Below are 121,896 nucleotides of genomic sequence, written 5' to 3'. Positions count from 1 at the left end.
AAACTGGGCCTGTAGCCTGATGCTCGGCTATCGAACCATCGGCTATTGTCTTCATCGTGTTTGACAATGTATTGACTAAAACCCCGGACTGATTGATCAGAGCATGATGCACAGCGTAATCAATCCGATCTTGGAAGTTGTTGAAAAAGTCTTGCGGTAGCTCATTATTCTGATTAAGATTTCCTCCTTGTGGCCCTTGAGCACCATCACCTTGAGCTCCATGCACTCCATCACCCCGTATTCCATGGACTCCTTGAGGGCTGTCACCTTGATTTCCCAGAGAACCATCAGTAGCACCTTTGTTGCTCAGCTGAGCCGAGCCTTCTGGAGCTTGTTTCACCTCTCCATCTTTAGAAGAACCGGTTCCAGGACTATCAGCAACCACTTTTATCTTATACTTTTGAACAAGCGTTCCCTTGCGGGTTTGCATGAACGAGCTCAGGAACTGATCCCGTGCTTGCTGCATCGTTGCTTCAAACTCCCGCTTCTGCTCAGGCGTGAATTTCTCTGGATCGATTGGCATGACGTTGTCACCAATGATGTCAGTCAATCCCGCCTTGCCTTTAACAGAACCTTGGCTTGATAGTGGTGGTGGCTGTTTCTCGGCCATGAGGAGGGACTGACATCTAACTTCTAATCAAGTCCCACTGGGCGTGCCAAAAGCGTGTTGACAGAAAACATGTGGCCTGGAAGATCTGCTTAACTCCAGTGCAGGTCCAAAACTCGCCTTTGGATGTGTTAGCGTGCTAGTTGATTTGATCTTGTAATCAACAAGAAATAGAAGCAAAGAAACCGTAGTTAAATTTATAAATGATAGCCGATCGGCTAGATGCCGATGACATATCATTTATCTTTAAGCCGATGTCATCCGTGTATCGATCGGCAGTCATAAATAAGTAAAGAAGAACTAAACCTACTCGATCGGCTATAGATATTAACGATATATACTCCTTATATCGATATATACTTAAATCAAGTGACTGGGATAAATCGGTCATCATGCCGAGACAGTATGAATCACTTAGATCGAAATATATGTCAATAACAAGACTATATATGTTTATAGCGTAGCCGATCATATAGATCTAGCGTGTATCGGCTAATACTCCGATACCACTCTATATCAGGATATTAAAGCAAGTATAATATATCAAACAAAATTCTAACATATTTAGATACAACAATATCTTGATATAAAGGGCAAATTTAGCATATCAATGAGACATATAGAATAAATATGGCTAAATCGGATACGATCGGCTGAAACTCCGATGCTATTCTAATCGGCAACTAGAAGGCAGGCTAGAGATCGATATTCTAAGCACGACTTAATAGATCAAACTCAACTGATGCAGCGTTAAGTATGAAAAGAAGAACGATATCTAGACAATCAAGCCGCTAGAAGTTTCATAGAATGGTAGATATCTTATATAATCTAGACCAACATCAAGATCTAACCTAATCGGCTGCCTTCTGCATACAGATATTGGTCAATATTAGATTAGATGGTGACATTGCTAGAGATTATGTAAGATATATGATAACTCGACGAATTACATAAACAAGATTAGAGTGTCATGAAGATGGAAGCACTAATCCTAAGAACACAATCCATCATAACGAATTTTACCTCTTGTTGAAGATCGAGATCGATGCAGCTCAACCTGAAAGCAAGAACTCGTCGAAACAAAACTAAAGCAAAAAGGGTGGCGATGCGTTGAGATTGTATTGAACGTGTGTGTTAAAAATTACATAGGGCTCGGGGTCTACTTATACCCGAGGATTACAAGATATGCCCATACCGGACACGACCATTATCTCTAACAAACTCTAAGATATCATAAGTCTTTGCGGCAGACTTTTGCCCACATTTATCTATAAGGAATTTACGTAAAATATCCTAATTAATAGACACAATTGCCTTCCCAGGACTCTATCCATGCGTGGCAATCATCTTGAAGCACATTAACTTGAACCTGATGCCGTGTACAAGTCGTATTGTCGGAATCGACCACATCAGCTTACCTAACCCGACTAAGACCCAGCCGATCTTGTCGTAGCCGATCTGGACTTCAGCCGATTCCTGCCCTGTTTTCCAACTCGATCTCCGCTTCTGACTTTGCTTCGATCTAATCTTCTCTCCGACGTTGATGTTACCAAATTTGGTTGTTAACAGGGGGTAATTTGTACCATCACAGTAGTTTATGGGGTAATCCATACCTTTTTGTTTATTGAGTAAATTTTGTAAAACCACACGTTTTATGGCCAAAAGTTCCAGTAAACCATGTATATATTACTGGTGGCATATAACTACACATTTTATGTTTTAAAATTCAATTGATTTCAACATATTTGAGACAATATCTTTTAAAGTAGTGAAGATTTAAACCAACAACCTCAATCAAATCAATAACTAAAAAGATTCATACACATTCTATGTTTTACAATTTTATGTAAATATATACCAAATATGTAGAGGGGTAGAGTTTTGAAAAACTTTAGAACCACAATAGTTGGCGTTATGTGCCAAGCCATAATAGTTGGAGCATTTTGTGCAAACCAAAGGAATGCGGGGGTCTCAGGATTCAAAATCTTGAATTACAAAATAAATGTTTGTTAAGCAAATGGTTATATAAGCTTATGAATGAAGAAGGAGTGTGGCAAAATCTCTTGAGAAACAAATACCTATCAAAGAAAACTCTAACTCATGTCGAAAAAAAACCCAGGGGATTCTCACTTTTGGTCCGGTCTAATGACAGTTAAAAATAACTTCCTTTCATGTGGATCTTTAAAGGTCCACAACAGGACTCAGGTTAGATTTTGGGAAGACCGATGGAGTGGGATTAGTCCTTTTGCTGCACGTTTTCCTGAGTTGTATAGCATAGTGAGGAACAAGAATGAGTCAGTAGCAGGTGTTATGAGTACAAGACCTTTAAATGTTTCCTTTCGGAGGGCTATAGTGGGAAAGTATCTAAAAGATTGGTTAAAGGTAGTTGTAGAGGTTATTTTAGTAAGTTTAACAAATCAGAACGATAGCTTCGTGTGGGAGGCACAAAAAAATGGGCTCTTTTCTGTTAACTCGATGTATAAATCTATCATGTACAGGGACGTCATTCCAAAAAATGACATGATCTGGAAACTCAAGGTACCGCTGAAAATTAAAATTTTTTTGTGGTACTTAAGAAGTGGAGTAATCCTAACAAAAGACAATTTGGTCAAGAGAAAATGGAAAGGTAGTGTTAAATGCTGTTTTTGTGATTATAATGAATCAATACAACATCTTTTCTTTGATTGTCCTCTTGCACGATTTATGTGGAATGTTGTCTTCATTTCTTTTGGAATTCATCCACCTAGGAATGTTGCTAGCTTATTGGGTAATTGGCTAAGGGGGGTTCAACCTAAGCTAAAAACTCAAGTCTTTGTAGGGGTCGCAACGTTGTGCTAGGCGGTATGGTTGTGCAGAAATGATGTAGTCTTTAATGGCTCCAACACTAATTTCTTGTTGCAGGTGATTTTCAGGAGGACTTTTTGGGCAAGACAATGGTCTTCGCTGCTTAAGGAGGAAGATGGCCAAAGAGTAAAAGATGGTTGCATGATATTGGAGAAGAGAGTTTCTAGTTTCTTTGCAATGAGAGGGTGGAACTTAAGAAGAAGATTGGAAGTTTAATGCTCTCTTTTCTTTGCACCATGGGGTTTTGTTGTCTTAAGTACTATTTTGGCTAATCTCTGTCATTGTCTAAGTGTCCGTTTGTGGTCACTCGAATTTGCGTTAAACCTTTTGTAAGGGTGTGAGCCTAAGTGCTCGTGTAAGAGACTTTTAGGCTGTGTACATCTTTTGGGTGTAGAGGCCGGTTTAATCCATTATCTAAAAAAAATGTGCCAAGCCATAATACCTGGGTTTTATGCAACTTCAATCATAATACATGGTGTTTGCTGAAATTTGCTCTTGTTTGTGTATTAATGTTTCTCCATTGGAATGAATTTTTTTTTTTGCCGATTCTAGAAATTCCCCAGATCAATTTCTTTTTAATTATGAACAATCTCACCGTATATACTAATCTACTTTTTTTTGAAAGATATATACTAACCTACTTAAATAAAAATACAGAATTGCATGTCTTTCGTCCGTCTCATAGTTTCGAGAACCAAAAAGAAAACAAAACATATCGTATGATGCTGCTCTTCACAACCTAAAACTCAATTTATTCCTGAAGCCATTTCACGCAGCGCGATTCCATCAAAATAAAATCAGAATCGAACCCAGAGCTCACTCCTTCTCAATTTTCGCTAAGACGACATTTTGCCCAGTCAGAGCGAGTTACTCCATACAAACATTGCAACTCAAACATGATGCAGCAGTTCACAAGATTCTCCAAGTCACTGAACATTGTGACCAACCATCTTTTTTTCATGCAACACCAACGAATGCAAAATTTTTCATATATCCAGGTAACTGTACTAACACTGTGCATATAGTTACACATTCAGTAGACAATCCTACTGTTAACTGCAATGTAAACTCAGCACTGGATTCCTCAACATCCATACCTGTTTTCAGCATTTTAAACACCTTTCCCTTACTCTGGGCTTCTACTGTTTCGTGCCCTCCTCAGCTGTTTCACTGCTCGCCTCGCAGCTTCGTCTTGCGCCTTCCGTTTTGCACTGGAGTCCTTGCCCGTGCCTTCCTCGCCATTATGAGTGCTGGAAGTGCGACGAACAAAAATCTTCTGAAGCGATATGCCGTTACGTTGGAGGAATTTTGCCAGCATATGGACCATTACATCATCTTTACGGCATGTGATCTTAACCTTCTTCAGGTTGTTGCAAGCAAATGATCCTCCCGTTGGGTTGATGCCCCCTCTGCTTCTGTGGATGTCCTGTAAAATGATGATTTAAGTAGTTAACCACATGCTTAAATGCTAAGAAAACAATTTACAAGCACGTGTGAGTAAACGTACCATGTCAAGGTTAAGATAAAGCCTTTCTACATGAGGTGAGTTCTCAAGTATGGTTGACAAAGCACTGAAGTCAGGAGCCATACACCATTCACCAAGGGTTAGAGTGTTCAGGTTATTGAAGATGGGGCAATTTTCCAGTTGCCTCCTCAGAAGCATCTGCACATTTACACAGAAATGCATCGTTTATTCTATTGAAAAGATTCAATGATTCAAAACATTTGTCCTAACAGAGTAATAAGATATGTCCATGGACAGTTACTGGCATTTTCAGTTCCCCGGTTAGTAGTTAGTACACGTATTGGCTCCCGATGAATGTTCCAGAATACCAACCTAAAACTTCTCTTAATTAATATAAAGTGAGGTATTTGTGATATGTTGGTATTCTAGTGCTGAGGTAACTAATATGCTTGCTTGTTGTTTGATAAAATGGATAACTTCTTCTGGCCAAAAGCAAACAGAAAATTTGACAAATAAAAAAAAAACATAAATGCTGATTCTAGGGAGTTCTTTTAAGATATCATAACACATCAAACTGGAAGTTAGATTCAAAACTCAGTACAATACGGAGAGAAGTAACTTAGACTTTATTATGGCATTGAAAATACTAGTGCACTAGTAGATCAGGTAGGAACATTTGAACTTGCAGTAGTACCTATCTACAATACAATGTCACCTGGGTGACGCCAATTCATTTGTCTGATCAATTAGTATAAGGTACTTCTTAATATTTTCACCAACAAACTATGACGGAAGCATTTCGAAAGGATGCTACTTAAGGCAAGTAATGTAACGTCAGCAATGCTAGTACTCTGTATTTTTAAACTGAGCCATACTGATTTGAGAATCTCATTACCAACAGAGATAACCAAACTTTCTTCTACATTAAACTTTTGAAGGGAGTTCTGTTATCTCAATACTAGTACCTTTCCCATACAACACATTGCCATATTTGCTTGCAAAGAAATGAGCATAATTAGCGTGCACACTTTAGAAAAAGCATACTAGTAAGAGAAGGCAGTAGTATCAATAAGGTGACAACATTACCTCTCCTTGATGGCCTAACAGACCCAAAGTTCTAACATCTGACAAGTGGTCAAGCATATGATCACCACCGAAAATAGTATAATCATGGTTCCCATAGTTTCCGCCATATTCATAACTGGGAGTGGGAATACCATAACTGGAAGACTCATCTGCAATCTCACCATAGGTCACAGTTCGATCAACGCCACCTTCAAGATCATCAACCTCCTTATCACCAGACTCAGAACCATCCTCATGATCATATTCACCATCATGATCATCAAGATCAGATTCACTACCGTCCCTCTTTCTCTTATCACCAGAGTCATTATCAGATTCATTGTCTCTCTTATCATCAGAGCCTTCAGCTTTAGGTGCAAAGAAATCATCATCATAATCAGACCCATCATCGTCATCCTCCAACACTGGCTGCTGATAGTCATCACTCAAGCGAGAATCATCAAGCACGACAGTGGCTTCCACCAGTGACACCATGTGGCTGAACCAAGGAACAGCTCGGACAGGTCTGATGCAGCAGAGCGAGATAAGATTGGGAGCTTCAACCAGGAAGCCATCGGATGTCACATGGCAGTTGATGATCGACAAGCGCTTCAGCGAGTCTGATTGAATTCCCCCCCAGAGTGATTTGATATCCTTGAGCTCTAGTTCCTCCAAAGAAGTGCAGCCAGAGCAGAGCAGGTCGAGGGTGTTGCCGGTCGTGAACCTCGTCGTCCCGAGATGCGTCAGCTTCAAGATCTTGATCTTGGGAGAAATGAAGTGTTTGTAATCCGGCACCGGGTAGCCTTGGTGACGCCTCGCGGAGAGATCGATTTCTTCGGCCCCGCGCCTGACGGCGTGAGCGATCCACGCGCTCACGTCGTCCTCGTCGTGGCTCCAGCTCAGCCGGAGCGCCTTGAAGGGGGCGAGCGGGCGGCGCCTGAGGAGCAGGATGGTGACGAAGTCGCGGAACCTCTTCTGGTCGACGGCGCGGCCGTCGCAGGCGCAGGGGTAGCGGACGTCGACGCGCGGCGCGGACGCCCACACGTGGCGCCACCGCCTGGAGATCCCGCTCGTGCGCACCGCCTCCCGCGCCTTCAGGTGCGACACGATCCGGAGCAGCACCGCGTCCGGGAGGGCGCTGAGACGGTCGCCGCCACCGCCGGACGGGCCCGGCCCCGCCGCTCCCTGGTGCATTCCGTCGAACAGTTCGCCTGCAATGAACTTATGAACACATCGTGACGCGCTCAAAGAGAAAATCAACCAAGAACCGCGGCTCCGCAATCAAGAAAATGAATTCGATCGCAAGAAACACAACGGAGCAGGCGATTGAGGAGAGGAGAACTCACGGAGAGATTGGGGGATTTCTTGGCGAAATCGATGGGCCGCGCCAAGAGCTCTCGCTGCTTTCGAGTTTCGATAGAACGGCTTCGCGCTTCGAGAGAGGGAGGAATTACCAGAAATGCCCAATATATATACTCCTCACTATATATATGGGGGATATTTCTTTGTTCAAATTTTCTCCGATGAAAAAGAAATGTCAATTCTGGAAACTTCCGATGTCATTTTTTTTTGTAGTATTTGACTTTGAACATGTATATAGACTATAGTCTCAGAATATTTGGTTTGGATTTTACAGGTAGTAGTTTCGATTACTCATTACAAAAATAATTCTATTCTGCAAGAAGAAAGAATGTAGAAGTAGTGGGAGCACTAGTGAATTGGTGGTGATTCTACCATGTATCAATTCTAGCATGGTAAAGTGAACCATTTCAACAGTTTAGAGTTAAAATGAGAAAGAAAATAGTATGGGGGTTAAGTGATCAACTAAAATAATTCGGGGGAGTAAAATAGATGTTTTTATTTCTATCCTGCACTGTACTGGAGCAGACGACATGCTAATGTAGCTAGAGTACGAACATGTTTCTTCTTTTATGGGGAGTATAAACATAGTTGCAAACATGACAAAACTAATTAGGACAGATGATCAGACCGTGAAATCACAAAGACAAATGTAGCCACTAGCCACTGCCAATTACTCAATACATCAAACATGACATAGCAATTCACAGGATTCCAAGTCACTGAACATTGACCAATCATCTATTTTCATGCAACACCAACGGATGCCTAATTCTGCATGTAACCAAAGTTACCTGTACTAGAATTGATGCATATGCACATCCAGTGAAGAATTCTACTGCTAACTGCAATGTAAACTCAGCACTGGATTCCTCAGCATTTTAAACATGTTCCCCTCACTCCGGGCTTCTACTGTTTCGCGCCCTCCTCTGTTTCACTGCTAGCCTCGCAACTTCGCCTTGCGCCTTCCGTTTCGCACTGGAGTTACTGCCTCTGCCTTCCTTGCCATTATGTGGGCTGGAAGTGCGACGAACAAAAATCTTCTCAGGCGATACACCATTATCTTGGAGGAATTGAGCTAGCATATGGACCATTACATCATCTTTACAACATGTGATCTTAACCTTCTCCAGGTTGTTGCAAGAAAATGATCCTCCACTGGGATCGATGCTCTTTCTTCTTCTGTGAATCTTTTGTAAAACGATGGTTCAAGGGATTAATAACATGCTTAAACACTTTCAGCAAACATGTAACAAGCATACGAGTACACGTACCATGTCAAGGTGAAGATAAAGCCTTTTTACATTTGGTGATTTCGTAAGTATGGTTGACAAAGCACTGAAGTCAGGAACCATACACCATTCACCAAGGGACAGAGTATCCAGGTTATTGAACATGGGGAAATTTTCCAATAGCCTCCTCAGAAGCAGCTGCACAAGTACACATTTCCATAGATATCAAAATGATTCAGTGACCAAAAACATTTCTCCTACCAGAGAACAACGATATGTGCATTGATAAAATCAAAAGTGGTAGATGAGCAGGTAAAAAGAAATCACAGGTTTACAATCATCACGGGAATACCAACCTATACATTGAAAGTTACTGCCACTTTTAGCAGTCAGTTAGTAAACATGTTGCACTAGCAACAAATGTTCTAGAACGGCAACCTAAATTTCTTCTGGTATGAGATGAATCCAAGATTTCTCTCAAGTCAATGTGAAATATTTGTGAGATATTGGTAGTCTAACGCTGAAGTGCTGAGTTGTACTTCCATTATCTAGAAACGAGTAACTAATGTGCTAGCATGGCGTTAAATGATAAAAGAAACTTCTTCTCGCCAAGGCAAACAGAAAAATAGACGGGTAAAAGTAAAAAAAAAAAAAAACGCTAATTGAGAGTTCTAGTTAAGGCACAGTAACAAGTCAACCATAAGATAATATTCAAAGTTCAACACCATAAAGAGAAGGTGATTGAATACTTGCACACCAGTAGATCAGGCAGGAACATGAGAACTTGCTGTAGTACCTAACAGATATACAATGCCATCTGGGTGACACCAATTCATTTGGCTGCTCAATTAGTAAGGAACTTCTTAATATTGTCCTCAGCAAGCTACAACGGTAGCATTTTCATTTCTTTGAGTGGCAATACTGTAACTTCAGCAATACTAGTACTCTTTGTAACTGAGCTAGCCATACTGATTTGAGAATGTCATCAGCAGAACTGACAAAACATTCTTCTACACATTAAGTTTATGAAGACATTCTGTAATTACACCAGTAACTAGTTCCTCTTCCATACTGCAAATTTTATTGCAAAGAAGTTTAGAAAAAGCAACGGGCACACTGCACAGGAAAAGCATACAAAATTGAGAACACGATAGTATCAGCAAGGTGATTAAATATTACCTCTCCTTCATGAGCTGACGAATCCACAATTGACTTCACTGGGAAGTTCAGATTTCCAAACTTATTAGCTCTACCGTAACTCGCAGAATCATGGCTCACATAATTTCCCCGATATTCATCACCGGGATCACCATTACTGGAGTACTCATCTGCAATCTCACCATAGGCCACTGTACGATCAGACTCCTTATCACGGGGCTCATAAGACTCGCATTCATTGTCACCATCGTAGGAAACAGAATACGGGGAAGGGGGACCATCATCATCATGATCGGATTCACTGGCTATGTTATCATCAGAGCCATCACCAAAACCATAGTCTTGATCAGATTCAGTCTCTCTCTTATCATCAAAGTGTTCGCCACTAGCAATTGCAAAGAAACCATCACGATCAAATCCATCGTTGTCATCCTTCCATACTGGGGCTGGCCACCTACGATTATCAGACGAGCAAATGGATTCCTTGGTTCTCTCAAAGCTGAGAGGTCTGATGAAGCAGAGCGAGATAAGGTTCGGAGCATCAACCAGAAAGGCAACAGAGATAAAGCAGTTGATGATAGACAACCGCTTCAGCGAGGCCGATCGAATCTGTCCATCAAGTCGTCGAAAATGCTTGAGCTCTAATTCTTCCAAAGAAGTGCACCTCGAACAGATATCCGTGATGGCCTTGATGCCCATCTCGAAAGTCGTCAGCTTCAAGATCTTGATCTTGGGAGAAATGAAACTCGTGCACTCTAGCTCCGGCTTCGGATCATCTTGGTGATGCCTCGCGGAGAAATCGATTTCTTCGGCCCCACGCCTGACAGCATGAGCGATCCACGTCTCGGCGTCGCCGTCGTGGCTCCACCACAGCCGGAGCGCCTTGATGGGCGCAAATGGGCGGCGGTTGAGGAGCATGGTGGTGACGAAGTCGCGGAACCTCTCCTGGTCGGCGCGCTCGTCGCAGGCGCAGGGGTGGCGGATGTCGACGCGCGGCGCGGAAGCCCACAAGTGGCGCCACCGCTTGGAGAGCACGCTCGTGCGCACCGCCTGCCGCGCCATCAGGTGCGACACGATCCGGAAGAGCGCCGCGTCCAGGAGCGCGCTCAGGCGGTCCGTGCCACCGCCACCGCCACCGCCGGACGGCCCCGCCTGCCCCGCCGCTCCCTGCTGCATTCCGTCGAACAGGTTGCCTGCAATGGACACGTCGACTCACCGAATCAAAAGAACCCACAACGAACGTTTCTGCTCAGCTACGACGAGCGGAAAACCACCGAGAATCGCAAGAAACACATCGGAGCACGCGATTGAGGGAGGAGGAGAAGAACTCACGGAGAGATTGGGGGATTTCTTGGCGAAATCGATGGGCCGCGCCAAGAGCTCTCGCTGCTTTCGAGTTTCGATAGAACGGCTTCGCGCTTCGAGAGACGAGGGGGAAGGAATTACCAAAAATGCCCAATATATATAGGGGATACGTATTTGTTTGTTTAATTTTCCTCCAGTGGAAAAAAAAGAATGTCGATTCTGGAAATTTCCAATGTCATTTTCTTTTACTACTACTACAGTATTTACCTTTAAACATGTTTATAGTCTGAAAAAAAATTGGTTTGGATTTTACAGGTGTAAATTTTTCGTGGCAACTAATTTCGATTATTCATTACACAAATATAATAGTAATAGCAGGAAGAGAGTATATAGTTGTATTTTAGTGTGAAATACAACTTATATATAGAGAGAAGAAAAGATAAATACCATTTATGAACTAAAGTGAATTCAGTGAACCTTTTTAATAGTTGAGGGTGTAAAATAAGCTGAAAAATAATTTAGGGGGTTTCGTGCTATGACGAAATAGTTCATAGGAGTAAAATGTATTTTTTTTTCAGTTAGAATTTGTATGTATCAAGCCATCGTCTAATACAATTCCAACAATGGTTAGGTCCTCATCGGTTGACCATATTTCCTATTAAGCCAAAATGGCTTATTAGTGAATAAAAATAATTTATAGATAAAATTTTTATATATGTGTTTTAGTGACTTAAAGTTAATTCTGAAAAAGAAACTATGTTGAAAATATCTTAAAATCAACTTCAAAATTAAGTTTGAAAATTTAAATTTTGACTTTGGTTTTGGTTTATTAGGATAACCAATGGGGCTCTTACTTTCGAATACTGTCCTGGATAGAAATATATACTGTGCGTACACCTTTTTTGGAGTACTGTCCTGGATAGAAATATATACTGTGCGTATTCCTTTTTTCGATAATTACGTGCGAATTACACGATCACTTAAACACCAGCTATGCTATTATGTTCCCATAGATATGCTTGAAGCGACACGGTAATTTGGTTAGAGTAAGGGCATATTTTCTCTCTTTTTTTAGGGGAGTATGAACATAGTTGCAAACATCGACACATGACGAGATTAAGGCCAGATAATCAGACCGTGGAATCACAAATCCAAATGTAGCCACTGCCAAAACTACTCAATACATCAAACATGATATAGCAATTCACAGGATTCCAATTTCCAAGTCACTGAACATTGACCAACCATCTATTTTCAATTTTTCATGCAACACCAACGGATGCATAAATTTTCATGTCCCCAAAGTACCTGTACTAGATTTGATGCATATACACATCCTGTGAAGAATTCTACTGTTAACTGCAATGTAAACTCAGCACTGGATTCCTCAACATTTTAAACATGCTTCCCTCACTCCGGGCTTCTACTGTTTTGCGCCCTCCTCTGTTTCACTGCTAGCCTCGCAACTTCGCCTTGGGCCTTCCGTTTCGCACTGGAGTCCCCGCCTCCGTCTTCTTCGCCATTATGAGTGCTAGAAGTGTGATGAACAATCTTCTCAAGTGATATGCCGTTACGTTGGAGGAATTGTTCCAGCATATGGACCATTTCATCATCTTTACAACATGTGATCTTAACCTTCTTCAGGTTGTTGCAAGCAAATGATCCTCCACTTGGATCGATGTCCCCTCTTCCTCTGTGGATCTTTTGTAAAACAATGGTTTAAGGGATTAATAACATGCTTAAACACCCTAAGCAAACATTTAACAAGCATATGAGTACACGTACCATGTCAAGGTGAAGATAAAGCCTTTCTACCTTAGGTGATTTCTTAAGTATGGTTGACAAAGCACTGAAGTCAGGAACCATACACCATTCACCAAGGGACAGAGTTTTCAGGTTATTGAACATGGGGAAATTTTCCAATTGCCTCCTCAGAAGTACCTGCACATTTCCATACATATCAAGTGATTCAGTGGCCCAAAACATTTCTCCTACCAGAGCACTACGAATCTACAATATGTGCCATAAAATCAGAAGTGGTACATGAAGACCAGATTAGAGGAAAAAAAAATCACAGGTTTGCAATCATCAGGGGAATACCAACCTATGCCAAGAAAGTTACTGCCACATATAGCAATCAGTTAGTACACATGTCGCACTACCAACAAATGTTCTAGAACGGAAACCTAATTGTTCTCCTGGTATGAGAAGAACCCAAGGTTTCTCTCAAGTCAATTGTGAAATATTTGTGAGATATTGGTATTATAATGCTGTAGTAACTATGTGCTGAGTTGTACTTCCATTATCTAAAAAAGAGAAACTAATGTGCTAGCTGACAGAATAAATAATTTCTTCTGGCCAAGGCAAATGGAGAATTCGACAAATAAAAAAAAGATGCTAATTGAGAGTTCTAATTAAGGCACAACAACAATTCAACTATAAGATATAATCAAAGTTCAACACCATAGAGAAAAGTGATTGAATACTTGCACACTAGTAGATCAGGTACGGACATAAGAACTTGCCGTAGTACCTAATGTTGCCATTCATTTGGCTGATCAATTAGTAAGGAACTTCTTAATGTTGCCCTCAGCAAGCTACAACAGTAGTATTTTCATTTGTTTGAGTGGCAGTACTCTAACATCAGCAATACTAGCACTATTAACTGAGATAGCTATACTAATTTGGGAATCTCATCACCAGCAGAACTGACAAAACTTCCTTCTACACATTTAGTTTATGAAGACAATTCTGTTTTTACACTGGCAATTAGTTCGTTTCCCATACAATGGAAATCTTCTTGCAAAGAATTGAGAAAAAGCAATGCGTGCAGTACTGCAGGAAAAAAAGCATACAAATAAAATAACGAAATAGTATCAGCAAGGCGATTAAACTTACCTCTCCATGATAAGCTGTCAAGCCCTTAGCTACCTTGATCAAGTTTTCCAACATATCATTGCTGTCGCAATCTTCAAGATCATCACCCTCCTTATCACTGGACTCATAAGACTCGCATTCACTGTCATTGCCATCACAGGAGTCCTTAGAATCAGAATATGGGGAAGAGGGAACATCATCATCATGATCAGATTCTTGGTCTCTCTTATCATCTGAGTCTTCATCACTAGAACCATTGTCTTGATCAGATTCATTGTCTCTCTTATCATCAAAGTGTTCACCACCACTAGCAATTGCAAAGAAATCAACATCATGATCAGATCCATCGTCATCAAACTCCCACACTGACGCTGAGAATGGCCAACTCCTATTATCAGACGAGTGATTGGCTCCCTCCGTGCTCTTACCGCTGAGAGGTCTGAAGAAGCAGAGCGAGATAAGGTTCGGAGCATCAACCAAAAATCCATCAGAGATAAGGCAGTTGATGATAGACAAGCGCTTCAGCGAGGTCGATTGAATCTGCCCTTCAAGTGGGTTAACATTCTTGAGCTCTAATTCTTCCAAAAAAGTGCACCTATAGCAGATCTGCGCGATAAACTTGATGCCCATCCGGACACGCGTCAGCTTCAAGATCTTGATCTTGTGAGAAATGAAGCTCGTGTACTCTAGCTCCGGTTTCGGATCATCTTGGTGATGCCTCGCGGAGAAATCGATTTCTTCGGCCCCACGCCTGACAGCATGAGCGATCCAGTTGTTGGCGTCGCCGTCGTGGCTCCAGCACAGCCGGAGCGCCTTGATGGGGGCGAATGGGCGGCGCCTGAGGAGCATGGTGGTGACGAAGCCGTGGAGCCTCTCCTGGTCGGCGCGCTCGTCGCAGGCGCAGGGGTGGCGGACGTCGACGCGCGGCGCGGACGCCCACACGTGGCGCCACCGCTTGGAGAGCACGCTCGTGCGCACCGCCTGCCGCGCCCTCAGGTGCGACACGATCCGGAAGAGCACCGCGTCCGGGAGCGCGCTGAGGCGGTCCGCGCCACCGCCACCGCCTCCACCGCCACCACCCGACGGCCCAGCCTGCCCCGCCGCTCCCTGCTGCATTCCGTCGAACAGGTTGCCTGCAATGGAAACAGCGATCCACCGCATCAACTACCAAAGCGCGCTTCTGCTAGCTTCGAGGACAGCATCACGCGCGCAAGGAGGAAATCAACCAAGAAGAAAGAATTCTAGCGCGAGAATTCTCACCGGAGCAGGCGATCGAGGGGGACGAGGTGGGAGAAGAGAACTCACGGAGAGATTGGGGACTTGCTTTTTTGGCGAATCGAGGGCGGGCCTGCTTCGAAGCACCAGGACGGGTTGCAGCTTTTTTTTATTAAGATAAAGAATAATACGGCCTTTACTTCATCAGAAATTATAGATACCGAAGAAAAAAGGGAAACATCTTACTCAATCCTATCTGTAAAGCTTTCATCCAAATTTGACAAAAATTTGCATGACAAAAAGTAGCAAACGAGAGGCTTCGAGTTCTACTTGAGGAGAAATTTCATTCCACTTAACTTGCAAATCTTTCGAAATTTGCCACTCAATTCGCATGTGTTTTACCATTTATCGCCGAGGATGCGAATTCTTTCGTTTCGAGTCATTCCATCAATCCAAACACGCTAGTCCATCAATGTCCATCTGTTGCCCCTGTTGTTGGGAGATAACTAGGGATCGGATGTCCGATCCCAGTCAAAACTTCGGACGGTGTTTCACCGTATATAGAAAAATGTTTCACATATTTCAGCATTAACTAAAAAATGTTCCAGCAAAAATGTTTCAGATGTTTCCTTGTCCAATGAAAAATGTTTCATCACGTGGTTAAAAATATTCCAATTATATGCAACATTTAAAGATGCTGATTGTAACACCGAAAACACCATTGTGTGCAACATCCAATTAGAAAAAATGAAACACATTGGAATCAAAGATTGAAACATTTATGTCTTACACATGAAACATCAAGTTTATACTGTTGAAATATCAATGGATCCTCAAGAATCAATGATAAAAATGTGAAACACCATTAAAATACGCATTGAAACATTTCGATTTAACACAGAGAAACATTGAGAAACATCAATGGATCCTCAAGAATCGATGATAAAAATGTGAAACACTACTAAAATACGCAGTGAAACATTGAGACAAAATAGACTGGAACATTGAAAAATCACATTAGTTTACCCCGTTCTAGATTTGGCTTCTTCCTTCATCCCGGTGGCCAAAATCTTCAACGGTGCCGGAATGCCGCGCTACCTCGGCCACGGCCTCGGCCACCACCACGACTACGAATTCCGCCTGCATCGCCTCCTCCCCATAGCCTCCGCGGCGGCGGTGCTCCTGCTCCTCGCGCTTCTCATCCCTCTCCCTCCACCACCTCCGCGCGAGAGGCCCCACCGAGTGGCCGGCGGCAGCGAAGAGGAGGGCGCCACGACGGCCGCGGCCATGGGCGGCGGGGCGGACGCGAGGCCGTCGTCGTCCGGCGAGGACGCCGTCTCCTGCTTCAGTAGCTGCATTGACATGAGAGAGAGAAGGGGGAAGGGGAAGAGATAAGGCTGGAGCGGTCGAGAGGAGTGTTGCGAGTCACCGGCGGCGCCAGAATCCGGCCACCCACGACGGCAACCCCGCCGTCTGCGGCGGTGGCGGCGCCGGCGCCGGCGCCTGATGACACCGCGGCCGCGTGTGCAGCATGGGACGCCGTGAAGAAGTTGAACACTTGAACGAGAGGTTGGGGATAAGAAGGAATGAGGATAAGATTGGGGAAAGGTAGGTCCCATTGACCGTCCGGAATTTGTCTCGTATTGGACGCTCGATACGAAGCGTTTTCGCTGTTGTTGCTGCATCATCGAGCCCCCCTCTCACCACCCTCTTCTTCCTCACCACCCCTTTCCAAACACCCTCGTCCTCTTCCATCTCCCAATCGCTCCCTCCTATTGCCATCCCATCGAAGGGCACCCGTGGAGTGCGGTAGCTGGTTGATGCGGCCTTGTCGAGGCGGAGGAAGTCAGCACAACAGAATCCGCGGAACTTGCTGGTCAGCTTGTCTGTGAAAGAGGTGGAGGTTGTGGAGCTTGCGGGTGTATATCGTTATAGTGGCTGCTAATAGTGATGACTAGTAGTGTCGCTGATTCGCTGCAGGGTGGGTTTTTCACGAAGAGCTATACCCGGTGGAGCTGCGAGGTGGATTTTGGTCATTGGAGCTCCGGCTTGGGCTCCATTTGGGGGTCAAGGAGTAGGTTGCGGCAAGGGGAAGAGAATGCAAAATTGGAGGGGACATGGGAGAAAGGAGGGTGATGAGAGGGGGAGGTTGACGCTGTCGATTTTGGCAGTACTGAGCGGCAACAACGGTGGTGGTGCCCAGCAACATGACAGAGGAAGCAGAAAGACGTTGGCGGATAGCGCGCTCGAATTGACGGAGTGGTACATAACAAAAGAATTAGTATCCTTAGCGGCAAAGGTGGCATATAATGAAACTTCTCATTCTATTATTGGGGATTTGGGTATATAGACGGTTTTCTAATTTCAAGACATGCATTTTTGGCTAGGACGGAGGGGGTAAGTCATGCTGGGGTCTTTTCTTTATGGAAGGAATGCAGTTAAAAGGTTGATGGATGATAGTGTTATTTATAGGGATGAATACTAAATATTAAATATTAAATATTATGTACAATAAATCTAATAAATAGCTTGGAACAATTGACTAAGACGAGGAAGGTTCTATGGATGTGTTTGAGTGTAGTAGTGTGTGTCTTTCATCTAAGGGTCTGTTTAGTTCACGAAAAGAAATTTTTGGGTGTCACATCCGATGTTTGACTGGATGTCAGAAGGAGTTTTCGGACACGAATAAAAAAACTAATTTCATAACTCGCCTGAAAACGTAGACCATGATTAGGCTTAATCTCTTTGGAATAGTGAAAATATTAGTTCGGAGGAATCAACTCTAATCGCTACTCCCTTCCTTTCAGAATGTAAGGTGTTGGTTTTATCCTAAGTCAAATTACTTCAAGTTTATAAAAAAATTATAAAACATTTACAACACAATTTAATCTCACTAAATCCACCATTGAATATATTTTTATAATATATTTTTTTGGTGTTAAAAAACGTTCTCCTACAACCTTGGTCAAACTTGACAAGCTTAACTTAGGACAAATCAAAACACAAAACATTCTGAAACATGAGTACATATCAAAACAAGACCACAAAATGTTACCAGTATTCGCGCCAAGTTGACAACGTCGCTGTCAGTTGGCCAGAACTAACAAACAGTTACCAGAAGTAAAAGTTCCAGAATGTGAAATAGGATCATTGTGTTTGAAAAAAAAATGTTTGATGCCGCAAAGCTAGAAACTGAGCAGATTTATGACATTACCTGAATACTAAGCAAGCAGGAATTCTAACAGGTGAATTACGATATGAGGTTCTTAAAGACTCATCGATCGGTTCATCCATATAATGAAGCAGTATAAGTAACAATGACACCACATCAAAGACAACCATCCAGACTCCAGGCTGACACATGCAGTCAAGTAACAGGTAATTATTACTGCAACAAGTTTGATCCACTGCGATTAAAACGAAAGAAACTTAAATTGGTCTCAATGTTTCAGCAACCAGCTTAACTTGGCAGCAATTTTATTCACCATTGGAGCACCGCAGAAGCCCTCAGCCTTCAATACCAATCGATATAAAGAATCAGGCCACGACGATCACGAATGCTGATCAGCATCTCCTGATGTTCCTTCGTGAGATGGGACTTCCAATCCAGCTGAAGTTGAAAGGTTTGCAGCATCATTAGAGCTCTAGGCTTTCAACAATGATGGTAACCAAAAAAAAAAAGAAAAAGAAGCTGGACACAGGAAGCATGGGGATGATGCAATGCAATGGATGGCACTGACCGGACTGATCCTCAGAGTCACCATCCTCAGCATAGGCGAATGCCGGACGAATCGACGTAGAGGCGAAAACATGTTGTTAATGCACCATAGACCTAGGCTCAAGTTTCTGAGATTCTTGAACATTGGCTCGCCCCCGTCTTTCTCCACGAATGTGAACTTCATATGTACATAGAAAAAAAATGTCTTAAGTCTTAAATACTGTTAATGCTATGAAATAAAAAAAAATTGTGGTAAAATAGGTGGTCAGAAATATGTGTCGAGTTGAAATCGGGTATATACATACCGTGCAAAATGAATGTTTTATGTTGTGTCCTTGTTATGAAAGAAAATTCATTTGCATAAATATATTCACATGAAAATGTATGATAGTAATGTACAAATGCATATACTAAACAAATAGTAAAACTATGAAAGTAACAGAGTGTTTGGGAGAAGGATCAGTGCTACAGGGCAAGCAGTACAGTACCGTACCTGTCTATCCATAGCTAACAACTCCATGCTACTGACACTTGAAGCATCAATGATAATGACCGTTGCGAATATTAGGTAAGAGTTTCTGAACGAAGAATTGTCTGTTCGTTCATTCTTGATGCACAATGAAACCAAACTAGGAGTAGAAATGCTCAGGTCCTTGAGAATATAGCAGTCAATTATATCCAGATTCTTCAATGAGCTTGATGAAATTTCTTCTACCTCCAGTAAGCAGTCTGTCAGCAGCATATTTTGCAATGCTGGGCATGAATTGGCCAACTGACTGAATATCGTCGCATCTAGAGCAACATTAGTCAGCTCCAAAGTTTCTAGATACCGAGAATTTAACTCCACAAGATTTGGATCCAAGTAGAAAGGTTCCCATTTTCCATATTCAGCAAATTTAAGCACTTTAGCATTGTGCTTGATTGCATGATTAATCCAACAATTGGCGCGGTCAATTGCAAAAGATTTTAGCTCGAATGTGTCCATGGGAGCATCAGCATGGACACGGCTTAGCAATAGTTTGTCAAGAAAACTACTGAATTTTTCTCTGTCCATATGAAACCAATATATATTAAGCTGAATGGACTTCAAGAAGGTCCACTGGTTGACCCACCAATGGGACAAAACACTGGTGCGCACAGCCTCTCGCATTGACAAGAATGACATAATATGTTGGACCAAATCGTTAGGGAGTTTGCTGATCATATCCTTCTCGTAGTGGTGTGAGTGCTCCTTGTGGTCATTTAGGGCTACTTGATTAGATAGCACACCTGCAATATAAAAGTGGATATTGTGTTACATTATTTTAGTGGAGAACAATTACTGACATTGACTCTAACACATGCTCCTTAGTGTTGATACTTGATCTTGGAGAACCACCTAAACAACTTACAACAAATTTGTAGTTTTTATGCTTGCTTAACTCTAGTTTCACAGAGATATTGTCATCTGTAATTCATTTTACATAGATGATAAGTCAGTACGGTGGGCTAGCTCCAATTTATCTTTTGAAAAAAAAAAGGGGGCACATAATTAGGAGGCAATGTACACACTTGAATCATCCATTGCATAAGAATAACTAATATTCATCGTTTTGCACCCAAATGTCCAATGTCTAAAGAAAAAAAACATTACAATGCTTGTTTAATCAAAGGGGATCAGGTTGTAGACGTTGAAAATTGTCTTTGCATGTATTGTCATGTATAAACTAGTGCAGAACATTAGATTCATGTGTAGACTTGGGTAAAAAAAAACCACTTTTCTCGAATATTTACTAAGCAAACAATTCTTTTGTCATACAGGCACCATAAAAACAGATCAAAACAATATATATGCTTAGTATACTGGTGTTCAAATTCTCAAGAACATACTGCTAGATGATGTCCCCTTAATATTTCTTTTTGCCTGGACAATTTGATCACCTTGCTTATTCTCCTGATGGAGCAAGATGGATGAACGGATTGAAGCTTGCTGACGTTGACAATCGTTCAAAAATACATCATATGAGTCCAAATCACCTCTTGTCAGACAAATCCTCCGTAGATAATCACCCTAAGTGTAAGACAAAAAAATTATGAGAACTTCCGTTTAAAACTGAACATCCTATTGATGAGCCATAACCATATGAGTTTCAAAGAGATTATACAAAGATATATAGCAAAAGGAACATGTCAACAAACTAGCAAGTCAAGAATATATAAGTGCATATATTATTAAATGGTATACGAACACCACCAAAACAAGTAATTGCATGACAATAAAATCAGTATATACGATAAAATCAATATATTCTAGAATTAATCTAGAGATTCACATCTTGAAGCCAATAAATTGAAAAGGGGACATAAATATTTGGAACTATGTAAAATGAAAAACTTTAATTGAATACAACCTCAGTCCTAGTGTCTTGTGCATGATACCAAATGAAGGAGTAATAAAACATTTTTAATTAGATCGATAAAATTGGTGTAGAGCATCTTGCAACCAATACATTATATTGTATCATGTTACATAATATGAAGCAAGACAATCGTACCCATGGTTAAGTTTCACACAATTGTTATAGCTCTAGTTAACTAGTTCAGGATTTCTAGCAAGAAGTTGTACTTACTCAAAAAGCTATGAGACATTGCAATAACTAGCAGATCAGCAGAAGTGTTGCTATATTAAGATTAATACTCTATCATGCGCACATCAAAGATAAATAAAGTATTGTATAATTAATATCTAAGGAAATTATATTACAAAAAAATCTATTAAGAAGAAACTATCATACATAGTCACTAGCTATCGTATGGATCCTCTCCTCTATTCTGGCAGCAACCTTCTGGAGATCAATCAATGTTGTAGAAGTACTTTGCAATTTCGTTTGCAGGCTGAACAATCTGCAAACAGAATGTTGAATAGTAGTACATTATTGTTTCAATATGGTACTTCCAACATAAATAGTTCAAAATGTGGTTCTAATATAACAAGCAATAAAAGAAACAGGCAACTGAGGATTTAGGGGTTATTCATACAAGAAATACATATGCAAACTGTTCACTATTTGGGCAATGCATGTGGTAAAGTAACATGTTCAAAATTGTAAATACATTCTCATAAATAATGAAATATAATTTGTCCAACCAGAAGTGTGCAAGATTTTAGCAATTCGTTATACATGCTAAGAGTCTGCAAGAGAGCATTCATAACCAATAATAAGGAGAAACTATATATAATGCAAAAGGAAAAAAAGAGAAAATGATGTGGGAACATGCATGGGATCATCTTTCTTGTGAGTTTTATCACCTGCATTAAAAGCAATTACCTATACCCATACATCTAAACAATCACCTATCCTTTCTCCAGCTCTCTCCCTCTTCCTCATGGTGGGAACAGGGGAAGAATAGGCGCTGAAGTAAAGTACCAGTGAAATAATATAACAAATAATCGACAAATAAACAGCTGAAGTTTTAGTACTAAAATACTAGTCCATAAAGCTTAGAGTCATGCAAAGAACTGGCCAAGTAACTCAGTAAAGAACTATTGACATGCAACCTTAGTTCGTTAATTGGGAACATTTTCTAAACATGGGTATGATCAATACACAAAGGTTTGAACCTCACCAACAACTTTTTATACCAAGAGCGATGCCAATTTTTAGGTGATCGTGATGGTTAGATAGCAAGCCACATAATTATCACAACTCTTGGATCTAGAAAACGTCAAATTAGATCTGACTACCGATACATATCATGCTTCAATTAGATCACTAAACAAGTACTATTGCATCGAGCATGGTATCCAATATTCATAAATTATCATCGATTCAAAACTCTGCAATCAATTTCTCATGGCAAAAAAAAAGTAAGGATTGGGTGAGAGAGAGAGAGAGAGAGAGAGAGAGAGAGAGAGAGAGAGAGAGAACTCACATATCATTTGTCATGCAATCGCGAATGTCTTGGCCAAGACGAGTCCTCCAGTCGACGCCTTGCTCGATGATCCCTAACTCGTCCATGGCACCGACTAACACAAGTCTTGTCCTCTTTGGTTTCGTTAGGTAGAAGTGCTTAGAGATGGAGAAGAACAAGAAGAGGTGAATGATATAAGCAAAATTGAACCTTTTTGGCTTTAGTTGTTGGTGTGAGTCATGGGACCCGCAAAAAGAGTAAATGCTATCATGGAGAAAGGTATGGCCCACATGACAACATCGGCTCGCTTACAACATCTGCGGTAGCTTCTAGAACATCGACAAAAAGAAACTATATAAAGTAGTTTTATGGCATTTGTAATCCAACATCTATGACACACGGAGTTTGAAGCTAAAGCGAGGATTATATATGATAAATAAAAAAAAAAAAGGGGAGTCTGATTTTATCTATGCATGGAGCTCTTAATTGAGTCTATTTTTCAACTGCAAACTAGGACATCTTACTCACAAAGCATTCAAACCAGACATATTACCCCTCATCCCCTCCCTCCTCTTCTCTTATGTATTGCGTTATGCAACATGACTTTACACCCTATTTAGGGAAGACAACATCATTAGCCTCCTTTCTTGCCATTTGCAACCTCTTTACTACCCCCATGTGGAAAAAATGGCACGATGAGTTTTTACTTAATAGGCAACAAAATACATTGAGCCACTCTACAAACATTCAACTCACCATCCACGAGTGGGCCCAGGGAAGGAGGGAGGGTGGTGGATGGTGTGGATCTAGGGAAGGAGGGAGGGTGGTGGATGGTGTTAGTGATATGCCCTAGAGGCAATCATAGAGATGATTGTATCACATACTATGTTTACATATTTATCTGACATTGTTCCTTGAAATAGATAACTCCTTATTGGTTAATGAATATGTGATTCTTTCATGAGACTCTTTATGTTGTTTGTTACTATTTCTAAAGGATCCCTGATCAAATATCATATATGGAACAAATATGTTTATATGATTAGCACATGTATTAATTGATGATCATGACTCATGGATCATGGTATAGAGATACCAAATTAATAATGTGGACACATGTTGGTGAACATGTTGTTGGATAGACCCAACATGAGACACTGCAAGAGCCCACTACTAGAAAAATAATTTATTGCCATGAAAAAAATAGTAGCATCAATGCTAAAATTGTGGCAATAGATACATGTTGCCACAATCTTAAAATCGTTGCTAGCCGTGGTAATAAATAGCGTGGAAACAGGTTATTGCAACGATTTTTATTTAGTTGTAATAAAATTTGATATTGCCATAAAATGGATGTGGCAAAAAATATATATTGCAACACTTCACATGGTTGCAATAAATAACTATTGCCACCACTCCATGTGTGGCATTAGTTATACGTACCAAATTAAATGTTTCAATATTAATTTATCATCCTAACTATTTTCTTTTGATATCTTGTCATGTCCAGGATTCGAACCCAAGATCTCTCCCTTACGCGCGCTCTCCATGACCAACTCACCTACGCATCAGTTTTGTTTAAAAATGCATACAATTCCATTTGAGACTGTCTAACTTTGATTTGAATCATGAATTTGAGTATTTAAAAGATTTCAAATGAAAAATTTAAGTTGTAGATCTCATCGAGAGCTATAAATTTCATATAAAATTTATCCTAATCCGTGTCCATATGAAAAGAATAAGTCAAATTATGAGATGATAAATTTTTTATTGCAACGAACTAAATGTGTGGCGATAGAACATGTTTTTTTGCAATAGTAATGTTTTTTTTTGGCGATAGCTCATTTCCTATTGCAACAAAAATACTGAATAAAACAACAATTGTAAATCGTTGCAACAAAATATAGTTATTTGCCACAGAAAAAATATCATTGCAATAGTATAATATATTGCCATGAATTATTTTTCGTTGTAATAAATTGGTGGCGATAGCTCAACCCTCTTGTAGTGGCCATATGTGTTGTGTCATCAGTGATCTCATTTAGTGTTGGTGTTGAATCCTTAGACTTGAGATTATCATGGTTCTCAACATGTGTAGTAGCTTACTTAGGGACTGCTAAACGCTACTCCGTAAATGGGTAGCTATAAAAATAGTTTTCGGGTATGCTATGAAACATGTAGTGGGATATGAATAATCAAGATGGGATTTGCCCCTCCTATGGAGAGATATCTCTGGGCCCCTCGATGTTGTAGATTATGGAAGTGCATGGCCATACCAAAGGTGATTAAGGAGTCAATCACAAGTTATATAATCTATCAACAGGTTTGAGTGAATGATTGAGCTATTAGAGGATGGCATATATCTAGCCTTGAGCTTAATCGATATTGTGAGGCAAAGGGGTTCATACAAGTATACACTAGAGGTTCAGCCGATATGATCTTTATGTATGCCCGGTGGGTCAATACGTTCTGCTAGGGGCCGCTGTTGACGCGTGGACCGAAAAGGAGTTTTCGGGTTACAGCCGAGTATATATGAACCTACAAGGTCGCACGCTTAATGGGCCAGAATAAGGGGATTGGATGGAGATCCAATATGAGCTTAATTTAGATAGGGATCTGAATAGGAGTCCTACGGGCCTTGAAGGCCCGAGTGATGGATCCTATATATTCGTGAGGGGTGTGACCGGCGGAAGTGATTGCATCACGTGAGAAACCCTAGCTGCCACTTCCCTCCCCGAGCAAAACCCTAGCCGCGTGCGGGTGCTAGCACATCTGCGCGTGGCGTTCCGTCCTTGTACGTGTGGATATTGGTAGAGGAGCCGCTGGTTTGCGGTGCTGATCGGCGTGGGAGTACGGCGAGGAGAACGCACGAGGAGGAGAAGGTCGAGCCGGTGCGATCGACTACTTCCTCTACATCGACGCGCGCTACTTCGCGAGAGTTCTTTCGACTTCTCAGCGTCTTCTTCCGCTGCGCAGCGCGTCGAGTGGTAACAATCTATGATCTAATACTTGCATGGTTCCTGATTTACGGGATAGAAAATTTTGATTTATGCTATCGTAGTCTACGCGTATCCCAACAGATGGAAGAGAGTAGTTCTAGTTCACTAAGTTGAAATTGAGTTCTTCAAGTTTAGCGATCATCAATCGTCTTTGATCTGACACTCCCAGTCAGGCAAAATTCGGTTCATTTTGCAGCTTACGTGCCATGGTTATTTGAAACTTTTGAGATTTAATAAATCATTTTAAAATGCAGTTTCTAGCATTCGTGCCATGCTTTTTCTTAAGAAGTTTAAAATACAGTTAAAGACAATTCTACAAGAAAATAGAACCATGGAATACAATTTTATCAAGAAGTTGTGCTGGATATATTTTTAATAAAATCTCTCAATGCTTTAAATAACTTTAGTATTTCCTTAAATTTCCATAGCACAATAGACTATAGAACATTTATGATTATTTGCTAAAAGAAAAGGACATATAAGTCCTCTTCTCTATTAGTCTGAATCAAGGCCCACCTCTCCTCTCCCTTGTACATACTCATTCGACAACCCAACCACACTTTACCACTAGCGAGTAGGGTTCATTCATTAGTTCCATCCCCTTCATCTAGCCGATGTTGCCTCTCTCCTTCCGAGGCAACTGCCACCCTTCCCAATGTGGTCAGCCACAATCTCCATATACTTGCCTCCAATCCACACACACTACCTATTTTCGAGTGCTGATATTCTCCCATCAGAACATCATAGTACGCAAAGAGAAGGAACATTGAGTCCACCTCCCCACGACCACCATCAAAGCCGTGCAGGAAACCACCTCTGCTATTGTGCACAACTTCTAGAAGCTCCATCCCTTTCCACACCAAATTGATACATACCAACACCGCAACCCTATGTTCTCTCACTCTCTCTCTCCTGTCTTTGCCCTTGGTCGCAATTGGAGAGCCAGATGAATAGAGATATGGTTGCCTCATATTTGCTGAACCTTCAACTAGGGATGATCTTATGTTGTTCTACCCTCGATAGCCGGTGCACATGACATTGGGTAGAATTTTAATCTTTTCAGTAGTTGCTTTAGCTCATGCCTACACTAGTCTAAATGTTGGTAGTGGTGGTGATAGTGAATCTGCCACCTTAACCGCTATCACTAATGTGTGGGCCCCACAATATCGGTGAAAATTTTGTGGTCCCTAATTAAAACACTATCAATCTCTAATCCCCAATCTGTCCTTTGATTCCGTGGTAATGCACGGGCAAATATGTTAGTTAATTAGAATATTGCTAGAAAACTACAGTATTAGATGTGTCATGAGATTCGTAGGACCTAGGATAACTTCTGTTCTGTATTTGCCATTGCTTTCAGGAGTAGATTTCGCCACGGCGAAGAGTAAAAAGTTCATAACGTGCACCAAGTATGCTCACGTAGGTCAGCTAAGCACACAGATATTGCTGAATTGCTCCAGACGTTTTCTTGCTTCTTTTAAGCGCATGAAATTTTTATCATATACGGTTAGCAATCACACCGAACAACAGTGACACATTTTTATCCAAGCAAGTCCTCAGCGAATTTGGGAATGAACAAACCGTTTTGCAAACAAGTTGATTCTCATGGTATTTCCAAGGAACTATCGTTCAACCTCAAATTCACAAAAGTTCCCATTGTAAGCTACCATTCATTAACAAAACCAAAACATAACAGTGACACAAGGTTCATAATCTACACTCAGCAACAAACCCTAGCACTGAACTGCTCCCACAACATGTTCACTATACTATCATGGATTTATCCAATCATCAAAACTAACAGCTATGTACAGACTTAAACTGTCACGAACAGAAAGCAAGCACACAATTCGATTGATTCTGGCAATTGGTTGGATTAGGGAGGGATTGGCTAAATTTGCATCATACAACATCGGACGCAACTGCACCTGGTTGTGTTGTTGGGCTCGAGTTCTCCAATTTGATAATGTTATTTGCCAACTTGTTGTCTCTCTTCTCAGATGGCACAGCTCCATCCTTTTTATCTACAGATTTAGTGTCTTGCTTCCCCTCCACGGCCTTAGAGTTGAGAAATCGACCACCGGACCCCCTTGCCCTTTTCAAAGCATGTAGATGGCGGGACTCATGTAGGTAAGGCTGAAGAAGGAACAAACCAAAAGGTACCAAAGAAATGAGAAACAAATAACACAACTGAGTTTCAATATGAACAGAAACTAGTGCCCATTAAACATGATAAAGCATTTAGAACAAGGAGCATATCATTTTTTTCCCCCTTAGTTCTCTACGTGTTCAAGTGTGAAAATATATTAAGTTTAGTGAGGAGAACATTACTTGAGCACCTTATTAAAAAGATTAACCATAAATTGCTTCTATCGGTCTGTAGTTATCAATATAAAGGAAAAACGCGACTTACGACAAAGCTATTGGATTAGCCATATCGTCTAAATTAAGATTGTCACAGACTGACTATATCATTTAATGGTGTTCTGTTTAAATTAGTTAGCACAGTCAGTTTTGATATAAACTTGAATAGAGATGAAAGATATTCTCAAGGAGATGGAAATAACAGGGTAGATATATTGCCCCCTTAAACCTTGCTAAAATCTGATACAATCTATGTTTTGCAGTCAAAACAACTATAGAAGATCAAATAAGTGAGGGATTTTCCCCTTAATTGATTGATATGTGGGATTATAGACTAAGGCGTTGCAAATCCATAATTGCAGCAGTGAAAAAGGTGGGAAGCAAGAAATGAAATTCCAAACACATATGAACACATATATTCATCTAATGAGATCAATGGATGTATCAATCAGAAAAAAAAAAACAATTCACAAACAAAAGGGAAACTGTAAAAACCCAATAAGTTGTCACAACCATGCTGAACTTGGAGCAAACAGATTAATTTTCATTTTCCCATTCATTTCTTGAAATTTTGATATGGCCTGTTTTGGTGGCATGGGTCAATCTTCAACAACAATATTGAAGAGGTGCCAAGGCAGTTTCACCCCGTCTGATAAATAGCTTGAAAAGCTATGGCTCAAGCAAGTGTAATGTTTAGGAAATACCTTGCGGATTTTGTTGGCCTTATTTTCTGATTCAGCTTTTGCACGAGATTGGCGCCGCCTTAATATACCATGATACTGCCTTGCATTGACATATATGGGCTCTACAACAGCATCAGTCACCAAGGGCACAGAATGCGGAGGCATTGCCATTAAAGCAGCGTTAACCTAAAGAAAGCAGATAACAAAAATCAGCTGCTATAGTAAATCTGATATCTGACTATATCGGTAATGTAAATTACCAGAGGTTGTCCACTATAAGCACCATAAATGCCTCCATAATAGGTACCAATATATGGGTAAGCTACTGGAGCCTGAAAAAGAAATAACTATTTATTAGGCCTGAACCTGAGCAGTATAAGAGAAGATTGGTAAAAGAACCAGGTATTGATAGTAACCGGTAAGAAATTAGTCATATAATAATGTATTCTTTTATTTCTCGATCAAATTGTAGTCAAATTTTACCATCAGAACTTCGAGCAGAAAAGGATCCTAGGTAGCCGTCATGTTTCTAAAGCAAGAAAGAGAACAGATCATACTGTAGCTGGTCCTACGGGGGCCACGTATTCCGCAGATGATGTGCCCAAACCAGGATCTGGATGTCCAGCAGCTGTAGGACGAAGCTGAGTTTCACCATCTGGCTTCATGCGTGGCTACTAGCTAGTCAAATTCACTGTCAGCAAAGGGAAAATAATTCAGTATTTCAGCGAGTGACAAAGGCATCACATCTAATACCTTGTGCAAAGCTACAAACAAAACTGTAGTCAGCCCCAAAGTGCACAAAAGTACACGACAGACAAACAGATCCTCCTCAAGCATTCCCAGTTATTCACGACCATTCTTCTACCTTTCATAAAAGAGAGCTAATAACTAAATTATTTTGTGACAAGTATCAGTAAATACTCGACCTCCACACAGTATTGCTCCATTAGGATTTTTCCCATTCCAGAAAACTCCATACGTGGTTCCACTACTTGAACAACAAACACACCTCAATGTCTTTCTTTAAACAGATAAGCTGTGGAAATCAATTACAAACGAAATACATCTCGTTTCAACTTTCCATGAATACCACGAATTACAGCTTAATGAGCTACTTGTTCTTCTTCGCTCTTCACCCTGGATTAACATTCAACTAACCAAAGAACCCGCTAAGGCCCTAATTCATCATCAAACTGCCGCGGCGCACTAAATCCCATCTTAACACAACCTTTACAGTTTACAGGCCGAGTTAATTTGCATCAGGATGCAGCAAACAATGAAACAGAACAAAGAAGAAGGCATTCACTCTAGTCTCTATCAAGGTACCACCAGTGCCACCGACAACTGCAGGAGGTCAGAAATCCCTAAATGGAATGGCTATATTGACCATACAGAAAGTAATCCTACTCGCCATGTTTATTATACAGCTGGGTAGCCACACCACAAAAAGAAATGCTCCAAACAGGCGGCTCAGCATATCATGACGCATGGGACCGAACCGAGCCAAGCTAATCCACCTCCACTCCACACACCGCGGGGGATTCCGCCAACTGAATCTACCCAAACAACTCCTATGCAGATTCTACGCGGCCTCAGGAACGCGGAAATCGGCAGAGCCCACAAAGAAAGCCGACACCATGGAGAACCCACCGTTCGTCCGGCGAGCCGACGCGGCGATGGGGGGGGGGGGTGGGGGAGGAAGAGGAAGGATTGGATTACCTCGAGCGCCGCGCGGATTCGCCGGGGCGGGGGATTCTGCTCGGGATTGGGAGGAATCTCTCGAAGATGAACAGGGTAGGGGGGGTTTGTCGTGTTTGAGGCGGATGCGCTTCTGGTTCTGGAATCTTCTCGATCCCGCCCGGTTCGAAATTGACGGTCTCCGTTTGACAGCGATGACGCCGTCAGTTTGGAAGATGAGGTATCTTACAGAAAGGACCTCCACACATAGAGAAATTACAGAATGATCCCTGAGAAATAGGGAGAGAAAAGGACCTCGAAGAAAAATATATTATGACTTAGTTTGCTTTGAAGGATCAATTTTCGTCGTATCATATCAATAATATTGCCAAAACATCTATTGTTGGCCCGACAATATAGGATTTTTAACATTTAGCAGTAACAATATTATTGTCTTAGATGGGGTAGCTTAGACTTAGTGCCTGTTTGGTACAGCTCTAACTCCAGCTCCACCCCTCCTGGAGCTGGAGCCCAGCCAAACAGTTTCAGCTCCACCAAAACTGGGAGTGGAGCTGGGTGGAGCTCTCTCACAAAATGAACTAGAGTTGTGGAGCTGGGTTTAGACAGCTCCACAACTCCACTCCAGACCCAACTCCTGGAGCTAAATTGAGGAGTTGGAGCTGTACCAAATAGGCCCTTACTTCCACACACGGTAGAAAATATCAATAAAAAAACCAAATTTTAGGCCCTATTATATTTTCTTCAACAAAAACTGGATAAACTTTTGGATAAAAGTGGCACGCTTTTCAAACTGCTAAACGGTATGATTCGTGTAAAAACTTTCCATATGAAAGTTGTTCTAAAATATGAGATTAATCCATTTTTCAAGTTTGTAATAATTAAAACTTAATTAATCACACGTTATTATCACCTTATTTTGCGTGAAACACTTAATCTTTATCTTCATCTTCATCTTCATAAGATTCAAACACTACCTTAGATAGAAATAGAAAAAAAAATGCTCATGTGTTGCAACATGTACTAAACGTTTTTAAGTAATACAACATATATTAGGGTCTGACTAATAGATTGAAATATTATGATTGCTATATATTATAATTGAAAAAGTTGATGAAATTTTTTCTTTCGGCCGAAAACTCATTCTTTTCTTCCATTTCAACCCCAGCCTAATCCGCTACCTCTCTTCGACCTAGCCCACAATTGGAGCCACAGGGCCCAATTCACAAAGCCACCCTCTTCAACCTGGGAAAGATAATCCCATGACTGTATGCTAGAGCCTATTCTCGCCATCAAATCCAACTGAATCTTTCTCGATCTTCCAAAATTGGTTGAGGGCTCTTGATGAACTCAATCTCTTCTTTCCACTACCCAAAATCGAAGCAAACCCTCAAAACTCTGGATAAAAACGGCCGGGAAGCTCGTAGAGTAGCCACGCAGTGAATTAAAGCTAAATTGAAAGAGAAAATCATGAGGAAAATAATGATGGAGGAGTGGGGAATCAATTTTGTGCAATCAATTGGAGAAGAAAACACACTGGGAGATGAATCAACGTGGCGGCAGCACGAGGGTTTGGCCCGGCGGCGGTGGGAGACGCGCTGTGCGCACGTGCAACGGATCGGATGATATCAAAGAATCGATATTTTTTCGTGCAACGGATCGGACAATATCAAAGATTTTGTGTGATGAACGAAAAAATGGTATTTTTTGAGTATGTAAGCTTAATTGGCATGTCATTAATTATTTTTGCATTTTTTTTGAAACTTTATTTTTTTCGAATTGATGATATTTTTATCTCATCCTATATTTAGGTTAAGAATCAATGTTTTTGTCTCAATAAATTCAAAACGATAAAATAGCCGGGAGGCACATGTGCATAAGCTGTCGACCACCATCCCTTCCCTTTTCCCCTACCTCTTGTTCTCCCCCCCTCCCCCCCTCTCTATCTGTATATGTTTCTTTGTTAACTCCTCCTTGTTTCTCAGTCTCTCTTTCTCTCCTCATCTCTCTTCAACTCAATCCACAACTCACCCAAGTCTCCAAGACCATCCCACGAGATGACCCGTCTCTGCTTGTCACCTTCTTCGGTAACCTCTCTCCCCAAGCGGCGGTGTCCAGATCGATACCTTAGCAGACACACGGCATGAACCGTCGGCGGAGGGTCCATGGCGGTGGTGTCCTAGGGTCAGTGCCAGCGCTCGCCTCTCCCCTTGCCATCTGCCTCCATCACCACGACCACTCCTCTCGTCGGACGATGAGCTCGATGACGACAATGCGAGAGCTCGCCGGGGTCCGTCCTCTCATACTCTCCTGGCTGGTGCCCCCACTCTTGCCGGACGGCAAGCTTGATGAACCTGGCGCTGACCTGGGCGATAGTTCGCCTAGGGTTCTCATCTCCTCCTCCCTAGCTGGCGCCCCTGCTCTCCTCCTCTTCCATCTGATGACACGGATCTAGGGCCGGTGACGTGGATCAAGCCTAGATTGGGCGCTGGTGACATGGATTGAGCGCGACCACTACTTGCTGGCCTCCACCTTAGCTGAAGACAACGATGATTTTCCCCATAGCCGGATCGAGTGTATATTTGATTTTCTCTTCTCTCAGACTCGATTTCTCTTTGTTTTCTTCTCGAATTGTCTTACCATAAAAGTTGTCTTTTTAGACCCAACTTGTTCTCATGATTGTGTTTTGGGGAGGAAATTTGGGTTAGATTTCATCATGTGTTCACATTTCCATCTTTGTTGTCTTTTCCTCTTGTGCATCCGATTCAGTTGGTTTCTCTGGGAGAGACGGCCAAAGGAAGTGCAGATGGTGGAGGGCATCGTGAGCAAAGCAAACATTCGCACGACGGACGAAAGCGCATGGGCAGCGATCGGAAAATTACGGATTTTTTTAAGTAGTTAAGATAAGATTTCAGTGAAAATTTTGAAACACAGCTCTACTCTTAGTGAAATCCTGCCTTTATCCCTGGATGACATACAAATAAAAATGCTTCTTATACCCATGAATTTTTTTCCATACCCATGAATTTTTTTCTGTGGGAATTATAGGACGCGCCTACAAGTTGTGCGCCCAATTTTTTTTAAAATCGGGCGTTGTTTCACCAAGTAAATTGAAAATGTTTCAATATTTTAAAAAGCTGAAACACAACCAAATCATCTCATGAACATTTTGCTACAACATATGAAACAACGGTTTAAAAAAATAGGCGTTGTTTCACCCTATATAAAAACAATGATTTAATTATTAGAAAAAGTGAAACACGGTTAGATACTCATATCGCTAGATGAAATAATTTGTTTCAATGTATGCAACAAACGATTTAAAGCTATTGCAATACTTAAACCCCGTGTACATCAACAAACCACGTGTCCATCAAGATGAAATTATTAAACAATATCGAAAATCCACTGCAACATTTTGATCCATACATAGTGAAACATCACGAGTACACTAGCTGAAACATTGTTGGTGGAAAAAAAATAAAACGGATCCTCCTTAATAGGACATGTCCGTTATATCTGGGCGGCTGTTTCAACGGGCGCACGTGGTGGGGCACGCGGAGGCGTGGCGTCTGATTTTTTTCTCCCCAATCCGGCACCCGATAAGGAGGATTCTCGAGAATTATAGGCCCTGTTTGGGGAGCTTCCAGCTGCTGCAGCTTCTCCCAGAATCAGAAGCTCCCCCAAATAGTCCAACTTTTGGTTCAGATTCTGAGAAGATGTAATTGTAGAATCCAGAAAATGAAGTAGAAGTCAGAAGCTGGAAAAACAAGCTTTTCCATATTCTCAAAGGCTAGCTAAATAAAGTAAAAGTCAGAAGCTGGGAAACCCAGCTTTTCCAGATTCTCAAAAACCAGCTACCAACCAGCTACTTCTCAGAATCTTAAGCTCCTCAAACAGGCTCATAGTGATCCACCGTATCATGGTGGCAACCAATGGGCTGGGCTTACATCGATTCCAGATGTTAAATACTACCTCCGTTTTTTAATAGATGACGCCGTTGACTTTTTCTCACATGTTTGACCATTCGTCTTATTCAAAAAATTTACGTAATTATAATTTATTTTGTTATGAGTTGTTTTATCACTCATAGTACTTTAAGTGTGATTTATATCTTATACATTTGCATAAAATTTTTAAATAAGACGAATGGTCAAACATGCGAGAAAAAGTGAACGGTGTCATTTATTAAAAAACAGAGGGAGTAGGAGACAAATAAATGGACCTGAATATTTATTTCTAATTAATAGAGGGTGCCCATTGTTTGGACCTAAACAAAAGCTCTTTTAAGATAATCCCTATAGTAGTTAATTAGTCCATAATCCAAAAAAATACCCTGCAACCAGAATACCAGATGGGAAAAAGGAAGCGGAGAGACGAAGCCCTAACCAATCCAACCATTCCGCCGCCGTCGTCCTCTCGCCGTCGCCGTCGCCGTCAACGTCGTCACCGCAGACGCAAGCGTTCTCCTCCGCCTCCGGCGGCCTCGCCGGAGTGGAGGGACTGGTCTTCGCCGCCCGGCGATGTCCTGCTGGCCATCTTCAGCCGGACCCCTCACGCCGACGTCCTCCGCGGCGCGGGGCAGGTGTGCGCGGCGTGGCGGCGGGTCGCCGTCTCCGAGCCCGCGCTGTGGCGGCGCATCCAGCTCTTCACCGACGACGACGACGAGGGCGCGGCCGGGGGAGGAGGAGTAGTCGGCCCGCCGGGGTGGCGCGGGATGGCGCGCGCCGCCGTCGACCGCAGCGCGGGCCGTTGCGAGTCCTTCCGCGGCCGCGCCGACATGGGCCTCCTCGCCTACCTCGCCGGCAGATCGCCCTCCCTGAGGGCCATCCGCGTCACGTCGCGGATCTACGTGCGCGAGGAGGAGGAGCTCGTCGCCGGCGTGATCCGGAGGCTCCCGCTGCTGGAGCGGCTGGAGCTGTCGGGCGGCGGCGTCTTCCCGGCGACCACGCGGGTGATGCGCGCGCTCCTGGGCCACTGCCCCGCCCTCCAGGTGCTCGACGCCGGCGGCTGCGCCACCGACAGCGTGATGAGCCGCAGGGTGCGCGAGAGGTGCGAGGAGAGGATTCGGCATCTCCGGCTGCCGCCGGTCAATGGCTGCTGCGGATGCTGCATGCGGTATGCTCAAAGGTACGCAGATGAACACGACGATGAAGATGATGATGAACAATTAGACGATGATTGATGGATAGTGGATTTGGAAGGTAGCAGCCGCTAAAAGCTGATTTCGATCGATTGGGAGGTGTTTATTTTTCATTGTTTCAATGTCAGAGAAGTTACAAATTTTGTTTGGTTGGATTTAGCCTGCACTATTTCATAATTTTAATTTCATTCTTCTATATGTTTTCTCGTTTTAACTGCAAGGATGTGGTATGATCGACCTGCTGCACTTCTCCGTTACCATGCATTAAACTATGAGAAAATCCAAGAAATTAATTCCATTGACAAATGTCCAAATTAAAGTTATTGGCACTATCTTATGTGAACCCCAAGATACTGTCGCAATTTTGCATCCACTTCCAGGATGGGCTTATTGATGGTTTTTGTAGCACGTTTAAGATATCTAGTATTCCCTAACCTTCTGAATTTGGTAGAAATGTTCCCTTTCTTTCTTTTTTCATCAATCCAAGCTGTCTGTTGGCAGGGCGTCATTTCTGAAGAGCCTTCGCCTCATATCTTGCAGTGGTGTCACGGGAAACTATTTTGATCCCTCGAGGGATGTCCCATCGTTGTTTGCATGTCACTTAAATCTCTATTATTATAAAAATTAAAGATGTTTTTCTGGTATTTTGGTACGTCATCCATATTTGAGTCAATTTTTAAGTTCGTTCGCTTTTGGAAATACAGATTCATGTTTGAGTTGGATTTCAAGTTCGTTTGCTTTCGGAAATACAAAAGGAGTTGTATAAGAAAACTTTCTAGAAAAAACTCGCATGCTAACTTGAGGTAAAATACTGACTCCTAATTGCAGCTCATGATTTTCTAAAAAAATATCCAAGTGAATTCCCAGCGAATTTTACCATAGCTAAACAGTATAAAAATAATAAAATTAAAATAGCTTTTACCCGTTGCAACGCACGGGCAATTTTTCTAGTGATTATAAAAAAAATGAAATAATTTGAGAAGATTTATTAACATGTAACATATCACTTAACAAACATGCAAGTTCAAATTCAACTTCTACATCTCGCAACGAAAAAAAATTAAACTACAATTAGTTAATGTATATTCACAGTCAAATTTGTTTTTTTCGTTACGAGATGTAGAAGTTGAATTTGAACTTGAATGTTTGTGAAGTGATATATCACATTTTACTATATCTTCTTAATTTTTTTCATAACTATTTGAGTGACATGCAAACAACGAGGGGATATCCCCTCGAGGGATCAAAATCCACTTCCGTGGCGTCACAAATATAGGACTGATGGAGGCAATTAAGAAGTTCCCCATGTTGGAGGAGCTTGAGCTTTCATTTTGCAATAATGTTTTTGGAAAAACCTAGTATGAGGTAGTGGCCAAAGCTTGCTCGGCCCTGAAGCGCTTCCGAGTGATCTATCCCCGCTTCAACCACACGTTGCAGATGGTGATGAATACAAGAAGGATGAAGAAGCCCTAGGGATTGCAACAATGTGCGAATTATACGCTTCCTTAGCTCTTTGGCAGCAAGCTCACCAATGTTGGACTGACGGCCATCCTCGATAATTGCCCCCATGCATCTGGATCATCTTGACATTCGGCGTTGCTACAATGTCGACATGGATGCCGCCCTAGCTACGAGCTAAGTGCGCCAGAATCAAGGCGCTGAAGCTTCCTCGTGACTGTACTGATGGGGACGAGAGTTTCCGAATTGGAGACACACGGTTGAGGTTGAGTAGAACTTGACGAGATACCGTGGTGGATTCCAGATTTTCCGTTATTTGACTCGCCATAACATTTGGGTCGAATATATGTACCATGTAGAGCAAATCTTCTATAGCTTGTTGGTCTAGTGGCAGTCGGTTACGTTTAGCGGCGGCCGGTCCGGTGCTAGTCTTCTCTCGGGTTGTGTGTTGGCGCTATCAGTGTGTGGGTGGCGGTATAATTTTTCTTTTTTCCTGGTTACGACCCTACATGGTTGTAATCTTGTAATTTTTTCCTGCTCTATCAATAGAACTTCGCACCGTCTCGTGCGAGTCGTTTAAAAAAAATCTTCTATAGCAACGGTGATTCTAATATATTATAATATTGTTGAACATCAGATGTTTGATATGTGTAACAATCACCACCTGAAGAAAATGAGTATGATGGTAATTTGATCCTTATTGGGAGAAACGTCTAGAAATCTTCTAGCTAGCTCCACAAGGTGGTGAGTTAGACGACCTAGATTCGAAGCCTCACATCTTCTAATTATTTGATATTAGGTCATTCCCTAATATTCACGTCTTTTTTTATCCTTATTGGTGTTGGTGTCGATGTACCAATGAAGATGAAAGTGATCGCTGAATGTCGCCAATTTCCGCTTCCCAGTCTGTAAAATCCCAGTTACAATGTCGCCAATGCTGATGGATCTTTCAAACTCTAGAATTTGAAATCAGCTTCGGATTATAATCCAAAGTAGGATCCTGCGAAGCTTGATGTGCCCAAGTTTTGTTGCCCAAGTGTGGCTTTGTCAGATGATTGATGTAGCACCTGCGAGCAAAATGAACGTACTCACAGTTAATTGCAGTGTTTCGTAGTCTACTCCAAACAATAAAATGCATCACTTTTGTCTATGCAACACTCCGAACAATAAAATGCATCAGTTGTGTCCATGCAAAAAAGACAATGAGAAAATTGACTGAAATTAAGTGAAAAATATGATGTCATATTTTTAACAAACCCGATTAGATTCTCCATGTAGTTGATGCGTGAATTAGTAACATCCAAATCAACATTTGCTCAAGATAGTATCCAGCCGCTGGTCATCGTATGGATGCTCTAGATGAAGCAACGGCAAAGTTTGTCGTATCACTCCAAAGACAGACGATATACCAACCCCTCCATGTAGTTGATGCGTGGATTAGTAACATCCAAATCAACATTTGCTCAAGATGGAATCCAGCTGTTGATCACGTATGGATGCTCCAGATGAAGCAACGGTAAAGTTTGCCGTATCACTCCAATGACAGATGATGCCAACCCCATGTGCACCATATACCACTGTGATCCACCGACCATATAGTTCCGGAATTCCTTCGGGTCAGCCGATGAGGCCGAGCAATGACGTGCTAAGGCAGAGGAGGTGGGATTGAGTGTTGTGTTGGTGTGGGCGTGCAGTGGAAGGAAAGGAGAAGAGAAGAGAAGAGGATTAAGGTTGGGGGATTTGTTTGAATATTAAATCGATTTAACAGCCTAAAATACACAAGATATTAGAGGGCTTTTCTGTCAAATATAAATAATATGGCGTTTTTTCCTTAAAAATATGACGTGTCATAAATATTAGCTGCCACAGTGTATCCAATAAACGAAAATGAAGTTACATGGGCCCACCTGTCAGCCACACCTTCACATTTCAGCCGCTCCTTCTTCCTCCGCCGCGATCGAACCCTAACTCCCACGTACTCGGCGAGATGCCGCGCTCCCCCTCCCCTTCCGGCGACCTCCGCGGCGGAGCTCCGACGCCGCCGGAGGCGGAGGCGGAGGCGGAGGCGAGGGACTGGGCGGACCTGCCGCGGGACGCGCTGATGGCCGTGCTGTACAGGCTGGGCAGCGTCGAGAGCCTCGGGGGCGCCGCCCGGGCGTGGGCGAGGGAGCTCCCGCGGGACGCGATGCAGGCCGTGCTCCGCCGCCTGGGCCAGGCCGAGATCCTCGGGGCCGCCGGCCAGGTATGCCGCTCCTGGCGCCACGCGGTCGCCGACGAGGCCGAGCTGTGGCGTCGAGGCGGGGAGGAGGAGGGGCGCCCGCCCGCCCGCCTCGCCGTCGCCCGTGTCGCCGCCGGCCTCGGCGCGGGGCGGCGGCGCGAGCCGTTCGTGGCGGACCGCGTCGGGTGCGACGGGTTCCTTCTCTACCTTGGCAAGCGGTAATATGACCCCAATTTCTCAGATACTAGATATATATTTGGGCACATTTTTGCCTCTGATGCTCAAGAAAAATGTATTTTTGTTTTTTTTATTTCTGAAATCGTTGGCGATACCGCATTTAGTTTCTCCAATTTACATGGCCGATTGAGATCCAAATGCACCAGGTCACCAGGGGTAATCTTATTTGTGGTCAATTTCTGAAAAATATTAGTCTCACCTGATGATTAGTTTTGTGTATTCGCCGGCCATTTTTAGGTGAGAAGGTGAGATTCATGGGTTATGGCTTACATTAGATTCTGTTTAGAATGGAAAGCATATGTAGTGCTCCATTTTACAAATGTGTTTTTTTTTGTCTGTAGTATCAAATTGCTCATGTCAGATGTAGTCCAGACTGCCTACATGGTAATTCAGGACATAACGTGGTTCGAGTTGCCGATCTCTTATGACGAGAATTAGAACTACAATTTAATGTAACTCGAGTAGCTTCTATTAGTTGTTTTTCATTTAGTTTTGTAAGTAATTTGGAACAACCTTATTGGGTTCCTTAATATATTTAAGGTAGAACTCCTGCCAGTTACTCAAAAAAAAATCAATTGCACTTCAGGTTTAAGGTAATTACTAATTAACAACAGTACTCTACGGCATAAGGACCTAAATTGCAATCTGTATGTGCAGATCAAACACAATATGAAAGTAAGTAGAGGTTCAAGTTACTGGTAATTTTCAGATGAACTTTTGACCTATCAAAGTCATTTCTCCTTTTGTTTTCTTAAGGAATTGATTTCATATCATTCAAGAGGTAGAAGGAAGATATATACCCTATTTTTGAAGTAGTATTTGCTTGCATCTTGCGTGTTTCCATGTTTTTTCGTGATATGGAAAATGACAAATGTGTATCCCAAAAACCACTAACATATATTATTGATTGTCTTGCCCTTTTGATCAAGTTTGGTGTCTTTGTGCTACTATCTCCTTGTACAATGTTTCCCAGAATGCTCATGGAAACCATAGTCTTAACCAAAAAACAACACATGTGATAAGATGAAGAACTGCATCTTTAATTGTTACTAATATCAAAGATCCCCTGTTTGCAGGTTACCATACATTAGGAGCCTTTGCCTCACCTCTTGCTACAGCGTGTGTAGTGAAGGATTTGTGGAGGCAATAAAAGGATTTCCGCACCTTGAGAAGCTTGAGCTTTCACTTTGCACAAATATCTTTGGGGAGGCTATTGTGGCCGCTGCGGAAGCTTGCCCACACTTGAAGCGTTTCAGGCTGAGTAAAGATCGCTTCTACTGTTTTGATGATGATCACAGCAATGATCAGGAAGCCCTGGCAATTTCAACAATGCGTGAGCTATGATCGCTCCAGCTTTTCGGCAACAATCTCAGCAACAGAGGCATATCAGCTATCCTTGACAACTGCCCTGACTTGGAGTCTCTCGATATACGCCATTGCTTTAACATTAAGATGGAAGCTTCTTTGCAAGCCAAGTGTGCTAGGATCAGAACACTGAGGCTCCCTGATGACTTACTTGATGACTATGAGTTTCAGGTCAAAAGCCCCATCAGGTATAAGTCGATTTTCCAAAGCTACCTTTGGTCCGATGGTGATGAGTACTTGGATAGAGATTACATGGATGAGGATATGGACAACTATGAGAGGTTTATACCCGAGGATGAAGATTTAATTGAAGGTGATGATGAGGATGCCATAATCTTGGACTACTACAAGATGCTCCAACACGATCTAAACTAAGGCAGTACTTAGCAACTTTTATCTCTGTGCTATGCAACTTATCTGCGACAACCCTTGCCTTAAGGCAGTAGTGATTGCTGTATGCTTCTCTGAAAGCTTTTCTCTTCGCCCGGAAATGTCAGATCATAGTGTTTGCTCCAAATTTGTATTAATGATCTTTGTGCGTAGTCCATAGGAAATGTGCTATCTGCGGAATCACCGGTTCATAACAAGAGTTGCCATTGAACGACATGGATGCTCTACACTACAAATTGGGTTTCATTGGTCATTCGTTGCTGTTATGTGTTGTTTCATGATTCTGTAGTGCTAAACTGCTACAACAATAGGGGAAGGCTCTAGTATATGCCACTGTTACTTCTACTTACGATATTCATTTCTTCCTTAGTCGATTTTCGGTATTCGGCACCTTCGATATAAATGCCGTAAACAAAAATTGAACCTGATTAGGAGTAATCGAGGACAATAAGGGCCTGTTTGGTTGGTTGGAGGGACTAATGGATTAGTCCCTCAACTTTAGCCCCCTTTAATCTGTAAAATCCCAAACATGGGTGACTAAAAGTACATTAGTCTATTAGTCTCCGTGGAAGGAGCTTATAGGCACCAAAATGTTTTCTTTCCGCCTCTTGCCCCGCTGTCTCCGTACAGCACTATCATTTTCTCGTCTCTCTCCTTTCCTCTTCTCGACCCCGTGCCGCCGCCGCCGCCCCGCCGGTCCCCTGCGCAAGCCACCGCACCTGCTTCGTGCAAGAGCCGCCGTAACCCCGCCGCCGCCCATGCAAGCTACCGTGAGTCGGGCAGCAACCATCAGCCATGGCAAGCAACGAGGAAGGAAGAGCCGCTGGATTTCTTGTCCCAGTTGCACACACATCACCCGGCGGCCGCCATCGACGCCTCCGACTACGGCTTCTCGCAGGCTTCCTCAGGCCATGCCCGCCGGATCTGGCGTTAGCTTCCACTTTCTGGGGAGTGGATCCAGGGGCCTGGATGTGAACTCCTAGGCCGATGCCTTCCCCAACATCGCCTCCTACCCCCAGATCCTGCAATCGGATTGCCATGGCTTGCCTCTGATTTGCCCTGGCATTAGACTTGGAAAACCTATTTTACTACTCCCTCATGCCTCTGTTTTAGGTTATAAGACGTTTTGACTTTGATCAAAGTCAAACTATTTTAAATTTAACTAAGTTTATAGATAAATATAATAATATATTTATAATATTAAATTTGTTTTATCAAACCAATAATTGAATATATTTTCATAATAAATTTGTCTAGGGTTAAAAATATTACTACTTTTTTCTATAAACTTGGTTAAACTGTATAATTTGATTTTTACAAGAGTAAAAACGTTTTATAAACTGAAATGGAGTTCCTGTAAATAACGCAACGCCCACCTCACCTCAGCTATCGACGATGCCTTTCTCGCCGCCCCATGTATCGGCGGCGAGTCGCCGTCGTCGTCGTCGGCGGCGGCGTCTTCCGGCGAGGGACTGGGCGGCGCTGCCCACGGACGTGATGCTGCATATCCTCGGCAAGCTCAGCGCCGTCCAGCTCCTGCTCGGCAGCGCGGCGGCGGTGTGCCGCTCCTAGCGCCGCGCGGCGCGCGACGAGCCGTCGCTGTGGCGGAGCGTCGTGGTCAACGGGTACTCCCGCAGCCGGCTGCCGCCCCGGTGCCGGCTCAGCTTCGAGGAGGTGGCCCGCGCCGCCGTGCGGGGCAGCCAGGGCCGGTGCGAGGCATTCCGTGGCCGGTTCGTCGGCGGCGACGACTTCATCCTCTTCCTCGCCGACAGGTGATGAGATCGATTTCCTCCTAATTTAAAATCGCCCCTCAATATTTTAGGGTTTCGGTTACTGCTGCTTCTCCGTCGATGATTTGGATCACTATAATTCAGTTTGGTTTTGATGTGTTACATATTAATTAGCTTCCTTGTATATTCTGCTGCGAGATCATAATTAGATATCATAAAATTCGTCATACTTTTACCCGAAAAAAAGAAGAAAATAATTTATCATACTTTGGTTAAGTCAGAATCCATCAGATTGTCACTTTGTCGGGCCATGTTCTTCAGATTTGGTTTACCACTGCAATTGGAACTTAGGGGTAAATTAGTAAACTGTAAGTCCGCAACTGAAATTATTGTCAATATCTATTAATAACTATCTGGAATAAATGACAAAGGAATATAGTGTGATTTTTTATTCAAAATTAAACATATATACACTACTGATGCAGTTCTGTGCCTCTGTTTGCAAATGCAGCCAAATTAAAATTTCCACACACAGGAATGACAGATATAAGCTCAGTGTTAATTCCTCCAGCCATATCTTACAATTAGGTGAACACCTTAGTTATAAGTAAAGCCCATATAAATTCCGAATTGGTGCTCAAATTTCTTTTGCTATATCCTCTTAAATTACTTGCTCTTTTAAACCAATAATTGTTTCACCAGCAGTTAGTTTTCCTTTTTATCTCTATAAATGACAAATACGATGAGTTTACTTGCTTCCCTGCAAGGTAATGAAGTTTGTTTTGCAGAGAAGAATGGTTCCTTCAGTTTTTTTTTTTTTGAAAGAAAACATTCAATTAAGAAGATCAGTATGAAAAGAATCACATATAGATGTTTAGAATTACATATTGAAATTAAAAACGAGAGCTTTTCCTAAGAAAGAACTGATCATTCCTAGTTAAAACTTAAAACCCATTATCTGTTCATTTTATTTACTGTAACAAGTATTATTAGTTACTAATATCCAGTGCTATCTTTCCAGTGCTCCTTTTCTGAAGAGCCTTCGCCTCATCCTCTACCATAAGATCACCAGCGTAGCATTTGCTGCGGCAATAATGAAGTTCCCTCTACTTGAGGAGCTTGAGGTTTCAAGGTGCCGAAGAATAGAGCAATTTGCATGCCTGAACTTGTAGCCAATTTATGCCCACAGATCAAGCACTTCAGACACACCCGATCTTGGGACCGATATCGTGTTTACAACATCAACAGACCCGGCAATGACAGCCAAGCCCTGGCAATTGCAAGCATGCGTCAGCTACGCTCATTGCAGCTTTTTCGCGATGATATGACCAATGAAGGGATGATGACAATCCTTGACAACTGCCCCTACCTTGAGTCCATCGACATTCGGAGTTGCCGTAATCTCACCATGGATGGCACCTTGAGAGCTAGGTGTGCCATGATCAAGACGAAGACACTGTACCCGTGTAAACCTGCTGATGAAGATGAGGACTTTCAGCCTGGCAGCCCTATTAGTTACTGTTCTACCTGTGCTGGTAATACGGACATGGACATAGGGAGTGAAAGTGACTTTGACGACATTTCGGGTATTGATTATGACGATGATTGGTATGATTCTTACTGCTGTGACTACCTTAGTGACACCGAAGAGGCCGATCTTGCAGTGCATAACAGAATGCTTGAGAAGAGCATGCGAAGGTATATAAATCGTATGTAAATGGAATTGAATATCAAATGATTTTACTTCTGTCAGACAAGATCAAGGATTCAGAATGCGTTTATGATTTGCAGTGAACAATGATTTTGCTTCTGTCAGACAAGATCGAATGTTGCACAAGGCCTGATGGATGCCCCCATTGCCCCCTAGAAATAAGATTGTATGTTCATGATTTCAAGCAATCAATTTAGCACTGTTCGGATCAGGACTGATATCCGCCCCCTGCTTGTAACTCCCTTTCCTGAATCAGGATTAATTTTTATTCTATTTGAAGAATCAAATACAGTGGTAATTACGTCGAAATCTTAATTTGCCAATAGCACTAAAATGATTTTTTTTAGATAATGGATTTAAATAAAACCCAGCCTCTACATCCCAAGAGATGTACACAGCCATAATAGCACTAAAATGATAAAATCGTTAAACAAAGTAACACCATATAAAGCGACAAAATTGTAATAAACTAAAATTGTTCATTGCATATAACTGTAATTTTAGGCTTACTAATGTAGTACAATTTTAATTAGGTGATTACAAATTTAGAAATTACCATGCGTCTGAAATCTAGCAAATATCTTGTGACTCATCAATTTTATCCATGGGCATGCTCCCGCAGAAAAGGACTATTTAAGATACATATTCATACAAAATCCATATTTAGTGCCGTCGTAATCACTCCATATCAGTATTCAAAATTGTTAGATATGTATGGATATTTGTATCGGACGCAATATCCTTCTAGCAGGCATGAAGTGCTAGCTATGAAAACCCTTAAGCAAAATAAAGAAAGATCAGTTGTGTTCAATTACATGTTGTGATCTCCAAAATTTCAGTTTTAGTAGTCGGTCCAAGCACGAATTAGTGCCTTTGGCAAAAACAAAAATCAAATTTATTTGGATTCAGCAAAAAAATGTTCAAATTCTTGTATGAGAATTTTGAATCCTCAATTTGAGCCTATTTATTCACATTACTATCAACACCTTATTTCAAATAATATTTTGTATGATCTTAGGATCGTAGATTCGAGATACTAGAATCTTATAATCGTGTAAAAATAAATAGTAAGATAAATATACTATATAAAAAAAATACTTCCTCCATTTCAGCTTACAAGATGTTTTGACTTTGGTCAAAGTCAAACTAGTAATATTTACATTACCAAATTAGTTTTATTACATTAATAATTAAGTATATTTTTATAATAAATTTATCTTGAGTCGAAAATAATAATATTATTTTTTTATAAACTTGATTAAATTTGAAGCAGCTTGACATTGATAAAAGTTAAAACATCTTATAACCTCAAATGGAGGGAGTAAGGGTGTGTTTAGTTCATGATAAAATTAAAAGTTTGATTGAAATTGGAACGATGTGACAGAAAAGTTGAAAGTTTGTGTGTATAGGAAATGTTTGATGTGATGGAAAAGTTGAGAGTTTAAAGAAAAAAAAAGAGAACTAAACTAGGTCTACGGCTTGGTAAGATTCTAGGAATACGGATCGAGATACATGTCACGATTCAATCCCAAATCGCAAAGCTTAACTCTCCAACAGACGGGATCTTCATCTCCCTCCCGCGCCTTCCTCCCCACCCCATCCCCAAACCCTAACCCTCCACGCCTCGCCGCCGTTGAGGTCGCGGCCGCGGCCGGCCGCCGCCGCTGCCGGCGCAACATGTAGGCTAGGAACTGGGCCGACCTGCCGCTGGATGCGATCCTGACCATCTTCCACAAGCTCGACCACATCGACATCCTCATGGCCGCCGACCAGGTGTGCGCCTCCTGGCGCCGCGCCGCGCGGGACGAGCCCACGCTGTGGCAGCGCATCACCATGCGCGGGACCGAGGCGCTCTCCGCCAGGATCATCCGTGGTGGCTTGGCCTGCGCCGCCGTCCGCCGCAGCGCCGGCCGGTGCGAGGCCTTCTGCGGCGAGTTCGCCGGCGACGATGGCTTCCTGATGTATCTCGCCGAGCAGTAAGCACTTTATTTTAATATATGTGTACAACATTTGATCCATGATCCTTGCCCTTTAGAGAACTTTTTTAGTTAACTGTATTAATTAGAAACCTGTAGGTTAGCTTCATGTTGAAATTGAGACTGTTTGATATATCTGTTGTGGTTGTGCGCCCATTCAAAATATCTACAGGTAGATTTGGTCTTGAGTATAATTTGTTCCAAGTATTGATTGCTTCGATTTATGTCGATCAATTGGTGTCACATAATTTAATCCTCTAGTCTTTCTTGTTTGGATTGAAATATTGATGTGAAGGTTCTAGCTAAAAATTGTTTCTGCACTCTGAGTGGGTTTGCCATAATTTAATGTTAATATGGAGAAAACACTGATGCCCGCTGTGTAATCATCCAAACATATGGAGTTTGTCTACTTAATACTTGTATCCTTACAGATTTTGCATCAGATTTTGATGATGAATTCATATGGAGTTATATATTGCACGGCTATCATTCATTGTGATAAGACTTGAGCTGCCCTTTATTAGTATTAACAGGAAAACGAAATGATGAGAGGATCATGTGGGTGATTTATAAGAAAACTAAGCATCTCGCTATCCAAACTTAGTATAAAGAATCCTAGTACTATCTAAACTTAGTATAAAGAATCCTAGTACGTATATATTAGTAGTAATCTTGACATACAGCTTGAAAAGTGTACCTGAATCTACTCTGAGGATTAACAGTCGCACCAACTTTTTTTGGTCAGCTTAGGCAGTTATGTTTGGATGATTACACATTTGTGATCCCATAAATTTGAAACTGTAGCACTTGTTCGTTCACCACAATCCATTATCTTCTAAACTGATCATTATTCACTATCACTTCCAGTTATTTATCTAACTGTGCAATTAATTGTAGCTGGGCGCCAGCTTTTGTCAGCATAATTTTCGTTTCTGCTAGCTGGATTTGATGGTTGTTGATATCGTTGTGCTATCTTGCAGGGCCTCTTGTTTGAAAAGCCTTTGCCTCATCTCATGCTTGGGTGTCTCGAATGAAGGAATTGAGGAGGCAATAAAGCAGTTCCCTCTCCTTGAGGAGCTGGAGCTCTCATTCTGTGACAATGTAACTTATAAGGCGTATGCAATTATTGGAGTAACTTGCGGCCCACAGCTCAAGTGCCTTAAGCTTAGCAAATCCTTGGATGGGGTGGTAATGAAGACGTCTGGGTGATTAAAAACATGCATGAGCTACGCTCCCTGCAGCTCTTTGCCAATATCCTCACTAATAAAGGTCTATCAGCTATCTTGGATAACTGCCCCAACCTGGAATCTCTTGACATACGCCATTGCTATAATGTCGACATGGACGCCTCCCTGCGAGCAAAATGTGCCAGGATCAAGGTATTGAGGCCACCTGATGACTATGACTTCCATCGTGTGTGTACTCCTAGGAGGCTCTCCTTCTCCACGCCCATTATTCAGTTTGGACGGCTCTCCTCCTCCAGGCCCATTATTCAGTTTGGACTTTTTTTTATAAGATAAATCACCGGTGGGAGAGATTCCCAACCTAAATTTCATTAATAAAAGAAGGGTTACAAAGGCAGTTCTACACAACATTTAGAGTTTGGATGTTATGAGAGTTTTGGAGGAAGCGCTAATGGGGTCCAAGGTTCAGGTCATCCGCCAACGATTTGTCCCTAGCTTCCTGCCAGAGCCACGTAGACCATGACGAATTTGAGCTATGCATATGGAACAACCTCTTGATCAGTAGTACATGTTCTACAACCTGAGATCCTTTATTCCCCGCCCTCCGTGATCTTTAGGTCGGCAGACCTTCCCGCACGCTACCAAGGAGCAGGCTCTGGATCAGACATCTTCCCCTGTCCATAAGAAGACACGCCTTTTCTTGTCGATTGTGTCAGTTTGGACTCTAATTAGGAATCCATCTACTTTGAGGAATATTATTATTATTATTATTATTATTATTATTATTATTATTCCCGCGATGAGGATGATCTTGACAAATATGATAAGATATTAAGATGCTTCCCAGGGGCATGCGTACCTTCCTGAAATGAAGAACCTTCAGCACGATTTGGTCAATGTGGAATCAATGTTTGAGTCCAACCTTTTCTTTTCTGGGAAGAATTTTTTCCACGCTCTTCATGCATGTAAATTCTGCATTCATATTATTTTTTTAGAGAGCGTGCTTTTTATTGCCCGGCTTTGTAAGAAAGCCTAAGAGAACATGACAAACAGAGTTTTACACAGGAAAGACAAACAGAACAGAAAGAGCACAAATTTTGACAATTTGATCCTTTGCAAAAACTATTTTTACAAATGAACCGCTGCCAAAACTTATTTCAAATCTGACCCTTTTGCTCAACGCTAAATCATGTGGCGCTGGACTTAGACACCTTAGCGCACGTCAGCTGGCGCTGAATGCCGTGCCACGATGGATGGGAGATTAAGTCAGCGTGCCAACGTACATTCAGCGCCATGTTATTTGGCGCTGAGGTGTCTAAGTTCAGCGCCACACGATTTGGCGTTGAGTAAAAGAGTCAGATTTGAAATAAGTTTTGGCAGCGGTTCATTTGTAAAAATAGTTTTTACAAAGGGTCAAATTATCAAAATTTGTGCAGAAAGAGAAACTACGCCTAAAACACCGAAGTAACTAATATAACATCACTGGGATCACCAGTTTTCACTGCAAAAGCACCACTATTTCTAACAAACTCTACAAAACAACATCCAGCAACCAGAACAAACAGCTAGGGCCTCCGGGATCATAAATCTTTCAGCAAGCACATCGACCTTCAGGCTTTAGCTGCCTCAGCCTGGCCAGGATTTCATCAAGCAAGTTGCGCAGCAGTTTCCTTCGCTGCAAGACAGAAACAGCTCTATAAACCACGTGCAGGGGAGATTTAATCAAAATATTATGAAAAACCCAGTCATTTCTAGTCAGCCAGATAGCCCAACAAAAACCAGCTACCATCATCACAATCCCTATATATTTTGGAGTTGATTTTCTTTCTTATTCAAGCTACGAGTTACCCAAAGTTCCCAGGCAAATTGACTACCTGAATGACACCTCTAAGCACTGCCCACGCAAATCTAACTACCGAGCACCCAAAAATAACATGAACTTGCACTCCTCCATTCCACCCCTCCAATTCCTCAACCAATTGAACTGCACATTGGATTCTCTCCTTTGAAATTTACCAGGTAGGTGTTCACGAAAAAATATTTACTCCCTCCGGGTTGATAATACTTGTCGTTTTGGACAAGAGCACGGTCTTAAAAAAACAATTTTAACCATTATTTTTTTATTATAATATGTATATAAATGTTAACAAATATATGATTTTCTTGAAGTATTTTTTTAAGACTAATCTAGACATATAGTCACCATATTTCAAAGATAAATATTTTGGAAATTATTCATAATTAAAGATTTTAAAATTTAACCTCGCTCTTGTCCAAAACGACAAGTATTATCAGCCCGGAGGGAGTACCAGGTAGAGGAAATGTTTGATTTTCAATGGCAAGCATTTTGCCTTTTCCAGACCTCTCTTAGCTTGGAATCGACCACCCCATCAAACTTTATCAGTCTGTACAGTGATCTGGTTGAGAAAATTCCTCCCTTAGCATGAGGCCAGATCAGTTTATCGGGTAATTAAAATCTTCAATTTCCATCATCCTTGCATCTCTCTTAAACTAGCTAGCTCTGAGCCCTCTTGACTGTCCACATTCCTCCTATAGTCCAACCTCCAAACCCCATTCTGATACAAGTCAGCAACAGAGGCATTCCTATTATTTGATCGATCTTATCAACTAGTTTGTATTCCCTCCATTCCAAAAAAGACAAACTCTAGGTTTCCGTGTTCAACGTTTGATTGTCCATCTTATATGAAATTTTTTTATAATTAGTATTTTCATTGTTGTTAGATGATAAAGTATGATTAATACTTTATGCGTGACTTGTCTTTTTAATTGTTTTCATAATTTTTTCAAATAAGACGGATGGTCAAACGTTGGACACGGAAACCCAGGGTTTGTCTTTTTTTTTTTGGGACGAAGGGAATAATTCACAATGATGTAATAAACTTTCGGTCATGACAGTTAATTATTGACTTGTCAATTATCAAGCCAGCGGCAGCCGGCAGGAGCCTAGCTACCCAAGTGAAGCCTATGCTATCTGATTACTTGTGCAGTTTCCATTCTGGTTCGGACAGTGATTCTTGCTCTTCAAGCGAAAGCAGCAAGAGGATGTTTTCTACGGTGACAACTACTGGGGAAGACCACTCATCACCCATTCACCCTCATCCCCTGATAAAACTCCTCTAGCGCATATACTACCAGAACTGGGAATTTTGTTGGTGGCCAGAAGCCGTCAAGAATAGAATCAAAACAACCAAGTTTAGAGAGCAAGGGAAATTTAAACTTCTTACTGGCTAACTTTCAGTAAAAGTTTTATTGGCGGTCAGACTGAAAGAAAAATTACGATTATTTCTAACTTTTCAGAGCGTCAGAGTTATAATTAACCTTGGCGGTCTGGGCCAACAAGAACATACCTTACATGGTTGTTAGTTTTGCCAAGAAAATGTGTAAACTTGACTGCTTCTTTTTTACCACTAATAAAATTAGCTGGCCATCAAGAAAATTCCAGATTGTTATAGTTATATGTGACTTTCACAACATCCTCACTGATCGCTGTCTACCATGACTACTAACTATTCTCTGTGATCATGGTGGCTTGTTGGTAGGGTGTACCGCCACAAGTAGTTTAAGTCAAAAGCTCTAGTGGAGTACTTCCTCCGTTTCATATTATAAAATTTTCTAGCATTGTCTATATTCATATATATGTTAATGATATATATATATATACGCGCTTAGATTTATTAACATCTATATGAATGTGGGCCATGCTAGAAAGTCTTATAACCTGAAACGGAGGTAACAGTACTTTTAAGACTGAATATGCATATATGGGGTGATCTAGCTAGATATCTGAATGCATACGCATGGGACATCAGTTACTTGGTTAGGGTTTTTTATGGGAGTATTGTGAAAATCAGAAAATGGTCGCACAGGTTGGTAGCTAACTAGCTACCTAGATGTAATCAATGGATCAACTAGTGGCGATGTGTATATATGCAAGAAATCACTGATTTGTATACCACCATGCATTACATAGGAGTACATGATCTTTGGCGCATTGAGTTTACTGTTTAAGGTCTTTAGGCTGAGTTTGGATCGAGCTACGAGTACTAGTATGCTAAACTGATCGATTAGCCCCATGTAAAATGAGAAACATAATTAGCATGTGACTAATTAAATATTAGCTGTTGTAAACTCGAAAAAAATATTAATATATTTTTCTAAAGAAACTATTGGATATAAAATTTTAGTAAAAAAAACAACGTTTAGCAGTTTAGTTCATGAAAAAGATGATAAAATTTTAGCCCAATCATCAGCTCTGTATGGAGCCTTAACCTATTGTTTTTCATTTGATATAAGTTTCAAACAAGGAAGTTTTGTAAACTCAATCCTTTTTAAACAATCGATAAACTTTAGCTTTGTTTCAGATTATAATAGTTTCGATTTTAGTAAAAGTCAAACAATTTCACATCTAAATCAAGTCTATAATTTATAAGTAACATTTTCAATACATGGTACTATAAAAGTATATTTAACTATTAATTTAAAGAAATTAATTTGGTTTTGTGAAATGTTGATATATTTATCTTAAACTTTAGTCAAATTTTAAGTATTTTGACTTTGACCCAACTTACAATCTGAAACCATTATTGAAAAACCCTCATAGGTATATGATCATATAAGGCAGTTTATTTAAAACCGGCATCTATTGACCCTACCTTCATCGGGAGGGAAAAATATGGAACCGACATCTTTGAACAATTGTAGGTGCCAGTTTTAAATAGAAACAGACACCTATAATGTATATTATTGCCAGTTTTTTTAAAAAACAACCAGCACCTATAATATATAATATATTATAGATGCCAATTCTTAATAAAAAAACTGAGTTGTGCCGAGCCACCATCCAACTCATCCTTTTAACCTCTCCGTAGTCACTGCCGATCCTTATCCTCTCTTGCTCTATCTCTCTCGCATTTGTATCCGCCGCCGCCGCCCGTCGTCCTCTCCTCCCCCCGTGCCACTGCCCCGTCACCTGGAACTCGCGTGCCAACGACGACACTGCCGCTAGTCGTTGTCCTCCATGCCGCTCCTCCAATGGAGACAAATTGGCGATGATGGTGCTAGTGGCTCTGCTAGGACCAGGAAGAGTGAGTTCATCTTGCTTGTTTAGTTCTTCATCTTACTTGTGTTGATCTATGATGAATGGGTCTGGAGATTGTTATTTGTTGATCTGTGATGAATGGGAATAGGGGCTGCTTGAAAGGGGCCACTCGAAAGCATTAGCTTGATGAGCTGATGCTACGAGCCGACTTTTCTCTTTTCCTTTTGAATCGGAGAGAGCATGAAGGTGTTGATTCTACAACCAGCACAAGTGATCTAGCGCCATTGGTGCTGGAAAAATTGGTGCCGACTGCAGAACCGGCATGTACGCTAAGTTTACAACTGACACTATTAAGATGTTCTGCAATAGTGAATGGAGGGAAATAGATGAATGCAGTAGTGAATGGAGGGAATTAAATAGAGGAACATTTCTTTCTTTTTAAACATATTTGCCCTATGTATTTGTGTAGATTTTTTTCTCAATATGCCCTTATGTATTATCCAACCTTTTTTTCATGTCATCCGCGCACGTGAAATTGTGGAGGGATATTTTGGTCCTTTATGAAAAAGGAACAATAATACCAAAGTCAAGAGTTCAATTATATATAGAAAGGTACAATGCATGAAATTCTATATTACTATCCATTTCTAATTCTACACTACCGGAAATATAGAAACCGCCTTTGCTATATTATCTCTCAACACTAAACGCAGCACTGCACTGAACCCTCGCCCAGAAAACCGCCTCCCCTCCCGCCTTCCTTCCTCCTCCAAACCCTAACAATCCCAATCCCCGCCGCGGCGCGCGACGCGATGCCGTCCTCCTCCCGCCGCCGCCGAGGCCACCACGGCAATCGCCGCCACGGCCGCGGCTCGGGCTCGGGGGCACCGAAGGCGGAGGCGGCGAGGAACTGGGCGGAGCTGCCGCCGGCCGCGATCTCGGCCGTCCTCGGGGGGCTCGACCACGTCGACATCCTCACGGGCGCCGGCCAGGTGTGCCGCTCCTGGCGCCGCGCGGCCCGCGACGATCCGGGCCTGTGGCGCCGCATCGACATGCGCGGCCACGCCAACGCCAACGCCAAGCGGGGGGTGAACCTCCACGGGATGGCGCAGGCCGCCGTCAAGCGCAGCGCGGGGCGGTGCGAGGCGTTCTGGGGCGAGTCGGCCGGAAGCGACCGCTTCCTCCTCTTCCTCGGCCGCGCGTGAGACCTCGATCCCCTCGATCCCCTAATTTTTTGTTAGGGCATTTACATGATTCGTCCTCCGTGATTGCTTGCGTTTCGTCAGATTGCGATGCTTTGGTTTGAATTATTTGGTGGGCTATTGTGTTCGCGTCGCGGGGGGATCCCCTAATTTTAGGGCCTTTAATTACATGCTTTATATTCGTTATGCAAACGCGTGTGATGTGTTGAAATCTGAAAAAAAAAACGCGAATATTAGGAAATGACCTAATATCAAATAATTAGAAGGGGTGAGGCTTCGAACCTAGGTCGTCTAGCCCACCACCTTGTGGAGCTAGCCGGAAGACCCGTGTTCAAATCTGCATTTCTGCTCCTGGTCTAATGCTTAATTAGCGCCTTCATTTTTGGTGTATTCTATTGGACTACATTTAGACGCTTAATTAGCGCCTTCGTTTTTGGTGTATTATATTTGACTACATTTAGACATGTTTTCGTCATTAGGAGCATGTTGTTTATTTACATAGATACTAGATTGATTATTCCGAATCCCCTCATGGTACCGTTAAATCTTTCAATGCTGTCCTAACCATTGGTGTATATTGCTGTTTTTTTATACGTGTTCATAGAAATTTTAGCAATGTTTTACTACTAGTTAGAAGGTGATGGCTTCTCATGGTTGCACCAGATCGAGCACTTTCATTAGATCCTAGGCCCAGAAACTTTAAGAAAAAAAAGGAAGTATTCTACAAATATGTGGGTAAATCAATAAGAATAACACATCACTGTAATATTCTTCAAAATTTGCTGCTGAATTTCCCTTCACACCGCAATTAGATAACTTGCATTTAGGTACCCAGATCTGTGATTGTCTTCCTAATATGTTCCACTTGCCAAGTCATCCACACTGAAAAACAAAAGCATCATTGTCTCTTAAACTTACTGGCACACTTATATTTATGTATTAATATGTGGCATTGATAATAGGCTCCTGATATTTTAGCTTAGAGACAAAGGGAATGTCTCTGCCTCTATTTGAAATAGAATGCAAATGTGAGTAAATTTCAGAGATTTGAAGCATTACCAGTTGAAACGACAAATTGGAGATGATATTAAAATATTTTAATCCTGAAACAGAATGAATTCAGTTGAATGGATGCCAAATTTCAGTATTTATGCTATTCTTTCTCCCATCAACTGCAGGCTCCAGTGTCCAGCCAATTGTCGCCACTTAAATATGTTCGGACCAAATCTGATAGTTTTGTGCAGAATTCTTGTTGGTTATTTGATTTGCTGATTTATTTGTTGTTAATTAATATCCAACTTCTGCTACCATTGCAGAGCACCAGGTCTGAAGAGCCTTCGCCTCATCTCTTGTTATGATGTCTCTAACAAAGGGTTTGGAAAAGCAATAAAGAAGTTCCCTCTGCTTGAGGAGCTGGAGCCTCATCTCTTGTTATGATGTCTCTAACAAAGGGTTTGGAAAAGCAATAAAGAAGTTCCCTCTGCTTGAGGAGCTGGAGCTTTCACTCAGTCCAAATGGTTCCCGGCCTTCACTGTGTCGTGTTCTCGGAGGAGAATGAATGCTTTGATGATGATATCAACGAGGATGAGCTGGATGATGAAGCCAGGATGATGCTCAATGGCCTGCGTGCGCTCCTGATGTGAATTCCATCCAAGTGCTGGAGCCAGGAAGTGAAGTGCTTAGATGCTCGCCTTTTTCGCTCAACTCTCTGAAGCTCGCGTTACATGTCCCATGTTCGTCAATTGATAGTTTGAACCTATGGTACTCCAGTTCTCAGAAAGTACCGGCAGTCTTTTACTCGGTAGTAGTTTTCATATTGCTTGAGGACAATATTCAAGCTCATATTAGTTTCGTTAAGGCTTAAAGACAATATTCAAGTACTTATATTGGTCAGTATTAATTTTCAGTCTCCTGGTTGATACATTCATTGATGTTGATAGCTTTTCTTTTCTGGGTGGGATTGGGATATGGTAGCTAAAGTTTATCTCCTCCCAATCCTGGAGATAATTATCCCCAGATGGCCACTTAATGGTGGGGTGAAAGCATCAGCGAGCGTCAGGTGGCGCAGCTGGGGCATCGAAGCGATCCAAGGAGAGGAGACGTGGTGATGAGGATCAGCTGGGTGAATCCTCTCTTGGAGACATTGTGAGTGACATGAGTCAAGGTAGAGGCTCTTCAGAGTTCAGACTTCAGACACGGCGACCTGCATGGACGAATAATGGCACTACTTTTTTTAGACTGATCGATTAATGAGACTACTTGAATGTAGTACTCTTACCACAGCTTCAACTTCTCAAATGCAATGCAAAAAAGTAGGAAAAAACGTCCATTGACAAAATCTGCAAGGATCGACTGATAAAAAAAAAAGTATGGATCGATACACAGATGGACATAGATTATTTACACGTGTACTCAGACAAAACCAACCTCTCAAACCTTCTCCTTGATAGAGTTCGTTCATTTCTACCTTCTTGTCTTCTCGATCCACAAAATTAAGAAATTATATGCATTCAACCCCCCTCTCCTTTATCTACCAACTTCACATTGCGTATGCTAGTATATTCTAATTAAGTGAGTCACATTGATTGTCGGTACCCGGGATGAAATTCCTGAATACCCGGAGCGTACAACGTACTATTCCCATAATCAGTGGCTAATACACGCATCCACAACCTTGTCATCACATCCACACATAATACACATACAAATAGATAACATGGTTCACATAACTTAGCGATAGCGAGTGCACAAGTCATACAACATAGATAGGGCTGGATCGGCCAAATGGAAGAGTTTAGACGCAACGGAAAGAGTAGCAAAATATATAAGTTCTTCATATACCCATCTACCAAACCACCACAGGCAACCGACTAGGAATCATCTAGAAAGAACCATCCTCGAAACCTCCGATACCTAGTGTAAAGTACTCGTCACTACAAACAATAACAAGAGGTGGGTCAATACAAACGTATTGGCAAGTCCTACCTAAACCTTGGGAAGCCTATGTCTTTTGCAAGCTGAGATCAAAGGAGGCTATGTTTGTGGACTAAATTTCAGCATAAAGCAAATTTTGATTCATAATAGTAAGTAATAATAGATTGCAACGAAAATTGTAAATCAATAAATAAACAATAGTAATAGTAACATAAGCATCATATTAATATCATTCTTGTACCCTCCATGGTAGTAAGTAACCATTTTATTCTCAGCCCACACTAGACAAAATAATCACCAATTTTCCACCAAGCCAATTTTACAAAACATGTATTAAATGACCAACACTAAACTTGTATTATTTCACCAAGTCGCTCACAACCGTGAGCACGGCTAATTGATTAGTTTAGACTCTGCAGAGTTTGTACACTGTACCCACATGACATATACTAGCAATCATGTTAACCATGCCACGTGATACCAACCGGTACCCCTTTTTGCTAGCCTATGACGAAACCACTACATTACTCAAAGATTAAGTGTTTATCCACATTGTCCATGAACCAATGTTGCTAGGAAAGGTAGACCCCATCCTAATCCTAACACCGCGAGGTGAACACATCCATTCCCTCAACGAGGCACCATCCGTTATATTGGATATGCTCAGATGCCCAAGGCATATGGCGAACAAATTCCATTCCCACAGAGGCACAAGGGTAGCTCCTATGAACCATCGCTCGGACTAGTCTCTACTACTTCGGCCTCCCAATGCAAGGCTAAGTAATAAGCAATATAGTAGGCTAAGGTTACCCCATAAATAACACATGTGGTTGCACGATATATCTTAGTTGGTGATACATAGCTCGGTCCTTAATCAACTCGGGCGAACACTCCCCTATCGGTATGCAACTACCACCATATGCACAACACTTGCCGCCCAAGTCTAAAATCACCACTTTTCAGTTTTCAATTTCACAAATACTAGGGGCAACACCTCTGTCCAATATTTTCGAAGAGCCCAAATTTTGAAGAGTGAATGATCCATCATTTGTAACATACAAAACTCTAAGCATGGCTAAGCAATAGCTATATTAGTAGCGGGGATATACCCAAGTTGGCACTTGGACACCACAACCCATCCTAGATGTGCCAACAGTAAGGCAATCAATAATCAAGAAGGATAAGTGCAGCAAATAGGAGTTGTTCTACCGAAATCTCAAATTTTGCAATGTTGCATGCAACTTATAAACAATATAGCATTTGTAAAAATATAGGATTCAGCATAGCGTGCGCCGGATGCAAAGGAAGAGATGAGTTCACTTTTCTGTTAAGTTTTTCGCTCTGCATCAAGAAAAAAAATCCTCCCGTGCGAGTTTTCAGTTTTCTTTCATTTTCCTTTTTTTCCTAAAAAACATTCCTCCCGTGCGTGTTTTTTCTTTTTCTTTTTTACTAAAAGATACTTTTAACTTTGATTTGAAAAATTTTAAATGAAGAATTGAAATCTTTTCAACTTAGATTTGAAACTTTCAAGTCTAGATTTGAAAATTTAAAGTTAATATTTGAAAACTTTCAACTCAGATTTTAAAACAATTTGATAACGCCAGAAGTACATGGAGAGTTTGTCAGATTTTGCTTATTAGCTTATGCTCAGGGATGCTGCCGCATGGGTAGTTGGTACATTAAGATGATCGTAGTTGCTGACTTTGCTGAAACATGTAAAAGAATCAGAAAAGTTGAATGGTTTGAAAGAAAGAAAGAAATGTTGAACCCACCATACTCATTTATATTTTTCATGTTCACTTTGTCCATGGGTGCATTTTTGCAGGAATTTTCTGAGATTTACACATTTCCTTACCCTCTATGCATGTTAATTGTAGTTTATACAGCACAATCGCTAAGCGCTTGTACTAACATGCTGAATGGCCTGAAAACTGATCCTGAGCACAAGCATCTTTCTCCCTCGTAGGCAAGGTTCAAGATTCAAGAACGAAATTTCTGAAATTTCGGTTCTATCAAACCCTCAAATACATTATTATTTCTGTCAAATTTTTTATTTTTTGTATTTTTTTGAATTTGACAATATGTGTTCAAATTTGATTAAATTTTATTGAAAAATTAAAATAATTTCGGACCGAAATTTTTGAAATTTCGCCAAATTGGCACTCCGGATATAAATGTCGAAAACGAAATACTGAACTCTGCTCGTCAGTTCTCTGCAATTGAATCTTTCTGGTAATCATCACTTGTCAGATATATATATCGATATATATATATATATATATATATATATATATGTATATATATATATATATGTATATATATATATATATATATATTGTAATCAAAAGAAAGAAAAAATCAGGTGTATTCCAACTTTTCAACGCGATATACAAAAAAAATACTTGTTTGAATTCAGGCATGCATGCATTCAGTATAAATTTATTTAAAATTTTGTGTGAGAATTTTTGTTCGAAAGTATCACCAAATATCCATCGGAATTTTATTTAATTTTATTCCAAAATGCAAAACCATGTTCCAATCTGTATTATTTCAAATCACCTGAATCCGTATATGTTCAGCATATGAGTATCCGCATCCAACTGAAGGCATATGACATATGGACTAGAAGGCTATACGACTGATCCGAGAATACTAGCGATCGAGATCGATCGCCATGGCTTCCCCGTCGCGGCGGCGGCGCCGGCGGCGCCGGCGCCAGAGGAGGACCCGGACGGTCCCGCTCGGCGTGTTCCTCTACCACACGACCCTGCCGGCGGCGAGGGACTGGGCGGAGCTGCCGGTGGACGCGATCCTGCAGGTGTTCCGCTGGCTCGACCACGTCGACATCCTGATGGGCGCCGGGCTGGCGTGTCGGTCGTGGCGCGCCGCCGCGCGCGACGAGCCGGCGCTGTGGCGCCGCATCGACATGCGGGGGTTCGCCTGCCTCCCCTACTGGCAGCGCCACCGGCGCGACACCGTCCGCGCCATGGCGCGCGAGGCGGTGCGCCGCAGCGACGGGCGGTGCGAGGAGTTCTGGAGCAAGGTCGGCGGCGACGGAGGTGCTCCGCTTCCTCGCCGACCAGTGAGTTTACATGGATTAATATCTCTTTGCTTCCATCGATCAGTTCCCAATTTTTAAATTTCTAGGGTTTTATTATTTGTTCAGGTCTTGTTTCTTCATCTATAATTTGGTTGTTATTAATTAGGAGCTTAATTTAATTAATTCGTGCGTTTAACAGATTAATTATATATCCTGATGATCGAGCATGAATAATCAGTTTGGTGCATGATAAGATGGGGTTAATAAAAGAATAGAATAAAATATGTAATGCTATTTTTAATAATCATATTAAATGTAAAAAAAATAAATTCATAATTTGGCAGCTAGCTTGAATCTTTGACACGAGTGAAAATATACAAGTTTACTACCATGGAAAATACTTGGAACAGATTTTGGCTCCTTGACACAAGTGAAAAACTAAACAAACTTGACATGCCCATGAAAAATTTTCTTAGTTACGTCATTTTCATATATATGCCCAAAATCATTCATTATAAAACATTTATATTATCATGGTTGAAACTCAACTCGTATGATCAATAATTTCATACATACATATATATAGATTGTTCTTCAGGGAAACTGTGACTAGTACTACTGAATATAAGTACTGATCATTTCAACAACAACCTTGAACGTTTGCAGCGCACCATACCTGAGGAGCATTCGCCTCGTCAAATGCGACCATGTAACCAAGGAAGGAATCTCGGCGATCATCCAGAGCTGCCCTCTCCTGGAGGCCTTGTACATAGACAGCGACTGCATCCTCAGGCGCGACATTGATGCCCTGCGAGACACGAATAAGTTAAGGTCCTTACCGGTTACCCATATATTTTTTAATAAGTCAAAACAATTTATTATAGAATAAAAATACTTTTATATGTGCGTTGTTATAATGACTTAAAATCAAATGCTGAAAAATATACATTGAAAATAACTTAAAATCTATATTAAAGTTAAGTTTAACAATTCAAATTTTGGCTTTGGCTTTGGTTTATTAGGGAAACCAATAGGGCTCTAAGTATTCGAACAAGGTCGCATGGCGAGGAAGAAGAAGACGATACTGACTATGGTGCGCAGCATGGCGAGGACGAAGACGATACTGACTATGGTGATGACGAGTTCACTGGCGATCTTTCTCCTTGGACCAGCCTCTGCTTCGAACAAGACCGCGACGACGGCCTGGACGAGTTCTTGGAGTCGGAGTATTTCCTGGAACCTCATCGCTACCTCCATGACGTTCATGTGAATGAATTCGATGAGGAGCAGGATTGCAGGATGCTCGACAAGGGTGATCGCAGGTACCTGAAAACCGAAGGATGGACATATGTAGAGTGAATTTTTCCTTTACAATTGGGATAAATCCGGTCTCTACAATATCAGGTTAATTACCGGATGTACATAAACAGCCAATGACATGTATGTTGGTGATGGAACATCTTCAGATGAGATCTAGCTTGCTGTCATCTTCAGAAGTTGAGAAACATCATCTAAAGTCGTGAAAAAACTAGTCTTTCTCAGGAGCACATTAGACCACTTAAGCTGAAAAACAAATATCATCAGATACATGATTTGGATAAATGACCGTATCCCTCCGGAGCCTTCTAGTGCCTCTCCTCACCCACTTGGCAAGCATGAAAAGAGAGCAAGCAACACAGTTGGGAACTTCATGGGCTACAATTTCATATGTACTTATGAAATTTAACACATGGACCAAGTGAAACAAATACTATCTCCATTTTTGTATTTTATGATGCCATTAACTTTTAGATACATGTTTGCCTATTCATCTTTTTTTTAAAAAAATCAAATAAATAAGATATAAATCATGCTTAAAGTACTTTCAGTGATAAAACAACTCACAACAAATAAATTACAAATATGTAATTTTTTAATAAGATAAATTGGTCAACCATGTGTCTACATATTAACGGCGTCATCTATTAAAAAATGGTGGTTATATATGTGACCTATGGGCAACTTCATAGTAATGTTTAGGGCAAATATCATTTTAATTGCAAGAGAAAAAAAAACAATCTTCATCTTTAACAAAGATGGCTTCTCATATGGTCGCGCAAACGTACGATTTTGAGTGGCTAGTATGGATGAAAGCATCATAGAGTGATGAACTGATGATGACAGAGCTGATTTATAGATGATCACCGTTGTTGTGGAAAGCTAAGTGTGCCGTGTTTTTTTTATCTTTGCTTGCCATTTACGATCCTCAACATGTAAAAAAGGAAATAGTAAGAGAGATTGAAGTCGAATTACTTGAAAGAAAGAAATTAAAGGTTGAATCCACGACAATAATATACAAGCCCACCATCCTCCTCTCTCCTACGGGGCTGGCTGCCACGAGTCCACGGCCACTGGCCATTGGTCCACTGTCGAGCAGTGTTTGTGAAAAATAAAATAATAAGTTTATTTGAATTCTTTAAAGCAACTTCTGTACCAAAATTTTTTTAAACGAAACAATATTTCAAAAAGCGCACTAATGGAAATTGAGGAGGTAGCCAAGCCGATCCCATTTTAGAACACGGCCTTAATTTAGCATCAACATATTTCATTTACATAGTTGTACATTTAAATCTCCAAAGACGTAAATAATATTACAAAATATATACATATATATATATTTGCAAACGTCAAAGTTCCGTAAAATTCTAGTTAATAATCTGTTTTCCTATTAATTATTGAATGATGCTCTTTCCGTTCGATAACCATACTCTCTTTCACAACGCTGTTGACAAAGACCAAGCTTCTACTTCTCTACGAACCACAGAGTAAATTATAAGGTTAGAAATCCTTGTGATTTTATTTTCAGATTTATCTCTACTACTCCCCCCACCATCCTACTTTCCCACTATTTATAAACACAATCCTCTAAAAAAAACCATATTATCTAAAAGAACTGCTAAAAAACCAGTGTTTCACTAGAAAAAAAAATGAATCAAATAAATCTGTACCCATAAAAACATCAAACCCAAAAAAATCCCATATACACCCTCTGTCCAAAATAAATTCATTTGTAGCGTTATATATGTCCAACGTTTAACCGTCCATCTTATTTTAAAAAAAATTGAGTCACGCATAAACTATTATTCATGTCTTATCATTTAACAATAAAAATACTAATAATAAAAAATTTCAAATAGTAGATACAATAAGGCGTAGTATATATAGCTTAAAGGGGAGTAGTATGGACTTTTCAAAGTTTCCACCAAACTCGACGGAGTTTGTGGATCCTCAAGTCACAACTCCAACCCAGTGAACTCCTCCTCCACCTCGCGCCTTCCTCCACCAAACCCTAACCCCCGCAACCCCACCCCGCGCGCGCCACGCCATGCCTTCCTCCTCCTCTCGCCGCCGCCGCCGCCGCGGCCGCCGCCGCAAGAAGAAGGAGGAGGAGGCGAGGGACTGGGCCGATGGCCTGCCGCTGGACGCGATCCTGGCCATCTTCCACAAGCTCGGCCACGCCGACATCCTCATGGCCGCCGACCAGGTGTGCGCCACCTGGCGCCGCGCCACGCGGGACGAGCCCGCGCTGTGGCGGCGCATCACCGTGCGCGGGACCGAGGCGCTCTCCGCCAGGATCAACCGCGGCGGCTTGGCCTGCGCCGCCGTCCGCCGCAGCGCGGGCCAGTGCGAGGCCTTCTGCAGCGAGTACGCCGGCGACGATGGCTTCCTGATGTATCTCGCCGAGCAGTAAGCGCACTGATTTTAATATGTATATTTGATTGATTTGATCCGTGTCGCCTTTAATTTGGAGAATTTCTCTTTTAGCTGTCTTGATTAGTTGTCTTCATGTTGAATTTGGATCTTCTGTTTGATTTATCTCTGTTGCCTCCATTCAACATTACAGGTAGATTTGGTCCAGAATTTGTTCCAAATATTGATTGTTGCGGTGTTTGTCGTTGACTCTTTTCTTGTTTGGAACTTTGGATTGAAATATTAGTGTGAAATTGTGAAGGCTTTAGCTAAAATTTGTTTAGGCGCTCTCAATATGTTTGCCATATTTTAATTTAATCTGAAGAGAAGAACATTGATGCTATGTAGAAATTAATACCGCTTGCAGTTGTAGATCAAATAATTTGTCAGCTTATATCGTTGCAAAGTTGCATCAAATTTCGATGATGAATTCGTATGTTATGTGTTCTTCCGCCAGTCATTCTGAGTGAACGACAAACACCGCAACAATCAATATTTGGAATAGGAGGATATACTTGTAAGGTGTTAGCAGGAAAACAATGTGATCAGATCATGTCCTTGGAAAAAAAAAAGGTGATAACTGATAAGATCATAAGGATGGTTCGATGAAAGAAATTGAATATATCTCTATCTTGGATAAACATAGTGAAAAATCCTACCTAGCTAGTAGCAGTGGTATTGACATACAGAATGAAAAGTGGTACCTGAATCTATTCGGAGGATTAGCAGTCACAACAAATTTCTGTGTCAGATTATGCAGTTATGCTTTGCTATGTGCATAACTAACAAAAAGGAATGATACTTTTAGCTGACAAGGGTTAGGAGTTCAGAAATTATTCCAGAGAAGAATGTGCAGACTTCGTACACTCAAACTAACAGACAAACTGTTCATCAGACTATGCTTTGAAGTTTGAATAATTCTTAATCATGACATGGACTGGACTGGACTGGGTTTTGTGTTCATACACATATCTAAAAATATTATTGATGAACTTTTGTTGCCAATATTGCACTGGCATTCTTTTGCAAGTATGGCCATTTGCCCATTTCGTATCCCTGCTATCTTCCACATGGACAGATATGATATGAGTATGAAAATAAAGTGAACATATACCTTATCAGTAGTCATTGCCCAAATAACTGATATATGAGAAGTTGGTTCATCATAGTCTGATCTCTTCTACACTGATCATTGTCTCTTCCAATTATTTATCGAACTGTGAACTTGTAGCTGGGTAGTTTGTTTATTCGGACAGCTCATATCAGCATATTTTCTGATGCGACTGGATTAATTGCTGGTAGTTAAATTAATCCTGTGCTATCTTTGTAGGGCCTCCTGTTTGAAGAGCCTTCGGCTCATCTCATGCTTGGGTGTCTCAAATGAAGGAATTGAGGAGGCAACAAAGGAATTCCCTCTTCTCGAGGAGCTTGAGCTCTCATTCTGCTACAATGTTACTCATGAGGCGTATGCAGCTATCGGCGCGACATGCCCACAGCTCAAGCGCTTCAGGCTTAGCAAACGATCCTTCTATGATTCAGGAGGTATCCGCTGGAAAAACAACGACGATGCCTGTGGAATTTCAAAGATGCATGGGCTACGCTCCCTTCAGCTCTTTGCCAATAACCTCACAAATGAAGGTCTCTCAACCATCTTGGATAACTGCCCCAACCTGGAGTTTCTTGACATTCGCCATTGCTTTAACATCGACATGGGCGACGACTCCCTGAGAGCAAAATGTAGCAGGATCAAGATGCTGAGGCCACCTGATGACTCAACTGATGACTATGACTTCGATGTGTACACTCCCAGGAGGCTCCCCATCTCCCCCGGTTTTGTGCGGTATTATTCGGTGTATTCTGATCCGGAATATTCCATGTACTCGGATGAATGGACGTCTGAGGAATTTGATGATGATGATGATGATTATTCCGGTCCTTCCCGCTACGAGGAAGATCTTGACAAGTATGACAACGTGCTTCCCAGGTGCATGAGGACGTTTCTGAAATGAAGAACTGCATGATTTGATCAATGCGAGTGGAATTTATGTTTGAGTTCAACTATTTTTTTCTGGGAATCAATTTTTTCTCCCTTTAGATTCATGTAAGTTCGTTCTGCACTCATGTTAGTTGATGAATTTTATGAACTAGTACTATGTAGTACATGGAATATTCTCTTCAAAGTAATTAATAAATGTTATCTTCAAAGTACATGGAGTATTTGGCATTTCAATTACCAAGGCGGCTGCCGGGACTGAGCTGGCCGGCGGTGGCGACGGGTGGAGGACTAGAAAGGGCAACGGAGGAAAGGACGAACTGATTTGGATGAGAAGGTGCGCGACGGAAGGCCGGAGGTGGACGCAATAAGGTCTACGGGCAGCAGATGGGAAGGGCAACAGTTTGTGGGACTCCCTGGTGGACTACCTTGCGCCCCCGGTCTCCCGCCGCACCTCCGGTTCCCCTATCTCTCCAAGGCAACAGGCGGCAAGGAAAAGGGTGGTGGGCGGCGCGGGGACGGACAGCGGCTTGTCGACATGGGGAGCGGTGCACCTGCGCCAACGCGCCCTTCTTCCTCGCATCCTCCCCCGCCGCATGTCTCTCCGAGCTTGGCGACCACCGACCAAATCTACTTCGACAGCATCATCTCCACCACCACGCGCACTGACACCGTCGTGCGTGAGGATGCTTGCAGCCGCCGCCGCTCCTCCTTGGCCTCCATAAGCTCGTGCTTCTCCTCCTCGGCCTCCTTCGGCGCGTGTGTAAGGAGCCCCGTAGCCTCCGTCAGCTCACACTTCTCCTTCTCGGTCTCCACCGACGCATGCGCTAGGAGTCACGTAGTCGTCGCCGCTCCTACTGGGTCTCCGCCAGCATGCGTGAGAGGAGGCTCGTAGCCGTCACAACTCCTCGACCAGGGATAGAGAGAGATGAGAGGGAAAACAGATAGAGAGTAGATAGAATCTAAAAGGTCGATCCCATCTTTTTTAAAGGAAGGTAACTTACTAAACTGTCACGCAGAACCAAAACTGCCTACAAAACTACTTGCGGGGGAGGGGGGGGGGTTGATTGGGGTCATCATATATACAATATTAATAGTTGAGAGTGAAACATGTATGGTTTCGTGTCTGAGGGTAATTCATATCGATCTAATAATTTAGGGGCAATTCATATTTTTTCCAGATATAAAATACTCTATCTGTTCCAAATAAGTTTATTCTTAGACCCTTTCATTGTTCCTAAAATAATAAGTTAAATTTAGAACAAGCATTGCCTTGGAATTTGTGAAAACATGGTATAAATTCATTGGGAATATATAAGAAACAAAATAATTGTATTGAGACTTGATAAAGTTAAGATTTTATAGTCTTTTTAAATTTTGTATTGGTTTATGTGAGATAGATGAAAAGTAAACTTATTTTAGATAACAGAGGAAGTATTATTGGCTATAGTGTTTAACTGTGGATGACACGTCCATTTATTAACCTTTGCTCTAACATCAGTCGATTATGGTGGTGTTTGGATCTAGGGACTAAACTTTAGTCCCTGTCACATTGGATATTTTGACACTAATTTAGAGTATTAAACATGGACTATTTACAAAACTAATTACATAAATGAGAGCTAATTCGTGAGATAATTTTTAAGCCTAATTAATCCATAATTAGCAAATGTTTACTGTAGTACTCCCTCTTTTCCAAATTGATCATCATATAAGTTTATGCACCAAACCAAGGACAATTTAAATCACAACATGCATACATTCTCCCACAATGTATGCATAGATTAAAATCACATGCCAATTACACCCTAGCATGCACATATTTTCCCATATTGCATTAATTGTATTATGATGAAATCCGTATCCATGCAGTTGTATGATGATCAATTTGAGAAATTTGGTATGGAGGAAGTATCATATAGACTAATCATGGATTAATTAGACTCAATAGATTCGTATCATTAGTCTGCGTTTAATACTTCTAATTAGTGTTCTAACATCCAACAGGAGTTACTCCCTATATCCAAACCGGCACTATATACTTGGCAAGTCCAGTTTCGCTTGGCTTATGCAAGAAGCTACTACTCCATCTCTCTCTCCACCGCCGGAGCAGGCAGGACACCAATGCCGTGTATATATGTGCGGTGTGCGTCGTGTGCCTAGCTTCCTCCTTCGAACCCTAACCCTCTCAATCTCACCACCAAGCGCATAATGCCCTCCTCCGCTCGCCGCCACCGAGGCCGCCGTCACGACGGCGGAGATAGAGATGGAGGAGGCGAGGGACTGGGCGGAGCTGGCGCTGGACGCTATCGTCGCCGTCCTCCGCATGCCCGACCACGTTGAGATCCTCGCGGGGGACGGCCAGGTGGGCCGCTCCTGGCGCCCCGCCGCGCGCGACGAGCCCGACCTGTCGGCGTGGCCGCCAGCCTCAGCGGGATGGCGCAGGCTGCCGTCAGGCGCTGCAAGGGGCAGTGCAAGCCGTTCTGGAGCCAGCAAGCACGCCGTGGACGACGACTTCCTCCTGTTCCTTGGCGAAACGTGAGATTTTTTTTTCCTCACCCTTCCATAGCAAGTTTAACTGCTATGGACGAACTGTCAGAATTCCGATGTAGGAAATTTGAATTGTACAGTTCTTTCAGGACACAAAATTGCAGAAGGCCACATACTATTAAGCATCCATGATCTAAAAAGATATTCCCTCCATATTTTAATATATGACACAGTTGATTTTTACTAACATTTGACCATTCATCTTATTAAAAATATTATGTAATTATCATTTATTTTATTGTAACTTCATTTATCATCAAATATTTTTTAATCATGACATAAATATTTTTTTATATTTAAACAAAATTTTAATTAAGACGAATGGTTAAACGTTAATTCCTCCGTTTTATATTATAAGACTTTCTAGCATTTCCCACATTTATATATATGTTAATGAATCTAGACATATGTATGCCTAGATTCATTAACATCTATATGAATGTGGGCAATGTTAGAAAGTCTTATAACCTGAAACAGAGGTAGTAGTTAAGAAATCAACGGTGTCGTACATTAAAATACGGAGGGAGTACATATATACTACACCCTCCATTACATATTGTTATTGATCATCATAACCACAAATCAGAAATTATTTCATTTCTTGAAGAACGATGGGAATGTATGCATTAAAAAGAGGATGTGATAGTTCATTTCTTGAAACAATCATAATTGAATTCAGCTCCAAATACTACTACATGACACCATCTGACCGGCCTTCAGGATATAAAGAGATATAAAAAGGAAAGTATAGCGGAACTCTATAGATACTGCTGGCTATACCGAAATTCAAACAGATCATCACAAAAGTAAGATACTATCTCCATCCTAAAATATAACAACTTTCAGATAGACACCATCCCTCCATACGGCTAAAGAGATAACAAAGACCAACGAACCAATGCCCATTAACTATCGCAGAAGTACTACTCCCTCCGTCCAAAAAAAAAGACAAACCCTGGATTTGAAACTAGACATGATGGTAAGCTTTGTGGGCATGGTATTCAAAAGCGAAGTCTGATCAAACAACCAGATCATGAACACAATGCAAGCTAAGACTTGAACCCGTCGTAGTCATGGGCGAGGTCATCATCAGACTGATCGTAGCCGTCATATCTGTCATAACAGTAGTAATCATCATACTCGTCGACATAACCTTCAATGATGGAAGGAAGCTTGACCGTCTTGATCGCGGCGCACTTTGCTACCAGGGCGTCGTCGACGTCAAGATCGTAGCAGCTGCTTACGTCAAGTAGCTCAAGGTAAGGGCAGCCATCAACGATGGCTGTCAGCTCGTCGTTGTCGATGTCGAGGCCCTCCAGAACCAGGTGTTGCAGCTGGTGCAGCGTCGCGATCCCCAGCGGCTCATCATCATCGTAGCACACGGGTCGCAGAAGCAGATTCAGATCATGAGCTTGTGTGCTCAGCTCGAGGCGCTTCAGCCGCGGGCACGTTTCGCCGGTGATCTCATACAGCGCGTAAAAGACGGCATTCCCACAGGTGAGGGAGAGATCCTCTAGCAGCGGACACTTTCTGGTAAACTGGGTTAATGCTCCCCTGGAGATAGAGATACCGCTACCGCAGTAAAAAACAAGGGACAGCCGCTTCAGAGAGGGCGACCTGCAACGCAAGCAAAAGGTATGTCAAATTAATGCATGCGCAAGTTTTTTCAAATGATTGTGCCATTTCAGAGCAGGATTTCAGACCCAAAATTTCCAGAAAAACCTGAATTAATTCAGAGTTGGAGGAACAATGATGCAATGGAAGTAGTATATAAGTACCTGTCCCCTATATACTGAAGCAGCTTATCATTAACAAAGGTGTCCCCATCAAACTCCTCAAGGCGCCCGTCCGAGCGATCCACGGCAACCATTGCCATTGCGTACAGGAAATCTTTCAGCAAGATCGTCTCGTGGTGCACCATGTCCACGCATCGCCACATGTCACGCACCTTGGCAGCTTGGAGCCATGAGTGGCACACGAGGCCAGCGCCCATTAGGACCTCGACCGCGCCGAGCTTGGCGAAGACCACCGTGAGCGCGTCCAGCGGCAGCTCCGACCAGTCCCTCGTCTCCGCCGGCGGCGGCGGCGGCGGCGGCGGCGCGTCCATTGCACGGCGGCTATACCTGAAAGAAGGGCAATGTCTTGGCATTGATCAGGTTTGAGAAATGAGATTATGGCCAAGAGAGAACATATATACCTAGCTAAGCTTGCTTGGGCTCTTGGATCGGAGGCGCCAGGAACAATGGGATTTTGAGGCATATAGACGACATTTTATAGGGGAAAATATGGGATGAATCCCTTCGTTTTCCCCGGCGGCCAGTGACACAGTTCTCCGTTGTTAATTACTCCAATTCATGGCAGCAGATCAAGAGACGAAGGGTTCTGGCGCGTCGCGTCGCGTGCGATGACCTTTCGCGTTCTGGTCCACTACTGGCATTGTGTCACGGGAATTCGGGAAATAATCATGAGGCATGCCACCTATGGGCTCCAAATCAGCTAAAAACTAATTGATACAATAGTTAGCAATAAACATGTAATACATAATTAATGTATGGTCTCATCTATCATACACACATGCATCTTGAAGTCCATGCTATAGCTGGCTACAAATTTGTAGCCCGCTGCTCTTATCTCTCCTCTTTCATATCATTAAAATATGTTTATAGCCGGTTTATAGTCTACTGTTGTACCTGCTCTAAGAGCAAGTTTAATAGTATAGCCAACTACTAGCTCCAATTCGTTTATAATCAATTTAATAGCTCATTCATACAATAGTTACATACTAGACTATCAATAACTGGTCACACCTATCCTACACACACTGCGTCTTGGATTCGTACTACAGCTGGTTACAAATCTGTAGCTCGCTGCTCTTCTCTCTCCTCATTTATCTCCTTAAAATATATTTGCAGCTGGCTTATAGCCTGCTATTGGACCTGCTCTAAGAGCAAGTTTAAGTAGTAGATCTCACTGCTTACCATAAGTTAATGTTACAGCTAACTTGTATAAGAGCAGGTACAATAGCAGGCTGTTATAAGCCAGTTATTACCACATATCGAGAAGAAAAGAGAAAATAGAGAAGAAAGTGGGTTACAGATTTGTAGCTATTTGCAACACGGGCTACAAGACGTTATATGTGTATGAGAGGTGGGACCATGTATCAATAGTGTAGTATATTTTTATAGTTAACTATTATATGAATGTGCTATTAGATTAGCTATAGATAATTTGGAGCCAATAGTTGGCTATACTATTAAACTTGCTCTAATAGGTTAGCTATAAGGTTAACTTTAATTTTTCCGTTCTCTATCTTTCTCACTCTATGAATTTAATGCATATTTTTTGAAGCTTGTATGGAGCTGACTCTGGCATGAAAGCTAACACTACCCACTTTTCTTTGTCTCTCTCTTCCACATAAGCATATAGCTTGCTTATAGCCCATTATTATCCTTGCTCTAAGGGAGGCAGAAATCTGATCGTTGATTCAAGATCGGACTGCTAGCTATTTCAGCTAAGAGCAAGGCTAATAATACAACCGACCTGTTGGCTAGCTGTAATAGTTAGCTTTTTACAATTAATATATGACCTACTTGTCTCTCTTACAGAGTTTCTTGCTTCTTGTGTCCAAGCCGGCTGTAAGTTTACAGCCCGCTTCTCCTCTCTCTCATATCTTTTCCTCTCCACCTCAGCATTTAGCCGGCTTATAGCCTACTACTATATATTATACTTGCTCTAATCCTGCACATCCCAGTGACTTAATTAAATCTTTAATTAGTACTTAGATCCAATTCACTTATGCATATGAAATAACTGTACAGATTCATATAGAAAAAAATGAGCTCATTTTAGAATGGAGGCAGTAGTTTCTTTGTTCTGTTCGTCATTATATTTTGCACTTTGTCCATAGTCACCGCACATTTCCTAATGTAGATTACATGCTTAATTTCGTGATGCTATAATCGACTAAAGGCATGTTCGGGGCCGAAGCTACTGGGCTGGTCAGGTAGTTTTCGACCCATCGCTAAAATTCGCATGTTTGGACAACGTGTGACCACACCCGAACCAACTACTATCACACAACAGCACATCAGTGCCTTCTCGTCATCAGTGTCGATACTGATGATGGTTTTCAGACCCAAAAAACATGTTTGCGTTAGAGCTAGCCAACTAAGAGCAAGTTTAATAGTTTAGCCCACTATTAGCTCCAATTCATATATAGTCAATCTAATAGCTAATTTATACAATAGTTGCTTACTATACTATTAATATGTGTATTGGAGTCCGCGCTTCTCTCTCATCTTTTATCTCATTAAAATATGTTTATAGCTAGCTAATAGCCTGCTATTGTACCTGCTCTAAGAGCAAGTTTAATAGTATAGCCAACTACTATCTCCAAACCATCTAAAGCTAATGTAATAGCCAATTCATACAATAGTTGCTTACTATACTATTAATACCCGGTCCCACCTATCATACACTCGTTACGTCTTGGAGTCCGTGCTGTAGCTGGCTACAGATCTATAGCCCGCTGCTCTTCTCTCTCTTCCTTTATCTCTTTAAAATATGTTTATAGCTGGCTTATAGCCCGCTATTGTACCTGCTCTAATAGCTCCAAATCATCTATAGCCAATGTAATAGCCAATTCATATAAGAGCAGGTACAATAGCAGGCTATAAGCAAGCTGCAAACATATTTTAAGCAGATAAATAAGGAGAGAGAAGGGAAGCGGGCTACAGATTTGTAGCCAGCTGTAGCACGGACTCTAAGACGCAGTGTGTGTATGACAGGTGGGACCAGATATTAAAAGTGTAGTATGTAACTATTGTATGAATGAGCTATTAGATTGGCTATAGATAAATTGGAGTTAGTAGTTGGCTATACTATTAAACTTGCTCTAATAGTAATATCTAGTCCGACTTGTCATACACATAGTACATTTTGAAGTTCGTGCTGCAGCTGGCTACATACCTGTACCCCGCTGCTCTTCTCTCTCTTTATTTATCTATTTAAAATATGTTTATAGCTGGCTTATTGCTATTGAACCAGAGCACATGCTTCACCTAGCACTGATTATTTGGTAGCACATCAGTGATGGGCCTTGTCACTAACCGGTATTGATGAGTAACACATCATTGCCTGATCTTGCCATTTGGAACGTGATGATTGTATTTTTGGCGAAAAAGATATTAGTGCCTAGTCTTTAGAATACTCTGCACTGATGTCTAACCACATTAGTGCTAATTTTGAATATATGAACTTAACTTATTCATATGAACTTGGATTGTGATAAATTTATGTGAAAATTATAGCTCTCGATAAGATCTATGATCTATGATTTTGTAGTTGACAACTTTTTCATTTGTATTCTTACTCAAATTCATCATTCAAATCTTAGTTAGGAAGGCTCAAAAGTGAAAATATCCTTGCAATAGCAAAAATTATATATGACTTGATTAGAATAGGTGCATGTGAGAGGTAGAGGTCTTGAATTCAAATCCTTGCAATAGCAAAAGTCATATATAACTTGCAGAAGTGGATATTTCTTTAGTTTTCTCTAAGCTAAAACTTTGAATTTGGAGGATCCGTATTATCACAATACCCGGCACAAATAAGCCAATATCAATACCTGGTTTAGAGAATACCCGACACAGATGCACATATGAGCCCATATCAGTGTCGGGTTTAGAGAATACCCGGCACCGATGAGTCTATCTAGATTCTGCCTAGGTGTTTCTAGACCCATCTCTGCCAACTCGGCACTGATGATGGGGGGTCATCAGTATTGAAAGTTTTGTGCCGGGTCTATTTCTAGCACTTATGTCAGTTACGAACCGGCACTGATGTTATTTTTTCGTGGTAGTGAACCCATATGCGTATGAAACTAATTAATGGCCCACGCGTACAAGGCGTTCGACTTGGACTCGCACTTGCCCCATCCCATGTTTGCTTCTCTCTCATATCTCATTCCATCCTCTTCCATCCATGCCCAGCAAGCGAGCGTATGCAAGTATGCATGTGTTGGTTGGAGGGACATGATAGGTTAGGTTAGCATGAACCCTTTCTTTAAGTTGTTTGGTTTGGTGACAGGTGGGATAGGATATTCACTGAAAAGAAATTTTGCCTCTTGATTCGGGTAAGCTCTATCCCTCTAAAATGCTGGATCAATCCAACATACTCCCTCTCTACCTCGCCCAACCTAACTGGTTGATGACCTTTCCCCTGTTGTTGTCTGATCGTGTTTGCAGCCCTCCACACCTCCCCAACTCACTCCCCCAACCATAGTACCTAATTTGAACATGTCGGAATACGTTCGTAGGTCTAGAGCATGCATGCATTAGAGCAGGTACAATAAAGTCCAGGCAGCAGGCGGTATACTCATCCACATCAACACAATCTAAGCTGGAAGTGTGAGAAACGATGAGAGAGAAAGGAACAGGTGCTAATCCTGTCGCCTGGCTACACACACAAAACGAGGCATTGTAGCCAACCTTCCCATTGATGTTGGCTGCAACAACCCTTGTTATACACCTCCCAATGCACCGCGTAGAGAGGATAGAAGGACGGGTAGGGACACAAATTAGAGTAGAAAATTATAAAGTGATTTATAGGGACTCATGTATACCAACTCAATAGCTAACTATTGTACATTCAGACTCAATGTTTTGCTGACATAAGCATTTTTACTGCCAGCTATTAGCTGTACTATTAAACCTGCTCTTAGCGTTTTCTTGTAGTGTGTGCTCCATATGGTGGGAAATGGGGATGGGGATGGGAGAGAATGGACAACTTAAATTTTAGAATATATATATAATATAAAAACATATCTTTGGTTGGAACAATGTGATTTATACTTCTTCAGTTTTTAATAAATCTATAGTATTAACCAACGTTTTATTTTAATGTATACATGGCAAAATATTTTTTAGATTTTTCTAATTTGCTAATGACAGATTAATTAGGCTTAATAAATTTATCTTGTGGTTTACTAACGGATTATGTAATTAGTTTTTTTTATTAGTGCCTGAACATCCTATACGACACTCTATAAAATAACTGATGTCACACGCCAAAACTTTACACCCCTTATCTAAACACCCCCTAATTTTTTTTGACCAATACTGTTTTTTATCGGTACCCACCAATAAACCCGAATTTCAAAAATTGCGGTCGATGTTTCGGCAATAACGTGAACCACGCATTTCAACATAAAGTACACAGTGGATCGAATACATTTCCGAGAGCAGCCGCAATGGTAAAGTAAGCTGCTCTCTATAAAACTTGTCCACCTCATCTATAGACTATTTTATAGTAAACCATCTTAATAGTGTGTCTACAAGGATATCTATAGCTATTTTTAATACTTGCATATACATATGAAAGACAATGATCATTCGTGAATACCATCCCTGTAACTACACATGTGGCTACATGAAAAAAAACACAGAAACATGATTCACTTTGAGGAAAGACACTTGCAAATACCACAATATCAATCCATGGGCACAAATGAAAATAGATAACTGCAGCATCTTAACCCATCTTAACATTTGACGAGTGCAAAAGAAAAAAAAAAGCACAACTACAAACTACAAACTACAAACGAGAAAGGGTAAATAGTATTTGTTCGTTAATCTCTGATTGCGAGTGGATAGGAGCTTATTTGCTAATCTTTCAGTTTTGGACTAGAATTTCTTCTTTGATAACAATAACTGAATGTTTTGTCTTGATACCTGTTCAGTGTTTAGTCACCAAGTCTCAACCATGTGCATAATTTTTTTTCCCTTTCTAAACTACATGATTTAAAAATTGATCATAGCAAGTGATAGTCGATAGGAATTACTATCGATTTTTTTTGGCAGAATAGTCTAGGTCATTTGTACTGATTGCTCTATTTTATCCACATTTACTAGACTATTGTTCTGTTAGCATGCAAGTTGAGCATTGAATTTTTGCTACCGGCAGGAAAGAACTCAGGTTAAATGTTTGATTTCACATAACCAAAAAAAAAAGCAATGGAGAGGCAGATGATCTGGTAAGAACAACTGATGGGTGCAGCACTGCACAAGATAGTAATCTTTTTATGACTTCATCCATTCAGGTATATACGCATATATCCATTCAGGTATATATGCGTAAGAACAACTGATGAGGCAGATTTCTCTACTATTACTGATAGCGTACACTATGCACACATTAATTTAATGGTGGAATAGTCATTGTCGTTAAAACAATTAACAACGGCGCAATATCACCATCGTTAAATAAATAACAAGGACACTATCGTGGATTCTATATTTTGAAGAAAGTTTCACTCAAAAGTGAATCAGATATGAATCAGTACTGCAAGAAATAAGTATGCCTTATCATATCAATTTTTTTACCACGCAAAGAAATATTTTATTTACCGCTCTAATGGATCGTTGGATGTATTTTGACTGCCTTGGCCATCTGGTGGTGTTGGTACGGCACCCATCCAAGCTCCATATGGGGAAACAAATGAATTACTCTGCAGTGGAGGTGCTGTCCACCAACCTACGTCAGAAGCACACCATCATTAGTTTTCTGTAGATGACCTATTCACTAGAGGCTGGACCAACGGAGACGACGGCGGAAAGTGCGATTTTACTTGGAACAGCCATGGCTTCACTAGACAGAGGGAAGGCGACGCCGGGCTTCACTACACCACCCCACCAAGGAACGCCGGGAGGCAAAGCTTGAGGCGTTGGAGGAGCAATCTCCCGCTTGGATCTATGGCTCATCACTTGAGGTTTGAGGAGATATGAGGATTAGGGATGAGTTTCAGGAAGACTGAGCGACAAGCGGTAGATTTATGGATTAGGGGCAAACTTGGCTTGGGTCTACCGCGGGAATAAGAGGGTGATTTGGCGCGTAAACTACGCGGGAAGATTAGCAGCCATGGGGATTTGGCGCCCTGGAGAAGAGGAGAGCGCGAGGAGGAAGACGCAGGGGCATGCAGGGAACACCCGATCCCCTTTGGCGAGAAAACGCGTTGAATAGCGGCAGCTTGTGTCGTTACGGTGTCGTTGCGAGTCTCGATTTGTGTATATCGGCTCTTGCCAAGTCTGTAGAGAGCTGTGTTCTCTTTCTTAATTTATTGTCTTCCACCTAGGAGAGATTGATGACATGGATTTTTGTAGAGTGCTTAACAGCACCTGTTGCGGCTGCCCTGAGAGGCCGGCTTCATCAATAATTCTTCCATACGATTAATTCGGGGCTCAGAAGGCGAGAAGGTCGTCGACGCAGAGTAGTCGATCGATCGATCATTTCCTCCACCCAACATTTAATTACACCTTGGAATAAAGTCCTCCTTCATGCAGCCTAGGGAAGTCGAAAGGTGTTAGTTCTCTTCTCACCTAGCCCTTTAGGGCATTCCCAATCTAATGACTAGGATGATGTCTATAGCATTAAATAAGTTACCATTTAGGATAAAAAATGATGTGACAAGTAAATAAATAACGAAAGAGAAGAAACCATGTCTTGCATGAGACATGGTTTCTACACAACATCCAAGACATCATGTGAGATAAGTAACATTAAATTAAAATATGAAATAGTGGTATTTGCATTGGAAGAGTAGTGTCTAATACTAGTTTCTTGATGATGTGGAGTTTATGGAAACCATGTCTAGTGTTATGGGTTGGGACTGTCCTTATAAATTTTTATTAGTCCTACGGTTCATGAATCGTTAATAAGCTCGATCCGCTATACATTAATTAATTAGTACTACTCCGAAGACAGCAGAGGTTCTGAACTCTCATCAACCCTATATATGCCCACTCACCAGCTTTTTCTTGTTCATGAATCGTTGGTCGATGGACTAGATTTTTCTTCAGGTTCCTGTATACGCCTTTTCAGTTTCAGGTGTTGCCTTGCCGGTGGCGCCGGAGATGAGGGACTGGTCGGAGCTGCCGGTGGATGTGCTCTCCGTGGTCCTCGCCAAGCTCGGCGCCGTCGAGATTCTCATGGGCGGAGGACTCGTGTGCCACTCATGGCTCGAAGCGGCCAAGCTGCCTGAGACATGGCGATGCGTGGACATGGCGCACCACGAGTTTGTAGCGAGCTGGATGATTAGAGATTTCGCGCGCGCAATGGCGAAGGTGGCCGTCGACCGGTCTGACGGCCGGCTTGAGGTGTTCGAAGCGGCCAAGTTGTTGACGATGCGCTGCTCAACTATATTGGGCCCAGGTACTAATTTGATTAATTTGTTTTGCTTCTCTACTCAAATTATTTTGGTACTTGTATTGTCAACTTATCATATGCTCATCTATACTCGAATCCAGTCAAATACTCGTAACTAACAGGTGACCCACGTAATTACGCTGCTAGCACCTGTATAAATTTTTTTTTACATATGATTTTCTATAAATTTTGTTAATACTCATCTAGTTGTCTTACTGATTTAAAAATTAATTAAAATTTATCATCATTGTTTCGCCAAGTTTTATTTTTATAGTTGATAGAAGTTCCCAAAACTTATGTGTAGCCTTATTATGTCTCAACCATTATAATATTCTAGGACTATCATGATTTAACGTGTAGGTTGCATCTTTTTTCTTGATTAATGTGGTAATTTTTAGCTTTCATAACAAACGTAGTGTCTTATTTTAATAATGTCTTAATAATATAATAAATAGATTTATAAAACTGCAGTTTAGTAGCTAGGGCTCCATTGCTGAACTGAGCCTTTAGTATTTTCAAATGCATGCTCTCATTCAATTGTATGTGCTAAATTGTACTTCCTTAATATAACAATTTAGGATGGAATGAGATCCATCTTAAAACAATATATTTAGGTTGCTATATTTTAGAACGGATGGAGTACTATGATAAGATTACTGAAAGTTTCTGCTCAGATTTTACACATTTGGCGGGCTTTGGTTTTGTGAATTGTGATTACTAAAGAGTCCAGGTGCTGTATATCCCTGATCCATATATGCTGTGACCCTGGATGTGTGCAGGTCGCTTTCTTTGAAGAGACTCACCCTGGTTTGGTGTAGCTATGTCAGCGCTGAAGGATTCACCGAGTTTATAAGAAACTGCCCTCTTCTAGAGGACCTCAATCTGTATTACTGTTCAGATCATCAAAGAAACGTGCCGGCGGCTGAAACGCCTCGAACTGCGCGTACAAGATACGTTTGATTGCGCCTTCCCCGTCCCGGCTGAGATCGCGGCGATGCAGCAGCTGCGACAGCTGACCCTCGAGGGCATCGAGATCGGCAACGAGGAGCTGACGGCCATCGTGGATGGCTGTTCTTGCCTGGAGCTTCTTGACGTGAGCGGGTGCCCTCAGCTGCTCGTCGTCGACGACGCCCTGCGAGCAAAGTGCGCCAGGATCAAGACGCTGAAGCTTCCCTCTTACACTATGGATGATTTTCTGCTGCAATTGATCGATCAACAAAATAATAGGCGCTATGAATACTATGGTGACCATCTGTCTGATCACTATTACTCTGATTAGTCACTGACGATCAACGACTACGTTACCTGAAATCTTGCTGTTACTAAATATTAATGTGTGCGATGGTCTGTTAAATTCAAGTAGTAACTACTAGTATCTTATGTCGTATATGTGCTTATGTATGGGGGTCTTAGTGAATTACTACGTCTGAATGCATTATGAAGATGATTAGATAACCATTTCCCATCTTTTAAATCTTTGATTTTTTTGTTCTTCTTGCAACAGAATGAGCAATTTTAACTGTTTTCTCGGTGGCCCTCATACGGTTTCTATATATATATATATATGGGACTTGGCCAGAAAATGTCACTACGCCAGAACCCTACATCTGTAACGGCATAACATTTACGGGCCTATTGTCGACGTTTGATGTCGTGATTCCGGTATTTACATAGTATGGGGATCATTGGTACTAGGATATACGCGAGACTGAGGTAAGTATGGGGATCGTTGGTACTAGGATATACGCGAGACTGAGGTAAAAGAGATGGAGACGAGGATTTTTATACAGGTTCGGGCCTCTGAATTATCAAGTAATAACCCTACATCTTGTTGGCCGAAACCGGTCATTGCTCTTATTCATCATAATCACACCAGTACTATATTTGGGGTAGCCTATCTAACTGTTGTCGACATGGCGGTCTGAAGGTCTGACTCGTAGTCGACAATAGGGTAGTCTTCTTCCTCGAGTTCGTGCTCGACGACATCAGAGACAACGGTAGATCCCTACGGCCGGCCTCTGTAGGTACCGGATAGGGTCGATCCAGGCGTATCTCTGATGTCGATATCCGGCGGCTTGTCTTGGCGTATGTTGGCTTGTATTGTGCCGTGTCTTCTATGGTGGGTGTCCTCTCCCCTCCTCCTAGGGGATCTTGTATTTATACCTATAGGTGTCCCCTTATCCAAGTAGAACTAGGGAAACCAATATGGATATAATTCGAGTAGTCCTTGTCGTTTCCATGTAGAACTCTAGTTGTCTTTCCTTATCTGGAACTCCTCCTATATCCACAGGTTGTTTCCGTATAGGACATGGTATGTGGTGGGTCCTGCCGATATTTAGTCAACTACTATTAGGTATGTGCTATCCATAACCCTGACAGTAGCCCCCGACTTCGATGCAAATGAACGAATTCATATTCTCAACCGCGCGCAGTCCTTGGAGTAACTGTTATCGAGCTCATGTGACCGTTCTCGATGAGTTCAGAGATGACGTTAGACTTCCTTTATCAGCCTCGTGCGAGCACCTAAAGGGTTTGTCTGAGTCAATCTCCAACGTCAAGCAAGAAAGTACATAGCATACGACTAAGTCTCCCGTCTTGCTGTAATCGAGAATTTTGATTGAAGTCAAGAAATTTTATCTCGGCGGGTACACCATCTCTTCATTCTGTATTCCTTGTCGAGATCCACCAACCGTTCTTCAGCGATCGAGAAGGCGTAGAATCTGCGATGAAGCCTTGTCAACATTTGTCGTACTCGCCTTAGTCGATTTTGGTGTAGAACCATAGAGACATAGAGTCTTCAACAATGTTGAATAGGATTTTCCTGAAATCAATACTCAGAAAAGAATATTAGATAGAAATATCCCCCGAGCGAAAGCTCAAAGGGTGACATGTTATAATATGTATGTATAACTGAAAATGAATTAAACTTACATACCAATGTTTTGTATATGAGCGTCTACTTTTTTACCGACTTCGATCAGTCAGTTTGTTGATTTATACACTCTCCCTAGCCCCCAGCCTTGTTGTCGGAGAATCGTTCTCGGAGGATAAGGCTCTTAGACCTTTGACCTGCCTCGGTTGAACAAGCACTAATCCTAGCTCCCAGTCTTGAAGTTGGAAAATCCATTTCCGATTACACGGCTTGGTTAATACACACGGCGAGAACTCTTACACGACCAGATCTTACATGATCTTTCGTCTCTGAAGGATCCGACAAGGCTTTATCCGCTCTGGGCGTCCCCAGCCGAAGTTCCCTTAGGTTCCTCGGAGGCCTTGCCAAGACGGCGTAAAGGGACATTAGGATAAGTTTCAACGCTAGGTGTCTTTTGTGGTAAGGGATCTCTGGGTAAAACACTTGGCGATATTGTACACCTGATATCAACTTTGTTGAAGTAGAGGTAATGGGAGAATCGCTACACCTCTGGTCAAGAACCAGGTAGTAGTCGTAACTCAACCACTAGAAGTAAATGTACGAGAGATCGCTACGATTGACTGGTTGAGAACCAGTGAGTAAGTGTCTCTCGATCATTTGAAGTCGTGGTGCGAGGACCGCTGCGTTATTGCTGTAGTCGTACGTCGTCCATCTGAGGTTGCGGTGCGAGAGATTGCTACGTACTGGTTCGAGGACCAGCGAGCGAGTAGAATCATCTCTCGAACACCAATGGAAGCTTGCGGTACGAGAGATTGCTACGTACTGGATCGAGAACCAGCGAACGAGTAGAATCATCTCTCGAACACCAATGGAAGCTTGCGATGCGGGAGATTGCTACGCACTGGTTCGAGAACCAGCGAGCGAGTAGAATCATCTCTCGAACACCAATGGAAGTTACGGTGCGGGAGATTGCTACGTACTAGTTCGAGAACCAGCGAGCGAGTAGAATCATCTCTCGAACACCAATGTAAGTTGCGGTGCGGGAGATTGCTACGTACTGGTTCGAGAACCAGCGAACGAGTAGAATCATCTCTCGAACACCAATGGAAGTGCTAGAGTTGGTTTATTACATGTGCATCTCATGTGGCCAGCATGACTCACACACCCAACTTGTAGCATATCCGGATGTCCGTTCGCAATCATGTCGGGTGATCAAGCCGACGGCGTTCACGAGGAATTATCCGTTGACAACCTTTTCTCGAGTAGTCCAGCCATGGCCGGTGCTATGAGATAGGTCGTCGGTCTTCGTTGGTAGGTTGGGCGCGACGACTCTGCATTTGTCGAGATCGTTCTCGATAATGCGGTGTACTTGTCCACAACCTACTCGAGTGCTCAATTGTTCCTGAAAAATATTTTCTAGAAGACAAGATATGTAGCAGATAATATTGAGTATGTACTCAAAAAACTGCATGGATCTTCTAGCATTATCAGGATATAACGAGCAGATGTAAATATCAGGCATTATGTAGACCGTAAACAAGCATGATTTATACAAAAGAAAATAGAGCGAGCCCCCAGCGTTAGACCGTAGTCGATTTAACGTCGGGGATACTCGCGCAATTGATATTGCATAAAAAGCATACTCTAGGTAAACATAATAAATTATTGATATGACAATATTGTATGGTCTGAAAAGTAGGTACGATAAATTGCATATAAAATATCGCGTACCTGTGTAGATATATGCCGGATATATCTACGGAATTAGTAGATTAATTAAAAATCAATCTTACTAATTACCTTAGTCTCCATGTCTCATGGAAGAATTTTGGAAGCAAGCAGATAGTTGCTTTTGGTACTTTGGGGATCACGATAATCACATAGTGCATGTCCAGAGCAGTGCTATCCGATTCATGTAGCTATGCCGGCTGCTAGTCTCATGATTGATTCGAATTCCAGGTCTCTGCATAACTCCGCGCGCTGTGCAGTCCTCCCGTCATCATGTCCGAGTAGTTGGGATGTAGGAAAGGTGGAGCACAGCTTAGTCAGAGTTTGCAGGCGCACATTGTCCGAGTAGGACTCAGCCGAGAAGATACGTAGTGCTGATGCCGTTGCAGATCGGTAGCGCGTTTCGTCGTGGCCATCCGGTTTGATCTAGTTAGAATTCCGGCGGTGGAAATCCGGATGTTGTCGGTGAGTCCATCTCTTAAACCCATCTCGTCAAAACCCTGAAGCACCAAAATCCCTCTACCTGGCGCGCCACTGTCGACGTTTGATGTCGCGATTCCGGTATTTGCATAGTATAGGGATCGTTGGTACTAGGATATACGCGAGACTGAGGTAAAAGAGATGGAGACGAGGATTTTTATACAGGTTCGGGCCCCTGAATGATCAGGTTATAACCCTACATCCTGTTGGCCGAAGCCGGTCATTGCTCTTATTCATCATAATCACACCAGTACAATATTTGGGGTAGTCTATCTAACTGTTGTCGATATGGCGGTCTGAAGGTCTGACTCGTAGTCGACAACAGGGTAATCTTCTTCCTCGAGTTCGTGCCCAGCGAGATCAGAGACAACGGTAGATCCCTACGGCCGGCCTCTGTAGGTACCGGATAGGGTCGATCCAGGCGTATCTCTGATGTCGATATCCGGCGGCTTGTCTTGGCGTATGTTGGCTTGTATTGTGCCGTGTCTTCTATGGTGGGTGTCCTCTCCCCTCCTCCTAGGGGGTCTTGTATTTATACCCATAGGTGTCCCCTTGTCCAAGAAGAACTAGGGAAACCAATATGGATACAATTCGAGTAGTCCTTGTCGTTTGCATATAGAACTCTGGTTGTCTTTGCTTATCCGGAACTCCTCCTATATCCACAGGTTGTTTCCGTATAGGACATGGTATGTGGTGGGTCCTGCCGATATTTAGTCAACTACTATTTGGTATGTGGTATCCATAACCCTGACACCTATGAATTGGTCACAGATGACCGTCACCTTTGACGGGTCACTAGGTTTGCCGTCATCGGTGGGGCATCCGGCCGTGGCCTGTCATAGGTATCCCCTCACCTGTGATGGGCCGGAAGGAAAAGCCGTCACAGGTGAGGAAGTGACGGGTTTTCCTCCCAACCCGTCACTGGTATCCCCTCACCTGTGACGGGCTATGCCATTATGAGCCGTCACAGGTGATGGTCCACCACCTGTGACGGATTTTTTTTACGGCCCGTCACAGGTAGGTCAATACCTTTGACGGGCAACTCAATTGAAGCCCGTCAAAGGTATGACCAACACCTTTGACATGCTTTTTTAATCTAACCCGTTTGAGGTGTGTTGGGTCTATAAATACCCCCCAAACCGCCAACCGCTTTCCATCCCGACCAGTTCACTGTTCACAAATCGATTGGGAGGGCAATGGGGGTGATTTTTTGCTAAAATTCAAGGTAAAAATCACATTATTCTCCATTCCTTCTCAATATATCGATCATCATATATTTTTCTTCGTATGTTGTTAATTTCAGATAGATCGTAGATGGATGTACTATGCGCATCGTTCGTCTACCGAGTATAGAGAGGGGGTCACTGAATTTGTCACATTTGCGGATAATGACAGAAAAAGTAGGATGAGCATGCACATGTTGTGTCCATGTAGGGACTGTAAGAATGAACAGATGATTGAAGATAGCGATGAAGTGCATGCTCATTTGATAATGAATGGATTCATGAAGAAATATACCTGCTGGACCAAGCATGGAGAGCAAGAGGCGCCTAATGTCGCAGCTGAAGAAGTGTTGGATCAGGATGTAGAGAACACCGCCGCAGCTCGAGAAGGCATGTTCGTACCTTCTCCTTTAGGTGGAGAGACCATAGATTTAGACACTCAATGTCTATCTACAATGTTGCATGACATTGAAGACGCAGAGGACAACGACAGAGATTTTGAGAAGTTTAGTAAGTTGGTGGAAGATTGTCAGATGCCCTTGTATGTTGGATACAAGTCGAAGCATAGCAAATTGTCATGCGCGTGTTGGAACTCATGAAGCTTAAGGCTAGTAATGGCTGGTCGGACAAGAGTTTTACAGAACTTCTTGAGCTGTTAAAGGACCTGTTGCCAGAGGGGAACAATTTACTGCAGACAACATATGAAGCGAAGCAAGTATTATGTCCATTGGGCCTGGAGGTTAGAAGAATTCATGCATGTCTGAACGACTGCATTTTGTATTACAAGGAATACGCTGACTTGAATATCTGCCCTGTCTGTGGGGCATCAAGATATAAACGAGCAAAGAGTGAAGGTGAAGGAAGTAAGTCAAAGAGGGGAGGCGCAGCAAAGGTGGTGTGGTATCTCCCAATTGCGGAGCGCATGAAGAGAATGTTTGCGAATAAGGAACAAGCTAAGCTAGTGCGCTGGCATGCCGAAGAATTGAAAGTCGATAGTATGCTAAGGCACCCAGCAGATTCAGTATAGTGGAGGACAATCGATACGATTTACCAGGAATTCTCAAATGACCCAAGAAACATGCGTTTCGCAATGTGTACGGACGGCATTAATCCATTTGGTGATTTGAGCAGTCGTCACAGTACATGGCCAGTTCTGCTTGTTAACTATAACCTTCATCCCTGGTTGTGCTTCAAAAGAAAGTATATTATGCTTGCCATGCTCATTCAAGGACCGAGACAACCTGGCAACGATATCGATGTGTTCCTTGAACCGATAATCGATGACTTCGAAAGGCTATGGAATGAGGGCACATGAACATGGGACGCATATGCACAAGAGTATTTCAACCTCCATGCGATGCTGTTTTGTACCATCAACGATTATCCGGCCCTTGGCAACCTTTCTGGCCAAACTGTGAAAGGGAAATGGGCGTGTTCGGAGTGTATGGAGGAAACAAGAAGCAAATGGTTGAAGCATTCACACAAGACGATCTACATGGGTCACAGGAGATTTCTCCCAAGGTATCACCCATATAGGAATATGAAAAGAATTTCAATGGACACAGAGATACAGCCGGACCCCCGGCAGAGCTAACAGGGACATAGGTGCACAACTTAGTGATGGGAATAACCAACGAGTTTGGAGAAAAGAGGAAAGTTGGAAAGACAAAAGAGAAGAGCACGTCGAAGGAAAAAACAGAGGAGCATGTGGAAAAACAAAAGACAAAAGAGAGGAGCATATGGAAAAAGAAGTCAATATTTTGGAGACTACCATACTGGAAGGATCTTGAAGTTTGCCACTGCATAGATTTGATGCATGTCGAGAAGAATGTATGCGAGAGTTTAATGGGATTACTGCTTAACCCAGGTACTACAAAGGATGGTCTCAACGCCCGATGAGATCTGGAAGAAATGAGTGTTCGCTCGGAACTACATCCCATAACTACGGAATCCGGCAGGGTTTACCTTCCTCCAGCCTGCTACACTCTCTCGAAAGAAGAGAAGATTGATTTGCTAACATGTTTGAGTGGTATAAAGGTTCCATCTGGTTACTCATCAAGAATTAGTAGGCTCATTTCACTGCAAGATCTTAAGTTGGTAGGAATGAAGTCGCATGATTGCCACATTCTTATCACACAGCTGTTGCCCGTTGCAATAAGGAATATTTTTCCTCCTAAGGTGCGACGCACGATCCAGCGGTTGTGTTCCTTCATCCATGCAATCGGCCAGAAGATCATTGATCCCGAGGGACTAGATGAACTACAGGCAGAACTAGTGAGAACCCTATGTCATCTTGAGATGTACTTTCCTCCAACTTTCTTTGACATAATGGAACATCTTCCCGTGCACCTTGTAAGGCAAACAAAGTGTTGTGGTCCAGCATTCATGACGCAGATGTATCCTTGCGAAAGGTACCTGGGGATCCTTAAGGGTTATGTACGGAACCGTTCACACCCCGACGGGAGTATCATCGAGAGTTACACCACCGAAGAGGTCATCGATTTTTGTGTGGACTACATGTCAGAAACATCTTCAATTGGATTACCACGATCTCATCACGAAGGGAGGCTTGATGGTGTTGCTAGTGTTGGAAGAAAGACTGTTAGGTTGGATCGGAAGGTGTACGATAAAGCTCATTTCACGGTACTGCAGCATATGACTGAGGTGGTGCCGTACGTTGACAAACACCTTGCAGTTCTCCGACAGGAGAACCCAGGCCGATCAGAGAGTTGGGTTAGAAATAAGCACATGTCTTCTTTCAACGAGTGGCTGAAGAACCGAATTGCCAGGTTGCAGAACTTGTCTAGTGAAACACTTCAGTGGTTGTCACAGGGTCCTGAATGGAGTGCCACCACCTGGCAAGGACTTGACATAAATGGATACACCTTTCACACGGTAAAGCAAGACGGCAAATGCATAGTGCAGAACAGTGGGTTACGCATCGAGGCTGCTAGTGACGATGGTCGTCGTGATCAATACTATGGTAGAGTTGAGCAAATATTGGAGCTAGATTTCTTGAAATTCAAAGTCCCGTTTTTCGTTGTCGATGGGTCGATCTTCGCAATGTAAAAGTTGACAATGAAGGTTTCACTACTATCAACTTGGCTAACAACGCGTACAAGGATGAACCGTTCGTTCTTGCCAAACAAGTTGTTCAAGTGTTCTACATAGTTGACCCGAGTAACAAGAAACTACATGTTGTTTGTGAAGGGAAAAGGAGAATTGTTGGATTGGACAATATTGCAGACGAGGATGATTACAACTAGCACGTCCATGGCATAGGTCAAGAAATACCTCTAGAAAAGGAGGAAGAAGAAGATGACGTTTAATATGCACGCGTCGACCATGAGGAAGGATTATTTTTTGTAATTTATGTACGTAGTTTATGTCTACATGTCTGTTATCTGTATGACTCTAATATGTTCGCAATGATCAATAGCATATTGCTTATGGAATAGTCAAATAAAATAATTAAGTGAAGCACCCACTAGAAGTGAAATAAAATAATTAAGCAAGTATAACCATTGGAAATAAAATAATAAAATTAGTAAAATAATGAAGTGCAATTACTACTGTTAGTGAAATAAAATAATTAAGTATAACAAAAATATGTAGTGTATGTGGAAATATGTTAAGGAAAATAAAAGAACTAAGTGAAATAAAATAAAATAAAATTGTTGTAGGCAAACTCACCTGTGACGGACTCTAACTATGGGGCCGTCACAGGTGAGGTCACCTGTGACGGCCCAGAGTGTTGGGCCCGTCACAGGTGGCCTCACCTGTGACGACTCCACAGTTGGCGCCCGTCACAAGTGAGGCCACTTGTGACGGCCCCATAGTTGGAGCTCGTCACAGGTGAGTTGGACTAGGGTTGACCTAGGGTTGGACATCTTCTAGATCGATCCAGATCCGGCACCAACTCTCACTCACTCACTCTCTCGACCGCCGCCTCGCCTCTCTCGACCTCTCCGCCGCCCTCTCGGCCGCCATCTCCACCGCCCTCTACACCCTCCTCTCCACCGCCACCTCGACTTCTCCACCGCCGCCCTCACCGCCACGAAATCCGCCGCCCTCTCCGCCACCCTCTACGCCCTCCTCTCCACCGCCGCCTCGACCTCTCCACCGCCGCCATATCCGCCGCCCTCTCCGCTGCCCTCTACGCCCTTCTCTCCACCACCGCCTCGACCTCTCCACCGCCGCCCTATCCGCCGCCCTCTACGCTCTCGTGTGTACGCCGCTCGCCCTCTCCGCCGACCCCGACCCCGACCTTCCCGACGCCGGGATCCATGACACCAGCCTGACCGCCGACCATCAAGGCCGTCGTCCTTGCCGCGTCCCCGACCTCCCAAGACGACGTCGGGATCCACGACGCCAGCAACTACACCGCCGACCACCGCCTTCCCGACCTCCCCGACACCGGGATCCACGACCCGGACGTCGGCCGCCAAGACGCCGCCTCCCCAACCTCTTCTCCTCGACCACCGACCAGGTGCGACGCCCTCTTCCTCGTGATGAGATGATGAATTGATGAATTGCAGTTTGGATGGATGACTTGCTTGAATTGAATGGATGAATCGCTGTTTAGATGAAGTTAGTAGTACTGTCTCCTTTTTATTGATGAAATATATGCATATTTGAGATGTGAAATATATGAGGTGATGAATTTGGACTGTTTGTGGATGAAATATATGCAGTATTAGAGGAATTAGTCTTTTTGTATTAGATGATTTTAGGATTAATTTTGCTGCATTGGTTGAATTTTGCATGATTTTAACTAGATAAATGGCTAGTGATGTTTTATGTTAATACACCCCTGCTACTGCTATTATTGTGAGCTACTTGTTCATTTTTTTTAATCTACAATTGCTACTGCTGCTGCTGTGTTCCTTGTTAAATGGCCAGTGATGAATTGCTCAATAAGAACAGATTATCTACACTTGTTCATTTTTTTTATCTATACTTGTTCTTTTTTCTGGATTGATATGAGGAGACTATCTAGAGATGTTGTTTTAGTTAATTTGCCCCTGTTGTTGCTGCTCCTGTGGACTATCTTTGCCCCTGCTGCTGCTGCTCAATGTGTTCGTTGTTAAATGGCCAGTGATGAATTGCTCCATAAGAACAGATTAACTACACTTGTTCATTTTTTTTATCTATTCTTCTTCTTTTTTCTGGATTGATAAGAGGAGACTATCTAGACATGTTGTTTTAGTTAATTTGCCCCTGTTGTTGCTGCCCCTGTGGACTATCTTTGCCCCTGCTGCTGCTGCCCAATGTGTTCCTTGTTAAATGGCCAGTTGATGAATTGCTCAATAAGAACAGATTAACTACACCTGTTCATTTTTTTTATCTATACTTCTTTTTTCTGGATTGATAAGAGGAGACTATCTAGACATGTTGTTGGTACATCGGCAAGGAGGCAATATGGGCCCAAGAAGATGCAGCCGCTGCAGCAGCGAATGTCCCTGCCCGGTTTTCAGACATCCCTTAACAAAGAGCTCGCAACTGGGCGCGGGCAACGGGTAAGGTCAACCCGGACGGCTTTGTCACATTTGAGAACAAAAATGATGCCGTCGTCTATCAGGAACTGGTGAGTTCACTACTTAACCTAACTAATTTCCGTTTGTATAAAGTAGAAGTTCATATAAACGACTCTTTTTTTTTCTAGTTGGGCTTGGTTGCTGAACAAGCTTCACAAAGCGAGGTTGAATTCGCGCCGAAGAGGCGCGAAGATGACATCCTCACAAAGGCGTTCAGAACCAAAGAACATCCTGGCCGGACTAGAGAAATTGGTAGCGATGTGCCCTGGAAGCATGGACTCCCGCAGTACAGCTCCCAATACAGGAAACGGAAAGTCTCCAAGGAAGAGAGGGACGCTCGTTTGAAGGCCGAACTTAAGGTTGAGGTCATTCAAGAACTAGAAGCTAGCATGAACGCTAGGGTGGAAGAAAGGGTTAACAAGGTCCTCGCCGACATGAATATACCCCGAGGCACAACACCTGTTGTGCATCCAACTCCTCCTGCACAACACGACGCGAGTCCGTCATAGCATAGGAGTAGTTGTGCATCCACAGAGGTGCCGGCCCCTGGTCTCCCGGTCGCACCACTAGCGGCAGTGGACCACATAGAGGTAATTGATGTTATCCGATCCATATCTAATAAAAAAACCTTTACACGTTCCAATATTAAATTCAAACTTTCACATATGCAGGGCGTAGCACAGTGTGTCCTACTGGCGAGGGTCCACCCAACTTTCGCTCCCGAAGTCGCTGAGGGCATGGCTTTCAAGCCCTCGGTTATAGACAAGGTCCACGGCGTAGACCTGCTAGCTGGGTATGCGTAGACCTGGTCAGGCTATCCGCTGCCCGTGCCCACCAATGACGAAATCATGACTTTGGGCGATGCGCGCTTGACGTTCATACAATGGCCCAAAGAAGACATAGTTGTGAAGATGACTCCTCGTCCAAGTCGACCGACGGAGCTTACACCTCCCAAGTCTAAGCTATCAATTGAGGCTCCCCGTGGACCGGCATTGTTAGTACCTCATTCTCCTGGTGGAGCTGATATGGACTTGGCAGATATAGCTCAAAGCTTGGCTCCAATAAAGACCACAAGAAAGGCCGATAGCTCCCCACCACTTGTCAAGGGCCAGAAGCGTGAACGCGGCAAGAGGAAGGTCGGGGAGTTGGCGCCGGAGCCAAAAAGGGGCAAGGCAGCGACGTCGATGCCGGTGAGCAAAGCGGGGAAGGTCATGAGGGTGCCAACCCAATTTGAGCTAGACATGCCATTGGTGGAGGACAATGTGTTAGCTGTGATGGGTATTGCTTGCCGAGAGCTACATAAGCAATACATGGAGCTAAGCAATGCCAAGCGGAAAATGAGGGAGTCATCCATAGTTGGACATCATGACCACTAGCCGTTCCTATCGTCGCCTGCCTATATAACTATAGGCTTTGATGGCCTCTTCGACCTTTTCAGGATCTGGAAGTTGGACACTGGTCTTCTAAAATGCTACTCCTTGTAAGTGCATACCTTCTATACTTGTGATATGATTGGACTATATCTCCTAATTAAATTAGTTCTAATACGTAAATGTTTTAAGGTTGTGTTGGATCAAGAGTCGTCGCCTTGGTAATCAGGTTGGGTTCCTTGATCCATCCATGGTGAACGAGGTTAATTTACGACAGAGCTTCACTAAGGTGGTTGACTAAGTCAACCGGTATTTATGGGCCCATCAAGATAAGGAGTACATCATGTGCGCACACAACCAAGAGTAAGAGGACAATACCCTTCGTGTATATTTTTTTGAAGTTAAGGTTCTTAGTACAAACGCTACATAACCACTACGCAGTCGACATTGGATTCTCCTAATCATCGTACCTAAGTGGAGTAGGGTTACCTACCTTAACTCCAATAAGTCCAAAGATTATGATTTCAGTGAAATCACCAAGGCCTTAAATATGGCTTGGGGTCCATATGTGGAAAAGGGTGGTAGGCACAAGGAGGGCAAGGACGAACTTTATCATGACACCAAGTTCGCATGCGCACAACAGATCGGAGACCAATGTGATTTCCACGTGTGCCACAACATGTCAACACTTCTCAGAGAGGTGAAAGATTTCGACCCTGAGGTTGTTGCTAATGGCGAATAAGCTCATTTCAATACCAACATTGCTATTCAAAACGTGCTAACCTCTTATTTATTAAACAGAAAAGTAGAGCTGGCTTCAAGATCTCACCCATCAACCCCCCGCTATCAGAGGGGAAGTGTACGCCTTCATTCTTGCCGAAATAATGAACAAGAAAGGACGTTTTCACATCAAATAGACTCATGAACTTGGCTAGATAATTTATTGTGATGTAAAAAAGATGTTTTTATAATTTCTTGTGATGTAAAAAAATATGTTTTTATGGAGTGCAATGTAATTTACTTTCATATGTGCAATATTTATGGTAGTTTACTAAATTGTCATCAAATTTGATCAACTACGATTTACGTTGTACTATTCATCTGTTTTCTCCTTTTTTTTTCCTTATTGACAGGTTGTGGAGGTCGAGGACATTATGGCTTTAATCCATTTGGTAAGTATATATGCGGTTCTATGAGCAACGACCGAAATTATGGCTTTCAAGGGGTGTGAATTTGCTGTGCAAAATTATGGCATTTGAACTGCGTATGTGAATGATATCAATTTTTGATATGGATCTGTGTTGTTAGGGATCTGTGATGTTTGAGATGGATCTGTGATGTTATATTGGGAGGTGACTGGAATATATCTGTGATGTATCTGTGTTTCAGAGGGTATGGCTAGCAAATCCTGAGGCTAGCCAATATTTAGCATTTTTTTTTCTGGAATTAACTCATCAGTGACGGGTCGGAACAAAAATCCGTCAAAGGTAACCTCACCTGTGACGGACTAGCAAATAAAGGCCCGTCAGAGGTGACCTACCTGTGACGAGCCTTTACTTTTGGGGCCGTCATAGGTAGATCACCTGTGAAAGCTTCTAACTACGGAGACCATAACCTCTGACGGCCTTTATTTAAAGGGCCGTTAGAGATGAGTCACCTGTGACGGGTCCCAATTCGCCCTAGGCTAGCGGAGACCAACACCTCTGACGGCCTTCTATTAACTTGACCGTCAGAGGTGGGTGTCACCTGTGACGGCCGGCCACCCGTTAAAGGTGACTGGACTCACCAGTGACCACTTATCACTAACCATGCGCGAAGCCATCAAAGATAAGGGTTTGGGCCCGTTACAGGTGACCTTGGCCAGTGTTGTGTGTTCTTGCCGCAATCATTAGTTCGGGTAGTCCCCGTTTCAGGCGTTTCAGTCACCTTGTTCCTTCTGAAAGGGGCTACTACCCGAAGATGTCTCGCCCTTGTTCGTTTGTCATAGGACTAACCAGAGGAAGAATTTATATCATGGTGGCGCCCAAGCATTGCCAGAGCTCGTTCCAACATGAAAATATTAAGCTACGATCAGAAGAAGAACGCCTGCACGCGGAGCTTGCCCAACGACACATCCATCGATCGATCGGGTTTGTTGGGCTGAAGGGCACGCCCTCGCGATCGATGCGCGTGGCCAGATGTTCAGAATTCCGAAGGATTACGGAGTGTTCAGCTATCAAGCTGCGGAAGATCGTAAAAGCTACTCCCTCCAAACTGATAATATTTGTCGTTTTAGACTATAATGAGGTCAAACTTTAGAATCTTTGATTATTAATCATTTATAAAAGATTTATCATTTAAAATATGGTGATTACATATATAGATCAGTCTTAAAAAGTACTTTAGTAAAATCTGTTAATACTTTTATACATATTATATTGAAAATTAATGGTCAATGTTGTTTTTAAAGACCGTATCCTTGTCTAAAACAACAAGTATTATCACCCTAGAGGAAGCAATTAATTAGCACATATGCGCCGGCAGCGACGCTGCCAAAGGGCCTGCGCGTGAGTTTCTTTTTTTGCTTTTTTTGGTGCAACTGTAGCGTTTCTTTTTTTCTTTTCGCTGTTGACTACCGCACGTGTGTAGGAGGAGTCAATATTCGAAACTTTCAACTCAAGATTTTTTTGAAATTTTAAACTCAGATTCGAAAACTTTCAAGTCAAAATTTCAAAACTTTTAACTTGGTTTTGAAAACTTTCAATTCAAACTTGAAAAATTTCAACTCGGATTTGAAAACTTTCAACTCAGATGTGAAAACTTTCAATTCAGATTTGAAAACTTTCAACTCGGATCTGAAAATTTTCAGTTCAGATTTAAAAACTTTCAACTTGGATTTGAGAACTTTTAATTTAGACTTGAAAACTTTCAACTTGAATTCGAAAACTTTCAACTGAAGATTTGAAACTTTTAACTCAAATTTTTTAAAAAATAAAGTGAAAATTTGAAAACTTTTAACTCAAAATTATAAAATTTCACCACAAAATTTAAAATATTCGACTTAAATCTGAAAACTTCCATCTCAAAATTCAAAACATTCAACTTAAATTTAAGAAACTTTGAATTCAAATTCAAAACTCTCAACTGATATTGAAAGTAGAAGATTGAATTTATAAAATATCGCAAAAAAATCATACTCGTGCGTGGAGAAAAAAAGGAAGCGATTTCCAAAAAGAAAAATTGAAAAATAAAAGTAAGCGATTTAAAAACACGCATGCAAACAATTACTCCCTCCATCCCGGAATATCTCTTTAGAGTTGAACACGGCTATTAAAAAAGTATGTATAATAAATTAGGAAGGGGTTACGATTGGTTGAGAAGTAGAGGTAGGTGAGAAAAGTGAATGATGGAGGATTGTGATTGGTTGGGAAATGAATGTTGGTGGAGAAGTTGCTATATTTTGGGATAAATCCGAAGTGCTAAAAGTTGTTATATTTTAGGACGGAGGGACTAAGAAAAGTCCTAAAATAAAATAGAAAAAAAGGGAAAACGTATAGGTGGCGCCAAAATAGGAGATCGGAAAAAAAAACGAAGAAAACACGTAGGGACGCCAGCTGGTGCGCACGCGCGCTAGCAGCCCCACGGATGATCAGGCGCTATCCGTCCAAAAACTTTATGGGGTAACCTCACCACCCAAAAAATAGGTATTTATACACAAGATGTATCCATCTAACCAAACAACATCTTCTGCATGCTACCATTAATCCATGCTAGACGGGAGTTTGACACGTCAAACTTTCCTACGTGGTAACCTTTTGGAGTATAACGCAACTAGCTAGTCGAGTTGTTGTACTGGTATATTCAGGTTTTAAGTTTTGCACTTAACCGTACCTAGCTCTTTTAATTGTCAGCTTATTTTATTTAATTATTTGACTGCTAATTATGCAATTACTTATTAGATAACTTAATAACTAAAATAAATTAAGTAATGTAATATAAAAGAATATTATTGGTGATTGTATTCACGAACCATCGCTAAAGTATACTAACGGTATTGGTGATTTTAAATAAATATATGTTTAGATTTATTAACATCTAAATAAATAAATAAATATGGACAATGTTAGAAAGTTTTATAATATGAAATGGAGGGAGTACTGTTTTACTCCATAGTTCGATCTCTTGTTCACGGGTTTACAAATATTAAAATACATAATGATGATCGGATATAAATACTATAAAATACTAGAAAGAAACGCAAAATCGAACAAACGACTCTTGCAACTCGTCACCTCAACTTGACGCTGACCGCCTGACCCTATCGATATCACTACACCATTGTGTTTCAGTTTTTGGGGTGCGTAGATCACGGTGTAAAGTTTTGTTGTGTCATATCGGTATTATATAGGGTGTCGTATGAGGTGTTTGGGTACTAATAAAAAACTAATTACAGAATCTGTCAGTAAACCGCGAGACAATTTATTAAGCCAAATTAATATGCCATTAGTAAATGTTTATTATAGCACCACATTGTCAAATCATGGAGCAATTAGGTTTAAAGATTCATCTCGCAAATTAGTCATAATCTGTGTAATTAGTTATATTTTTTAGCTTATATTTAATACTTCATGCAGGTGTTTAAACGTTCGATATTACAGGGTGTAAAATTTTTTTTTGTGAGAACTAAACATGGCCTTTATCTTAATTCAAAATCCCCCTACTTTGACCAAGTTAATAAAAAATAATTAACATATACAATTCTAAATAAATACTATCAAGAGAATTCTTTTCTTCACTGATTTTAAGTTTTAATGAAACTAATTAATTTGATGTTGTAGATATTGGTGCGTTTTCTATAAATTTCATTAAATTTGAGAATTTTTAACTTTGGAGAAAACTAAAACACCATATATTTTTTAACAGTTTATTAGAGTTGAATATATTTAATCATGTAAGATGTTTTTTTAATATGGATGTAAAACAAAACGGCCTATAATATGAATATATATGGTAAAAGAACTGCCAATCAAATGGCTCAGATATGGTAACTAGAACCATATATATATTCAACACTCTAGCTCAGTCAAATAAAAAATAAAAAATACAAAATTTGCTACAAAACATAAAAAAAATGTAATTAGCTGTGGGACACCGCAAAGACGTGAATTTGTCCTATAACACTTCAAAAATATGGTAATTGCTACAAGACATTGGATGCATTAAAATATAATATCTATCCAATTGATGAGAGAGACCATATAAAATGACAATTTTACCCTTTATCTTCTTATCTCTACTCCCTGTCTTCTTTCGACGCTCCTTTTCCGGGCGATGCTCCACCCAGGGTACAACTGGACACCGTCAGCGACCACGACGGTGGCGCAGCCGCAGGTGCTACTCACGCTCGCGCACCAACCTTCGCGGCCATGCCTCCAGCCGGATGACGACGCGGGGATCGCCAAGCCGAAGCTGGTCATCTTCGTCTGGAAACAGAACCGCGTCATTCTCAACAAGCTCGACATCATCACCACCCGCCGCCGTGCCGAGTTCGCGCCACATGTCAGACGCCACTGTCAGTCATCCACGCCACGCTCTCCATCGCCGACACCATGGTCGTCGTGCACGGCGCGCGGCCTGGGTCGGTGCTCCTCCAGATTGTGCCCGTTGGCCTTGAGTGGGACGCCGATGCCCTGTACAGCAAGTCGACACAGCAACTCGGCCTCGAGCACAAGGTGGCGCCGAGGAGAGCTCGATCGCCGCCGAGTACGGCATCAACAGCGTATTCGTTCATGCACAGAGTGTATTCATTCCAGTTCGTGCACAGCGTGCATTCGTTTCAGGCTTTTAGCTCGACCTGCCCTGGGCATGCGCCACGCAGACCATGAACAGGAGGGTCATGCTCCTCCGGGACGACAAGATAACGGTCGGAGAGGCCCTGCAGCGGGGCTTTGTGGACGGCGGTATTGACGACGCAGTCGCCACGGCAGCGGTAAGCACTCCATAGCAGCGGGCGTGGCTTGCGACCTCACTGGCAACAGGGGGTGCACGCGAGAGGAGTGTCCAAAGATTAGGACTTCAGGAGAAGGGAGAAGAAATAAAGGTAAAACTGCCATTTTATGAGTTTTCTCTCTCATCGATTGTGTTGATATTATATATTAATGTGTTCAGTGTCTTACAGCAAATTACCACACTTTTAGAGTGTCATCAAGCAAATTCATATCTTTGCGGTGTGTCATAGCTAATTACATATTTTTTAGGTATCCCGTAGCAAATTTTGTCTAAAAAAATTTCAAAAGTAGAAAAAAATATAGGAGTTCAAGTCGGAATACACTTTATAATAAAAAAATATTGGAATGAAAAATATGAAATTTTCAAAAAAAAATGTAGTTCATCTAAAACCAACAATGACAAATAACAACAAAAAGGACATAAGCAATAGACTAGTAAAAGAGTAAGATGGCGGCGGTTGATGGGACATCTAAAAACGATAAGCAAAACCACAGATAGAATCCCAATGGCGATTAATAGGAGGAACGACAAATAGACCATTAGGCAGCACAGTCACAACGATTGGCGGGACTTCTAGAAAGTAAAAAATAAATCGCAACGACAATCATATTCAATTTTTAAATATCAATGATAACAAATAGGTGAGGCAATGGGCAGGCCATATAGGTATATAGTGCCGGAGGGAGCGGCCGTTGGTCGGACTTCTATAAAGTAAAAAAATGAACACCAACAATAGTTATGTTTAACTTTTAAAATCCCGATAACAATAAATAGAGGAGACATCAGATGGGTCATGAAGGAGTACAATGGCGACGTTTGACGACACTTCTAAAAAATATAATAACAGAACCCGACGAGATAATGGACTCTAAAAACTAGAAGGTCCATTTTTTAGAAATTTCAAGAAGGATAAATAGAAGCCGTGGTAGATCGGGGAAACAAAATAGAAGGGTGATAAAAGAGTAGGAGGTAGCCGCTGATGTGACTATCATAAAATTAAAAATTAAAGGATGAAAAGGTTCAATCTTTTAAGGTTCTAAGACAACATGATGGCTATTTAACAAATTTTAAGTAATATCATATGTTAAAAAATAGATAATTTTATATGAGTGCTAGCCGCGCAATTGCGCGGGCCACCCAGCTAGTTATGCTTAAACCAACTATAAGTACATGCAAAAAAAAAGATAAAGGAAAATATGGAATATTGGCTCACATCACTACTATAAAACTCTTAATAAGTACAAGTTTATCACATTTTTCTTGAGAATCATCAGTCAGAACCATCTTCTCTTCATCAACCCCTTCCTGGATGTCTTGCCCACTGAGAGGTAGATCAAACTCTTGAGACTTGCATCTCTTCTGTTTCTGTCCCTCAGAGTATCATGGCAGTGGAAACCTTATCCTCAAATTATGTGTGCTCAATCAGGCTTAATTTCTTACAGGCCATCTTTTTTACCAGACCTAGATGACTTTTGCAAGAGTCTAGCTGAACAAATTTCCCTTTGTAAGCTGGAGGGGCAGAATGCAAAGGACCTCTGCCCCCCATCTGAGACTGGCCTCTATCTTTGTTTTGTCTACCTATCTCAGGACTTTGTTTTTTGAACTCATCATCTAAGTTCATGTCCTCACTTCCATCATCTCCTTTGTTATCATCATCTCCATCATCATGAGGTTGGGAATGTTTGCTCTCGTAGGGGGAAAACCCTCGGGCTCCCACCTTATCTTGTAGCCCACCTTGTTGATATAGACATGTATGACAAAATGAAGCTCTCTAGGATCTTTACATGCCACTCTCACCCTTACTGCCCATCCCTTCTCAGAGTAGAATTGTCTAAAATATCAAACTCACCCACTAACTCAACAATGGCCTTGACTGTATCTTCAGTCCTACCAAGTTTAGGGATTCCATAGATTTTCACCCACACCACAACTAACTCATCTATGGCTTCCTAAGTCATCCCACACTGGCTTTGATTGGGCATGTGTCAAAATCAAAACTCTTACAAGTGGATATTTTGCTTCTAACATCCTCTGAAGGAAAGTTGACAAGGAATTCTTTCTCATTCAGTTGTTTAACCTTCCATTCCCAATTTAAATCAACAAACAGATTTTTCAGCTCATTGACAACCTTATCCACTGTGGCTTCCCCCTGAATCATAGTAAGTATACCTCTCACAGGGATCTTAGCAACCTCACTTTCTGGAATATCAACATGCAAGTTGTAGAAGCCCTGACCAGGGATTCCAAATCCACATAGTTTCACACCTCTATTCATCAAGCTCATAGGGAAATCAGCCGCCATGTGACCAGTGTTGTGACATGAATAGCATAGGGGATAGTTAGAGCAAGTCGCCTAATGGTGACCATCCTTACCACATCTGAAGCATTTGATGGCAGACTTCGAGCTCCCAGCTCCCTGATCTACATCGCCGCGCTCTTGGGGAGGTCGACCAGAGCGCCTCGCCACCGAGTTCCCCTAGGGATTTTGAGCGACAAGCTGCTTCATCGGCTCCTCCTCCTCCCTCTTCACCCAGTCAGCTCCACCTTGTCTCCCCTAGTCGCCGCCACATTGCTGCTCCCAATCTCCGCCACCTTGATGCCCCTAGTTGCCACCGCCATGCTCCGTTGCCTTACGCTTGTTCGTTTGCCAGTCGGGCCGATTAGCAGGACGTCGCTTCATCACCACCTCCGTGAACGACCGGTGGTTGCACTTGCGCTCTTGAGCTTTCCAGATCCGTCGTGCTGAGCCACCGAATCGTCAGATTTCCTCACCCCTCGCCGGAAACCCTAGGTTTGGTGAGGGAACCCTTTCTCACCCAGATCCAGTCGCGGAAATGGTGACTCGTGGCTTTGGGGAACATGTCTTCGAGCCTATCACCACATATACTGGGCTGCTTGTGCGGTGGGTTGCATTAGGCTGCCCTCTGGTAGTTCAGCTCGAAACCGATTCACCCAAGGTGTTTGACGTGGGTCCTTCACGTGCCACCGCGCGCCCACTCGACACTGATGCCATGAAGGTGTTCGACCGAAGTCCCAACTTCTCCGCAGCGCTCGACATAGTCTTCGACGCACCATGAACCGACCATCTGCAATCTGGAGTTCGTGAGGACCATCTGCAATCTGCCAGCTTTGATCAGACCACGCGCCGCCGTCGTGAGGACATCTCCAATGGTGTAGTTTCGTGGCCACTGGCCAGCATCATGGAGTTTGTCCCCTCCACCTCACGCGAGGGCTTAGAGCTGCGGGTGCCATGAACGCCCTCCACCCCAGCGCTCCTAGCATTGGGGATCACCGCCCTTCCCGCCGCCGCGGAAGATTACTCGCCACGCTTGTATGAAGAAAACCCTAGCTCCCTTGCCTCCGACATCCCCAGGCTCCTGCCCCGTTCAAAATCCTGGCTCTCCCTGCAAGAAAAATGTGCCAGGATCAAAGCACTGAAACTATCAAACAACTCAACTGATGACTATGAATTTCAGGTAGCCCTGTTTTGGTGGATAGCCAGTTCCTCTGATGTTATATGTATGTGATTACAAATTTACAATGGTGTTGAGCATGTCTGGAATTACAGGGGTACGATGACTATGATACTTGACTCTACCTTGATGGTTTTTAATTTCTATTGGCAGTTTCATCACACTCCAAATTGTGTGAACAATGCAGTACACATCTTGGTCAGTATCATAGTGGCTTCATCGACACATCAACATAATAGCAAGTTTAATTGCTGTAGACGAACTCTCAGAATTCCAATGTACTCCCTCCGTCTTAAAATATAAGTGATTTTAGAGGGATACGACACATCCTAATAATATGTATCTGGGCAGAGAGCCTGTCTAGATGCGTAGTTCTAGCATGTGTAATATCCTTTCAAAATCTCTTATATTGTGCGACGGAGAGAGTAGGAAACTTCAAAAGGGCACACGCTGTTGAGAGCACATACGATGTTTGCTTATGATATCCTTACGAAACATTTCTGTTAACGGCTGCATATTCCAGCCCTAAAAAAACGTTCTCTCCTACGTGGATGGCCCAATCAGAAATTATTCCCAAGATTCCATATCACTATAATAGTAGTAGTCGACCCAGGTGGTCACTTCCTGTTCCTGGTAGGGGCGAAGCGTCAGCGACTTGATGCCGTAGCACAAGGCTCGCAGGGCGTCGTCGTCGTCGTCGTCGTCGACGGCGGTGGCGAGGCCGGGGAGCCCGCTCACGTGGAGGAGCTCCAGCTGAGGGCAGCCATCGACAATGGCCATCAGCTCCTCCTTGCTGACGCCGAGGCATGCGAGCGTCTGGTGTCGCAGCTCGCGCATCGTCGCGATCTCGAAAGGCTCGTCGCCGTCGCAGTCGAAGTGGGCGAGATACGCTCCGCCGCGCCAGCGTACGTCGAGACGCTTCATGCGACGGCACGCCTTGCCGGCGACCACGAAGAAGTCGCCGTCGATCTTTCTGCAGTTGTAGAGCTTCAAGTCCTCTAGCAGCGGACACTTGGTGATGAGCTCGGTGAGCCCTTTATTGGAGACCCTTGTGCATGACTCAAGGTAAAGACACTTCAGAGAAGGCGACCTGCAAATAAAATAATATAATTCGTGCAAAAAATTCAAACAGCAAAAATAAAGTAGATTGCATATTATGTTTGCTCCATAGAAATTCAAGTGCATAATTTATATTTGATGATCTACACATTGGACGGAAAATTAAAAAAAAAGGGAGCAACATTAACTCGATTTAAGGTGGAGTTGATATGAAAAGTTTACAGAGCAAAAAGCTGGAGAAGTTTTGTAGAGAAAGCATGCATTATTACCTGTTTGCGACATAGGCGAGGAGATTATTGGTAACAAACCTCCTCCCCTTGTACACCTCGAGCTTCCCGCCGGAGCGGTCCACGGCGACCTTCGCCATGGCGCACAGGACACCGTTCTTTCTCCGGGACTCGTCCCGTTGGTGCGACATGTCGACGCATCGCCACAGGTGAGGCAGCTTGGCAGCTTGGAGCCATGAGCTGCACACGAGGCCGGCGCCCATGAGGAGCTCGACGGAGCGCAGCTTGGCGAAGACGACGAAGAGAGCGTCCACCGGAAGATCTGACCAGTCCCTCGTCTCCGGCGACAGTTGCTCTGGCACCGGCATGGCGTCCATGGATTCCACTGCAACACCTGGAATCTGAAAGAGGAGTGGAAAAAAAGTACTGTAGATGGAAGTTTGAGATACTATTAGATAGACCTGCTTAATCCATACCTCCACCGAAGACATACTCTACTTGACTCGCCGTAGGAAGAGAGAAAAATCAAGAAAAAGGCTAGTGTATCAGTGAGGTAGAGATCAATGCGCGATTTATATAGGAGGCATGCCAGAGGTTGAGATGGCAGATGAGTCGCTTCGTTTTCTCTCCTTGGGGGCGGTGCACGATCATGGGCTAGTGGCATTGATGTCGCACACGAATCAGGTGTGATTGGCTCAAGAGAGCAGCGGTTTAAAACTTGAAATCCGACCGTTGATTCACGATCTGGACGACTGGGGCTAGTTAGTGGGTAAAAACTACAAAAAGGACAAACAGGAATATGGTCTTGGTTAGATAAAAAAAATTAGCTAAAAATGTCACATCAAATATTTGGACACATGTATAGGGCATTAAATATGGATGTCGGAGATATGGGCCCGGGGGTATGTGAAGTAGAGGGGAATTACTTTCCCTCCGACCACGTGACTCTGCAGGCTGACCCCACTCACGCGTCACGCAAGTCGTGGAAGCGGCGGGGGAGGGGGGGGGGTGGCCTCGGGGCATGACGTCGCCCCCTCGGGCTCTCCCGCGGTTTCGCCCCGAGGCCCTCACCCGGCTGCCACGCGGCGGAGGGAAAGAGCGAGAGGGGAGCACAGGCTGCACAGCCATAAATGTGCGACGCCCCAACTGTCCCTCACCGCATTTAATGCGGTAAGGGCAGACGTGCGGCGCGCCTAGCTAACCCCTGTCCATCGGATGTGACCGGTCTGTGACCAGCCCGTCACCGTCACATCCGATGGATAGGGCAATCATGTCCTCACGTAGCCCCTGTACTAGGCAGAGTGGGGGTGGGTATGACCCGTCACATCCGAGCGTCACTCGAGGAAGGGCTGTCGCAAGTCATCATTCATTTATGAGGGAATGACAGGGTCGTCCCCCGTGTCAGGCGGGGGGCGGCGCCGGGTTCCACTCGAGAACCGGTTATTGCTTAGCTTCCGAGAGAAGGCACGGTTTGAAGCCCAAAGTGGAGTGGGATCCCCCTCCTATGGAGGGTAGGTAGAGGCAGCACATGTGGTATCCCCTTGAGTTATAAAAGGAGGACCCTGCCCACTGAGATAGGGGGACGACGCCCAGAAAACCAGAACTCCAGAAGAGAGGAAGCGAGCGTGCTTTCTAGAGTGAAGAAACCTTGATAAAACTCATCGATAATCCCAAACACAGTGTTACGCTCCATAGCGGCCCGAACCTGTATAATCCGACTATGTGCAAGCTTGCCGGTAATCTTAGGGACGAGCGAGTGATTTCCGAGAGATGAGCCTCCGCCCCCGGCCGAACTCACAAATGGGGGGTCTCACGACTCCCTGCTATGGAGGATCTTCCCTCGACAGCTGGCGTGCCAGGTAGGGGTGATTGCGCATTCCGAGAGGAAGTCGCTTTCTTCCGTCCTAATTTTCTCTAGGCCTTAGCCGACCATGGTCGAGGTCCTGGAAGTAGAGGAGGAAGCGGTGGCGTTTACTCCCACCCCGTCCGGGAGTGGGGATTCCGGTGAGAGCTGAGGTCCTCGTCACCGTCGACATGGTTCTCTAACTCCTCCCCGCCGCGAACCTTCGCGGAGGGAGGATCCCACTCGTTTGGGTGATTCGGCTCTCTCTCCGCCCCATGCCGGAGGGAGGCCGCGACGCGTTGGGGCACGCCGCCTTCTCGACTATGGAGACGGCAGTTCGCCCCAAGGCGCGCTTCAGGCAGCAGGCGCCCTTCTGCGGCATCCCCCGGTAAACCCGGGGCCGGAGACTCCTGTTCAGCGCTGGTTGGACGACATGGCCAACTTGGTCACTACTGCCCAGCGGCAGTTGGCCACGGGTGGCCGATCCACTGCCGCTGGTACATCGCGTACCTCGGTCACCCTCTCCTCGTCGGCAAGGAGAAGGGCTCGTCGATCGACCACGATCTCGAGGCGGTCCACGGTTCCAACATCGTCGGGGGCCTCGGGAAGCCGGAGGCGTCATGACGGCCTCTACGGGACGCAGGATGCTCGAATCAACATCGAGCGACGCCGAGACGAGCGCCGAGCTGCCCGTATGGGGGAAGGCGCCTCCTCATCTGGAGCACCACGCTCCTCTTCACGAGGCGGCCCTCCCCACACACTCACCCCTGGGGGGACGGGTTGTAGGGCCTTTGTGGCGAGTCTCCGGAATGTCCGGTGGCCCCCGAAGTTTTGCCCCAACCTTACAGAGAAGTATGATGGTAGCATCAATCCCTCCGAGTTCCTCCAGATCTACACCACGGTTATCGTGGCGGCAGGGGGTGACGACCGGGTCATGACGAATTACTTTCCCATGGCCCTCAAGGGTCAGGCGCGTGGCTGGTTGATGACCCAGACCCCCGGCTCCATTCACTCCTTGGAGGATCTGTGCTAGCAGTTCATTACGAACTTCCAGGGCACATATCCCCGCCCGGGGGAAGAGGCGGACCTACACGCTGTACGGACGATGAGTCCCTCCGTTCGTACATACAGCGCTTCTGTCAGGTCCGCAACACCATTCCGTGCATTCCAGCCCACGCGGTTGTATATGCATTCCGGAACGGCGTGCGACATAATCGCATGCTGGAGAAGATCGCCTCCAAGGAGCCTAAGACCACTGCCGAGCTCTTCGAGCTGGCGGACAAGGTGGCCCGGAAGGAGGAGGCGTGGGTCTCGAACTCTCCCGGCACCGGTGCGGCGGCCGCGGATACCCCCGAGTCTGCCCCCCGCTCTAAGCGGCGAGATAGGAGAGGCAAAAGGAAACCAGCCAGCTCCGATGACGAGGGCCATGTCCTTGCAGCAGACGGGCCCACGCGGGCCCCGCGCAAAGGAAAGGCCACCGGCGATAAGCCAAGCCCCACCGTTCCCTCCGGTGAGGGCCGGTCGGCGGACAAGTGGTGCTCGGTACACAACACCTACCGCCACAGTCTCGCCGACTGCCGCTTGGTCATGAATTTGGCCGAGCGGTTCCGAAAGGCTGATGAGGAGAAGCGGCAGGGTCGACGGGAGGGCAAAGCCCCCGCGACCTCAACCGGTGACCGGCGAGAGGAGGCCAAGGACAGGGCCCCCGCCGATGATGGCGGAGACGGTGAGGATCTGGATTTTCAGATACCTTAGGGGACCGTCGCCACGCTCGACGGGGGGGCTTGCGCTCACACCTCTCGACGAAGCTTCAAGGCCATGAGGCGAGAGCTTCTGGCCGTTGTTCCCACGCATGAGACGGTCCGGAAGGCGCGCTAGTCGGAGGTGAAGCTCACGTTCGACCAGAGCGACCATCCGACGGTGCTCGCTCGGGGGGGGGGGGGAGTTGGCCCTGGTGGTCTCCCCGACCATCCACAACGTCAAGATGAAGCGTGTGCTGGTGGATGGGGGGGCCAGTCTGAGCATTATCTCCCCGGCTGCCTTTGACGCGCTCAAGGCCCTGGGGATGAAGCTCCGGCCGTCGCTCCCAATCATTGGCATTACTTCGGGGCATACGTGGCCGCTTGGCCATGTAGAGCTTCCGGTGACCTTCGGTGACTCCACCAACTTCTGCACCGAGCGGATCGACTTCGATGTGGCGGACCTCAATCTGCCCTACAACGCGGTTTTGGGCAGACCCGCGTTGGTGAAGTTCATGGTCACCACCCACTACGCCTACCTCCAGATGAAGATACCGGGTCCTGCTGGTCCCATCACCATCTTTGGTGTTGTCAAGGTCGCCCTCGCTTGCGCGCAGACAACCTGGCGGTGGCCACGGAGCCGCAGGCCCCAGAAGCCTCTGCGTCCCGCGCTTCCAAGAAGCGCCTCACCTCGGCTGACGAGGTGCCCGTCAAGGAAATCCCCCTTGGTGACGATCTATCCAAGACCGCCAAGATTGGCGGAACCTTGGACGCCAAATAGGAAGGCGCACTCGTCTCCTTCCTGCGGGCGAATTCTGACTTTTTCGCATGGAAGCCGTCAGATATGCCCGGGGTCCCCAGGGAGGTGATCGAGCACCGCCTTGCCGTGCGGCCGGATGCGCGACCTGTCCGGCAGAAAGTGCGGCGTCAAGCCCCGGAGCGGCAGGCCTTCATCAGGGAGGAAGTGGAGCAGCTCCTGGAGGCTGATTTCATCCGCGAGGTGATCCATCCGGAGTGGCTGGCAAACCCGGTGGTCATCCCGAAGGCCAATGGCAAGCTATGGATGTACATCGACTACACCGACCTCAACAAGGCATGCCCCAAAGATCCCTTCCCTCTACCACGCATAGATCAAATAGTCGACTACACTACGAGGTGTGACCTTTTGTGTTTTCTAGATGCATACTCTGGGTACCATCAGATTCGTATGGCTAGGGAAGATGAGGAAAAAACCGCCTTTATTACTCCTGTGGGCAGTTTTGTTATACAACTATGCCTTTTGGATTGAAGAATGCAGGCCCTACTTTTCAACGCATGACTCGTATTACCTTAAGTAATCAGATAGGGCGCAATGTAGAGGCGTATGTCGATGATCTGGTGGTAAAGACGCACCACCAGGACACATTGCTACAGGACCTGGCCGAAACTTTCGATAGTCTTAGGTCCACGTGCGTAAAGCTAACCCCGATAAGTGTGTGTTCGGCGTGCCGGCGGGCAGACTTCTCGGTTTTCTAGTCTCTTCCCGAGGCATAGAAGCAAGTCCTGAGAAAATACGCGCGATAGAGAGGAGACGCCCCACCCAGCAAGCTTAAGGATGTGCAGTGCGTCACTGGATGCATGGCCGCCCTGAGTTGATTTATATCGAGGCTGGGTGAGAGGGCGCTGCCCCTGTTCAAGCTCCTCAAGTGCTCCGGGCTGTTTGTATGGACGGAGGAAGCTGAGCAAGCTCTCAATCAGCTGAAAGCTTACCTCAGTTCCCACCCCCCATCTTGGTGGCCCCAGGACCCAAGGAACCATTGCTACTTTACTTGGCCGCGACCCCCCATGTGGTGAGTGCCGCCCTAGTAGTTGAGCGTGAGGAAGGCGCACGGGAGGCCCCTTCGGCTTGCGATGGCCCCTCGTCCCCCGAAGGCCTAGCGCTCAAAGCTTCCAGCCCCCGGGAGGACCCCGAGGCCCCCAAGGGAGGAGCGGAGGCTTTGGCAGGTGGCCCCGAGCCTTATGATCCCGAGGCAGTCCGGGATCCCCCCGGGACCTCCGAACAGGCGCGCTCTGAGTCATCAGCCCCTGACAACATGAACCAGCCCCGCCGAAAGGTGCAGCGGCCCGTCTACTTTGTTAGCGAGGCACTTCGATATGCGAAAACCCGGTATCCGCAGGCTGAGAAAATGCTTTATGCCGTTGCCTCAAGGAAGTTGCGTCATTACTTCCAAGCGCATCGGGTTACCGTAGTGACGTCATACCCTCTTGGCCAAATTTTGCACAACCGAGAGGGTACTGGACAGGTGGTAAAATGGGCCATCGAGCTGGCTGAGTTCGATCTGCACTTCGAATCGCGGCACGCGATCAAAAGTCAAATTCTGGCTGACTTCATCGCGGAATGGACCCTGGTGGACGAACTTGTTCCGTCCAATGTCTCCTTCCCCCCCGGAGAAGAAGAGGATCCAAACGCCGACATTCGCGGCGGGCACTGGGTTATGCATTTTGACGGCTTCCTCAACCTTCAAGGTGCAGGTGCCGGAGTCACGCTGACCTCACCAAACGGGGATGTCCTCAAATACGTCGTTCGTCTCGACTTCTGAGCTACGAACAACATGGCAGAATATGAAGGGCTCCTCGCGGGATTGAGGGCGGCAGCCGGAATGGGCATCCGCCGTCTCCTGGTCTTGGGTGACTCCTAGTTGGTCGTAAATAGAGTATCCAAAGAGTATCAGTGCACCGACCCGCAAATAGAAGCATACGTCCGCGAGGTACGGCGCATGGAACGCCACTTCGACGGACTTGAGCTCCGGCACGTGCCCCGACGCGACAACACAATTGCTGACGAGTTGTCGCATGTTGCGTCGGCACGAGCCCCGCTCCCCCCAGGGACCTTCGAGGCAAGGCTCGTGCAACCATCGGCGCGACCGAGCCCTTTGAGGGACCCCAATGACATGCCCTTCAACCCGACTCCGGGCGACCCGCGCCCCTCGGGGCCCGAGGGGGTCAACCCCGACCCCCCTCGTCAGGTCATGTGGATGACCGATATCTGGGCGTATCTCGAAGGCAATACTCATCCTGAGGATCACGCAGAAGCTGAAAAGCTCGCGCGCATCTCCAAACGGTACGTCCTTGTAGAAGGGACCCTATACCGGCGTGCCGCCAACGGGATACTCTTGAAGTGTATTTCTCGAGAGCAGGGCATCGAGCTCATAGCCGACGCCCATCAGGGTGAGTGCGGAGCCCATTCGGCCTCACGAACTCTGGTCGGAAAAGCCTTCCGGCAAAGTTTTTATTGGCCGACTGTATTACAAGATGCCCAAGAATGGGTCCAGCGGTGCAAGGCATACCAGTTCCACGCCAAGCAGACCCACCAGCCGGCCCAAGCCTTACAGGTCATCCCGCTATCTTGGCCTTTCGCAGTTTGGGGGCTAGACATCCTTGGGCCATTCAAGGCGGCTCGAGGCGGGTATCAGCACTTGTACGTCGCCATCGACAAATTCACCAAGTGGCCTGAGGCCTACCCGGTTGTCAAAATTGACAAGCATTCTGCTCTTAAGTTCATCAGGGGCATCATGTCTCAATTCAGAGTGCCCAACCGTATCATTACAGACAACGGCACCCAGTTCACTAGTGAGCTGTTTGGCAATTACTATGACGACATGGGTATCAAATTGTGCTTTGCCTCGCCCGCCCACCCCAAGAGTAACGGCCAAGTCGAGCGAGCCAACGCTGAAATCCTCAAAGGACTCAAGACCAAGACGTACAACGTCCTGAAGAAGCACGGGGATTCATGACTCGAAGAGTTCCCCGCCGTGTTGTGGGCAAATCGGACCACTCCAAGCCGCGCCACAGGGGAAACACCATTTTTCTTGGTGTACGGCGCCGAAGCGGTCCTACCCTCCGAGCTTTCCCTAGGGTCGCCTCGTGTCGCGTTGTACAACGAGGCCAACCAAGATGACCTTCGCCGCGACGATCTCGATTATCTTGAAGAACGGAGAAGGCGAGCGGCCTTGCGTGCCGCGCGCTATCAACAAAGCCTGTGACACTACCATCAGCGCCACGTCGGGGCCCGATCACTACAAGTTGGCGACCTCGTCCTACGCCGCGTTCAGTTGCGCCTGGGGCTGAGCAAGCTCTCGCCAATGTGGGAAGGGCCATACAAAGTGATCGAAGTGCCCCGACTAGGCTCCGTTCTGTTAACCATGGAGGACGGCACAGAGCTGCCCAACCCCTAGAATATCGAGCACCTCCGTCGTTTCTATCCATGACATCGAGATTGTTTGCTTTCCTGGAGCACGGGCCAGCCCCCGCACAAGCCCTCGGTTTGTGTGGGACTAGCCGGGGGCTACCGCTGTGTATCCTTTTACAAGCAATGAATTTTTCTACTTTTTCGTGGAGACCGTTTTCTCCCCTTCCTCTGGCTTGTCCCGGTTCAAGGGATAATCCGCGTTTACTCTAAACCCTAAGTGCCGTAAGGCGGCCTGAAAACTGCCGAAAGGGAGCACGAACGCGGGCCGCGCCCTGGGTTGTGCCGAACCCCGGGGGATTGGAAGGGCCTACACACGGTCGTCCCCGACCCTCGGTCATCGCAGCCTCGGTCTGGCCAGTCCCGCTGGGCGGCTCCCTTGGGGCGATGGTCTTGCCTATCACCACTTAGGTTCCATGGACCGAGCGTGGATTTATCTTCTCGCTAGAACAAGCCCGAGGGGGGGGGGATGGGGTCAAAACGACATATCAGTCGCAGGCAGTATAATTATCCCCTTTTGCCCTGGTTTTTTCTTCTCTCTATGTCACAGGCATCCAATGGAAAAAGCAAAAGAGTAAAAGGGGTTAAAGAAGTTTCAGTTGCAGAACAAGATAGGATGGCACAATGGCCTAAATACAAGAAGCGCCTGCTACGGGCACACATCAAAAGCGAATTAAAGGCGCGAGTGGTCACGGAGTGCCCGGCTGTCACAGCCAGATTTTCGTTTTAGGATTTATAAATTATCTAATAAATTATTAATATAATTTATATTAAATGTTCATTAATTTACAAGTGAAGTTAAATGTGGGAAATAAAATTTCCTAAATTTAAAGCATGGATGGATTTAATTTTTATTAAACTCTCCATGATTAATTATACTCTCTGAAATTTTCTCGGATTTTTTCAGAGCTCAATTCCTAAATGATACAAAGAACAGTTCAATAATTATTTAATCATTAATGATCTAATTATAATTATGTTAAGTGCTTTTTTGTTTAAAAATCCTTAATTTATAAATTGTTGTCCAAAAGGGAATTATTAGAAATGATCTTAAAAGCCTAGAAGAGAAGATCTCAATATAAAAGTGGGCTAGATAAAATTTTGTTAAATACTTCTCCTGTTTCTATAGTTCCTAGATTTTTCTAGGATTTATTTGAGCCAAGGAAGTATTTTTAATAAATGGAATTGCATTTCATGAATAATTTAAATGGGAAAAGGTTTTTAAAGTCCCTTTTGGTTTTGGGCCGAAAGCCGGCCCAAACCGCTCTCTCTCTCTCCCTCGGCCTAAGTCGGCCCAAGCCGAGCCGCCCGCGCGCACGCGTGCGACCGCCGCTGACCGGTGGGTCCCACCCGTCAGTCGTCGTCTTCCTCTCGCCGAAACCCTAGCCGAGCTGCGCCGCCGCCACCATTCCAAATCCGGCCGTCCCTTTCCGTTTCCGGTGAAATTGATTGAGGGGTAACGATCCCCGTGATCCACTCTACCTTTTCCCTTTTGGAAACATCGTCTAAATCGCTTTGGAAATCGCCGGATTTGAGTTCGATTCGGATCGATTTCTCCCCTCCGAACCCTAAACCTTTCTTCCCGTCGCCGGTCGCCGTGGGCCTTCGTCGCCGCTCCCTAGCCCCTATAAATTGACCCTCGAGCTCCCCTCTACCCGCCGCCACCCTCGCCTTAGTCTCTCATCGCCGGTAGAGCTCTAGCGCCGTGCCGCCTCGCGCCGCCGTTGCCGCCGCTGCTCCAGCTGTTTGCCGCCGTCGCTCCAGTCGTCGTCGTCGCTCGGGGAGGTCACCGCCGTGGTCGCCGTCGCGTTGCCGTCCTCGTCCGCCCTTTCACCGTCGCTGTCAGCCGCCAGAGCACCGTCGCCGCCGTTGACCCGATCGTCGCCGCCGCTCTTCCTCGTCGCCGTCGTCATCCGTTGATCTTCCGCCGTCGTTTTAGTCACCGGTGAGTTCGCCGTGCCGTCCGCTACGCGTAAGTGTCCTCCGTTTGCGCCGCCGCGCCGTCATTCGCCGGCGAGCACGCGAGGCCGAGCCGTCGCCGGTGATGACGTCATCACCGCCGTCATCGTTGCCGTCCGTCGTGGTCCGGTCGTGGACCGATGGATCTTGGCCGTCCGTTTTAGATGGATGAATCTCGGCCGTCCGTTTTCGTGAACTGTCGCCTTGCACCCGGTCCTCTGCGAACCCTAGCCGATGACGCAATAATTCCCTTTTCCTTTTCAAAAATAATTAATTATTGCGTCATAATTCAATTAAAATCCATATAAATGCTTTAATCCGGTTTAATCTTTAAAAATTCATAACTAATTCATTGTAACTCAGTTTAATGTGGTTCAAGTTGCAAAAGTTGTATAAGATAAAGATCTACATATTAAAATTATCCATAAATTGAATTAAATTTATTTAATTCTTTTTAATTGGACTTTAATTAGATTTAATCTTGTAAAATTCGTAATAAATTCATTTGAAGTCAGAATGAGGCCGTTCAAGTCTCATCATTCATCTAAAATTATTGATCTACTTGTTTGTTTACTTTTTATGTATTGTTTATTTGGTTTTTATTAGTCTTTTTCCTCGTTTTGTGTGTTAGCTTGTCGTTTCCGTCGTTTCGAAAGTTCGCGAGAGCGCCGGAAGTGTTCAAGAAGATTAATTGAAGACCCTTTATTGCAAGGCAAGTCACACAGATCCCAAACACAATTCCTTTGAGCATGTTGATCCTATATTTAAATTCTCTATTTATTTCAACTGTGCATTTATTTTTGAATGTCACCGGGTGGTGTGAACCTATTCCTTTGTTATGGCTAGTTTGCATTGATTACCCTATTTCTTGATTACCTCGGGTTATAATTTGACTGGTTGAATTTATATATTGGTTCAACTAGATGTTAGACATAATTGCTTAGCCATGCTTAGAAACATTAGCACATAATTGGGATAACTAATGTTTCACTATTACTTAATGATGGATATTTAATGATAGCTCACGATGGTCAATCGTGATTGGTTAATTAATTAATGTGCCAACTAAAACTTGATAATGGTGGGTTGTGAGCACATGGTTTTGATGGTCGCGCTCATGACAATTAAGAACCGGTTCACGATTTTCGGTTGTGAAACATTAACCGTGCCAACCACAAGCCAGAATGGGCAACGGCTGGATACTTTGTATAACAAGGCTCATTGCGGAGCACCAGACTGAGAAGTGGCGGAGATAAGCCCACGGAGGTCGCTGGGGAGTCCATGCCTTGTTTATTAGGGGGTGACTATGATCCGGGAACGGTGCACTGCTTTGAGTTGAGTTATGCGAGGGGTCTTGTCACAATCACTCAACATGGTGACGTGTCTGTGCGGACACGGTAACATGCTGGTGGGTTGTGTCTTGTGGGTACAGTGGTACACCTCTGGCTAGAGTAAAACTATTCGAATAGCCGTGCCCGCGGTCATGGGCGGGTCTAACAATGTCTTTCGTGATTAGTCTCACACTTCTCACCATAATAAATGATGTTATAACTGGTAATAATTTGATTAGCTCCTGGTTTGGAATGGTATATTCCTGGTTTGGAGATAGATCTGTGCAGCTGGATATGGTTGTTCAGAATGGTTGGGCCTGTGCAGCATGGGTGTGCTGTTCAGTGTTGATTAATTTTGATGATTAATTACTCTATTGTTTTACAATTCTCAAATGTTTGCTAAATGCTGCTTTTGCAAATGAGCCCTATATTATGCCATCCTTTGGTATCCTTGTGCATTTGCATATTTGCTGTGTGGCTTGTTGAGTATGTCATATGCTCACCTTGCAATAATCAATCAAACCTCAGTTGAAGACAAGTTGCGAAGGAGAAGACGTTTGGCTTATACCCCAGTTGAGCTGTCTGTGGGAGTGGAGCTGAAGCCATCGCTAGACCGTTATTCCGCTGCTGTTTTCTTTTCTTTTGTAAGTATGTAACGTTATTATTATGATGGATTTGTATATTAAATTGTCAGTTTGTGTACCTCGGCTGATTCCTGGACGAGGATTTTATGCACAAATAAGTTCAGAAATTACTAGTGAATTTCTGGGCGTGACAAGTTGGTATCAGAGCCATCTTGACTGTAGGATAAGCCAAATGGTCAAACCATAAGGACGAATTTTCCGAAAACATGATTTGTGAAAATTTCTCCTTTCTTCCTTCTCTAGAGTTCTTTGCAAATTGTTTCATTGTCTACTCCCCTCTCTCGTTCAACTTGAGTAGCTCTGAAACTAGAAGACGTTGATGTGGTCAACTTATGGAGGTCAGTCAAGTGGATCGAGGAAGAACCGAAGTGCCAAGGGGTCAAGATGGAATGAAGTTTGGATCCTACCTTAGAACCTATGCCGCCAAACTATCCTTGAAGAATAGTTAGTAGGGTAGAACGTTTGTTGTTTGCTTGTGTGTAGGTATGGTTGCATTCCCGTCATTGGTGTGGTTCAATGATGAGTGTGTAACTATACTAGGTTGCTTGCTTAATCAACTTAAACAATATAATGGTCTACACACATCATATCAGTGTTAAACTGGTTAAGGTCTTGTCTTTAGTGTAACCCCTCTCCTTCTATCTTCTCCAATATGCAACAGACGGTGAACACTCGCGCCAGTGGAAGTGGAAATAATAACAATGAAGGGAACCCAACTCTTGCTCAAGTTCTGGCTCAACAGACTCAGTTAATGAACATGATGATACAGCAGATGCAGAATCAGCTCAACCAAGGAAACAACAATGCTCCACCGCCGCAGAGCAAGTTAGCTGATTTTCTCCGTGTGAGGCCACCTACCTTTTCTAGCACAACCAACCCAGTAGAAGCAGGTGATTGGCTGCACGCTATCGAGAAGAAGTTGGAATTGCTCCAGTGCACAGATCAGGAGAAAGTCGTGTTCGCTTCACATCAGTTGCAAGGACCTGCTTCAGAATAGTGGGATCATTTCCGGATGAACAGAGCAGAAGGACAACCAATCACTTGGGAAGAGTTTATCGAAGTATTCAAGAAGACACACATACCTGTAGGAGTTGTTGCTTTGAAGAAACGTGAGTTCAGGGCATTGAAGCAAAAGGATCGTACCGTGGCAGAGTATCTTCATGAGTTCAATCGTCTGGCACGTTATGCCCCAGAAGATGTGCGTACTGACGAGGAAAGGCAGGAGAAGTTCTTGGAAGGTCTGAAGGATGAACTATCAGTTACGTTGATCTCAGTCGTCGTCGCCGTCGTCACCCCCGCTTCCGTTTTCCTCGTCCGAGGTAAGCTCGGAGGTGAACCGGGGGGCCGACCCCTCGAAGCTCGAGACAATCGCGTCAGCCGCCTCCCGGACTTGCTCCCGGGCCCTTGCCTCGGTACCCGGGGGAAAATCTTCGAGCGCATGCCACGGCATGAATTCGGGGTCGCGCGCTTGGTAGCTCGCGAGTACTAGCTCCACCGCAGCCCGCGCCAAAGAAACTGACGAAGACTTTATGGTCTCGCCAACCTCCTCCTCCAGCCTCTCCAGGTCCGCCGCCAGCCCATCCAGCCGAAGCGTGAGTGCTGGCTGTGTGGGCGGGAGTTTGCTGTCCCGACGCACAGAGATGCTGACTCGGCGCCCCGTGCGCTCCAGCCGGTCGACGGCGTCGGAGAGTTGCCCGGGCCCGAGCTCGTTGGTGAGGCGGAGGGCCGCAATTTCCCCAGCCTGATCCTGCACCAGGCGTTCTAGGTCGGTGAGGGTACTCGGAGCCATGGCGAGCTGGCTCGCCAACCCCGCGCCGCCGGGCGGCCCACCCGCTGCCAAGTCCTTCTCCCGGGCCTCCAGCTCGGAGGCCTTCACCGATATTGCCGCACGCTCGGCGTGGGCGCTCTCCAGATGACGGGCCTCGCGCCCGGCAATGGTCTCCTCGCATTTCGCGAGTTGCTCGCCTAGCCAGCGCGAGGCTACCTCACGGCGATTCACCTCGGCTTCGCGCTCGACGAGTGCGGCGTCCCGTTCCCGGCATGCCTCTTCCCGCAGCCGTAGCTCTTCCGCGCGGCGGTCCGCGGAAGCTTTCGCGGCAAGGGTGATCCAATCACGCTCGGCCGCGGCCTCTTCATGGAGGCGAAGGGAAGCCTCCACCTCTGCCGCCGTTCTCTCATGGGCGGCCAAGGTGGACTCCCGCTGATCTAGCAGACGCGCTTGCTCCTCCAGCTCCCGGGCATGCCGCGCCTACTCTTCACCGCGCGCGTTTTGCTTGCGCTAGTTTCAATCGAGGACCTCGATCCGCCGACGGATTGTGGCTTCAAACTCCTGTGCGGTGTGGGCACGATCATCCAAGGCCCTGCGTTTAGCCTCGAGTGCCGTCGATCGGGCCCGCAGCGAGGCGTCAGCCTTCGATGCCCGCCGCTCGTGGGTAGCGACTGCGTCGAGGATGCCGCGCATGTCCCTGATCCTCTTCGCCAAGTCCTCGGCGTGAGCCTCGTACTAAAGGCGGATATCGCCCAGCGCTTCATCCAGGACGCTCGAGGCGATCAGCGCCGCCTGCCGCTCCTCCTCCGCCTCCCGCATGATGGAGTCCAGTGCCTCCTCGCGCGCCTGAATTTTGGCTAGCTGGGTTTGACGCATTTTGCGCCCCACCCTTACCATGTCGTCCATGGCGCGACGCCCCTCATCGACTCGCGCGCGGTCCACGGCGAGCTGTGCTCACTCTGCATCCAGGGCCGTCCGCTCTTCCGCTAGGGCTTAAACTTGGGTGTTCAGCCCCTCTCGTACAGTGGAGTCGGCGGCGGCGAGCACCTGCAGAAGTGGTTCCATACTCGCCGGAGTCGGGGAGGAAAAGGCCGCGGTCCGCCCCCGGGACGACGGGGTACTGCTGGATCCCCCGCAAGACTGGGGGCTGCTCTCGGCCCCCCTTCTGCGAGACCAGCCTCGAGGGCGCCCCAAGCGCAAGGGGGAACGGCTGTCCCTCTCACCCCCTGCTTCGGGTCCTCGAGTGGATTCATCCTCGGCCTCGGCCTCGGGCTCGGGACCGCCCTCAGCCTCGACCTCAGCCTCGGGCTCGAGATCACCTCCGGCTTCGGCTCCCGGGCCGCGACCTCCCTCATCCCCCGATCCTGGGTGGTGCTCCGCGTGGACCCTGGTCCCGGAGCCGCCCTCGGGGGGAGCGTTGCCACCCCTGTCGCCCGCAGCAGGTCGGGTCCCGCCTGAGGGTCTCTCGGGATCGGGCCCGGTGTGTGCCTTCTGGGTCCCGCCGCGAGGCTGCGAAAACACCGCGTCCTTGGATTGGTCGGGCCCGGATTGCCCTGACCGTTCGGACTTCATCCCTTGCGAGGGGTCTGACCCTGAGATTCCTTGAGAAGGAGCTACAAGAGAACCCAGATCATGTTAACAAAAGAAAACAAAGGAACAAGAAAACGGGTTGGGTAAGAGCATCAAAGTGAGCGCCAACAATCGTACCTATGGGGAGGGCGGTTGAAGGTCCACTTCGGGGGCTCGATGAAGCTCCCCCGGCATGGCTCCGTTTGCCCTATCTTCCGGAGCCGCTTCTTTTTCCGTCCAGCCTCGGGCTCGGCAAGTCGCTTGTGGCCCGCTGGCGACCGGTCCGTTGCGCGCTCGGCACCTCCTCCACGCGGGGGAGAGGGCGGCCGGGAATAGGCCACCTTCCGCTTCCCCTTTGGGTCGCCGGTGGAATCATCACCGGGTCCGTGGCTCGATCCGGGTGCCCTTGAGCCACCGCCGCCTGGACCGCTGGCCCGGCTCCCGCCCGTGGTCGCACCACCGCCATCCGCGCCGATGGCGCTACCGCTGGCGCCGCCTCGGCTGGACCGGCTCCTGCCAGCACCGACGGCTGACATCACGGCTAGGATGCTCTCCCGGTCACGGTCGTAGCAGAGGGGAAGAATCCCATCTGGGATTAGTATTGGCTTAGCGGAGTCTAGGCCCAGCACCCGCCGAATCACCCTCTTCGCGTCCTCACCCCAGTCCCAGCGCTCACCCACATGCGTCCGCATGGGGTCATTGGGACCAGTGTATTCCCACGCTCCACGGGATCGTTCCTGGAGAGGTGCGATGCGGCGGCGGAAGTAATCGCCAAAGATCATCGCCCCCGTGAGGCCCAGGCTCCGCAGGCCCCTGAGGCGATCCCACACCGCGTCGTATTCCTCGCCCAGCTCCGACGTCGCCAGCCATGCAGCAGACCTTTCGGGAGGGCTAGCGGGAACTCGAAGTCGCGGATGGTCCGGCAACGCGGTGTAGAACCAGTCCTTCTTCCAATCCTCCCATTTCTTGCGGAGATGGCTCTCGATGTACTGACCCGCTGTTCCTGGTCGGGGCTGGAAGTAGCATCCCCCCACCACCGTGCCTTGCAGCAGCTGCGGGATGAAGAAGGCCTGGAACAACCTCATCGTTGGTCGCACCCCAATGAACATCTCGCACAAATGCGCGAAGATGGCCAGCGTCATCACGGCATTAGGTGCGAGATGCAGGGCGTGAATTTCGTAGAAATCCAGAACCTCATAGAAGAATCTAGAGAACGGCGGAATCAAGCCCGCCATGGCGAAGGACTAGAGGTGCACGGATCGCTCCGGATATCGCGGCCGCGGCCGCGACTCTCCCGCCCGCACGATGGCACCGTCCGGCATGATCTTGCGAGGAAGGCTAAGGTGCCTGTCTGCCGTGATGCGGGAGGAAGGGAGCGCTGCGTCGCCGGTGTCTTGGGCCATGGCAACCGGCGGAGAAGTGGCGGAGAGCGTGGAGCACGAGACAGTGTGAAGTGGCGAGAATGTTAGGGTTCGAGAAGCGAAAGGACGAGTGGGCGGTTGGCAAAAGGAAGAAGGCAGAGTCTCCGCCTCCGCCCCCTTTTATCCTCGTCTCATCCGCGCTCGCCTCCTTGTTTCGCGCCCCCATAACCACCCCCACGATCCTCGCGCCCGTATTTGTCTCTTCGCGTCCCGCGCCCACTCATCACGTCGCCTGCTGTATCCGCTCCCGCCTTTAGTGCGCCTGTCAGTGGCACACTCGAGGTGGAGTGCGCAACGGCCATGAGCGCAAGTTGAACAAACCGTCACCGCAACCGCCGTAGGAGTAGCAAGCGAGAGAATCGAGGCGTGGTCTAACTGACCCCCTAGTTATCGCGCCTCAAACATCTTCATCATGAGCACAGTCAGAGGCGTTCAAACCGCTGTTGTGGTTAGCACGCCAACCTGGCCACGCGGCGATATCCTTTTGAGTTCCCTGCCGGGCTCACAACCCCAGCTCGAGGAGTCGTGAGGCGCCATGTCAGAACGATCCTAGGGAATCGATATCTGATATAGCGCCGGGGGCTACTGTCGGAGATATGGGCCCGGGGGTATGTGAAGTAGAGGGGAATTATTTTCCCTCCGGCCACGTGACTCTGCAGGCTGACCCCACTCACCCGTCACGCGAGTCATGGAAGCGGCGGGGGGGGAGGGGGGGTGGCCTCGGGGCATGACGTCACCCCCTCGGGCTCTCCCGCGGTTTCGCCCCGAGGCCCTCACCCGGCTGCCACGCGGCGGAGGGAAAGAGCGAGACGGGAGCACAGGCTGCACAACCATAAATGTGCGACGTCCCAACTGTCCCTCACCGCATTTAATATGGTAAGGGCAGACGTGCGGCGCGCCTAGCTAACCCCTGTCCATCGGATGTGACCGGTCTGTGACCGGCCCATCACCGTCACATCCGATGGATAGGGCAATCATGTCCTCACGTCGCCCCTGTACCAGGCGGAGTCGGGGTGGGTATGACCCGTCACATCCGAGCGTCACTCGAGGAAGGGCTATCGCAAGTGATCGTTCATTTATGAGGGAATGACAGGGCTGTCCCCCGTGTCAGGCAGGGGGCGGCGCCGGGTTCCACTCAAGAACCGGTTATTGCTTAGCTTTCGGGAGAAGGCACGGTTTGAAGCCCAAAGTGGAGTGGGATCCCCCTCCTATAGAGGGTAGATAGAGGCAGCACATGTGGTTTCCCCTTGAGCTATAAAAGGAGGACCCTGCCCACTGAGATAGGGGGACGACGCCCAGAAAACCAGAACTCCAGAAGAGAGGAAGCGAGCGCGCTTTCTAGAGTGAAGAAACCTTGATAAAACTCATCGATAATCCCAAACACAGGAGTAGGGTGTTACGCTCCATAGCGGCCCGAACCTGTATAATCCGACTGTGTGCAAGCTTGCCGGTAATCTTAGGGATGAGCGAGTGATTTCTGAGAGATGAGCCTCCGCCCCCGGCCGAACTCACAAATGGGGGGTCTCACGACTCCCCGCTATTGAGGATCTTCCCTCGACAGTGGGGAAAAAACCAATTGCATAGTTCGCATGTAAATTGCAATTTACAGGCGGAATCTGTAATTTGTTTTGTTATTAGTCTACGTTTAATATTAATACTTCAAATGCGCCTTATATTGTGGGATTTGAGTAAAATACATATGCGCCTATATAATGGGATGGAGGGAAAGTGATTTGAAGCCCGTGGTTCAGGTTTCCCACATGACACTATTCCACATGATCCATAGGTGAACAAAGACAAACAAATGACCAGCATGCATCAAACTACTCATACAGTAGTAACATTCCTCCACCGCATAACCTGAAGGCCCCTTTTGTAGGAAAAATGTAGGAATTTTGGAGGATTTCAATCCTATGGAAAAATATCCTATGAAGGCCTTTGAAACAAAGGATTCAATCCTATCCAATCCTTTAAAATTCCTATGGAATGGGTAATCCTATGCACATTTTGGAGGAAAGTTAGCAAGAGGTCTAACCTCTTGGAACATTTCCTCTGAGTCTATCTCTCTCATCTGATTCCTCCGTTTTTCCAGTGGTCCAATCAAACGGCCATTCCTGTGTTTTCCTGTGTTTTGCAATCCTCTGTTTTACAATTGTATTTCTGTCAGAATCCTGTGTTTTTCCTATTCATCTGTTTTTTCATTCCTATGATTCAAAGGGGTCCTTAACTGTATGCTACCAATGATCAGGCTTGGAAAAAATAAATCAGAAATTTGTGAAGAAAAATAGTTGGTTCAGGGTGTGTTTAGTTCACGCCAAAATTGGAAGTTTTGTTGAAATTAGAATGATGTGATGGAAAAGATTGAAGTTTGTGTGTGTAGGAAAGTTTTGATGTGATGGAAAAGTTGGAAGTTTGAAGAAAAAGTTTGGAACTAAACTCGGCCTCAGATTGATCTACTACTCCCAACGGCTCTAAATATTTGACGTCATTGACTTTTTTTAAACATGTTTTACCATTCGTATCATTTGATTATTAATTCTTTTCCTATCATTTGATTCATTATTAAATATATTTTTACATATATATATATATAGTTTCACAAAAGTTTTTGAATAAGACAAACCGTTAAACATACTTAAAAAAATCTACGGCGTCAAATATTTAGGGACTGAGGGAGTACCCTAAACCATAGTACTAATTAGAGCAGGTACAATAGTAGGCTATAAGCCAGTTATAAACACATTTCGAGAAGATAAAAGAGAGAGAAGGGTAGCATGCTACAGATTTGTAGCTAGCTGCAGCACGGACTCTAAGGTGCATGTGAGTATGACAGGTGGGACTAGA

At 44.2% G+C, this 121,896-nt stretch overlaps 11 protein-coding genes and 2 pseudogenes across 12 annotated transcripts; 6 read left to right on the top strand and 7 right to left on the bottom strand.

Annotated features, from left to right (window-relative positions):
• Positions 1-4,399: 4,399 nt before the first annotated feature.
• LOC127782821 (uncharacterized) lies at positions 4,400-7,190 on the bottom strand. The gene is made up of 3 exons (XM_052310093.1): positions 6,003-7,190; positions 4,959-5,114; positions 4,400-4,877 (listed from the first exon to the last, which is right to left on the bottom strand). Exons 1-3 carry the CDS (start codon positions 7,173-7,175, stop codon positions 4,578-4,580), a joined length of 1,629 nt encoding a protein of 542 aa, XP_052166053.1. The 5' UTR covers positions 7,176-7,190; the 3' UTR covers positions 4,400-4,577.
• Positions 7,191-7,947: 757 nt separating this feature from the next.
• Positions 7,948-15,284, bottom strand: LOC127781243 (uncharacterized). Of its 2 annotated transcripts, none has more exons than XM_052308174.1 (4): positions 15,173-15,284; positions 9,752-10,923; positions 8,615-8,770; positions 7,948-8,530 (listed from the first exon to the last, which is right to left on the bottom strand). In XM_052308174.1, exons 2-4 carry the CDS (start codon positions 10,904-10,906, stop codon positions 8,237-8,239), a joined length of 1,605 nt encoding a protein of 534 aa, XP_052164134.1. In that variant the 5' UTR covers positions 10,907-10,923; positions 15,173-15,284; the 3' UTR covers positions 7,948-8,236. The 2 variants fall into 2 exon arrangements, with proteins under 2 accessions (XP_052164134.1, XP_052164135.1); XM_052308175.1 differs by lacking the exon at positions 15,173-15,284 and adding an exon at positions 11,063-11,143.
• On the bottom strand, positions 12,114-15,225 carry LOC127781242 (uncharacterized). The gene is made up of 3 exons (XM_052308173.1): positions 13,934-15,225; positions 12,821-12,976; positions 12,114-12,736 (listed from the first exon to the last, which is right to left on the bottom strand). Exons 1-3 carry the CDS (start codon positions 15,071-15,073, stop codon positions 12,446-12,448), a joined length of 1,587 nt encoding a protein of 528 aa, XP_052164133.1. The 5' UTR covers positions 15,074-15,225; the 3' UTR covers positions 12,114-12,445.
• A 3,357-nt stretch (positions 15,285-18,641) lies between the features above and the next one.
• On the bottom strand, positions 18,642-22,961 carry LOC127783326 (putative F-box/LRR-repeat protein At5g02700). Its single transcript, XM_052310583.1, has 6 exons — positions 22,758-22,961; positions 21,620-21,728; positions 20,715-20,895; positions 19,339-20,114; positions 18,868-19,023; positions 18,642-18,737 (listed from the first exon to the last, which is right to left on the bottom strand). The coding sequence occupies exons 1-6, from the start codon at positions 22,841-22,843 to the stop codon at positions 18,642-18,644; spliced, it is 1,404 nt and encodes a 467-aa protein (XP_052166543.1). The 5' UTR covers positions 22,844-22,961.
• A 4,424-nt stretch (positions 22,962-27,385) lies between these two features.
• Positions 27,386-30,624, bottom strand: LOC127781502 (nuclear transcription factor Y subunit A-4-like). The gene is made up of 5 exons (XM_052308463.1): positions 30,502-30,624; positions 29,340-29,473; positions 29,043-29,114; positions 28,804-28,968; positions 27,386-27,871 (listed from the first exon to the last, which is right to left on the bottom strand). The coding sequence occupies exons 2-5, from the start codon at positions 29,445-29,447 to the stop codon at positions 27,638-27,640; spliced, it is 579 nt and encodes a 192-aa protein (XP_052164423.1). The 5' UTR covers positions 29,448-29,473; positions 30,502-30,624; the 3' UTR covers positions 27,386-27,637.
• A 4,195-nt stretch (positions 30,625-34,819) lies between these two features.
• LOC127782769 (putative F-box/LRR-repeat protein 9) lies at positions 34,820-35,868 on the top strand. The gene has a single exon (XM_052310039.1). The coding sequence runs from the start codon at positions 34,832-34,834 to the stop codon at positions 35,660-35,662; it is 831 nt and encodes a 276-aa protein (XP_052165999.1). The 5' UTR covers positions 34,820-34,831; the 3' UTR covers positions 35,663-35,868.
• A 6,815-nt stretch (positions 35,869-42,683) lies between these two features.
• LOC127782061 (F-box protein SKIP19-like) lies at positions 42,684-48,622 on the top strand. Its single transcript, XM_052309127.1, is given in 7 exon segments — positions 42,684-42,847; positions 42,926-43,060; positions 44,040-44,150; positions 44,267-44,716; positions 46,418-46,705; positions 47,686-47,882; positions 47,885-48,622. Coding segments are annotated over 7 exon segments (1,686 nt in total). The 3' UTR covers positions 48,226-48,622.
• A 4,339-nt stretch (positions 48,623-52,961) lies between these two features.
• LOC127782059 (F-box protein SKIP19-like) lies at positions 52,962-56,094 on the top strand. Its single transcript, XM_052309126.1, has 3 exons — positions 52,962-52,994; positions 53,842-54,149; positions 55,467-56,094. Exons 1-3 carry the CDS (start codon positions 52,962-52,964, stop codon positions 55,585-55,587), a joined length of 462 nt encoding a protein of 153 aa, XP_052165086.1. The 3' UTR covers positions 55,588-56,094.
• A 3,664-nt stretch (positions 56,095-59,758) lies between these two features.
• Positions 59,759-61,620, top strand: LOC127781685 (F-box protein SKIP19-like; annotated as a pseudogene).
• A 1,747-nt stretch (positions 61,621-63,367) lies between these two features.
• Positions 63,368-66,010, top strand: LOC127781684 (putative F-box/LRR-repeat protein 23). The gene is made up of 2 exons (XM_052308694.1): positions 63,368-63,850; positions 65,184-66,010. The coding sequence occupies exons 1-2, from the start codon at positions 63,489-63,491 to the stop codon at positions 65,860-65,862; spliced, it is 1,041 nt and encodes a 346-aa protein (XP_052164654.1). The 5' UTR covers positions 63,368-63,488; the 3' UTR covers positions 65,863-66,010.
• Positions 66,011-69,445: 3,435 nt separating this feature from the next.
• On the bottom strand, positions 69,446-70,503 carry LOC127782058 (putative F-box/LRR-repeat protein 9). The gene is made up of 2 exons (XM_052309125.1): positions 70,175-70,503; positions 69,446-70,013 (listed from the first exon to the last, which is right to left on the bottom strand). Exons 1-2 carry the CDS (start codon positions 70,501-70,503, stop codon positions 69,446-69,448), a joined length of 897 nt encoding a protein of 298 aa, XP_052165085.1.
• A 7,546-nt stretch (positions 70,504-78,049) lies between these two features.
• Positions 78,050-79,875, top strand: LOC127782057 (putative F-box/LRR-repeat protein 9; annotated as a pseudogene).
• A 21,959-nt stretch (positions 79,876-101,834) lies between these two features.
• On the bottom strand, positions 101,835-102,930 carry LOC127782056 (putative F-box/LRR-repeat protein 23). Its single transcript, XM_052309124.1, has 2 exons — positions 102,596-102,930; positions 101,835-102,357 (listed from the first exon to the last, which is right to left on the bottom strand). Exons 1-2 carry the CDS (start codon positions 102,928-102,930, stop codon positions 101,835-101,837), a joined length of 858 nt encoding a protein of 285 aa, XP_052165084.1.
• Positions 102,931-121,896: the final 18,966 nt, after the last annotated feature.

Source organism: Oryza glaberrima, chromosome 8, assembly GCF_000147395.1.
Source record: "Oryza glaberrima chromosome 8, OglaRS2, whole genome shotgun sequence".
Taxonomy (NCBI): Eukaryota; Viridiplantae; Streptophyta; class Magnoliopsida; order Poales; family Poaceae; genus Oryza; species Oryza glaberrima.
Note: the sequence above shows the minus strand (reverse complement) of the source record. Positions and strands in the feature narration are given on the sequence as shown.

Coding starts and splice junctions, on each gene's coding strand:
- LOC127782821 (XM_052310093.1), bottom strand. CDS start 7,175: ATGCACCAGGGAGCGGCGGGGCCGGGCCCGTCCGGCGGTGGCGGCGAC. Junction 5,115..6,002: donor TGTTAGGCCATCAAGGAGAG/GTAATGTTGTCA, acceptor GTAAATGTGCAG/ATGCTTCTGAGGAGGCAACT. Junction 4,878..4,958: donor TTTATCTTAACCTTGACATG/GTACGTTTACTC, acceptor ATCATTTTACAG/GACATCCACAGAAGCAGAGG.
- LOC127781243 (XM_052308174.1), bottom strand. CDS start 10,906: ATGCAGCAGGGAGCGGCGGGGCAGGCGGGGCCGTCCGGCGGTGGCGGT. Junction 8,771..9,751: donor CGTCAGCTCATGAAGGAGAG/GTAATATTTAAT, acceptor GTACTTGTGCAG/CTGCTTCTGAGGAGGCTATT. Junction 8,531..8,614: donor TTTATCTTCACCTTGACATG/GTACGTGTACTC, acceptor GTTTTACAAAAG/ATTCACAGAAGAAGAAAGAG.
- LOC127781242 (XM_052308173.1), bottom strand. CDS start 15,073: ATGCGGTGGATCGCTGTTTCCATTGCAGGCAACCTGTTCGACGGAATG. Junction 12,977..13,933: donor TGACAGCTTATCATGGAGAG/GTAAGTTTAATC, acceptor GGAAATGTGCAG/GTACTTCTGAGGAGGCAATT. Junction 12,737..12,820: donor TTTATCTTCACCTTGACATG/GTACGTGTACTC, acceptor GTTTTACAAAAG/ATCCACAGAGGAAGAGGGGA.
- LOC127783326 (XM_052310583.1), bottom strand. CDS start 22,843: ATGGACGAGTTAGGGATCATCGAGCAAGGCGTCGACTGGAGGACTCGT. Junction 20,896..21,619: donor ATACGATAGCTAGTGACTAT/GTATGATAGTTT, acceptor TCTTACACTTAG/GGTGATTATCTACGGAGGAT. Junction 18,738..18,867: donor TGACTCTGAGGATCAGTCCG/GTCAGTGCCATC, acceptor TTTCAACTTCAG/CTGGATTGGAAGTCCCATCT.
- LOC127781502 (XM_052308463.1), bottom strand. CDS start 29,447: ATGAAGCCAGATGGTGAAACTCAGCTTCGTCCTACAGCTGCTGGACAT. Junction 29,115..29,339: donor CCCCCGTAGGACCAGCTACA/GTATGATCTGTT, acceptor TTTCTTTTTCAG/GCTCCAGTAGCTTACCCATA. Junction 27,872..28,803: donor AGGCCAACAAAATCCGCAAG/GTATTTCCTAAA, acceptor TTCCTTCTTCAG/CCTTACCTACATGAGTCCCG.
- LOC127782769 (XM_052310039.1), top strand. CDS start 34,832: ATGGGAAAAAGGAAGCGGAGAGACGAAGCCCTAACCAATCCAACCATT.
- LOC127782059 (XM_052309126.1), top strand. CDS start 52,962: ATGGTGCTAGTGGCTCTGCTAGGACCAGGAAGA. Junction 52,995..53,841: donor CTCTGCTAGGACCAGGAAGA/GTGAGTTCATCT, acceptor GGGGCACCGAAG/GCGGAGGCGGCGAGGAACTG. Junction 54,150..55,466: donor CTCCTCTTCCTCGGCCGCGC/GTGAGACCTCGA, acceptor CTACCATTGCAG/AGCACCAGGTCTGAAGAGCC.
- LOC127781684 (XM_052308694.1), top strand. CDS start 63,489: ATGCCTTCCTCCTCCTCTCGCCGCCGCCGCCGCCGCGGCCGCCGCCGC. Junction 63,851..65,183: donor CTGATGTATCTCGCCGAGCA/GTAAGCGCACTG, acceptor CTATCTTTGTAG/GGCCTCCTGTTTGAAGAGCC.
- LOC127782058 (XM_052309125.1), bottom strand. CDS start 70,503: ATGGACGCGCCGCCGCCGCCGCCGCCGCCGCCGGCGGAGACGAGGGAC. Junction 70,014..70,174: donor CTTCAGTATATAGGGGACAG/GTACTTATATAC, acceptor CTTGCGTTGCAG/GTCGCCCTCTCTGAAGCGGC.
- LOC127782056 (XM_052309124.1), bottom strand. CDS start 102,930: ATGGACGCCATGCCGGTGCCAGAGCAACTGTCGCCGGAGACGAGGGAC. Junction 102,358..102,595: donor CTCGCCTATGTCGCAAACAG/GTAATAATGCAT, acceptor TTTTATTTGCAG/GTCGCCTTCTCTGAAGTGTC.